General features: G+C 33.3%; 6 protein-coding genes and 1 non-coding gene across 12 annotated transcripts; 4 read left to right on the top strand and 3 right to left on the bottom strand.

Moving 5' to 3' along the window:
• Positions 1 to 3,541: 3,541 nt before the first annotated feature.
• LOC134234708 (uncharacterized) lies at positions 3,542 to 5,023 on the top strand. The gene has a single exon (XM_062716766.1). It carries the CDS (start codon positions 3,542 to 3,544, stop codon positions 5,021 to 5,023), a length of 1,482 nt encoding a protein of 493 aa, XP_062572750.1.
• Positions 5,024 to 13,262: 8,239 nt separating this feature from the next.
• Positions 13,263 to 43,422, bottom strand: LOC134234844 (helicase POLQ-like). Its single transcript, XM_062716891.1, has 19 exons — positions 43,231 to 43,422; positions 42,674 to 43,004; positions 41,645 to 42,410; positions 40,655 to 40,833; positions 40,210 to 40,407; positions 39,790 to 39,865; positions 39,487 to 39,584; positions 39,047 to 39,151; positions 36,856 to 37,010; positions 36,197 to 36,436; positions 35,734 to 35,875; positions 31,860 to 31,964; positions 31,137 to 31,362; positions 30,290 to 30,447; positions 27,100 to 27,198; positions 24,860 to 25,033; positions 16,486 to 16,599; positions 14,516 to 14,650; positions 13,263 to 14,143 (listed from the first exon to the last, which is right to left on the bottom strand). The coding sequence occupies exons 2-19, from the start codon at positions 42,944 to 42,946 to the stop codon at positions 13,982 to 13,984; spliced, it is 3,405 nt and encodes a 1,134-aa protein (XP_062572875.1). The 5' UTR covers positions 42,947 to 43,004; positions 43,231 to 43,422; the 3' UTR covers positions 13,263 to 13,981.
• A 6,955-nt stretch (positions 43,423 to 50,377) lies between these two features.
• LOC134234800 (uncharacterized) lies at positions 50,378 to 54,354 on the top strand. 3 transcript variants are annotated; one of them, XM_062716846.1, is made up of 4 exons: positions 50,378 to 50,971; positions 51,597 to 51,793; positions 52,715 to 52,828; positions 53,110 to 54,354. In XM_062716846.1, exons 1-4 carry the CDS (start codon positions 50,860 to 50,862, stop codon positions 53,458 to 53,460), a joined length of 774 nt encoding a protein of 257 aa, XP_062572830.1. In that variant the 5' UTR covers positions 50,378 to 50,859; the 3' UTR covers positions 53,461 to 54,354. The 3 variants fall into 3 exon arrangements, with proteins under 3 accessions (XP_062572830.1, XP_062572836.1, XP_062572844.1); XM_062716852.1 differs by having other exon boundaries at positions 50,379 to 50,941; positions 53,110 to 54,353; XM_062716860.1 differs by having other exon boundaries at positions 50,380 to 50,929; positions 53,110 to 54,353.
• Positions 54,355 to 59,277: 4,923 nt separating this feature from the next.
• LOC134234789 (uncharacterized) lies at positions 59,278 to 68,355 on the bottom strand. Its single transcript, XM_062716836.1, has 13 exons — positions 68,165 to 68,355; positions 67,193 to 67,246; positions 66,697 to 66,803; positions 66,134 to 66,307; positions 65,601 to 65,712; positions 65,079 to 65,162; positions 64,424 to 64,461; positions 63,133 to 63,174; positions 61,033 to 61,219; positions 60,557 to 60,629; positions 60,317 to 60,365; positions 59,872 to 59,962; positions 59,278 to 59,485 (listed from the first exon to the last, which is right to left on the bottom strand). The coding sequence occupies exons 1-13, from the start codon at positions 68,201 to 68,203 to the stop codon at positions 59,321 to 59,323; spliced, it is 1,215 nt and encodes a 404-aa protein (XP_062572820.1). The 5' UTR covers positions 68,204 to 68,355; the 3' UTR covers positions 59,278 to 59,320.
• Positions 68,356 to 69,609: 1,254 nt separating this feature from the next.
• On the bottom strand, positions 69,610 to 74,310 carry LOC134234719 (uncharacterized). The gene is made up of 2 exons (XM_062716777.1): positions 74,206 to 74,310; positions 69,610 to 70,978 (listed from the first exon to the last, which is right to left on the bottom strand). Exon 2 carries the CDS (start codon positions 70,966 to 70,968, stop codon positions 69,967 to 69,969), a length of 1,002 nt encoding a protein of 333 aa, XP_062572761.1. The 5' UTR covers positions 70,969 to 70,978; positions 74,206 to 74,310; the 3' UTR covers positions 69,610 to 69,966.
• Positions 74,311 to 75,305: 995 nt separating this feature from the next.
• Trnaa-ugc (transfer RNA alanine (anticodon UGC)) lies at positions 75,306 to 75,377 on the top strand. Its single transcript has one exon. It is a non-coding gene; the product is annotated as a tRNA-Ala (tRNA).
• Positions 75,378 to 79,536: 4,159 nt separating this feature from the next.
• Positions 79,537 to 104,239, top strand: LOC134234759 (protein FAM124A-like). 4 transcript variants are annotated; one of them, XM_062716807.1, is made up of 3 exons: positions 79,537 to 80,095; positions 101,126 to 101,175; positions 102,801 to 104,239. In XM_062716807.1, exons 1-3 carry the CDS (start codon positions 80,013 to 80,015, stop codon positions 103,793 to 103,795), a joined length of 1,128 nt encoding a protein of 375 aa, XP_062572791.1. In that variant the 5' UTR covers positions 79,537 to 80,012; the 3' UTR covers positions 103,796 to 104,239. The 4 variants fall into 4 exon arrangements, with proteins under 4 accessions (XP_062572791.1, XP_062572811.1, XP_062572805.1 ...); XM_062716827.1 differs by lacking the exons at positions 79,537 to 80,095; positions 101,126 to 101,175 and adding an exon at positions 102,202 to 102,507; XM_062716821.1 differs by lacking the exons at positions 79,537 to 80,095; positions 101,126 to 101,175 and adding an exon at positions 102,202 to 102,674.
• Positions 104,240 to 105,240: the final 1,001 nt, after the last annotated feature.

Here is a 105,240-nt window from a genome sequence, read left to right as displayed (position 1 = left end):
AGTTTTACTTGAAAATGAAATTTGCCCCTAATATGTTAACCTTGTCATTCCTTTGCTGAAAGGACTTCTTTCAGACCAAATTTTCTACATGATTATAAAACTACATTACCCTTATTTGACCTTACAGTAACTATAAGTGAGAGGACCAACCAGTTAGCCTTCAATGAAGATTTCAAATACATGTAGTAAGAAGTTAATTGCCTCCCACCCTGTTGCTCTGTGCCTGAAGAAAGAAAACTGCACCAAAAACCCATATTAAATCTGGAACGCTGATCCTGCAGGCATTAAATAGGCTCCCCTAACTTTGTTGAGGTAAGCTTTCTAGATTATTGCAGTAGATCTCCATCAAACAAACTGCATGGTTTAAATAAAATATACTCCTGACAATGTTGAACTGATATAAAACCTTTTTATTGTACTTTCAAAATGGCATTGCAATTTGGAAACATTTATGGTAAATTGGCTATTCACAAAATCTGTCATCCACGCTCCATAGTGTAGGGATTTAATGGTGGAATAAATGAATAATCACAGTAACCATAAGTTTAATGCATTTTTTCTTTTTATTTAAATCATATATCATGGATAACACAAGATTTTTTATACAACACAATACCACAGTAATGTTCAGAAAAGGCTCAATGAAAAATTGTCTACAGGTGTAGCTACTTTTATCTGGAATATGTGAAATCACCAGAGTTTTACTCTTCCTTCCAGTTCCTTTAAGTATGTACATGTCTCAGTGGCATAACAATTATTTAAATATTAGGCTTCATGTAAGAGATGCATTAGAACACCAGAACAACTAATTTCTGCAAATATTTCGACACCATTGTTGGATAGAAAGGTCAATAACTACACGTATAGCTAGCTGAGACAAGTCAACAGGAACCATGACATAAAACGTGTTCATTTTCAATGGTACAAATGATGATATCACAGAAACTGTACTAATAATAAACAATTATCATGTTAGCTTGAAATGAAAGAGACTAGCTCTTGAAAACAATGTAGCACAGTCTTGAGACAAGAATTAGGCTAAGGCACAATATTACACATTTGGAAGCAGTTTCAATACCAGTCAGCTTGTTTATATTCCTATAAACATTTCTCTTTAATTAGGAGATATTGCACATTCGCTGTATATGCTATAAATACAAGTTCTATTACGTACAAGTTAATTATTATTTTTCATGTAAAAAAAGCAATATATATCATCAGAAGTGAGATGAATAATTGAACATCCTGAGCACTACAGTACTAGTCTTTTGAACTAATACGTCAAATTCAACTAACTTAAACCAAAAGGATGGCAGGAATTTACATGTAAATCATTGATAGGGTTTGTGATTTTTTCCCCTTACCCCTTAATCTACATGCACTTTTTGTCCTAGTAAAAAGATTGTCAATTTTTATCATGAGGTAGAAGAATGTATATCAAGACTAGAAAACAAATCCATTTCATCCCAGAGAGAGGTTTAATTGACCCTGTGAACTATGAACGGTTGATCGGTCGACCGGTACCGTCACCAGTTCCTCTACTTCCTGTAGTAAGGCCTCGGCTTTCTCATTCAGAAAAACCTACAATATATTAACAGGAGTTTTATTTTAATCAATACAGTAGCAAGAAATATATTTTTATTTGAAATCAAGTGAAACAAAGAAAGTGCCAAAAATATCCATCAATAATGAAAGCTTAAGAAATGTTTTGATTGTGACGTCACAATGCCGTTGCACGAACATTCATCCTCTGGTAAATACGGCTTAAAATCCGGTGAATATGTAGTGTTATGAACTGTTTGCGTTTGTATAGATTATATAGGGACTATAAATATACTATATTATTATCAGCTTTGCGTTGTATTAGCTGAAAATACATGTACTTTTAAGATTTATCACATGTAGAAATCAAATAGTTAAAATGTACAGCACACCACAGCTGTATCATTATCTGAAAGTCGTTTAATTTAGGCACACAAGAAACCTTACGTTTGCAAAGGTGACGATCTCTTTGGCCACTTTTCGAGGAATCTGCTGTATGGATCTAACAAGGTTCTCTGGATCAGCAGCCGCCACTAACGCCACAGACTGGAATCCAGCATTGTACAACTGCTTAAATCTACCCTGTACAAAGTCAGAAATACTTTGTATTGAATATCTTATTTTGAAATGCTTCAGATCAAAAAATTCACATAGATTAAGTAATAGTTTAATGACATAAGGTAAATTCATGTAATGGAACTTTGAATCATCAAAATATTTATCATATTATAGAACCTGTAAACATTTATTTTACAACTGTAATGTGTATAATTTTATGTCAATCAATTCATAATTTTTCTTACAGATGTCGTCATCTGTATTATGACTCTTAAAGGATTCATAACATTTGATCTTTATAAAGAATATTTGTGATGGTTAATAAAAGTACATACAGTAAAACTTGTCCTTGATAGCATTTTATCAAATGATTGTGCTGCATAGACTTTGAGTAAACATAATTTACAACACCTTGATTTTAATAGGCAAGATTTCAAAAAATAAAACACCCTGTTTAAACAAATTTCACTGTATGAAATGAAGTACCAGTTTGACGCCAGGTATTTCCATGAGTGGCAAGAGTTCTGCGGAAACACAATAAGCCAGATGCTTGACAAAGGTTCCCAGGAGTTCTTGATAAGCCCAGAATTCCTCTAACTCCTGAAAGGATTACAGACAATTTGTCAATGTACAAAAAAGCATTAAGTACTACATGTACACTACACATAAAGAAATAAGGTAACCAACTTATACATGTATTTACAAAATTATCTAAAACTATCAAAAAAGAATTTTGTAAACTTTTTTACTTAGCTGCAGAAGGAAATAGTAACAGTTGGATTTTTAACTGAAGAATCATGAATAAATGATGTTGCAAAAAAGTTGATAAAAAAGATAATTAAACATATATGTGCTACTTTTTAGACGCAAATACTATACAAAATTTTTAAAATAATACTGGACTTTGGGTAGAAATTCTCTACACTGATCTTTAAAAAAAATTCTCAGAAATCTCTACAAAAATATCGATGAAAAATCAATGTGATGGGTTCAAATCAATTGTGCCACTGCATGCATTGTTATACCTGTAATTAATCATTTCAAGAAACTTTTGCAGCTTTAACAAATTTTTTTGGTTAGACAAAGAAAAATTAAGTTAGCTAAGGGCAAGTGATGTGTAATATGAATCAACAAATCTCATCCTGACGATAAATTGTAACATATTATGACTAAAGGACTTTTCCCATTTTATTGAATAATTACTTTTTGTATCTGAAAAATTAATTATACATGTAATCAACTTTTGATTCATAATTTTTTTTCTAATCCAAATAATTTCTTCACAAAAGAATACATCTTTACGTTTACATTTCACTGCACAATGTCACAATAAAGTGTCACATTGAATAATTTTTTTTAAAAAAACCCAACTTTGAAAAATTTTGTAACCTAATATCCGCACTAAAAACTAGGTCATTCAGGTAGGCTACACCCAACAAACATGGCTGACAGTAGCTTAGAAAAATATTCCCTTGGCTCTCCTCTAACACCCATTGTAATGTGTGAAACCCATGAACTACCTATTGATATGGTATGTGAGGACTGTGATGTATTTATTTGTGCCAAGTGTGCCAAAACAGATCATAGGGATCATGATTGGAATACTTTAACAACGGCAGCCAGCCAGAGGAGAAGAAGTCTGCCTATATTTTTTAAAGAGATAAAGGAAGAGGATCTGCCTGGGATTGATGAGAACTTAGAGAAGATTCCACAACAGATGACAGAAAATAAAGAACTGTGTGATGCTGAAATTAAAAGGCTTCAGAAGCATGTTGATGAAATAATAGCCAGGCTGATGGAAGTCAAAAAACGTCATGAACAAACATTAAGAAACAATTTAGTTCAAAATAATGATCAGCTGAACCATGTGAAATCTGAGCTAGAGAAGAAGAAAAAAGGAATTGTTGATACAGTGAAGTTCATGGAGCAGAACATCAGCACAATGTCAGATTACAGCTTGATTGATAATCACAGAGAACTGACAAATATGCTGTCTGAATTGGAGGTTCATACCACAAACTGTGAAAAATCATTGAGATTCACAAGAGGTGAAATTAATGATGACTTAGTCGAGTCTTTGGTTGGAAAAACTTTACATTTAGATCTTATTGCTGTGACTCAGACAAATTCATTCCAGTATGGAGATGCATCAATATTTGTTTTGGAAGCATTCAGTGAAGTCCAATATTACATTAAAGACACTTTATCACATTATATAGAAAAAGTTGACAATAACGGTGCAATAACACATAGATTTAAAATTCATCCATATGACATGTGTGTGACTGATAACGGTGATGTTTATTTAACTGGTTATGATAATTCCATCAGCTGTCTCTCACCATCAGGATCTGTCTCTACAGTAATCAGTACAGATCCACTTGCACCAAGAGGAATTTGTCAGTCAGTGGACAATGGACTACTGGTTACCTTGAAAGACCTACAGTCAGATTATTTTAAATTAGAGACACATAGCAGACGTCTGGTCATACACATATCAGTGACAGGTGATATCATCCATGAGTATGAGTACCAGGAAAACGGTCAGACCAGACTGTTTACATTGCCAATTAGAGTAACACAGAACATTAACAGTGATATCTGTGTTGTGAATCTTACAAGTGAAGATACAGGTGAAGTAGTGATAATGTCTCCCTCTGGTCGTATGAAGTCTGTCTACCGTGGACAAAACCTGACTGGAAACTTTGATCCATTTGATGTAGTATGTGACTCATTCTGTAACATCATTGTTACAGACCCATTTAACAAACAGATCCATCTGCTGAGTCCTGAGGGGGAGTTCCTGAAGTTCTTACTGGCAGACGATGAAGTGAACCATCCATATTCACTGTCCCTATACAAGTCTACACTGTGGGTAGGATACAAGGAAGGACTTGTAAAAGTGAATAGATATTCCGTGTAACAAAGTGTATAGATACTCAGTGTAACAGAGTGTATAGATACTCAGTGTAACAAAGTGGAAAGATACTCAGTGTAACAAAGTGTATAGATACTCCGTGTAACATTTAACATAGATCAATATTTACTGAAATAATTCATATCAGATTTGATTTATTTCATCAGAAATTATCAATAGAATGTAGATTCACCGTGCATAACCCCACATATGGGGGCGCGGAATGGTGCCATCCAGGGGTGCGGATTTCGAAGCGGAATTTGCAATGTTGACCTGATTAGCTTTCCTACAGTGATTGAGATGAAAATAATCCTAAATTTACCTACGGCGGAACACAGTGATATCACAGCTTACTGTTACTCGTTTCCTAGCTCGGGACTCGTCCTAGAAATACATGAACACTTCTGCAATATCTGGCAAGAGCATGCGGTAACGCAAATTTGACCGTTTCTTTGTGAAAATTGGTGCCTTATATATCACTCAACATCCTTTGACTTATGTGAGGGACTTCTAAATATGATTTTCCTCCAGACACTCTTAATTTTCGGAGAATTCCGCCTCAAATAAAGGGGACAGACTTCAATTTAAGTGTGTGGCACTCGGGGGTAAAGATTTTAATGGAGGCTGGGGGAGGAATAATTTTTAGTCATTGTATATCAATCGTAATTCTTAAAATACTGAGTATACTTTGTTTTAATTGTTTAGACATGTTAGATCCTGGTATATAAATTTAAATTGGAACTGTTTTTTTAAATGATTCGCAGAATATAATATGCTTTGTAAGGCACGTAGAATCGGTTTTGAAAGTGGGGTAGGGGCACCAAAGAAAAAAAATTACTTACCTGAAAAGTTGACAAGCAAAAAAAAAGGGGGGGTTGAACAAACTCGAAAATCTTATTTCATGGGGAGGGGGTACGCAGTTGCTAATATATTTTTATTACAATACTACGTTTCCTTGATATCAGTATACTGTGGTAAAAGTGGGGGGGTCCAACCAACGTGCCTGTTGTAGCAAAGATTTTACCACAATGATTAATACGATGATTAATGACACATTTTATGTTTGTTTAACTTTGATTTTGTTGAGTAAGTCTTTCCACAGATTTCACTGGGAAAACGTGCGTACTTTAATTTCGACTTCTACATGGAAATACATTTGAAAAAAACTGAAACTAAATTCTAATTATTCTAATATTTCTCAGAAAGGTTTTGTTCATCTTAATTTCAATAATGAAAAAGTTATTCTAAATTCTATTTTCACAAATTGAGTATGATTTTTATATATCTGAAGCTATGGGTACTCTGAATGCCTAGTAAGCTCATATCCTTTCAAAAGTCAGTATATAATTAGCTTCACTGCATGAACACGCGTTTATATAATTCTATATCAATTCTATATACATGGAACAGATGGATATAATGAACAGTATTCAAGATCAAAAGTTCATAAAACATTACAAAACAGGAGCAGAGCAAACACGGACCTGCTAAACATCAGAGATGGGATCAGGTACCATGGAGGAGTGGACATCCCTTACCGACGGGTCACAATCGCCGTATGCCCAGGGCTTGTAATGATCTGGAAAATCCCTTGTCAATTCGGTTCATAAATAATGGACTAACAAGTAGTATGTATGTAATATGTACTCTAAACTACCGTATAAGTAGAATTTTTAGCGAGGATTTTATTTTGGAATTTATAGTGATGGTACTGACATCGCTAAAATTGAATATCGCTAAAAATTAATAGCCCATTATTTGTAATAGTTTCTTTAAGTAGCATTTTAAAATCGCTAAAATTACTTCTCGTTAAACATAAAATACCAGATTTTAGGTAGAAATCGCTAAATTTGCATCTCGCTAAAATTTTCCACTTATACGGTATATTGCTCAAGTGTTTATTTCCTGTAAAATAAAGATATGTATAACTTAAGTATATTTAACATATAATTATATAATTTTTATAGAAACGATTTATTTCAATTAGTTAGATATATATTCCTTCCCCCAGCCTCCACTAAAATCTTTACCCCCGAGTGCCACACACTTAAATTGAAGTCTGTCCCCTTTATTTGAGGTGGAATTCTCAGAAACATTAGTGTGTCTGGAGCAGAATCATATTTAGAAGTCCCTCACATAAGTCAAATGATATCACCAATTTTCACAAAGAAACGGTCAAATTTGCGTTCCCGCATGCTCTTGCCAGATATTGCAGAAGTGTTCATGTATTTCTAGGACGAGTCCCAAGCTAGGAAACGAGTAACAGTAATTAAGCTGTGATATCACTGTGTTCCGCCGTAGGTAAATTTAGGATTATTTTCATCTCAATCACTGTAGGAAAGCTAATCAGATCAACGGACATTGCAAATTCCGCCTCGAATTCAGCACCCCTGGATGGAACCATTCCGCGCCCCCATATGTGGGGTTATGCACGGTGAGATTGATCTTTATATACTGACTTTTCATAAATCATTAATTATTATTCTCCAAGTGATAACCAGAATATTAAATTGAAATATGAAATTTCAGTTTTGTTCAAGGGCAATACTTATGATATACATGTACCGGGCCGTCCGTACAAAAAAATTAAATATATTTTTTACCCCATTCACAGGCTCACGACAGTACTTCAAAATTCACGGGACATGAAAAACTGAACCGAATTTGAAATTTTAATCGAAACCGCCATTTTTCTCTCATTCTTGCAACACTGAACATCTTAATTCTTTTAATGCATGACTTACTGTATGCGCTTGGTTAATGTGATCAAAACATCATAAACTAGAAATATGTCCATCGGACAGAATGCTCTGCTGGGTGTATATTAGTAATGTAAGATGAAAATTTGTACAAGTGTATGAAGTTTGATAAAAATATCTTGAACAAGTTATTGAAATTAAAATCTTTAAAAAAAAATTGATATACATGATAAACTGTCACTCAAAACATGTATAAGTGAATGCTGACATGAAAATAGCTAAAAGGTTTTCGTGAAAACTTAGCACAATACAAATTAAAGAAAAGAGATATGTATCAGCATAAAATGTTTAATAGAAATATTTTGAATGGAATTTTTTAAAATTGGGCTGAGCATTAATTTAAGAAAAGTGATGTCAAGGTCAAAGTAAAGGTCATGGTAAAAACCTGTTGTTTCAGTTGAAAAGCTTACATCAGAATGTATCTGCATATGATATGTAATAAAATTACCGTATTTAAAACTTAGCTAAATACTAATTTACGAAAAGTATTGTAAAAAAAACGTTGATGCAATTAAAAAGCTTAAATCTAAATGTATCAACATATGAAATTGAATTGAATGGTATCTTGTAAATTGAGCTAAACAATAATATAAAAAATTGAGTTAAGAAATGAATGTAAAATTTTTTCCTTTGATCGATGTATCAAAGAAAAATTTGGACGGAAAACTTCATCAATGCGCGTAGCGCATTGATGAAAAAGTTTTCCGTCCAAATTTTTCTTTGATACATCGATCAAAGGAAAAAATATTACATTCATTTCTTATCATTTAATTAATATGCTTTTAAATTAATAAATTGAATCTTTCTTTCACATTTCTAATAAATTTACGCATCAAAAACAGTGCGCATTAATACACGACAACAACGTTAACGTTGCCGAAATTCAAAATGGCTCAAACGAAGAAACGTTCTCAGATATTGTCGTGGCATTACCAACATTCTCTGAAATAATTTACAGTTCTTTAAAACAAAAAACTTACCTGTTGCGTTATCCCAATCGGTATATTTTCCCTGGTAAGTTATCTAAGTTCGTAAATGTAAAGGGAAGCTACTCAAATATCCTAACAGTTCTAACGTTTGGTCACAGAAATTTTGGATTTCATTTGCACATCTTTTCATCTGAATTTCAAACCGAACATATAAATACGTATCACAACCTATCAATGCTGTAAAACCTGAAAGATTCTGCTGCCGACTTTTTAAGAATAAAAGAATCTGTCCTCATTCATGCTGTGTCGTTTTTTTTCGATCATTCGTTTCCCAAGTTTTAACATATAAACGGTTTTTCCTCTCTTTGGTAGCATAAAACGTTTCCTCAGAATTCTTTTGTTCATACCAGACATATCAAAGCCAGACATATAACAAAAGTATGTCGATTTCTTTCCTTCTTTCCCAAAACTGTATTGTTGTTATGCAGACGATTTGATTTGTTTAGCAAAGGGGGATAATTCAAAAAGAAACGAAAGTAGAAAATAAGTCGGGGACGTAACGGACAGGTTTCGAAATTCAGGAAAATATTTATTAAAGTAAAAGTATTTAATTATTCCTCCAAGAAGTAACCCGGGAGCGGGAAATATACATGTAGAGACTGCCAAAGTAGTTCCGGCTGCTTAGCATGCTTAGTGCAAGCGAACTCTAGATTTTATTGATGCAGGTATCAAAAGAATTTTTAAACCAATCAGAATCAAGTATTTTATAGAAATTAAATGATTTCAAAGTCAAAGGAAAGGTCAATGTCAAAAAACATTAATACATTTGAATAGATACATCAGTTTGTATCAACATATGAAGTGTGATTACACTAACATGACTGGTATCTTAAAAACTGAGCTAAACACTAACTTAATTTAGAAAAGTAGTCAATGTCAAAGAAAGGTTAAGGTTAAAGAATGGCGAGGCAACTGCATAGCTCTCATTCATGTATCAATGGAGAGGATTTATATAGGCAGTGCCTCTGCTAAATCCTGTTATATTTACACATAATAAAATTTTGTTTAAATCAAATCTATGTATCAATCTATCATATGAAGTTTGATAAAAATATCTTGAACAGTTTCTTTGAAACTAAGCTTTGAACAGAGCTATTTGAAAACTGTGACAGAAGGACAGACAGAGGGACGGAAGACGGTCATGTCCCATTTCTTCAAGTTTCATACAGCCATTAGCGGTCCCCAGTCTCCATATCTAAAAACCAAAATGTAAATAAATCTTCATCACAAAAGGATGCTTCCACAATTTCTTTGAAGATGGTTCAAGAGAAAAATGAAACCAAATCCACATTACTCATGAATGTCTTCTCCTACTTGTGATTGAAATTGGCCAACTGGCGAGGCAGTTAAAAATGATAGAGGCAAACAGATACTGTAAACCAACTTATATTTGCGTGACTGTGAGAAATATTAGCATGTTTGCAACCTTCTCAAACTCACGAATATTTAACACCAAGAACCCTTTCTTTTTCTATAAATTGGGAAAGAAAGTTTCCTCAGTCCCGAATATTAATAGTCGCAGAATGATTTCAAACTGACAGAGCGTGAATTCATAAAAAGATGTCATGAATAATTGGTTTTCAGTAGATGAATGGATGAATTAGAGAGAAACGATGATTAGAGAAGCACATTATCCCATGAATTTCAGAGAACGATAATGTGGTAATATAAATGTACCTGATAGAGAGAAGTGATAGACACAGGTTTCAAACTAGCCGCCCCAGAAAGGAGGTTCTAGGCAAAGCCCCGGGGATATTCAAATTTTTTCTGCCACTTCCCAGTGTCTTCTGCTTTCAGAGATCATAGAGCATCAGAGTCAGGTAGAATCGCTTGACAATAAACTCTTTAACAGCTTACAAAATAAAACAATCAAGCTATCCATTGTATATATACTCAGTATGAGTATACATTGAAAATCAGCGTAAAATCATCTACTGTATCTTGAAAAAGAAAAGAAATACTTCAAAATTTAAAAAATGCAGAATTACACATCAGATGGACGCATAATTTAAGCTCTTCTGGTCTCTAACAAGTAGAGATAATGATTGCCTCACAATTATCCTTGGGACTGAATACAAGGGTTACCCTTACCTTACATCTTTGCGTCCTTCGAAAATTATCTGGAAAAAACGCTTTCTTTCGGTAGGAGGGGCGGGGGCTTTTTCTTTTGTTATCTATAAAAATTCAGGGACCTATATACTACCAGGTATGTAATCCAGCATCCAAATCAAACCTTTATTAAATGCATCTTCATATGCATGCAAGGCAGGTCAACATATATAGGGCTACATACTTACTGGATAAACTTGGAAATGAAATCTGCCCAAAATATGTTAAAACCTGGTCATTCCTTCGCTAAAAGGATTTCTTTCAGTGCCAAATTTTCTACATACATGTACAACACTACGTTACCCTAATTTGACATAACAATAACTATAAATGGGAGGGCAAACCAGCTACCTTTCAATGAAGATTTCAAAAACATATAGGAACAAGTTATGACCGCACCCCGTTGTTACATGCTTTAAGAAAGAAAACTGCACCAAAAGACTAACCTGGGACGCTGACGCAGAGGGCATTACATAGGCTCCACCAATTTCTTTGAGGTAAGCTTCTCAGATTATTGCAGTAGGTCCCCATCAAACTGCATAGTTTTAACAAAAATATTAACCTGACAATGTCAAATTGACATAAAAATAACTTTTTATTGTACTTTCAAAATGGTATTGCAATTTGGAAATATGTATGGTACCAGTAAATTGGGTATTCAGATACAGTACCCACAAAATCTGTCATCCACACTGCATAGTATAGGGATTTAATGGTGGAATAAATGAAAATTGTAACCAGAAGTTTAATGCAATTTTTTAATATTTTTATTTAAATCATATACCATGGATAACATTTTTGTAATAAAATACAATACCACAGTAATGTTCAAATAGGCTCAGTGAAAAATTGTCAACAGATGTAGTTTCTTATATCTGGAATGTGTGAAATCACCAGGGTTTTCCTCTTCCTTCCAGTTCCTTTAAGTATGTACATGTAACAGTAGCAAAACAATTATTCAAATATGAGGTTTCGTTCAATAGATGCATTAGAACACCAGAAGACCTAAATTTCTGCAAATATTTCAACACCATGGTTGGACAGAAAAGTCAATAATTAGCTAGCTGAGACCAGTCAACTAGAATCATGACATAAAACATTTTCATATTAAATGGTACACATGATTTTATTATATGATTGAATAATTTCCAGCTCTCTGATTGCATGGCTGAGATCCAACTATGGTAGAAAAATACTATGTTGTATTGACCTGCACGTGACTTTCCAGGTCAATACAAGGATTTATTTCCTCTTCATTGATAAAAAATAAATCGGGAAATTCCAAATTGATACAAAATTGTTTTGGTAAGCTATTTAAACGACTGACTTTTTTTTTCATGTGAACTAAACATGAGCGAATTTATATTTTCGGGAGAGGGTGGTAAGAGGGGATGCAGGGACCCCTCATCCAACACTTAAACTGAACAACATGCAATTTTTACTTTTTGGCAGTCAGTTTTCCCTGATTCCTTTCAAAATCTATCCTATAAACTAGAACTGTCCAATCGGGACAAAATACCCCCCGCTGGGTTTTTCAGAAGTAATTTTTTGTATAATAAAGATATGTATCAAACATGAATTATAAAATTTTTCTTCCAGTGACCTTGAACTTCCCCAAATGACCTTGGGTCAAGGTCATGACACACCCTTGGGTCATGGGCAATCTTTGAGTGAAATAAGAACCTACCAAGTTTATCCATAAGAAAGATATGGACCGGACACGAATTATTAAATTTTTCTTCCAGTGACCTTGAACTTCCCCACATGACCTTGGGTCAAGGTCATGACACACCCTTGGGTCATGGGCAATCTTTGTGTGAAATGAAAACCTACCAAGTTTATCCATAAGAAAGATATAGACCGGACACGAATTATGAAATTTTTCTTCCAGTGACCTTGAACTTCCCCAAATGACCTTGGGTCAAGGTCATGACACACACTTGGGTCATGGGCAATCTTCGTGTGAATTGAGAACCTACCAAGCTTATCCATAAAAGATATGTGTCAAACATGAATTTTGAAATTTTTCTCTCAGTGACCTTGAACTTCCCCAAATGACCTTGGGTCAAGGTCATGACACACCATTGGGTCATGGGCAATCTTTGTGTGAAATGAGAACCTACCAAGTTTATCCATAAGAAAGATATAGACCGGACACGAATTATGAAATTTTTCTTCCAGTGACCTTGAATTTCCCCAAATGACCTTGGGTCAAGGTCATGACACACCCTTAGGTTATGAGCAATCTTAATGTGGAGTAGTAGATTCTAATGTCCCTCTGTAAGAAAGATATGGACCGGACACGATTGCACAGACAGACGGACAGACAGACGGACAAGGTGATTCCTATATACCCCCCCAAACTTCGTTTGCGGGGGGTATAAAAAAAGACTGACATTACATTTTTTTCACGGCAACTAATATTTATTTTAAAAAAATTCAAATTGATACGACTGGTAAGGCTTTTTTACATTTTAATTCTGCTTCTCTCTTGTATTGGCTGGGACTTAATTAAATGCAAACAAGTAATGAGCTTTATCATTTTATCTGTTAATCATATACCGGTAATAAAACAATTATTGTACTCCTAAGATGGCTAAATCATTGTATTGACCTAAAAAAAACAGCAATAATTGTATAATATCACAGAAACTGTACTCATGATAAACAACCATCCTGTTAGCATTAGATGATAAATTAGGACTAGTTCTTGAAAGCAATGTAGCACAGTCTTTAGACAAGAATTTTAAAGCACAATTATCACACATCTGGAAGCAGTTACCAGTCAGCTAGTTTATATTTTTATAAACACTCCTCTGAAAAAATTCTACAAGGATTTACATTAGGAGATATTGCACATTTAGTTTGTACGTTGTTCTGTCTGTACATAAACTTCTTGTTTAATCAGGTACAAGTTACCTTTAATGTAAAAAAAAAAAACCCAATACAATCAATGAACAGTCTGAGCACTACAACAGTCTTTTTCACTAAGATGTCACATAACCTAGTGCTAAACCCACAGAACTGTAGTCATTGGAAGGGTTCAAAAGTTTAATCCCTTATCTAAATGAAACTTTTGTTCAGCTAAATAGGATGTCAATTTCTTATCATGAGGTAGAAGACTGTGTATCAAGACTAGAAAACAAGTCCATATCATCCCAGGGAGAGGTTTGACCCTGTGAACTCTGTACGGTTGATCGGTCGATTGGAACCGTCACCAGTTCCTCTACTTCCTGTAGTAAGGCCTCTGCCTTCTCATTCAGTAAAACCTAAAAAAAAAACAAGAAAACTGTGTTGTTCAATTTTTCCTTTAACACAGACATATACTTATTATAAATTTAGGGAAAAAATACATGTAGTCATATTTCATTTTTATCACCCAATGAAAGTGCATGAAATTTTTATAATATGTTGGGGTAAAAGGAAGGCTAAGAAGTGTATTATAAGACATAAAAGATATTAACAAATTAACAACATACATTTCTTTGTAGATACAAAGAAGTCACAAATAAAAGCTTATCATTCGTGACTTTTTAAAACAAAAACTCATCTGTACAAATCAAATATTTATAATTAAAAGGAGAGTGCAGCTGTATCATTATCTGATAGACGGATAATTAATGGAACACAAGAAATCTAACTTTTGCGGAAGCGACAATCTGTTTGGCCACTTTACGAGGGATCTGCTGTATGGATTTAACAAGGATCTCGGGATCAGCAGTTGCCACTAACGCCACAGACTGGAATCCAGCATTGTATAGCTGCTTAGCTCTACCCTGTACAATGTCAAAGACACTTTGTAAATAACAACTTGTTTTTATATGCTTTATATCAAAAATTCAAATATATTAAACAACTAGTTCAATGAAATAAAGAAAATTCATGTAATGGATCTGTGAATTATTTACTGTAAACCAACTTTTATTTGCATGCGAGAAATTTTCGCGAGGTTCGCGAGAGTCTCGTCATTGCAAATTTTTCTCGCCGCGAACGAGTTCATAAAGCCTCTTTTTCTATTAAAACAGTTCGAAAAAAGGCTTGATCACGAAAATTGATTGCCGCGAACTACTTTACTCCTGGTAAATCGCGAAATAAAGTCGCCGCGAAAAAAAGTTGGTTTACAGTATTTATCATAAATTGATAGAAACGTAAACATTTTTTTTACACCTGCAATGTCACAATGTCTATCCATCTGGATTATGCCACTTAAAGGATTCATAACATTTGGTTTTCATATAAAATATTTGTGAAAATTAATAAAAATACAGAAAACTTGTCTGGCTCCATAGAAATTGGCCCCATTATATAACATTGCTCTTTAAACAACATTTTTATCATAGGATTGTACTGAATATAGACTTTCGACTTTCAGTAGGCATTGTCTACATCATAATAGACATTACAGAAAGCTTGTCTAATAGGCAATATTAGATAACCAACATTTTTATTGAAGGATTTTACTAAAAAGACTTTCAGTAAACATTGTCTACATCACAATAGACAAGATTTATAAATAAAAACATCAGGTTTAAGGAGGAATGCCACACCAACTTTTTATTTTATGAGTCAACTTTTTTAAACAATGGTTTCAGCTTTGAAAGGCCGACATTAGCTCTTAATTATTTTATGTGATTTTTTTTGCATTTTTTCGAAGAAAATTCAAAAAATTAAAAATTTTGCTGTAAATGAATGCATCATATGAATACCTAATAAAACATGTAAAGAAAAGCTGTATAGATATTAAATTTTTTTAGATAAAAAAATATTTATGAAAATAAAACACATAATTTGTGAATATTTTTTAAACTTGTGGATATCTTTTTAAAACCTGGTCACAACTGGGGAGAACATGTTCATTAATCATATTTATCAAAGAAATTGAAACGAAATAGCCAAATTTTTAGAGAAATTAATTTTTTTAAATTTTGGCCAATCCCGATCAAAATTAAACCGATCCCAACCATAATTGTACAATTATTGGAAATAAATAACATTTCCCCAAGACCACTAGTCTGATTAGGTGTTATAAGGTTAAAACATCATTGAACCTGACAATAAAATAGATTTCTTCATTGTAAATACAAATAATATTATGCAATAAATTAGCATTTTATTCATTTTGTATTAATTTTGATCGGGTCCAAATACTAAAAAAATTAATTTCTCTAAAATTTCTCAATTTCGTTTCAATTTCTTTTAAAAATATGATTAACAAACATGTTGTCCTTAGTTGTGACTAATTTTATGGTGTTTTTAACCATATAAGGTTTAAAAAAATCTTCACAAATAATGTGTTTTATTTTCATAAATAATTTTTCATTAAAAAAAATTAAAAAGTCTAACCAGCCTTTCTTTACATATTTTAAAGATATTCATATGATGAATTTACAGCAAATTTTTAACTAAAAAAAACTTAATATTTGGATTTGATTTTTTTCATTTTCTTTTCAATATTTTCAATACAAAAAAATTAATATAAAATAATTAAGAGCTAATATCGGCCTTTCAATGCTGAAACCATTGTTTAAAAGGGATGACTCAAAGATCTATAAAATAAAAAGTTGGTGTGGCATTCCACCTTACACAAGTTTTACAGTATAAAATGAAGTACCAGTTTGACGCCAGGTATTTCCATGAGTGGCAGGAGTTCTGCAGACACACAATAAGCCAGGCGCTTGACAAAGATTCCGAGTAGTTCTTGATAGGCCCAGAATTCCTCTAACTCCTGAAAGGGTTACAGACAATTTGTCAAATGTACAAAAACAGCATTATTTACTACATAAGCTGCATATACACACAAATAAGGTACATTGTAATCAACATATTTTGCATATCAAAAACTATCAAAAAAACGAATTTTGTAACCTTCTTTACTCAGTTGCAGAAATTAATAGTAACAGATGGAATTTAAACAGAAAAATCATGAATATCTGTTTCTGATGTTGCAAATAAAAGTATGTTAAATAGTTCATTACATTTATACATAGCATTACATATTTTATTTTTAGACCAAAATACTGTACAAGAGTTTTATAAATACTGGAATTTGGGTAAAAATACTGTACAAAATGTTCATCAAAAAATTGTACAAATCTGTACAAATTTGGACGAAAAATCAATGTGAGAGGTTCAAACCAAGTGTACCACTACAATGCATTGTTATATCTTACCTATAATTACTCATTTCTTTTGCAGCTTAAACAATTTTTAGGTGAGACAAATACAAAATAAGGTTACTTAAGCTAAGGGCAAGTGAAGGGTAATATGACTCACCAAATTTCATCACGATGATCAAATTTTAAAATTATTATGACTGAAAGGACTTCTCTCATTGAAATCAATAATTACTTTTTTGTATCTAAAAATAATTATACAATCATGTAATCAACTTGTGAATCATTTTTAATCCAAATGATTCTCTTATTTCAAATAAAAAATCTTTAGCTTACATTTCATTGCACACCAAAGTGTCACATTGAATAAATTTAAAACCCAACTTTAAAAACCTTTACTTATCTAACATGCATACTAGCATATAGAAACTAGGTCATTCAGGTAGCTGGCTTCACCTGACAAACATGGCTGCCAGTAACTCAGTAAAACATTCCCTTGGTTCTCCTCTAGCGCCCATAGTAATGTGTGAAACTCATGAACTACCTATTGATATGGTATGTGAGGACTGTGATGAATTTATTTGTGCCAAGTGTGCCAAAACAGATCATAGAGATCACGAATGGAACACTATACCCACGGCAGCCACCCAAAGGAGAAGAGGTCTACCTACATTTCTTAAAAAGATCAAGGAAAAGGAGCTGCCTGGGATTGATAAGAAGATGGAGAAGATTCCACAACAGATGATAGAAAATAAAGAACTGTGTGATGCTGAGATTAAAAAAATTCAGAAGCATGTTGATGAGATAATAGGCAGGTTGATAAAAATCAAAAAACGTCATGAACAAACAATAAGAGACAATTTAGTGGAAAAAAATGATCAGCTGAACCATGTGAAATCTGAATCAGAGAAGAAGAAGAAAGGAATTATTGACACAGTGAAGTTCATGGAGGAGAACAACAGTACCATGTCAGATTACAGTTTGATTGACAATCACAGAGAACTGACAAAAATGCTGTCTGAATTGAAGGTTCATACCACAAACTGTGAACATTCAATGAGGTTCACTAGAGGTGAAATTAATGATGACTTAGTCGAGTCTTTGGTTGGAAAAACTTTAAATTTAGATAATATTACTGTGACTCAGACAAATTCATTCCAATATGGAGATATATCAATATTTGTTTTGGAGGCTTTCAGTGAAGTCCAATGTTACATAAGAAATTTTTTCTCAAACAGTACAGAAAAGGTTGACAATAATGGTGCAATAAAACATAGATATAGTGTTCGTCCTAATGACATGTGTGTGACTGGAAACAGTGATGTTTATTTCACTGATTATATTAAAAAATCAATTGCCATCCTGTCACCATCAGGATCTGTCTCTACAGTCATCAGTACAGATCCACTGGAACCAAACGGAATCTGTCAGTCAGTGGACGGTGGACTACTGGTCACCTTGAAAGACAAGGAAACAGCTCGTTTCAAGTTACAGTCACACAGCAGACGTCTGGTGAGACACATCACAGTGACAGGTGATGTCATCCATGAGTATGAGTACCAGGAGGACGGTCACACCAGACTGTTTACATGGCCATTCAGAGTCACACAGAACAGTAACAGTGATATCTGTGTTGTGAACCTTACTAGTAAAACTACAGGTGAACTAGTGATTATGTCTCCTTTTGGTCGTATGAAGTCTGTCTACCGTGCACACAACCTGCCAAAGAACTTTTATCCAAGAGATGTAGCATGTGACTCCTTCTGTAACATCCTTGTTACTGACATAAACAACAAACAGATCCATCTACTGAGTCCTGACGGGGAGTTCTGGAAGTTCTTACTGACAGACAATGAAGTGAATTGTCCATACAGATTATCACTATACAAGTCTACACTGTGGGTAGGATACAAGGAAGGATGTGTAAAAGTGTATAGATACTCAGTGTAACAAAGTGTATAGATACTCAGTGTAACATCCAAAATAGATCAATTGGTACTGAAATCATTCATACCAGATTTAAAATATTTAATCACTGTGGCCAATCATCAGCTAAATGTAGAATGATATATGTATTCATACTCTTTATATTTTAATTGTTAACAAAATCAAAAGTTATTAGTTTCGGCAGATACACCAAAATTCAAGGGAAATGAAAATTTGAACACATAGGCCTACTGTATTTTGATTTTTTTTATTGGAAACCGCCATTTTTCTTTCTTTCTCACAACGCTGGAAATCTCATTTGATGCATAACTTACTGCGCTTGGTTAATGTGAACAAAGCACCAGAAACTAGAAATATGTCCATAGGACATGAATGTCCCGCCAAGTGTATATTAGTAATGTGACATGAAAATTTGTGTAAGTGTATGAAGTTTGATGAAAATATCTTGAACAGTTTCTTTAAATTGAAATTGGATAAAGATTATAAATTGTCAACAAAAAATGTATGTGAATTTTTAAATAAAAATGTCTTAAAAGGATTTCTTTAAAACTAAAGAAAATACATAATAATGAAAAGGGAGTTGAACAACTCCCACTGTTATTTATCAGAATATTATGTTTAATGAAATTATCTTGAATGATATCTTTAAAACTAAGGTAAGTACTAATTTTAGAGAAGAGACATGAAGGTCAAAGCAAAGGTCGAGTAAACAAAATATGGATGTTGTTAAAAAGCTTACATCAGTACGTATCAGCATATGGCTTTTGATAAAAATATTCAAAACTGAGCTAACACTACTTGAAGAAAAGTGAGGTCAAGGTCAAAGGAAAGGCTGAGGACAAAATATATTAATGCAATATGAAATATGTCCATAGGACATGAATGCCCCCAGAGTGTATATTAGTAATGTGACATGAAAATTTGTGTAAGTGTATGAAGTTTGATAAAAATATCTTGAACAGTTTCTTTAAATTGAAATTGGATAAAGATAATAAATTGTCACCAAAAACTGTGTAAGTGAATGTTTTTATAAAAATATTTTAAATGGATTTCGTTAAAACTAAACAAAATACATAATAAAAAGGGAGTTGAATAACTCCCTCTGATACATATCAGAATATTATGTTTAATGAAATTATCTTGAATGGTATCTTTAAAACTAAGCTAAGCACTAATTTTAGAGAAGAGACATGAAGGTCAAAGGAAAGGTCGAGTAAACAAAATGTGGATGCAGTTAAAAAGCTTACATCAGTACGTATCAGCATATGGCTTGTGATAAAAATATTCAAAACTGAGCTAAACACTACTTGAAGAAAAGTGAGGTCAAGGTCAAAGGAAAGGCTGAGGTCAAAATATATTGATGCAATTAAATAGTTTGCATCAGAATGCATCAACATATGAGATTGATTACACAATCTTGAATGGCATCTTTAAAACTGGGCTAAACACTAATTTAAGAAAAGTGAGGTCAAGGACAAAGGAAATCTCAGCCCTGAGGGTAAAAAAAATGCTGATGCAATTAAAAAGCTTACATCATAATGTACCGTATAAGCATATGACATGTGGTCTGAAACATACCAGTATTAATTACATTGTAATAAAACACATCAAAGCTTTTTGTTAGGCTAAATATTTTTAATAAGACCATCACTGAAGTTTTTTTTTAAGTAATCAGCTGAAATGTTGTCATTACAGAAATTAAAGAATTTTCAAAGAGGAAATGACATTCAGAAGAATCAGAGCAACTTTTTTCAGGAACACAAAATCTAATCCTCTTGGCCATAAAACTTAGACAAACTCACTTTTAATCTAAGTCACTTTTAAAGTTTCTTGAAATTAGTAATTATTAGTGTTGGCAACGAGTACCCGGTTAACCGGTTAACCGTCGAACGTTGCGAGTATCGGTTAGTAAAACTGCTATTCGGTTATTCGGATAAATTAATTCTACATAGTAAAGGCATAGAAAATGAATGTTTTATAATTTATAAATGTATACTAACTTACACATTTCCCTAATTTTAGGTTTAAACTTGATCTAGTGGATGGTTGTAGTGAATCAAATTATTTCGATTAGTTTTCACAGTTTATATAATTGATAGCTTTGATTGCTTGTGGTATACATATTTTGAAGCCCTGAGTTCTAATAACCTCATTTGATAATTAAACGAGATGCCGCCGCAGACTTAATAAGCTTGGAGTTGTAACAAAAGAACAGCTGATTTAATATATGTTTAATCAACTAAGCTTCAATTGTTCGGAAGCCAGCGATTTACTGGACACTCCACATATTGACTATTAATTATGGAGTATGTAAATAATTATTCTCCTTGATTGCGACATATTTCGGGGACTGAAAAAGAAAGTGTAAAATGGTGATTGACGATGACGTATTTATTTGTCTTTGTGTGTCGAATTCCCTATTAATTTTCTGTATTTGAAAATCGATCGTAAATCTTTGACGATATCGTATGTGTGTACTGTAAATAATTACTAATTATATACATAACAATGCATGCAGTGGTACACTTGTACTTTGAATTGAAATTTATCAATACTAAATAAAACTGTTATTTTAAATTTTTTTGGTTGGTATTTTGTACAGGTTTATATACAGTTCTTTGATGAACAAAGAGCAGTATTTTTACCCAAAGTCCAGTATTATTAAGACTCTTGTACCGTATTTGAGTCTGAAAATTATCATGTTTAACTTAATACATCAATTTGTAAAAACACCTCAAGAATTCATGTATTTGTCATGACCCCATTTATATAAGTAACGTATAACCATCCAGGCTCCCCCAGTTTCTATATTTTAAAAACCAAATGCAAATAAATCTTCATCACAAAAGGAAGCTTCCACTGAACTTCTGTGTAGATGGTTCTTCAGGAGAAAAAAAAGTAAATCACATCTACTTTACTCTAATTACTCATGGATGTGTTCTCCTACTTTTGATTGAAACTGGCCAAGTGGCAAGGCAGTTACAAGAGGCCCATGGGCCACATTGCTCACCTGAGCACTTAGGGTAGGAAAAAGTAGAAAATGGCTTTTTATTGTAAAGTTTAAATCCAAAAGTAGTCCCATGACCAATCATGGGTTTGCTATTTTTTAGAAATGATTTTCAAAGAATTTTCCTATATATATCCAATGGCGCATTAAATCAATTAATCATGGCGCCAAGGTGCACATTCCATTTTTAGCAATGTTATTTGGAAATATTTTGTGTACGACTTTCTTTCTTGTTTTACTTTCGTTTTGAATGCAGTCAATTTAAAACAACAAATCTCATTGGTTGAAACCTGTCAAAAAGTACTTCCGGTTAAACGAAAATGAGGTACAATACTTCATTCATTTGTATGGTAGGGCTGTTCCCTTTCCAAAACTGTCGTTATTTTAACACAAAATACGGGTCTGGTATATTCTAAGCAAGTTCCTTTGAATTTGCTGCATTTCATGTGTTAAAAATCGGATGCGGTTAATTAAAAACGTGTTTTCTCTCGTACTTCATATTTGTTTGTCACTTAGTTATTTCTTAAAATGGCCCTTCAGATTATATTTATGGCCCATTTATTTTCGAAATGGCCCATCAAAAATGTTGACAGTTGCGCCATAGTCCCATTGACCATTTTGGCCTTCCCAATCACTGTATATCTTTAAAAACTTTGGTCGGCCATTTTGGCCCCGTCCTACCCCTGGGGGTCATGATTTGAACAAATTTGAATCTACACTTCTTGAGCATGCTTCCATATAAATATGATGAATTTTGGTTTTGTCATTCTTGAGAAGAAGTTGTTTAAAGAAATTTCCTATATATTTCTATGTAAAACTTTGCACGGCCATTTTGGCCCCGCCCTACCCCCCGGGGTCATGATTTGAATAAACTTGAATCTACACTTCCTGAGCATGCTTCCATATAAATATGATGGATTATGGCTTTGTCATTCTTGAGAAGAAGATTTTTAAAGAATTGTTCTATATATTTCTATGTAAAACTTTGGTCGGCCTTTTTAGCCCCGCCCTACCCCCTGGGGTCATGATTTGAACAAACTTGAATCTACACTACCTGAGCATGCTTCCAGATAATTATGATGAATTATGGCTTTGTCATTCTTGAGAAGAAGATTTTTAAAGAATTTTCCTATATATTTCTATGTAAAACTTTGCTCGGCCATTTTGGCCCCGCCCTACCCTCTCATGATTTGAACAAACTTGAAATTTACACTACCTGAATGCTTTCAAATAATTAACTGAATTATGGCCTTGTCAAATTTTTGAGAAGAAGATTTTTAAAGAATTTTCCTATATATTTCTATGTAAAACTTTGAACGGTATTTTGGCCCCGCCCTACCCCCAGGGGTCATGATTTGAACAAACTTGAATATACACTACATGAGCATGCTTTCATATAAATATGATGAATTATGGCTTTGTCATTTTTGAGAAGATCAATTTGTAAAGAATTTTCCTATATATTTCTATGTAAAACTTTGTCATTTTGGCCCCGCCCTACCCCCAGGGGTCATGATTTGAACAAACTTGAATCTACACTACCTGAGGATGTTTCCACATAAGTTTTATCTTTCCTGGCACAGTGGTTCTTGAGAAGAAGATTTTTAAAATATGCCACTAAATTTTCATTAATTCCCAATTATCTCCAAAGGGCGTGGCCCTTCATTTGAAGAAACTTGAATCCCCTTCACCCAAGGATACTTTGTGGCGAGTTTGGTTGAAATTTGCCCAGCGGTTTTTGAGAAGAAGTCGAAAATGTGAAAAGTTTACAGACAACAACACTTTAGCTAGACAATGGATGTGTTCGGACGCCGGACAAAATGTGATCAGAAAAGCTCACTTGAGCTTTCAGCTCAGGTGAGCTAAAAAATGAAAGAGGCAGACAGATACTGTAAACCAACTTTAATTCGAGTGCGAGAAATATTAACGAGTTTTGAACTTGCCAATATTTAATTCCAATGAACCCTTTCTTTTTCTTTATATTGGTAGAGAATGTTTCCTCAATCACGAAAATAAATCACCACAGAATGATTTCAAACTGACGAAGCACGAATAAAAGATGACACGAATAATAGTTGGTTTACAGTAGATGAAAGGCTAAATCAGAGAGAAACTATGATAAGAGAAGCCAGAGCTCCAGATAAGATGCGTATTTGCAGAAATACGCAATAAATTTTACAAAATATGCATTGAAAATTAAAATAGAGCATACAAATATACATTAGCAATCATAAATATGCATTACACCACGAAAGTACTGCGTACAACAAGTTAAATACATGTACGACTTACTTAAAGATACTAATTGAGGTTAACTCGGTGTTTGATTTTTCTCAAAACTAAATACAGATTTAAAAGCCTTTTAGTGACCAGGAATATTCTAGTAATGACGACGACTATCCCTATTTTGGGAGGAAGAATCAGAGATTTAGATTAAAATCAATTTCTTTGTAGAAAGACTATGCACTTTGCATATCTTTCTTTTATTACGGGTTCATAGCCAATTTTTCATCTCTCTCAACTTGCCATATTAACGAAGATTCTTTTCTGTGTCTCTGACTCTATGATACCTTGACCTTCTGTATAATCATCCTTGTCAAAAAAAAATGCTTCCCAGTCTTAGCAAAATGTCTTGTTGGTATCTGCAAAATTTATTTAAATAAATGCTGGAACTGACCTTTGAAGTTTTTTCCCTCTTCAAAAAGACATACTTCGATTATAAGCTCAAAATCAAAATTAAGGTCAAAACATTCCTATATAAACAGAATACTCGTCAATCATTTTGCTGAAAATCAAAATCTGCATTGATTTGAAAATCAGGGAGTAAATACACTTTGTGGAAAAAAATTATCTTGAGCTCTGAGAAGCACATGATTACTGGAATTTAAGAGAAATATAATGTGGCAATATACATGTACCTGACAAAAGTGATAGACACAGGTTGCAAAACTAGCCGCCCCTGAGAGGAGGTTCTGGACAAAGCCTCGAGGATATTCAAATTTCTCTGCCACTTCCCAAAGTGTCTTCTGCTTCCAAAGATCATAAAGCATCAGGGTCAGGTAGAATCGCTTGACAACAAACTCATCAACAGCCTAAAAAATTAACAAGTTATCTACATGGGAAAAAAAACTTCTTACAAAAATTTAAATGTGAGACACAACACATCATACAGGTACATGTATATGTAGTGTATTTTTTTCAGAAACAAAGTTATTACACCCAATAACATGACAAGGAACAAAACTTTAAGGTAACTACTGTAAAAAGCAAGAGCCATCTTACATGTATGTATAAAATGGCCCTGTACTTATATCAATCAATTAAATATCACCCTCTTTCCCATTTCATATATCAAAATAAAGCAGACACTTGGTGCTTTCATTTTCTGTAATAAAATATCATTTTGAGAATCCAGATATTGGAAAACAGGTTTTAGAAATTGCAATGTTATTGAAATTTGCAGAAAACATGCGTATTTGAATACCTTCAGCGAAGAATTAAAATGTGAGCACAGCCCATGATCCAAAAAATAAAACTTGTTTTTTATGATCTTCATAAAAAGAGCTTTCATTATGTATTTGCTTATTTTGGATCAGAGGTTGTGCTCTCTATGAAACATTGGAAAATGCTTTAACTTTAGGTCATTTTCAAAGGAATTAACAGGATACCCTAAAATCTTGAAAATAAGCCGCGGCTTATTTTAAGTTTTGGTAAGAAAGTTGGGGCTTATTTTCAAAACCGGCTTATTTTCAAATTCCGGCTTATTATCAATGCAAAAAACTGGTATTTAAAGAGAAGAGAGCACAATTCCTGTTTGTTTTCAATATAATCATTGAATAAAGTGTAATCGATAGAATAGGAACTACTTGTTCGATGTAAAATTAAAACATCATGAATATAATAAAATAAAATAATTACAATAATACTTTGTTCAGTATCTTGCATGTAGAAAAAAATACTGATACTGTAAAAGTGGAACGTTTGACGAGGAGGAAACATTGACGAATGAATTTAGCTCTTCAAAGTTTTCTCTCGTCATTTTTTTATTCATTGGCATTCCCCGCTGTAGGTTTTCTTTAGGTTTATGGTGTAATCGTCTACTTTATATTTTGAGAATGTCGATCCCGAAAAGATAACTTCATTGTTTACAGCTTATAAATTTACATGAAATATAAACTTGATTTAAAAAAGTAAAAATAAAATATAAAAAGTCCGCTTGTTATTGAATCACTTGATAAATTAGTCAAACAAACACATATTTAAACAACTCAGTTACGGTACATTGAAATGTAATTACTACCAAGCCCTGCCGATCAGCAGGTTTCTTGCCTCGGGCAGTGTTGCCTGACAGTTAAATGCTTTACAAACAAAATCTTCCTTTTATCCGTTTTCTCATTTAATTATAACAATTTTAAACACACTGTTAGCTTGTACAGGACTAGATGAGATAATTATTGTTTCCGACAATTTCATGAAAAAAATTCACCATGTTATCTAGTTCCACAATGAATTTTTTTTAAGCCAGCGTAACATGCTTACTGGTTAAAAAAAATTTATAACTTTAAATCTACCCTTTAATAGTAAGTTTACACAAGTTCATTTGTTTCTACAGACTTAGTTAGTACCATGTCTACGCAGAAATTGGTAAAGGTTAAATGAATTAAAGAAAGATAACTCAGTTTTAATTTGCACAGTAAAAAAAAAATCGTCGAAGTTTTCAATCGTCAAATTTTTAAGACGAGGCAATTGTCAAACGTTTAACATCTTTCCTAAATGGCATTGTCATGACCGGCTTATTTTCAAAACTGGCTTATTTTCGAGTAATTTTTAATGCAAGAAATAGGTGGCTTATTTTCAAAACCGGCTTATTATTAAATCCGTCTTATTTTCAAGATTTTAGGGTATGTGGAAAATGGCCCATTTTATGACATCATAATGCATTGACTAGATGGGAAATTATGTCACGATAAATAGATATGTGGTCACCAAGACTCCAATTGCAAGTGATAAATACTGCATTTGCAACCTTAATGGAGCGGTTTTGATTTTTCAGAATTTCTCAGGGCCAAACTCGGCCCAAAGTGGCTCTTGCTCTTTACATGTACACTTGAGATAAGAGTGGAGAATTTCACACAGAGAAGCTGTATAGTGTACATACCTGTCTGGTGTGTTGACCTGAGGCTTTCTTTGCTACATAGGATTCAGGGACACCTATCAACTCAGCAACCTTTAACTCCACAGGTGTCAACATACTTATCTACAAAATAACCCTAATGTGTAAAAGACTAACTTCACCAGTGTAACAATAAAATATCACTCTTTCTGAAGAAGTATCTCTTGTTATACAATATGCATACATGTCCATAGAACAATTCCATTTTTACATTATTAAAAAATTAAATTTTTCTCTATGAACATCTGCTTGTAAACCAAAAACTTATGAATCTTCTTGAAGAAAACACAAGTTGGAATCAATACTTTCAGTTTTACATGAAAAAATTTTCATAAAGGGTATTGTATTCATAAAATATGTCAGAACTCTTGCTGAAAATGGTGCATAACTTGTGTAAGCTTGAGGAACACTCCCATCTGCATCAAAATTTTCTTCACCAAGTTGAAATAATTTTGAGTAACCTGCTGTTTTTGTTATGAAGAACATGTGTGTCTCTCATGAGTTTCTTTGTTTGACTTGATTCAAAGAAAAGGAAAGAGAAAAAGCTCAATCTATGGTGTACTTAAACAGAAAAGACACTCTGTAGTCTAGTCTGCTCTGATGACACCAACATGGTACTCATTTTTGTGATAAACTATACACACATGCAGGATACGTTTAGTTACAGCGGTGTTTTTCCATCCATTGGGAAAGGGTCTGGTACCGGTTCAATTAGGAAAAATAACATCGAAGAAGAACAATGAGAATTTTGTCTCCTTTAATGAAATAAAACATATTTTTGTGCTTATTCCAACTTTATTACCTATAACTACGTGTTTTAAAGAATAAGCGGGAAGTATCTATTGACTTTTTAAGCGGTTAGCTTCGCTAACCGCTTTATGGCATGTATCGACACCGGAAACTTCCATAAGGCGCTACCTATCGACAAAGACTCCACCTATGATTTGTTTCTAACACATGCTAATTAAAAGCAAGACTATCAAAACAACGTTATCTTTCGGTTTTTAATTTTTCTCTGATTTTATTTGTCAATGAAATAAATTTATAATTGTTGTATTAAAAAAGTTTATGTATAGGAGCATTTGGTGTCGAGATTAAATTTCCGTGACGTCAGCTGATGGCGATCGGGACCTGTGACGAAATTCGAAGTCAGCATGAAGTTTAGTTGATAACATTATCAACGCGTTGGATTTAAACTTAAGGAAGAAATATATAGCAGAAATATCATTTGAACCCAATGCTACACAAAACCAGTAGGCATATCCGATTTATGTGTTAAATTGAGGCCTGAATCGATACAAGGGGTCCAAATGGCGTTGCACGCCTTGTGTATTTATATTTTATATAGAGGGGGTAGAATGTTTCGATATTTGGCTAATTTAGAGACTTACTGATAAAAATTCAGGTGCCTGTGATTTATTATAAGGCACCCCTCGTGAACAATAAATATTTGGCCGAATTATGCTACTGGCACAGGGAGGACGGGTTAATTACTGGCTAAAGGGGTTGAAGGTTATTACCGACTGCAAAACATCGGGAATCTCTATTTCCTTTTCCTTGCTAAAATATTTAAGGCATCCCTTTAATTAACTTAATTAATACTAGTACATGAAGAAAGCCTTTATATAAAAAAAAAACTGAATACATCTGTAAGTTGTACAGTTATGGATTACTTCCATAATGAAACGTTTGTTTTCTTCTCCTTTTATTGAAATTATTTAAAAGATGATGAAAGCTTTGTTTCCATGGATAAATTCTGTACTCAGTCTAATTATTACAAACGATTATAAACGATCACATTTTTATTTAAATATTTGCCAACTCTTTTTTAAATAATTGTCATTTATTACTTATTCGAACATTTAATTGTATGAAAAGTCAATAATGTACATTTCTTAAAACTTTATTATCTTGTTTACTTGTCTTTTTTCCTGTGAGAAAAATAGTTCATAATATTAATAAACAGATGTACTTGTATCTGTATCAAAATACAGAATAAACAGCGATTGGTCTCAAAAGAAAAACGGATCCTTGAAAGTTCCGGTGCCTAGGAGAAGTAAGCATCCCCAATGACAGGTCACACCTTTCTGACCCGCAGTGAGCCTGAAATGAAGCTCTCTGAAATTAATTAATTTACAACATGTGTGTCTCTCCATCCGTTTTTCTGATTGACTAGCCAGCTCAAGATCTATGTACAGTACATCAAATAAATTAATCTAAAGAATTTGAATTATCATTTTATTTTCTTTTTGAGTTGTTTGCTATCGTTGCCTTTATAGTTACCTAATCATGCCAATTTCAGAATCAATAGAGCATGAAAGCCAATTAAATTTGCATCAACATAATTTGTTTTTCGTTCTGAGCACTTTTGGACGCCACCAATGGAGACAATTAGAGAGAAATTTTTGAAATTGAACTTCCTGTCTTTCAAACTGAAAATCTCATGTTGATATTTTGAAACAAACATTTGTGACATCAGTCTGGGATGTTATTGGTTATACCATTTAATTAAGTACTAAAAATTCAGTGTGTTGCTTCTTCGCTGATGACATTGGACAAAGATATGCATGCTTACTTTTATATCATCACTCAATGCATTTTTTGTTATTCTACTCTGTACAGTCATATTCCATGAAAGCATGCTAACCGCTTTTCAGTACTTTCAGTACTTTGATTATCAATGTCCCATACTTTCACATTTTCATGCTATAAATTTGTCAAAATGTATGACACTACGCTGTTTACACAACAGGTCCCGCCAAATTACAACTTTCTCTACTTTTGATTTAAGCGGAAGTGAAACAATTATTCAACTTATAGAGAAATACAATGTCGTTGTAGTCTGTTGCTTCACAGTTGAATTGGGAAGTTTTTGTCACAAAATTGGGTAAAATTAAGGTTTTTGGCATTTGGAATGGTACTGTTTATCGATACCAGATATATTAGCAAAAAAACATTGATTTACACGTAATCTACTTTCAAGACACCAGCATAACTTCCATTTTAGCTATGACCTATACTAAACATGTTTTGAAGACTTGGGAAGAATTTCTGATTTTCTCTTTGAAACATTTTGACAAGAAATTAAGAAAAACTTTAGTTAACATTAAACTCTGATTTACACCATTGCACACAATACACACGATTTTACAGTACAAGTTTCCTCTTCATTTACCTGTTTGAAGTAGGTCATCCATGGTGGTTGAACTTCCTTGACGAGGTCATAAGGGGTCACAAGGAACAGGAGGTGTAGATAGCTGGCAAGAACCAGAGACTCCTCTGCCTTCTTCAGATCTTTATACAACTGAGCAGAAAAGTCCAGATCAACTGAACCTATAAAACAGAAAAGTCCAGATCAGGCTGAAATACAGAAAAGTCCCAATCAACCGAACCTGTAAATACAGAAAAGTCCAGATCAACTGAACCTGTAAAACAGAAAAGTCCAGATCAACTGAACCTGTAAACACAGAAAAGTCCAAATCAACTGATCCTGTAAATACAGAAAAGTCCAGTTAAACAGAACCTGTAAAACAGAAAAGTCCAAATCAACTGATCCTGTAAATACAGAAAAGTCCAAATCAACTGATCCTGTAAATACAGAAACGTCCATATCACCCGATCCTGTAAATACAGAGAAGTCCAGATAAACAGAATCTGTAAAAGTCCAAATCAACTGATCCTGTAAACACAGAAAAGTCCATATCAACTGATCCTGTAAATACAGAAACGTCTATGTTAACCGATCCTGTAAATACAAAGTCCAGATCAACCAAACCTGTGAATACAAAAGTCCAGTTTAAAGGTCTTATCAATATAGAAAAATCCAGATCAATACCTGATAGATTTAATACATATAAATATTATCATAACAGAAACTTGATCCAAAGGGTCGTATCAAGTCAAGTTGACAGGCGTGTATCATCAGATCAAATGAGACGCGAGGCGTCGAATTTGATCTGATGACCCGTGCCTGTCAACAAGTTTTTTATTAGTCCTAATTAGATAAAGAGGTTTGATTATACCTTTAAAAGTGGCCCGCCCCAGAGGTGTAACCTCCAGCGTGTGGGGTACTGGGGAGTTCTCTTTTTCCTGTGACAGCCTTCTCTTCTGTTGCACTAATCCCATGTCAATCAACTGCTGTAGAGCATCCTTTGTCATGGCAACAATGTCACATGACAACTGAGTAGCCTGGATGGATAGTAAGGTGTGAGTCATCATTTCAAAAACCTCCTCCGTTGTCTTGGTTACCTGAAAAAACAATGTAGATTTCAGTGTTCAAGGATTGGATGAAAAACTATCAATTATTGAGTGCTGAATTCTTGTACAGTAAAACTCGGTTATAAGGAGGTCACTTGGTCCTATCAAATTACAATTCTATATTAGTAATTTGTTATATCCTTATAAGGTACTAGATAAATCTACATTGCTGGGGATCCAAGATAACTTTGCTATATCCGTGAATTCATAATATCCGTGTTCGTACTAAACAAGGTTTACTGTATCATGTATTTTTCTTTGTTACTTTAACTTTGTCTTCTCAAACACCCATACCTTGTATACTAGTGATATCTAAAAACTAACCGATTGAAACTCCAAATAACTTTTTTTAGATGTATTTTTTAAAATCTCGAAACCTTTTTTTACTTCTAACTTATAAGTCAAACCAAAACATCAACAAGAAACATAACACTTTGACCAGGCCTTATGACTTTTTCAGACATTAATTTGATAAGACAGCTCACTACCTGCAGGCCTATGGTGGACAGGATAAGAGACCTGATTCCCTTCCCGTCCTCGTAACTCAGACTGCTGTAACAGCTCTCCAGGGGACCACTGATTATCTCCCACACCTGAAACAAGAGGGGTTCATTGGAAAACACCAAATGTAAGCAAATCTACATGTAGATGTATTTCATACTGTAAACCAACTTTAATTTGCATGCAAGTCTAACAACCTTATTCTACTTTTCAGGCATTCTCAAGATCTATTAAATTGTTAATGGAGTGTATTTTCTTGCTTGTGAAAATTGATGACTGCATTTTCAATATAAATCAACTCTTCTTCTTGACAGCTTGCATTTTTTTTAAGGAAAACCTAACCACCCTTCATGCTGAATGACCACACTGATGAAGAAACAGAAGATGATGATAAGAGATAGTTACCTTACACCTGTCTTTGTTACTGACAATAAGAATGCTCTCCCTTGTAGTGTATTGAGATAGTTACCTTCCACCTATCTTTGTTATTGACAATAAGAATGCTCTCCCTTGTAGTGTATTGAGATAGTTACCTTCCACCTATCTTTGTTATTGACAATAAGAATGCTCTCCCTTGTAGTGTATTGAGATAGTTACCTTCCACCTATCTTTGTTATTGACAATAAGAATGCTCTCCCTTGTAGTGTATTGAGATAGTTACCTTCCACCTGTCTTTGTTATTGACAATAAGAATGCTCTCCCTTGTAGTGTATTGAGATAATTACCTTACACCTATCTTTGGTACTGACAATAAGAATGCTCTCCCTTGTAGTGTTTTGAGATAGTTACCTTCCACCTATCTTTGTTACTGACAATAAGAATGCTCTCCCTTGTAGTGTATTGAGATAGTTACCTTCCACCTATCTTTGTTACTGACAATAAGAATGCTCTCCCTTGTAGTGTATTGAGATAGTTACCTTCCACCTATCTTTGTTACTGACAATAAGAATGCTCTCCCTTGTAGTGTATTGAGATAGTTACCTTACACCTATCTTTGTTACTGACAATAAGAATGCTCTCCCTTGTAGTGTATTGAGATAGTTACCTTCCACCTATCTTTGTTACTGACAATAAGAATGCTCTCCCTTGTAGTGTATTGAGATAGTTACCTTACACCTGTCTTTGTTACTGACAATAAGAATGCTCTCCCTTGTAGCGTATTGAGATAATTACCTTACACCTATCTTTGGTACTGACAATAAGAATGCTCTCCCTTGTAGTGTATTGAGATAGTTACCTTACACCTATCTTTGGTACTGACAATAAGAATGCTCTCCCTTGTAGTGTATTGAGATAGTTACCTTACACCTGTCTTTGTTACTGACAATAAGAATGCTCTCCCTTGTAGTGTATTGAGATAATTACCTTACACCTATCTTTGGTACTGACAATAAGAATGCTCTCCCTTGTAGTGTATTGAGATAGTTACCTTACACCTATCTTTGGTACTGACAATAAGAATGCTCTCCCTTGTAGTGTTTTGAGATAGTTACCTTACACCTATCTTTGTTACTGACAATAAGAATGCTCTCCCTTGTAGTGTATTGAGATAGTTACCTTACACCTATCTTTGGTACTGACAATAAGAATGCTCTCCCTTGTAGTGTTTTGAGATAATTACCTTACACCTATCTTTGTTACTGACAATAAGAATGCTCTCCCTTGTAGTGTATTGAGATAGTTACCTTACACCTATCTTTGGTACTGACAATAAGAATGCTCTCCCTTGTAGTGTTTTGAGATAATTACCTTACACCTATCTTTGGTACTGACAATAAGAATGCTCTCCCTTGTAGTGTATTGAGATAGTTACCTTACACCTATCTTTGTTACTGACAATAAGAATGCTCTCCCTTGTAGTGTATTGAGATAATTACCTTACACCTATCTTTGGTACTGACAATAAGAATGCTCTCCCTTGTAGTGTATTGAGATAGTTACCTTACACCTATCTTTGTTACTGACAATAAGAATGCTCTCCCTTGTAGTGTATTGAGATAGTTACCTTACACCTATCTTTGGTACTGACAATAAGAATGCTCTCCCTTGTAGCGTATTGAGATAGTTACCTTACACCTATCTTTGTTACTGACAATAAGAATGCTCTCCCTTGTAGTGTATTGAGATAGTTACCTTACACCTATCTTTGGTACTGACAATAAGAATGCTCTCCCTTGTAGTGTATTGAGATAGTTACCTTACACCTGTCTTTGTTACTGACAATAAGAATGCTCTCCCTTGTAGTGTATTGAGATAGTTACCTTACACCTATCTTTGTTACGGACAATAAGAATGCTCTCCCTTGTAGTGTATTGAGATAGTTACCTTACACCTATCTTTGTTACTGACAATAAGAATGCTCTCCCTTGTAGTGTATTGAGATAGTTACCTTCCACCTATCTTTGTTACTGACAATAAGAATGCTCTCCCTTGTAGTGTATTGAGATAGTTACCTTCCACCTATCTTTGTTACTGACAATAAGAATGCTCTCCCTTGTAGTGTATTGAGATAGTTACCTTCCACCTATCTTTGGTACTGACAATAAGAATGCTCTCCCTTGTAGTGTATTGAGATAGTTACTTTACACCTATCTTTGTTACTGACAATAAGAATGCTCTCCCTTGTAGTGTATTGAGATAGTTACCTTACACCTGTCTTTGTTATTGACAATAAGAATGCTCTCCCTTGTAGTGTATTGAGATAGTTACCTTACACCTGTCTTTGTTATTGACAATAAGAATGCTCTCCCTTGTAGTGTATTGAGATAGTTACCTTACACCTATCTTTGTTACTGACAATAAGAATGCTCTCCCTTGTAGTGTATTGAGATAATTACCTTACACCTATCTTTGTTACTGACAATAAGAATGCTCTCCCTTGTAGTGTTTTGAGATAGTTACCTTCCACCTGTCTTTGTTATTGACAATAAGAATGCTCTCCCTTGTAGTGTTTTGAGATAGTTACCTTACACCTGTCTTTGTTACTGACAATAAGAATGCTCTCCCTTGTAGTGTATTGAGATAGTTACCTTACACCTGTCTTTGTTACTGACAATAAGAATGCTCTCCCTTGTAGTGTATTGAGATAGTTACCTTCCACCTGTCTTTGTTACGGACAATAAGAATGCTCTCCCTTGTAGTGTATTGAGATAATTACCTTACACCTATCTTTGGTACTGACAATAAGAATGCTCTCCCTTGTAGTGTATTGAGATAGTTACCTTACACCTATCTTTGTTACTGACAATAAGAATGCTCTCCCTTGTAGTGTTTTGAGATAATTACCTTACACCTATCTTTGGTACGGACAATAAGAATGCTCTCCCTTGTAGTGTATTGAGATAGTTACCTTACACCTATCTTTGGTACGGACAATAAGAATGCTCTCCCTTGTAGTGTATTGAGATAGTTACCTTACACCTATCTTTGTTACTGACAATAAGAATGCTCTCCCTTGTAGTGTATTGAGATAGTTACCTTACACCTATCTTTGTTAATGACAATAAGAATTCTCTCCCTTGTAGTGTATTGAGATAGTTACCTTACACCTATCTTTGTTACTGACAATAAGAATGCTCTCCCTTGTAGTGTATTGAGATAGTTACCTTCCACCTATCTTTGTTACTGACAATAAGAATGCTCTCCCTTGTAGTGTATTGAGATAGTTACCTTACACCTGTCTTTGTTACTGACAATAAGAATGCTCTCCCTTGTAGTGTATTGAGATAGTTACCTTACACCTATCTTTGTTACTGACAATAAGAATGCTCTCCCTTGTAGTGTTTTGAGATAGTTACCTTACACCTATCTTTGTTACGGACAATAAGAATGCTCTCCCTTGTAGTGTATTGAGATAGTTACCTTACACCTGTCTTTGTTACTGACAATAAGAATGCTCTCCCCTGTCGTGTCCTTGCCTGCCCGCCCAGCTCGTCCTATCATCTGTTTGTACTGACTCCTGTTGAGGTACTGAGTACCAATGTAGGGATTGCGCAATATCACTCTGGAAAAAAATTATCTAGACTTCAATTTATATGTATTTTTTTAATCAAACAAAATGTTCAGTTCAGATTGGTGTTAAATTTCTGCATTTTATTCAAATTATGACATTATAAAAGCTAGACTGGTAAAATGATCTTTTTGTAAGTAGTCTTGTTTAAAGAGTTTCCCATGATTATACTGACTTTTTGGCCTTCTGAAGATTATACTGACCTTTCTGGTGATTATACTGACTTTTCAGATGATTATACTGACCTTTCTAGTTATTATACTGACCTTTTGGTTTATAAACTGACCTATTGACCTTTCTGATATTTATACTGACCTTTTGGCTGGCAGATTGACCCCGGCTGCCAGTGTAGAGGTACAGGCCAGGAGACAGAGCACGCCGTCCGAGTGCGCCTCCTCCAGTAGGTGGCGCTCATCTGTCGTCAGACCGCTGTGGTGGTACGCTATACCAAAATGTATCGTATGCTGCAGTACGGGACACATCCTCTGTTCTCCATCTTTGTAGAGTTCCTTCAACAAGTCTTTTCTCTCTTGTCTTTTCACTTGACTTAGTTCTCTGTGGTTGAATAAAAACAAATTTATAAATTAATTTTTCTCATGTCAGAGTTAACCTTAAAATTTTGATTTAAACAAAGCTAATAAGGCAGTAAAAAGTTTTTAAAAATTCAAGAAATTCAGATAAAAATATAACATGTTTCATGCTTCCATGTGTAACCGTAGAGGAGAAAATACAATGGACCAGACCAGGATTTGAACCCAGGCCCCCTGAAACTCTGGTCAAGCGCTCTACCAACTGAAGTAGCTATACACACCGGTGATCAAATTCAGCGACCACCACATGTCACTTCTGTTTCTTATCCTGAATGCTTCCATTTTAAAATGCTTTCACTTGAATTTATAAATTATAATTTATAATTATCTTTATTGTTTACATTGTTTACCTCAAATCTAATCACTTGTATTTCCTTCCTTTACCTCTTGTATTTGGCCATCAGTTTACTCAGCATCAGGGCCACGTTTTCACAGTTTTTCTTGGTGGAGCAGAAGATGAGACAGGAGTGTTGTGGGACGACCTCCGTCACCAGACCCAACAGGTGGTCCGGGTCCACCTTGTTCATCTCCGGACTGTACTGAAATCAAATTCCACCAATTATACATGAATTCAATTAACGAAAAACAAAATCAGGAAGACCATATTATACCAGTAATACATTTATTTTTAAATTTGTCCACAACTAACAATTAAAACAAAATCAAGTAGATACTGATGTAAATCATATATCTTTTTTGGAATAAATTTTCTTAATATTAGCAACTTCTTACTCTATCCTGTCAGAAGTCATCTGAAAATCATCATGAAATAGACATGTACATCAAGACCACAAACAGAGAAGACACTTAATAAAATTTAAATTTAGATTTGAATACCTTGAATTTCTAATGCACAAACACATTAAAATACTCATAAGTTTAAATAACATTCAAATACAAATACATGTTAAAAATTAATTATATTTTGAAAATATTATGCATTTCAAACTTCAAGGTTATATTACCGTAATTTTCGGGTCATAGGTCGATGGGGTATATAGGTCGAAAGGCTCATTTTCAGCCTTTATTTTTGAAAATCCTAAGATAGGACGAACTTACTATATAGGACGAGGCTTTGTTTCCCGTTTTCTAAAAATTCTTACGCAGATACAACGTATCAGAACAGGTTAACCTCTATAATTACCGGGGTAATTCCGTGACAAGAACGTATCACGAAAACAAACAGGTATTTTAATGATTACAGCATTTACATGAAGTTTTTAAAAAATGTAGTTAAAACTTCGTTGAATTGTGTTACTACTTATTTTTCTCCAACTTGCCTGTTCAATGCCTCCGTAGTTTCATACTGTTCTTAAACCAGAGGCATAAATAACACGTAAACACGTTCTTATTTTACAGCTATAATTCGGGAAATATCCGAGAACAAAGAATAATAATTCTGATTTCAGAACAACTTGGACACATTCCTTATATATTTTATTCAGACATTAATTACCGGTGGACGACAATTGCTTCGATGTCCGCCATTTTCAGTTTTGTTCTTCAGGGATTTGCTTAAACCCGCAAACGACCACTGAATGTATATATAAAGCAACAGTAAAGAATTGAAATAATATTACCACGCTATAAGTTTAATTATATATTTAATTGAGATTATGAATTTCATGGCTTTGTTTGTTCAATGATGTGTAACACTAATACCCTATAACGGCACGTGGATTTGCTAATCATGCCCTTAGGGTATTAAACCAACACAGGTGTTAAAACCTTTGCGTGTACACACAGTGTAAATCCTTTTATCTGTGAGACAATTAAAATTCTGTTAGAAGCCAATCTTTGTATAGCGCTAATTCGTTTGACTGGTATTATAATTAAATAAAATAAAAAAATATATATAGTAATGACTATCGGTTTATTTGGTAATTAAATGTAGAAATTGACTGGCAACAATTTATTTCACTCATTATACACATTAATAAATAGAAGTCTGTCACAATAAAAAAATTAATACTATTTCAATTTATCAATCTACTAATAAATGGTAAAACACTACAGTTGTGATCTTGAAAAATTTTCCGTATTTTAAATTTTGATACGGTTGCGGTTTTACTTTTAGTAAACGGTAGCGACTTCCTAACTTCACAAGATGGCTACCGCATGATGGCAATGGATAAACACGTTGAGGAATTATTTACTAGATGAAGCACAGTTTTTTCCTTTGTCATCAACGGATATGTAATGGAATTTATTTTGTAAGAAAGCTATAAAATAAATATTTTATTGTTTACCTGGGCATTAATTCTGCGTAAAATAATGAAAAAAGTTATGAAAGTGGCACAGATTTGCTTTGAAATTGACGTAAATTTATTGATTTTGGGGCATTTTTTGTAAACTTGAGCCTTAGAAAGGTCGAATTCGTATATTGGTCGACCTCAGCGGTTCTGAGAAAAAAAGTATCGACCTATAATCCGAAAATTACGGTATATTTTGCAATTTTGATCTAAACCTTTCTCAGTTCCAGTACCAAAATGTTCATGAATATTTCAGAAGTTTCACGAAGTTTAATAATTTAAACACTGTGTTTCTAAAGTTACACTCTTCTCTCATGACTGACCTGGAAAGCCACTGTCCGTTGATGACTCAAACTTTCCTGCAGAGTTTGACCTTTATGCACTTCAAAAATGTTGTCCTCCAGCTTCACATGTTCAGTAAGCTTGACCTAAATATAAAGATTACGACATCTTGACAAAACTAAAATCTTGTAATGCTGCTAATGAATAAACTAAATGAAAAATTTACAACTTCTGTGCTAAGAAAATATTGCACTGAATGTGAACACAGGGAAATGTTAGCTCATTTATTTTATTTTCATCCCACTTGCCCTCATCCCAACTGGGTGAATTACAATGGGTCAATTTAAAGAAGACATTATCTTTTTAAAAATATAACTCAATATGTGTAAATTTTTAACCAAGCAAATTGTTTGCAAAGTGACAAAGGGCGAATAAATAACCCTGTATACATTATTTCACAGCCTGCATAAAGATTTCTTACTGGCCGGAAATCGCTGGAGAAGACGTCAGCCTTAAGGAAAGTCAGGAGATCTGTTATATTGTTCAGCGTAGCACTCATTCCTATTATCTGGGTGGAAGCTGAAAGGAAAAGGAAAAGTCATATAACAATGTCAGCATAAGTTGCTATAAAACAATCACATGTAAATAAGTTTTAATAACACTACAGAATCTTTGTTGAAGTATCTCCAAGTAATTCACAAGTAATCACTCAAAATCTTACTGAAACTGTTTGTGTCTTCTGAATTTTAGATAACAATGACACCATAACTAAACAAGCACTTGCCTTTGGCATAGATAATTTTCAGAAGTGTGGCCTCTAATCTGGATCCTCGACTTCTCCCCTCTCCAATCATGTGAAGCTGTAATTAAAACTAGTTCCACTGATGATACTTTTAACATTTAATGTTTTATTTAAATTATTGTCACTTTGATAGTAAAAATATGTCTTTTACCAGTAAATTTCCAGAAAGGATTAAACACTCCTACAGTTTAATTATAAATTTCAAATTTTCTTTATGACAAAGTCTCAACGTAAGTCTTGAAACTTTTTCTCCAAAGAAGACAAGTACATGTATTTCAATCCCAAATGGTCTGTAACAATTAATATTTCAGAGAAAAATTTAATTTGAGGCTTGTGGATAATTCACACAAGTTTTTTTGCAAATCTCAAAGAGTTTGTTGAGTCAACTTATTTGACCATTACCTCATCCACAACGACCAGCCCCAGGGAATCCAGCCTCCCCTGCTCTATCAGACTGTTGACTAGGGAGTGAGCCTTCTCTATGGTAGCGATATACAGGGACCTTTTTCTGTGTTTGATGGGAGGAAATCTCCCTTTACTGCCGGCGTATTCCTCCACCAGAAAGTCTAACTCCACGGCTAACTGGGCCATTCCTTTCACCTGTGTAAAGATCTTTAATGTTTATTTTTAATTACAAATTATAGGATTCATTGAACTGAACTTCCTTTAATTTTTCATTAAATGTTGATTATTACACAAAAATATTTCACTATTGACTATGTTTACTTATCAAAGCATCTCTTTAAATGACCAGCACCCATAATCCTTTTTCCTTACTTCATGATTATTTCAAAGAATTCTACAAAAGAATTAAATATAGATACAGTGATTACTAAATATAACCCACCTTTTCCTGAACAATGGACACAAATGGGAGAATCATCATGGCATCTTTCTTTTTACACAACATTTCCTTCAGAATCAGCACCTCTGCCACTAGAGTCTTTCCTCCACTAGTGGGTAAAGAATAAACCAGGTTACCTCCCTTTTGTAGTGTGGGAAGTCTCAAGCACTCATCCTGCCACTCTAAAATTTATACATGTATTACTTTTAATACCAGATATGGTACATGTATATATATTTACATTCAGTGTAATTTTCCTTATGAAATCCATTAGAAATCCACGACGTTCAAATTTCTATAACACACGCGAAACCTTGTCACCGAGCTTTAGAATACACAGTGGGAACTATATGCATTTTCGATACTCTAGGAACACCAAATGTAAAATGTTTTATTTCAATTTAATGAAAAACTATAACCCTGAAAAATTTACGTAAAAATTAACGTAATGTGCGTTAAGAATTAATTTGTCATTTTTTTCCTCGCAATGTTTATTTGCGTAATTTAACTTTGCAACGTCATTTGACATCAAAAACGGCTCTTACATCTATTAACCACGGCAGTTTTGAAGGGCGCTAAATTCACATTAAAGATTAATGAAATAAGCAATTATGAAGAAGGAAAATTAGAGAATGTAAATATAAGCATTGAATTCATATTTTTGGATGTCTTCGGTCCTATAACACACCTGGCCGTGCCGACAAATAACGCGCGGTATGATAATTTGTCGGCACGGCCAGGTGTGTTATAGGACCAAAGACATCCAAAAATATGAATTCAATGCTTAAATACAGCCTTAATTTCCTTGCAGTTTTTTCTTTTTTTTTTTTACCATGCTTGAAAAAAAGAAGAAGGAAAGAAAATGTTAAAGCTAATACTAATTAATGCATACCACCAGAAGAAAAGGGCGTTTGTAAAAATTACTTGCAGCAAAATCAAAGCTTCAAACAGTAAAAGTACAGACTTAGAAATTCAAAACTGACAGTGCAGTACCATATAACGAAGTAATTCCTCTCTGTTTCTGTAATAGCTGCTGGACTTTTGATGGCAAACCGTAGAATGGACCGATGTCATTGGCAGATCCCTCCCCTTGTATAATGGCTGCCTCCCGCTCTACCTCTTTTAAACGGCTCTGTCTTCCCTGCTCTACTGTCTGTGCAGGACTGACAGGGGATTTAGTCCCCACATTCTGTAGTAATTTCCTTTTTAATCGGTCCCTTAATGATCCCACACTATTGACAGACCTTAAAACCTCCTCACTTTTGACCTGATCTGTAGTCTTTAGTTTAATTTCTTTGACCTCTTTGTCAGTATTATTATTGCACACAGAGACTTGGACATTTGAGTTTCTATCACAGACACTTTTTTGCACTGTACTCCGAGTTTTACCTATTGAATCACAATTACCATTTTGTATATTACTCCTATTTTCAGACCCGAAAACTTTGTTTTCATGAGACCTACTTTTAGGTGACAATATTAACTGATCTTTTTCAACTAGTTTACTCAAAACACTTTCACACTTTGATGACTCTTCTGACACACTGTCAACAACATCAACTGAGTTCTGACTCTCAATGGACTCCACATGGCTCAGAAAATCTTGATCTTGAAAACTCTCTTCAAAGAAATCCTTCTCTGAGTCATTATCAGAATTATCCTGCTCTGATGGCTTCCCTGGTGGTTTTTGTTTCTTGTCCCTCACATCCACAGCAGTTTCTTTTAATGGAGCATCCACTTCTTGCTGAATCTCGTTCTCCTTGAAAACAAACAAAGACTATAATTGTACTGCAAGTTCACATATAAGATCACTTATAATCATTGCTTCTTTTATGTGAAACAAACATAATAAAATGTATTGTAATATACTTTACATTGATGGAAACTGATAACTTTGTAGCAATTTTACTATAGGTAGCTTTGAAGATAATTTTGTCTTGCTGTTGAAAATAAAATATCAAATGGTTATGACACCCAATAAAGCACTCTTAACATACTGTCATACATGTAAGTGTTCCAAACCTTTGAACTTTTTCCTCCACAAGAAAATGAACTCTCAAACCATCCATTTTCTTCTGCATGTTGACCACTGGTCACTGCAACTGTTGTCGTGGTTTTAGTGGTCATTTCATCCTTTGAAGATCTCTGTGTATCTCCATCAGATTGTCTAAAGTATTTCGATGTTTTCTTGGCCTGATCTTCACTTACGTCACGGCTGGGACGTCGCTTTCTGGCACCCAGCAGTTTTCTTTGTGGCCCATTTTCTATCTGTAGACTTGGTATTGCCAGGGCCATTATAGAAAGTCAACACTTTTATACCTAAAGGGTTCAATCAAACCTTGCTGCATATGATCTCATTCTGGAATTAAATGTTATTATTTACCTCTGGATTCTAAAACGCTTAAATTTTGCTTCGAATAATTTCTGTTATATAAACAAAGTGATAAATCATAAATCTACCTTACGATGACCACATGTAATATAGGTTCACCAATGTATGCATAAGTTTTTTCTTGTTTCTGTCTGTGAAAATTCGAACTAAATTTATCATGCTCTGATGTAAACAAAGATACATGTACCGTTCCGTTATCTGGTTTTCTTCTGCGTGCTGTTGTCAAGTGATTAGTGGTACTAGAACCATCTTATCTTCTCCTGTAAATATGCGTGACTCTCTGTATGTTCATTGTTGCACGGACTACATTTACTAAAATTTGTTTTAGGCTATACTTCGAAATCTTGCGGCACCATCCAAAACCTCGATTTGATTGGATGGAAATCTCTAACCGGAAATCGAGATGTAATGAAAAAGTTCAAACTGTTGACGTATATAAATACGACAAGAGATGTAGTTTTGAAATAAAAATCAAGAAAGTTTTTTTAATGATAATATTTAAAAGAAAAAAAACATATCTTTTACATTTTTGTTATCGTGTGACAGAAATTTTTAATACGTATATTATGCTTATTCTCCAAAATAAAATACAAAATCTGATCTAAAGAGAAAGCGAAAATAAGTCTGCTAAACTATGTTCTCGGAAAAGACTAGATTTCTTCTATTTTATGAAAAATAATATGACCTTCCATTTCCAAAAAATTGTAAATTCGAGAGAAAAAGGCTATGTATAATTAAATGTCTGTTGAACGCAATGTTCAAGTAGAAGCTTCTGATAATAGTGTTAAATCCTCAACAAACAAAAAACTGAATAAATAAATCACAATAAAAATATTTTTATAACATAAATAAATAAAAAAAAAATCAAAGCCCCTGAGGAGAAGACATTCTAATAATTTGTCCTCGACTGTAAAATAATAGTCTGAGCTGACTGTCAGTAAAATACACCCCCCCCTCCCCAAATGGAACTAGTTCAAGTTTGCGAAGATTTCTTTTGATTTTATTATTGCAAATCTTTTTCAATAAAGAAGATTGTGTTGTTCTTGAAATAATAGTATATTTACATTACAAGACATTAAGAAACAGTAGGTTTCTTCGAATCTTATCTACCATAAAATTTAATCAATTAAAGAACAGTTCTGTATTTTTTGCAGGGGGTGTCTTCTTATAGCTTATAGATAAAAAGAAACCAAACTATACACTAATACTGTATTAAATGTAAAAAAAAATTGCAAAGTCTACGGTCGTTACCTTGACCCTATTTGAAATTACACCTGTTGTTGTGTCGATTGTTGATTGCGTATTTAATATAAAATTGAACATTAGGTGATTTTCATTCTGAATTACTTGCGTATTTTTTTTTTTGTTTGTTTGTTTGTTTTTTTTTTTTTTTGTTTTGTTTTTTTTTTTTTGTTGTTTTTTTTTTTTTTTTGTTTTTTTTTTTGTTTTTTTTTTTGTTTTTTTTTTTTTTTTTTTTTTTTGCTATCCACAGCAAAATGTTCACAGTTGATGGCCTACAGGAGATGCTTAATTCTCCAAGATACCGGATCCCAAGTTTGATTTTTTAAGAGGTCTGTTTTTATTACTGTCATCTTTATATCAGTGGACTTTGAGCATGTTAACTGTTCAAATTTTGCGTACTTAATATTATATAAATTTGGTACAAATTTGAAATTGAAATTTTTGCAACATGATGATATACAAAATTATGCACTCTTTAATGTAATTAACAAATAATGTATATCGTGCAGTCTAAATCATGGCGATCTGCCTTTCAATATTTAGATTTTTTTGGAAAATGATGCAACATTGACCGGAAACATATAATTAAACTAACTTTGCCTATATACACAGATATCGTTTACGATTCAAATACGTTTTGTTCGTTTCCAAGAAAATTATGAGGATCGGGTGATATAAAGCATAGCATACACGTATACCCAACAGACATGATAATGTTTTTATAATATAAAGTTTTACTATACTGGAATAATTTACTATAGCTTGTGTCAATATTTTCCAGGAATATATAAAATATTATGCATAACCTATACATATTCGTATTGTCATATTTTATCAGAGTTTGAATGAAGAATGTAATGTGATATTTCCTGATTTATAGTGAAATGGTAAGTCATTATAAATTGTTCAATACATGTTTATACTTATTTATCACCTTTATGTTTTATTATCTTTTATTTTTTACTCATTTATATTTTGCTAAAAAGCCAGTATGTTTAATTTAGAACTGATAACTATACCAATTAAGAAAATGAAAATAAAATACATTAGAAAAAAAAATCCACGATATCATTGTTGGGTATAAAAGTAGTAATTGTCGCACTTCTTCTTTCTTTTCTGTTCTTCCTTTAGTTTTTTTTTTAAATCAGTCATTACCAGTATATAACACAGGTTAAAATTACAATTTTTGTCAGCAGAAACAGTTTCTTATCTATTCATCCAATCAGATCTCTTTATTTTCCCGAAACGGAATCCAAGAAGAACGTTGATGTACAAAAATAGAATAGTGATGTCATGCGAAATAAATATACACGGGTAATAATAGCATTTAATTAGTTAGCTAACTTTATGATTCTCCTTGACCAGTTTCCACTTATCATTACAAGAAAACACTGGAAAATTGTCAGGTATATTAAAAAAAAAATTATTCATGATGAAGTTAATAATTACTCTAGGATCCGCTCCTCTTTTTATACAACCCCCAAAACTAATACATCACACAAAGATGTAAAAGAGTGTCTCTCACCCGATAGACAGACAGTCAGACAGATACTCAGATGACTGAGATAGACAGACAGATGGGCCGACTGACCATAAAAAATGGACAAGGTATCTGTCATTTATGGACAACAATTAATAAATGGATGGTTCCAAGAAATTTCTCGTTTCTGGGGAGGGGAGGGATCCTTACCCACTATGAAAAATTCAGACTGACATGCATTTTTTGACCATGCAGCCAAAAGAAAAAGGGAAAGGAAAGTCGCAAAAACCTACTCCGTGTGGGGGTGGAGATATCCGACTCAGCAATAATCTTCTCAAAAAAGAAAAATACTCTCATGGACATGCATAAATTCTTCTCTGCAATTTATGAGGGCTTCTTGTGTGGGGATGGGGGGTGGGGGGGGTGCAAATATTTGGAAAAATTTTATAAAACATAATTTAATAAATTGATTAATAACAGTTATAAAATAGACAAATAACAATAAAATAATCTAACACACAAACACAAACACACTTTTAATGATAAAGTTATAACATATATATTTTTATGTAAGTTAGATTGGATACTTTTTAGGTAATTTCAGAAATCTTTGGGACTTTAACAAAGACACACTTTTAAGATAAATATAAACATATATATACTATGTGAAAATTATATATAGTATAAGTTATTTTTTATATTTTTAATTTCTAATAGAAATAAAAATTTTTAAATTTTCTCTAAAAAGAAAACAATTAATCAATTAAAATTCAGTATTTTAGTTTATTTTACAATTTTCAATTAATGTATGTGATATGCTGTTATATTCATATCTTATACTTTTTTTACATGTACATGTATATAAAATCTGAGGTCACATTAGATGTATTTCTGTCATGTAAATTTTGTGCACCATGTTTTAGAGTTTGCATTGACCTCCAACCCCAACCCCACGTAAATTCAAAATTTACATGATATTAAATTTGGTGAAATGGATCAAGTTTAAAGGTAGAAAGATATATCTTTTTCACAGTTTGTAAGAATCCTTCAAAGATTTTGTTTACATAAAGTTACTTTATTTTGTATCAGATGTTAACAATCGAATTTTTAATTGTGTTTTACTACAGTGTAAAAACCTGAAGAATATGACAACAATTAAAAAAAAAACTTTTTCTCATATATCCAAACATCCATGCATGTTTTAAAAAAAGATAAAGTAAAAAGGTTAAAAAAATATATATTACGTGTGCAAAGAAACAATTCTAGTATAATTAATTTTCAGTAAAATACCTTTTTATTCTTGTCAGAATTTTGCATACATGCAGTATGTGTGTTTTTGTTCATTTTGTTAGTTTTTTAATTGCTATACATTGCTGATTTGATAAGGTTTTTTTTTTAATTCTATAACATCAAGATAACTGCTTTTATATGTTTACTAGTATATTGCACGTTCACACACGTATATAAGTATAGTGTCTGTCCAAAATGCAACCGTTCAATGTTAAAAAGTTCACTGATATGCCACTTCCCACCCCACTCCCTTTTGCCTACAACCATTATTTTTTTGCATTGTTCAAAAAATTCTATTAATACCTTTTTTTCAAAATTGTAATTATCAAAAAAGTTGGAACCTGCATGTGCACAATGCACAATTTTGCATGTGCAAACAAAAATATTTCTGACCGATTTTTTTTTAAATTATCATTTTGGGATGGGATGGTAGAAAGTTTGATTAAATATTCCTCAATGTTCAACTCTGCAACGGAACCATGCATAGAGTCTTTGAGAAGGTTCCACCTTATCTTTGACCTTCGCGCCGATCTCCGGGAAAACACCACCTGCAAAACCTGGAGCCCCCGAGTCCACGCGTCGGAATAACCCGGTATGTGAGTCATGTTAAATGATGTTTAAATGACCCATATGTAAATAAACATACCCGCATGGCTTGCATTTTTTGGAGCTGAACCTTTGACCTAAATTTTAGCGGGATTAAAAGTCCGTTTTCTGGAAATATAGGCAGTTTTACAAATGCGTTTAAATCGAAAGTAGGATTCTATGCCTAAGGAAAAAGCACAAGGTACTTCCGATTATCATATATTGTTAACTAGTCTGGAACTAGCTATAGATGAAGTGGGTGGATATTTTTGGATCAAACTCTCCAAAAGAGACAATGATACACTTTACTGACCGCTGTGCCAGCCAATCAATGCACGTTTATTAAAACTTTTCTCTGCTTAATTTAACCGTAACATGGAATCGGTATATAGACCCTGGATATGTCATCGAAAAAAATGGAATTCATGCCACTCTTTATATAATTATTCTCTTTTTTCAGTTTTTCATACAAAATCAATTCTGAATCAATTGTTATAGTGAACAAAATGTGTTTATTTATAGAGGGGAGAGGGGACATTAGCATAATTAATATGACATGCACATATTATGACTGCATTAGGGACAAAATATTTTAAATGCATGCTACCAAATATTCACAAAAGTTTTCTCGTCATGTTAACATTTAAAGAAATGTAAAATGTAATATATATTGTATTAATTCATAACTAATGATAAATTACTTATGAAAATTCTCTGCCCCCCCCCCCCTTTTTAGCTGCCGAACTGAAGCGTTAAAGGTTTAATATATTAGCGTTTGACCATTGTCAAAGTCTACGTGTAATATCTAAAATTAAAATAACATAAAAGCCTTGCAACTTCCCCCTACCCCCTTCCTCTATCTCGGAAGAGGGGTAGAGGGTATCTGAAATATTAAAGATTCCGTCGCATTTTTCAATGCTATGCTTTTGATTTACTTGAATTCTCTACCCTTATTTATTGATTTTGTATGAACTTATCAGGAAATGTTTATCAATTTTGATTTTGTTTATTTCACAGTTCAAAAACATTGAATTATTTTGTATTGAAAGGTCTATATCATAAGCAATATGCTTTATCTATTTGTATTACTATGTATAATATAATATCTATATACGAGATAGAGAGAGAGCGAGAGAGATTTATAAATATAGTAACACATACAAGTGGCAACTGAATTGTTCGTTGCAAAGATCATGCTTTATAAATAAACTAGGTAAATTATACTGTAAATTACATAAGTGCAGTGTATGCTATAAATAAAATCACTGTGGATAGTGAATAGAAGTGTTATAATAGTGAATAGATAGACCTTTTAATCATTAATTCTGAAACTGCTAGAAATCTAGTTAATATTACAGACGAATATCTCCAATCAAATAGTTCTTAGACCTAGTGTTTTTAAATTTTTAGAGCTAATGTCAACCCCAAAAGAAAACAAAATGCCGAGAAAAAAAAAATATGCACATTGCACTAATATGTTTATAATGAAAATTCATTTCTGCATGATGCTGTCTGTCTCTTTTTTTTCTTTTTTTTTAATATATTTATTTAAATAAAATATATTTCTTTCCCCTTCTGTTTTTGTGTCCATTTACCTCTGAATTTTTTTTTATTATTATTATTATTATTCTTTATTGCTTAATACATACGTATCATCACAATTTAATACAAATATAATTGAGAAAAAACATGTACATTGGTATCAATACATGTTTATTAAAAATATAATGAAGTCACTTGATGTGGCGCGTCTTTTTATAAAAACTTTTTTTAACACATAATAAATGTCAATAAATATACTGAAATAATGACTGGACAAACGAAGAATGAATCACATTTTTTCATCTCTTAACTTAAAAGCTAAATGCAGAAATTTACCTAAATTACAAAGCTCAGCAAAGTTTTGTACACTTAATAATTGAACTAGTTTGAATGCAGATGGTTTTTTCCAGTAATAACTTTTAATATATTTACTTCTCAAGTCCTTGTATAGGGGACAAATTAAAACAAAATGAAATTCATCTTCTATGGTATTTTTTACAAAATTCACAAAATCTTAATTCCTTTACAATTGCATGCATGTCATCTGCTTTAATATTTTACCTCAATTAAAATGTGCCAACATTTTGGTTTAAACGATTAAATTAACTGCGACAAGTTCAGTTTTTAATTGAATTTATTAATAAATGAATATCCCTAAATAGATTTTGTAATATGTCGTGTGTACCCTTTGTGTGGAAGTGGTATATATTTTCATTCCCGATTTATCTATATGCATAAATTAAAAAAAAAAATAGCAATTCACTATTTTGATATAATTTTTTTAAATATTAAAAGTTGCAAAGTTAGAATATACTACATGTAAGTACTAGCTTTGTAGAATTCAAAGAAAACAATAGAAGATAAAAGTGGTATTTTAATCTGAAATTCAAACCAAGATAAAAACCAGAAACCGGTATGCCTAGAATTCAAGGATTTGGGTCATGCAGGGTTAATTAATTATTTTTTAATTTAAATTGCAGCTGAATCAAGCTATACACTTACACATTTATTTAGTTTAAAATGTCAGTTCCATTTACAATACTTTTAATCATAACAAATAATTATGAATAAATGCATTTTTATTTTTTTTTTAGAATTTAGTTCCAGTTGCAATGCTTTTAGCCAGTGTGTGTGTGTGGGGGGGGGGGGGGGTGTTAACGTTATTTATATACACTGTATTTATATTTTAATCTTTAAACCCATCAAGTTTCATAGTCATGTAAAAATATGTCTAAAAGTTGTGCATATCCTCATTCTTTTTTGCCAATTCTCTGTTTCAGAAGACACGCCTCTTAAAATAAATATTCATCAAGTGCTCTATTTTTATTTTATGGCTGGCACAGGTTTCAATATACAAACGGATACCCAAGAAGATGAAAATACGGAAGAGAAGAGCCATTTCCTTACTATCATTAACGTTCAATAAGTAATAATTGATCATTGTAAGCCGTATATTTCGCGTTATCGTTTTCGATTATCATTATGTTAGGATCGATATAAATATAAAAATAGACTCGGATTTTATTTTGAACTATATTTAGACTTCTAAAATCCTCGCGACGTTTCTCATTGGCTTGACAGCGACTGCAAAGAAATTAAGCTCCAAGATTCAAAACTGTAATACTTTCCAAACTATCTGTATAAAACTTAACCATAACTTTAAAATGGAATCAGAAAATGATGTGCAAATACGAGAGAAGCATTATGAAGCAAGGAGTAGTTGCTGTTATGATATTAATTTTACTTGGTGTGTTGATAGGTATCTCACTAACCATTCTGAGCGTTAAAAGTATGTAATGTTATGTACAAACATTTGCATGCAGATTACACGTATCTCCATTTTTCATCTCTTTCTCTCTTTTCTCTCTACTTTTTTTGAAAAATAATTTTTTCCCCATCTGTTTTATTCATTTTTTTCTATTTATTTTTATTTAATTAATTCATATCAATTTTTTTCTTGAGATGAAGTGTTTCTTTCTTTCTTTTTTCTTTTTTGTTTGTTTTTGTTTTAATTACGTTGTTTTATTTGATATCAGTTTAATATTTGTCACATGTTGGCTTGTTTATTTTTATCAATGCATCTTTAAGAGAAATTATTTGTAGTATTTTTCATTATCTCCGTTTGATGGTTTAGTTACATTTTTTCTAAATTATTGTATATTACAAAAATTAAATGAATATATTTAAAAAATCATTTATGTGTAAGAATTAGCACATTCTTATATCCCCACCCCCTAAAGAAAATAAACGAAAATTAAGACAAATTTTTATTCGTAAAACATTTTCAAAAAAGTAATTATAATTATACCCACATCTTTCTTCCCAGCAACAATAAAAATTCTATTAAAAAAAATGTTTTAAAAAATAATTTACCGGGTTTTTTTTATAACGTGGTTCTTGTTTTGTTTTCACAGAAAATAACAAGAGCGAAGCGGCGCCGATTGTTGGGGCCGAAAAGCCCGCCAGATGGACAAATCCTTGTAATACCACTAGAACACACATTTCAACAGATTTAAAGGTTCCTGTGATTTCAGACTTCGAAAAAATTCAGAATATTAATGAAAAACTGATTGATCTACGGGATATATCAAAAGCATTGCGGGATAGACTGGTAAGTTTATTAATTTCAAACTCCTTACATTATCATTTAGTTATGAAACTAGATAAATTCTTTAAATTGTTTTTTTTTTTCTGGTTTATTATATATTTTAAACTTTGTTACCATGTATATGGTTTTAAGAATTTCATATATACAAATCTATTTATAACTTTGGTTAAGCGAATATACATTTGTCCGCAGACGATATTTTATGAATATAAGCATAGAGGGATTGGGCAGTAGGTACTGCTTATATATAAGTCCTCTCCATTTAAAATCCACAACTATTTTTTTTTAATTATGTATAATTAATGAGTTTCATAATCAGTAAATTTTGCAATGTATTTCATCAATTCTCTCTCTCTCTCTCTCTCTCTCTCTCTCTTAATTTTTCACTGATCGACAACTGATCATTGTTACTGGAAAAAACCTATATATTTTTTTTTCTTATTTTTGAATTGATGCTTTAAAAAAACCTATATTTTTATAAATTTTTAGAATAATCTATAGCTTTCAGTTGGGCAATTCAGAAAAATGGAATCATGTCTGATTAAAAAAAAAATCAACAAAATACTAAAAAGTATACTATAAATTTTTTGAAACGCAAGATTAACATTTATAAGAGAGAATTTTACCGACACAACTTACCAAGGCTACAGGCACTTGACGTTTTTAACCTTTCTTTTCATAAATTAAATGAAAAAAGTCCCCATACTATAAAATATGCCCGTGGCTACGACCTGTAAATGATGCATTGTACTCAGTATACAACACTGACTAGCAGATCGAAAAAAGTATCACCTTTGGTATTTTGAACTACTTAAACAGTTCTTTCTGTTTTAAAAAGAAATGTACGTCCGAGTGGTTTTGAATTTTGATGACAATAGTTCATTAGTAAATATTTTTTTTTCAAATATTTGTTTTGTTTTCCAGGCAAAGGAGCGAATAAAGAACGAACCACTCGTGCAAGCCCTCCACACACAACACATAGACGGATTTCCCAACACTAATGTTTCCCAACAGGATCTGGAAGAATACACGAAAAATGTAATTTTTCCTCCATTCTTAATTAATATCATATTGTAATTTTTGAATTTACTACCACCCGGTAAATTCAACAATTACCATATGACAATAAGCTAATGAAAAAATCAAACGAAAAAAGTTATATAAATTAATAGATACAAAATCTTCACACAATTTTCTATATCGTATTTTTAGGGGTAAATGTAGGAGAAGTTTTACAATCTTTCATCACTTGAAAAAGAAATATTGTTAGTAATATATGTTCATATTTAATTTTGATTTATTGAATTTATTTTGGAAAGGTGACATTAGCTTACGTACGAAGCTACAGAGATTTATCAAAAGTTGCAATATTCTTGGAGGCCAGCTTAGAAGACGAAGAAAAATACGAATATGGAAGTTGGTCCCCTGAATTCAAAAATAAAGAGGACAGTGTCTACAAACTACTCTGTGAAATACATAACGCCATCACAGACGATGGCGCTACCATTGAGTACGAGTCACGTGATATTGTCCCATCGAACATGCTCAGTGTATCTGATCGTTTTTTGAGACAGGTGCGTGATTACGTCATCGTCAGAGATTGTGCCACACTGTGCCAAAGTTTCTTGGACATGAATGAAGTGATTATCAGGTCCTTGAACAGTACCTAGTGCTAGTCATTCCGTGTTCTGGTTTAACGATGAGGGCAGCAATTTCATTTTAAAATAATTCATGATTTCTGATAAAAAAAAAATATTTTCATTTCTCTGTTTCATACATACAAAACTTTTATTTTTCATGGTCATTAAAAAAATTATTTGAATTTTCATTATTTTGATCAAAATTCAGCAAAAGATCTTGCCTCATTTTAGAACATGGACAATTTATTCCCATATCATTTTTACAGCTGTTTTGAATACCATATCATCCTTTCTGTGATCTCGTTGTGCTTCAGTTTTGTGTAAAAATGGAATTATATATGTTCGATATTTTTTCACTGCCAGACTTGAGTAGTTTATTATTTATTTTTTTTTTTTACCAATTTGTATTCAATCATTTATTCATGTTCAAATGTCTGTATGAAAGTAATTTTATATTGAAGCTTTGCGAGTTGTCAGGATCACTCCACCTTAAGATACTTAAGCTATATGTATGATCTCATTGTATGTTATACCGGTATTTTTTTCTCATACTTTAACGTTTTTATTGAAAAGCTCTGAGTGGGATGAAAACCACCCCAAACACTGTCCTATAATTTTGTGCGTGTTCTCTTTCAGATCTGAAATTTAGATTTTTCTGTTGAACCTTTTTTATTTTAGTAAAGAAAAAAATCTATACTCAAGAAAAAAAGTTGATGTTTTTTATGTTCTAACATGACAAATATTTAAAATTTTTAACACTTTCAAATTTTTAAATTTCATTATTTGTAGAAAATAATTTGTGTATAGAAAATATATATATACTTCTTATAAGAATGTGATTGTCTCAGTATGTATTTAATTTATTTATTTATTTTTCAATTATATTTCAATTACTTGCATTTATTTTTATATTTTTCCATTGAAAAACATTCCTGTGATAATATTGAATAAATGTTGAAACTTGATACTGTTCTTTTATTTTTTATTCAAACAATGTCATCACTTTTAATGAGGAAGTTTCAAGGCCTCATCATGTTCAAGTTATCCAAGAATTGATGCAAAATTGAACTTAATTACTGACCTCTTCTTGGGGAAAAAAACTATTGCACAATAGAAACATTCCTACTTAAGGTTCAATGATACTCTGATAAGAGAGATAACTCTTTATAACATAAATGTCTATTATGCCTTTCTAAATTTGTCAGATTGAATTATTTTTGCTCTCTAATATTCAAGAAACATTTTATACAAGTGAGCAGAGGGTTTATGAACTTTAAATAGAAGTGGCTGTTTTTATACTCCTAGAATTCATACCCTTCCCCTTGCAGAAAGTTCTCTGGTTACAGAAATTTAAATCCAACTGAACAGCAACAAAAATTCATAAATAACATTTATTAAGTGTTTAACTTGGTACAAAATTAACTTTTGTTAATCTAAATGCTGATGAACAGCCACAAAATTGTCACTACGGTAAAACATGATTACAACTACCATACTTATATAGGATTCCATTCCCTATATTTATAAAACACAAGAATGTATCTGAATTATCTCATCTTTACATGTATATCATGAACTGACATTTTTTATCACTAGCATTTCGCAATACAGTTTTGTAAGTGTGTTTTACTGTTTAAAACAATTGTGTTTAGTTAATTCATTACTATTAATTAAAACAAAAATTACATATTAAATGTACATGTATATATGTGATATTACATGTATGAGGTATATGATTCATAGAGACAATGTAAACATGGCTACATGTAAACATCAGGAAAAAATCATAAAAATTATGAATGAATATAAAATTGCATGGAGAGAAAATGACAGTATAGCAAAATATAAAAACAATACTAAAAATAAAAATGACACTTAACATGGATTTAATAAATAGAAAATAAATATGTAAATACATAAATAAATAAATAAATATGCTGTGCTAATGATTCTATTATTTGTGATTATCTTTTTTGTAGAAATAATACAGTTAATATAACAAGAGGCCCAGGGGCCACATCGCTCACCTGAGCACTGCGGCTAGGAAAAGGCAGAATTGGTTTATACTTGAAAAGCTTAAATCCAAAAGTAGTCCCAAGACCAGTCATGGCTTTGCTATTCTTGAGAAGAAGATTTTTAAAGAATTTTCCTATACATTTCTATGTAAAACTTTGGTTGGCCATATTGGCCCCGCCCTACCCCTGGGGGTCATGATTTGAACAAACTTGAATCTACACTACCTGAGGATGCTTCCATATAAATATGATCAATTATGGCTTTGTTATTCTTGAGGAGAAGATTTTTAAAGAATTTTCCTACACATTTCTATGTAAAACTTTGGTTGGCCATTTGGCCCCGCCCTACCCCTAGGGGTCATGATTTGAACAAACTTGAATCTACACTACCTGAGGATGCTTCCATATAAATATGATCAATTATGGCTTTGCTATTCTTGAGAAGAAGATTTTTAAAGAATTTTCCTATATATTTCTATGTAAAAATTTGGTCGGCCATTTTGGCCCCGCCCTACCCCTGGGGGTCATGATTTGAACAAACTTTAGTCTACACTACCTGAGGATGCTTCCATATAAATATGATCAATTATGGCTTTGTCATTCTTGAGAAGAAGATTTTTAAAGAAATTTCCTATATATTTCTATGTAAAACTTTGGTCGGCCATTTTGGCCTCGCCCTACCCCTGGGGGTCATGATTTGAACAAACTTGAATCTACACTACCTGAGGATGCTTCCATATAAATATGATCAATTTTGGCTTTGTTGTTCTTGAGGAGAAGATTTTTAAAGAAATTTCCTATATATTTCTATGTAAACTTTGGTCAGCCATTTTGGCCCAGCCCTACCCCCGGGGGTCATGATGTGAACAAACTTGAATCTACACTACCTGAGGATGTTTCCTCATAAGTTTCATCTTTCCTGCCACAGTGGTTCTTGAGAAGAAGATTTTTAAAACATGCCACCAAATTTTCATTAATTCCCAATTATCTCCCCTTGAATGAGGGCGTGGCCCTTCATTTGAACAAACTTGAATCCCCTTTACCCAAGGATACTTTGTGGCAAGTTTGGCTGAAATTGGCCCAGCGGTTCTTGAGAAGAAGTCGAAAATGTGAAAAGTTTACAGACAGATGGACAGACAGACGGACAGACAGACAGACGGACGCCGGACAAAATGTGATCAGAAAAGCTCACTTGAGCCTTCGGCTCAGGTGAGCTAATAAAAACATTTTAAAAAACATGTACCACGCTAGTGTACTACAAATATCAAGAAATAATTCCATTTCATTATAAATAACATGAAGACTTTTCATTGCAAAATCTAAATCATAAGCTACCCTTGATTTTAAAGTTGTTCAAATTTAAAAACTTATACAGAATCTACTGAATTTCTGAGCAACATAATCATGCAAAAATCAAACTACAGTTTGTGTCTGCTTACTCAGATGTTACATGTTGACAATGCAATGATAAATGGCATATTCAGTGTTCATGAAATTTTACAATCAACATTCTAAAAAACATTCTCACAAGTCACACTGATCGACAAAATACAGGAAAACCCTGCTATCTCTAACTGAGAGATATATATATTTAAGTTCCAAGATATTGAGGTTAATGTATACAGCAAAACTCGTTTAGCACGAACACAGATATAGCGAATTTACGGATAGCGAAGTCATTTTGGATCACCAGCTATATAAAGAACTATATGCGGTATATTGCATATATTTGCCCCCACAAAAATCAAATTTTGAAAACTTCCTGAAATGTGCTGAATTCAATAAATTGTATGAGAAATAAAAATTAACAGAAAATATTATAGTGTCAAAGCAATGCATTCACAATTTTTGTTTTTATGACGTCACAAACTAGTCCGATTTTATATCCTTTTTCAGAAAGAGGACAAAATGGACAAAATTTCAACAATTTTAGCTTTAGAATTTATAGAGCGCAAGTTTGTTCAGGAACAATATTAACATATTTCATTGATATTATCATTCTACACATTATATCAAAATATTGATCCTGTACACATATGCGCTCGGTGAACTTTACTCAAAATATCAACGAAATATGTACATTTTTCTGTAAAATTCATAAAAAACTGAAATTTACGTCATGTTTGTGACGTCATTACGTACATATGGCGTCATTACTTTTGAAAATATTCAGTGCTTTGAAGTCAGCATATACTCCCCTGTTTAAGAACTTAATTAAATATATCTTCATCAAAGTTTGATTTGGGGGGCAAATATTGGTTATTACCGAATAAAGTTCTTTAATGAATTTCTAATACGGTTATAATGAATTACAGATATAGTGAAGTGATTTCATAGGTCCTAGCGACTTCGTTATAACCAAGTTTTACTGTATACAGTAAAAGTAGTTAAACTTTCAACCACTTTGTAATATCAATGTTAGAGATACCAAAGTTCAACTGTTGCCCACAAAAAATCTCATTAATGGTTCCAAAATTTGATGAATAGCAATAAAATACCATTTGTGGTTAAAAATAAAAAGGAAATAAATAAAATCTCAATCAAGTATTGCAAAAAAAACAAAAATATATGTATTACCGGTAAATAAATAACGATTCTATTTCTTTTTGACTGCCATGCTACAAGACCATAAACACCCAATCCTATTTACTTCAACCTTTCATGAAACAAAAAGTTTTCCTATCCAGAGTCTTAACATTCAATTGAATAAAAAAGGTATAGGATATTGAGAGAAGAATTCCACTGGGAGAACAATTTCAGTCTCTATCACATTAATGCTTAGGCATATGTACTTTCATTCATAATATCGACATAGTCATTTTCATGAGATTCAGAATCCATTACCTAATACCGTAAATCTGGAAATTTTTACTGTAGATAAATTTTTAGCAAATTTGCACGTGCATTGCATTCGCAAAAATATTTTTCTTAAAAATAAATCAACATGTGAAGAATTTTTTTCTGAGAACTCATGTCTTTTTTTAACTCAGTGAATAGGCGTCGGTAAGCACTGGTCATTTTTAAAAGAAACCTGTTTAGACTAGTCTACTACATAACTACAAGTTAATTACCCGTGCGTGTAAATTGCCCTCATTATATGCAATATCGTCCGATGATTTAACAAGCACTGGTATGTCCCTTTTTCATTATTTTCATCAATTAATTTGCCAATAAAGAGAGAACTGTCATTTTATCTAACCGTGTATCAACACGAGCGATAACTCAAATTTAGTGCATTTACTAGAAAGTTCCAAATGTAAACGCGGCGTGTAAATTTTAGGTGAGAAAAACCAAACGTTGAGAAAATTAGTTGTATTTTTTCTTCATTTGGATTATACTTTACGTTAAAAGGCATACACAACCTCTAAAATGTTTGTTATAATTGATTTAGAAATTATTTTCAGTGCAAATCCTTTTGTATTTTTATCAAAATTGTTTGGGAGCGGTTTTGCAATTTCTTGCCACGTTGCGAGTATATTGGTGGCATTCTAACTGGGCATATTATTTGAAAAATAACCTGATATGAAAATCTTTAGTGATTTTTATTTTTAGCACCAGTGACAATTCGCAAAAATTTGAAGCGTAAAAATTAATCAACAGCTTTTTGACCCAAATTCGCAAAAATAAATCGACGTAAAAATTTCCAGATTTACGGTAACGCCGTTTGGGCCTTATAGAATTTGATCATGTGACTGACTTCATGTTCAAATCCCAATGAAACTCTAAAAATGGTATCTTATTTCTTAAATAAATATTTTATCAATGAAAAACCATACATTTTCTAAACACTGGAAAATCAAAAGTTTGCTTTAATCAGCTTAATGCCTATAAGCATGTTGAGCCTTAGTTCCTCTGTTGAGCGACCCATTAATTGTCTAATTGCGGTGGAGGTGGAAGTTGGCTGCCTTATCTGCAGCGGCGATGCGGATGACTTTCTGTGGTTGCTGGGCCTCAGATCGTAAATATTGGTTTAGATCCACCCCAAGGTTGCGTAGTTCACCGACGTGCTGAAGGAATACCTTATCATCCTCCTTCTTGGCCTTACAACAAAAAAATATATCAAATATTTTTCACTTATTCATTGTACATTACCTAATCACACAGTAAAAGTAAACCTTGTTATCTCAAACTCAATGGGCTCTCAAAAAAAAAAAAATCCAAGGTTTTCCAATTCACTAAAAAATAAGATATTTATATTAAAGATACTGAAGTTGAAATGAACTTTAAAATTTATTTTTAAATACGTACTGGATGATTAATAGAGATATTGTTTTTAAAAAAGTAACATATATTCAATTTCTGAAAACAACAGTAGAAAGGTGCCAATAGATAGAATATCAATTTATTTAGGACTGTCTGAATTAGATTCAGTACATAGATTTTAACTTGTGCTATAAGGCTAATTGAGACTATGAACCCCTTTTACCTCCAGAGTGGCCATTTTTTCCTCTGTCCATCGGTCCCTCTTTTTCTCCTCCTCCTGAACCTTCAGACCAAGTCGGTGTTCTACTGCTGCCCTGTAAAGAGTAAAAAATTCATGTTGTTGTCTGGAAATTACTGCTTAATGAAACAGGTATTGTTGTATTTTATTTATACCTATTCAGTAAAGATTGAATAGGAATTTTTTTTTTAGCTCACTTGAGCTTCTGCTTTTCTGAAATAAACAAAATTATTCATTGTCTTAACACTTCATTACATACATGTAGAACCATTGGGCTTAAAATGGTGAATCTGTTAAATGTATCAACTTAAGTGGCCATAGGCCTCTAGTTAGGATTTATTAAGTTTCCTGACAACTTCAGACAAAAGTTTACAAGATTGAAATCAAGTTGTTGTAAGAATGTCCAAATACAAATACATGTAGGACTTACTTTTCCATATGCTGCTTGTGGTTTAAACTTTCGATTTCCATTGTTTGCTCTACAAATAAAGAAACAGAAAATAAGAATATGGCCAGTTTCTTTCTTCACAATTTTCAATAAAATATTGCAAACAGTATTCACCCTTTTCCAATTTAATTTCTCTATTTAAAGATCATAAAACATTCTAGATTTTCAAATTTACTTTAAAATAAGAAAAATTAATACATGTATCTATGAAGAAAAAAATACCCAGATTGAGACGATCTCTGTCATTTTTAAGCTTGAGATCTGTCATATTCTGCTGCTGCTCTTCCTTTTCATACTAAAACATAAATACAAATATAGATCTTAGTAAATACAAAATGAGAAATGTTTCACTAGATTCAGCTATGCAATAGCAAACATTTAGTCTTGGGATTCTAACATCTGAATAAAGAACATTATACAAGCAAAGTGTATATCACATACTCTATCACATGTACAGTAATACTTGTGTTATCTGAAAAACTCTGGTTTCATAAAATTGGCCAGATCATACAACAATTTAAACATAAATTTTGGAATATACAACAATTGCATTAGACAAGTTTCACTGTATTTACCTTAAAAGAAATGTTTTTTTTGACTTAGCATTAATGGCCAATTAGATACTGTAACAGTATCCTTAATGCAGAAAACAAAATATTTGGGATTTAGCATCAAATGCTACTAAAAAATCTACTTACAGCCAGTTTAAGCCTTGTCCTAGTCTGGGTTGCTGTATCGTGAATTCTCTGCAGTTCTGGGTGAGCATGGTACCCACGATACACCATTTTTGAAATCTCATATCCGATCTTCTTGCTGCGTTCCGTGAGTTGAGGGTAATTGGCAAGGTCATTGAGTTCTGATGAATTCTCCATGAATTCAATATAGCTGCAAGTTTAAAAAAAATACTTTGATATGGTAAAATTTTCATCTCTTTATCAAACAAAAAAGAGAGGGGGTTGCATGTTATGTGTAATTCATAATCAAATCATTTACAATCAAGTGTGGCATTTACTGAAAAGATGTTGATAGAAATTATTTTCCTGTCACATGGGCTACTATTTCTGCTCTCTTCTTCAAAAGATTTCTAATAAGGGAAGTGATTAGGTAAAAAGGTTTTATCTATAAGTAAGATGCAAGGTTTTTTCCCTTTTCAAAATAATACAAGAGGCCCACGGGCCTTATAGGTCACCTGAGGATCAAGTAACAACTTTTGACAATTGAATTTATTTCGTGTTTTAAACCAGAAGCCATGAAATTCATAATTTTGAAAGAGGCAGTATTGCTTATCATAATTATACACTTAGCATGCTTACTCTACTAGTTACTTAATACCCAGAAGTAGATCAGAGTATAAACAAAGAGAAAATGCACTTCCACTTTATAACCAGTTATGCACCTCACCCCAAAGGAGCCACTAACCCTGGGGCCATTTATTTCAAAATTTTGGAAATTTTATCATAAATTTTATTTCGTCATAAATGGTTGATTAATACCAAAAAGATTTCAAAGCATTAATTTATTTTCAGACTAAGTAACCCCCCTAACCCCTGACCCAGGGGGCATAAAATTCACTGTATTGCTAGATGCACCTTTTTTCATCATAAATATATAAAAACTTAGATAACTGGCATAATTTAATACCCTGGAGCAAAGGAAAAGATTTTCAAAGAATTAATGTATTTTCACTATATAATCAAAAGAGCCCCCCCTCCCCTAAAGCAAATGGCAGAACCCCTGATACAGGGGACATAAACAACCACAAATTTGGTTGAGGTGCCATTCTTGCTCATCATAACTATGTACTTTGTTTATTCAATACCCAGAAGCAGGACAGATTTTTAAATAATAAATGCATTTTCACAATATAACCAATAGAGCCCAGCCTTAACACCAGAACACCTGACCCTAGGGCCATAAAATTCACAAAACTGAAAGAGGCACTCTTGGTCATCATAACTATGTACTTAGTTTGTTTATTTGATACCCAGGAGCAGAGAAGAAGATTTTCAAAGAATTAATGCATTTTCATTATATAATCAACAGAGCCCCGCCCTAACACCAGAACCCCTGACCCTGGGGCCATAACATTCACAATTTTGAAAGAGGCACTCTTGCTCATCACATCAATGTACTTAGTTTTTTTAATACCCAGGAACAGAGAAGAAGATTTTCAAAGAATTAATGCATTTTCACTATATAATTAATAGAGCCCCGCCCTAACACTAGAACCCCTGACCCTGGGGCCATAACATTCACAATATTGAAAGAGGCACTCTTGCTAATCATAACTATGTACTTCATTTGTTTGTTTGATACCTAGGAGCAGAGAAGAAGATTTTCAAAGAATTTATGCATTTTCACTATATAATCAATAGAGCCCCGCCCTAGCACTAGAACCCCTGACCCAGGGGCCATGAATTTCACAAATTTGGTAGAGGACTCAATGCTGATTACAATCATACCAACAGTTTGACTGCTTGATGTCCAGGAGTAAAGAAGAAGATTTTTAAGATTGCACTAATTTTAGTGGTTTTGGCCCCACCCCCAAGGCCCCAGGGGGGCAGGACCATGAAATTCAAAATTTTTGTTCCCCTTTACCCATAGATGCTGTATGCCAAAATTGGTTGAAATTGTACAGTGGTTTCAGAGAAGAAAGTGAAAATGTTCAAATGTTAACACACGACGCACGACACACAACGCACGACGACGGACGAAAACGGATAGCAATAGGTCACCTGAGTTTACTCAGGTGACCTAAAAATAGTACAAGGTAAATCTTTCAATTTACATGTTCTTACCTGTGTTTGGCAGCAAAGGCAACAACATCAGCACACACACAGCTGTAAAAATCAATTTTGATTTTCAATGAGAAATATTCCCAGTTTTTTAATTTAATTTAAAGAATGGGTGGACTTAACTAGCCAGAAAAAATCTGCAAATTTAAGTTCCATAAAATGCTAATTTTTTTCCATCATATAAACCCCCGATATCTTAACCGTGTATTCATGGTACGGATGTGAATTTAAAACGCTCTTTTCGGGGTAAATTAAATAAATATCGATGGCATGGTGCCTGAAGATTTGTTGAATATCAATAGATAATCAGGATCACGCATTTTTCATCGTCTGAATACATAGTCAGCGCATGTTTGTCGGCTGTTATTACGAAAACTGTAGTTGTATATTGAACAAAATAATGTCATATTAAAAAAAGAAGAGCCGACAAACGTGTGCTCACACCTAATTTAACAAAAAATATGTTCCAAACATACTTCTCGCTTCCATTGTTACGACTTCGATTGACCTGTTAAATATTACAATTCATCACGTGATGTCCACCTGCGAGTGTACTCGTGGAAACAGTTACATTGTATTCTTCAACCTGACCTAGATGTAAATCACTATGTTTGGTGCCGTTTTCAGAATTTAGCACATTAAATGTTGTCTTAATTTTGCGTGTCTTCAAATTTAAAAAAAGAAATCATAATAACATCGCTGTAATATTCCAAACACGTATTCGAATTTCTAGAGAGAGAGATGGAGAAAGAGAGAAATGTCAACAATGACACCGATCGATAGCCCCGCCTCATATTAATATTGATAGCGCGACCTAAAAACCACTCCGGGTACATGTCAAATTCCGGAAGACGACACTAATGTATCCTTGTTTCAATTTTGATTCATGGCAATAAGGCATTGCTTTTGTACATATGTTCTAGCTAAAATAACCATGTATACGTCGCTCTTTTTGGTGGTTGTGATATATTTTTGAATCACTTTATTTTCAACTTGATAGAGTAGTCTCAAAAAGATCCAAAATAGGGCGTTAAGTCCACCCATTCTTTGAAATAAATACTGGTGGTTTTAGGAGGCATTTTTTATAGACTAAATTAAACATATTACATTTATAATTTTCTTCTTGAAATACTTCTACAAGACTAGTGCAAATTATTTTAACTATATACATTACATATATTTCCAAAGAATATTGCCTTGTGCTTTGTAACATATATAACTAGATTACTTTTTTTCATGGAGATGTGCAAATAAATTGAAACCAAACACACTCTAAATTTAATGAAAAACATACTTGACAATGTCTGCTATTGGGTCTTTGGTGGCATTCAGCTGAAATAATTAAAACTACATATTACAGTATATATATTAATAGCAATTCACTTAGGAGATAAAAATTTCAATGGTCAAATACCGTATAAGTGGAAATTTTAGCGAGATGCAAATTTAGCGATTTCTACCTAAAATCTGGTATTTTATTTTTAGCGAGAAGTAATTTTAGCGATTTTGAAATGCTAACTCAAGAAGCTATTACAAATAATATGCAATTAATTTTTAGTGATATTCAGTTTAAGCTATCTCAGCATCCTCACTAATAATGCCAAATTTAAATCCTCGCTAAAAATTCTACTTATACGGTATGAAACTAAGAGCCTTTTTTGATGATCTGTGTAATTTTCTACCTACCAAATTGACATACATTATAAATACAATGATAACAGAAACATCCTATTTGTGAAAATATTATGTTGACTACCAGTAGTTTGTACAGTATTTCCCAGTGTGAAAAAAAAATGAAAATTCAACAAACTGGGGAAAGATTATTTTTTACTGCACAACACAAGTTTACACTATTTCAAATTCTATTGTGCCACATAAAAAGCCATATTGGGGCCTTGTAATTTGTCTTGTTTGATAGACATCAACACATGTACATGAAAACAACTCACCATGGTCTCTATGTCTTTTAACTCGTAAAATACCATCAGCTTAACTCGGATTGGGGCATCATCTTTTGTTCGCACTTCATCAACCTGATGAAAAGGTACCAGGAAATCATTTCTCACATAAAATTTTAAAAATAATTTTTTTCTCATACCTTTTTCCTTAAAAAACTACTAAATAAATTGGCTTTTTGACTTATTTTGTGAGTGCCAAATCCACTTTATGTGGAATATTCTTTTGGGGGGTGGGGGTTTGGGGGATGGGGTGAGAGGCTTGTTTGACAGAAACGCGGTATTATATAGCAATCTTATGGAGCACTCTAAACCAAAATTATAGTTTTAAGAAAATAGTTGTGACTGGTTTGACTTGTGATGGAAACATAAAATGAAGCAAATCAAAATATACAGTTTATTCCTAAACACTGCACTTCAGGTAGTGCAACCAATGGCTATGCCGCTATTATTTTCAATATGGAAATAAATTAAAATTTGAATAATATCAGAACCTTGTCTGTGTAGTAGACTTACATTGTAGTAGAACTGTCCTGGAATGATCTGAAGCTTCTGGAACTGATGAGCGTTAGGGATCAACTGAGTCTTGTTCTCTGGATCCGTACCATGCCAGCTAAAGGAATGGAACCTGGAATTTCAAAAATAGAAATTATGATAATATAATTCTAAAGGTCAATGAAATATTCTCCACATCCACCAATAGTTTGCTTTATAACTCTTTTTATTTGTGAGAAATTAATATTCACTTAATTATGCGACTGACTGATGAAGAAAATTACATTCTAATGTATATTTTTGTAATGAAAGATTATATAAAACAATTAGTCAACATTTGTGAAAATTTTTCTTGTTCATAAATAACAAATGAATATCTAATGAAAATTGTTGTGATCTACAGTTCACTAAACAGTTTAAGGTAGGATTCTTCTCTGTTCACTAAACAGCTTAAAATCAACTACAGAATATATTACTACTATCCTTTTATATCCACACACAGAAAAAAAATCTTCATTTTGTTTTATACACATAAAATTTTCAATTCTTGTTACCATTCATTAGCCTGGGGCATGACAAGAGTGGGGCCAAACTGGACATATCGTGTCACATTCTTTGTTTCGGAATCTTCCCTGTATAGGACCAATGCTTCGTTTGCGTCCAGTGAGACCATGTTGCGAATCTCTATCTTATAATGCTCTAAGGGATTTGTGAACATAACACAAGGCCTGAAATAAAAAAAATCAAATGTACTTTAGATAGATAAAAATATCAGTAAAACAGGATTATAACTTAGCGCTAGGGATGGGTAATTTTGCTTCGTTATATATGTAATTCGTTATATCTAATAGCTTCACAGTCTGTTTAAAAGCCATGGGGAAAGAAAATCCCTTACCTGTAAGTGAAAATTTATTATAAGCTTGTTCAATATAAGCATTTTATATTGTATTGAATAGCAAAAACATATATCATACTTTATCTCTACATGTACTTTTAAAAGATGGTAAATTTTTGGAAGTTGGATATGGGAAGAAAGCATAACCACATTTTTCATTCCACAGTTGGATTTAATGTTTTTAGAGCAATCTTAATGTATGTGCCATGTGGCAATGTTTACCCTTTTCTATGCTCCACTCGCCCATCCTTGTACTGCACAACAAGATAGGAATTCTGGTTAGCTGCATTTCGCTTTAAAACTTCATAGCGTTCACGCCAAAGGAACATCTGGGAAAAAAATTATATCATTCTAAATTAAAATATTACACATGAATATACTTTAACTGTACTTTTTCATGTTTTTAGAGTGCATATCTTAGTATGATAACAAAGAAGCTTAATCAGAAGACTGGGTGGATTTTTAAAAGAATTAAACTTAACTATAAAAGTATTTCTCTTTTCCTGCAAATATGTTTATTTGATCCACAGGGACTTCAGACAATCTTAGCAAAATCAGGTAATACCCAATTTTGCTAAGATTGTCTCAAGTCCCTGTGATTTGATCACAGACAATGGGCAAATACTGATCAAATAAGTTCATTTGAGCCTTCGACTAAGGTGAGCTTAACAAAAAGTCTGTTACTAGATAAACACTATAAAGGAAAAAAATAACTTACCCGTTGAGGTCCATTTTCTGTTCGTGCAACTCCTTCATGATTGTAGACCAACGCCTAAGGAAAATATAATGTATTCTAAGTAATTCCCATGACAGGAATAAATTATTTACATGTATATATGCTCTGGCTATAACCAGGGCAGTCACTTAGACCCGGAATATCTGATTATCAAGGCTTTTTCTTTCAACATTTTGATATTTTATGTGCTAAGAAAATGTCAGAACCAATACCATTACAAAAACAGTGTATTCACCATCTCCAACCAGAGGCAACAATCTTGGGTTTATTTTTGATACTTGCAATTTTTATCACAAATATCAAACTCACAATATATTAATTGTACAATAATGTTAGTACTTACCAACATCATTCCTATGGATTCATTTTAAAACACACAACCTGATGAAAACAATTTATCAACTGTCAAGACTTGTTTTCATTTCATGCATTTTAAAATCTTGCAAGTCTTGTATCGAAATCTAGAGTGATGTTTTCTTTACATTGATATTAGTGAGTACTTAAGGGTATTTTGCAATTAAAAAATGTGATTTCGGCATTTAGTTCGGTTCACATTTATTGAAAATCAACTCCAACTGGAGACGGTGAAATTTCCAGTTTTCGTAATGTCACAACTTCTGACGTTTTCCACTCACTTAAAATATCAAAATCGTGAAAAAAGCCTGGAAACGTAAGATATTTAGGACTAAGTTACTAAACTGGAGAATTGGCCAAAAATTACGTTTGAAAAGAAATTCATCTTCAATTGTTCAATTCTTCCTCAGTTCCTTACCTTTCAATGCGACTGTATGGACATGATTTCCATATTAATTTAGAAAGATGAAATAGCCCATAACGTTTCATTCGTATAATCATTAAGAACTCAAATCTTAGTATTTCATTATGCAGTGCTACATGTACAGATGTAATGTACATGTACATGATTTCCAGAGTTGTGCTTTATCAGATACTTACCTGATCACCGACATCGAGGGTAACCCACCCGATCGTCATCGTTTACAGACTTTTATGTCCAAGATAAAACTGCTATTTGAGTCTTCCTTCACCTAAAACTACTTATAATTTAAGGTATCGTGCCATGCGATATTTTTAACTTTAAAAATAAGTAAAAAATGTCAAAACATCACGAACCGGATGTTTATTTCTTTCAAAGATTTTAGTTAATTTGAACGTAAACTAGGTTTGAAAGTTAAAACCTGGAGTATTCGTACAAAGCCAACAACGCGTGATCTAGATGGAAAAGGGGGATTGAGTGAACAAAAAATAAATGAAAGAATAAAAAGAATTAATGAAATACTTTTATTTGTAAATAAAAATAAACCAAATCAAATAAAGAATAAAAAAACAAATACTGAAAAACATAATTAAAAAATAAAGAAATAAAAAGAAACAAAAACATATAATTTAAAGAATACATATAATTATTTTAAAAATAAGCAACAAAAAATAAATAAATAACTAAATGGAGAGAAAGAAGGAATTCACACTCTCACCCACCCCCCCCCCCCCCCCCCCCCCCCAAAACCCACAAGGTTTGGTTTTCGGAAAAAAATTTGAAAAAACAAAAAAAAAAAAAAAAAAAAAAAAACAAAAAAACAAAAAAAAAAAAAAAAAACGCCGAATCTTGAAGCCTATAGATTGCTTTATAAATTTTTTAATGCTTATCTTTGCCACCTTTTTGGCTAAAAAATGTTTATTCTTTTCCTTTCGGCACTTCTTGTCATTTAAATTCCAAATAATTTTGATATCAGAGATCTATCATTTCAGGGTTGAAAATTCATATACTCCTCGTGAATATATATCAAAAGAATAGCCCAATGCGTTCTATATGTAAGGATATAGTTAAGATTTAAAAAAAAAAACACAGGTGTTTTCTCTGTTACTCCTTCAATGAACATACTTTCAGAAAGACCAATAGCTAGACAGCCGCGCCAATCGACAATCTCCTTACTAGTAATTCTTCTCCAAAATCGTTCTTGAAAAAATACCGAAGAAGAGAAAGGAAATAATGGCAAGTGGATAAACGTTAAACACAAAAAATTAAGGGAGACTTTCCCATCTATGGCATTAAAAAAACGTGGAAACCCATTTTGCTCAAACACCCTAATAGATCCATTCATCTTCTAGCTCTTCCTCTGTATTTTTAGCGCTACATTTCTTACCATTTTTCGACAAAAAAGATTTTCCAGGGCTTCATTGTAGAGAAACTGTATTAATTATAAAACCTGACATTTATTCCAGGGAATTATAGTAATTAATTCCAGCATGAGACTGATCTCCCTTATCAGAGGATCAGGAAACCTTAAATGTTTTAAATATTTCAAATAAATGTAATTTGTCAGAAAAATAACCAAAATTGCATTAAAATACCGGTATATCGACGAAATTTATTAAGGGTTCCTTACTATAGAGAAATTGCAAATCTAGCAACTCGATCTATGTGCAAAACTTATTTAGTTCAACGTAGTAACGATTGATTTCGAATAAAACAAAAATTAAAGAAATAAACGCTTTTCTAGTCATCAATCAACATTCAACAAAATATATAAAAAACGCTGACATGGAAGCACCAAGTGAAGATTAATACTGCTTTTCAATACCATAAAAACTTATAAAACGAAATACATTGTATAAAACAAAAATGTCTGCACATGCAGACATCTGGCACTTGATTGTTATGATATTTTCTACAAGATATAAAATGTCTGCATAAAATAGTTAAATTCGACGTCAATCAGACGTTCACATTTTCAGGACTACATAGTTGGGCAGCGTTCGAATTGTCGCTTCTGGTATCCAGGCACCGGAACAACAGACTTCCGGCCAATATGGCTTAAAATCCGTCCCATCTGTCCTCGACTCTTTCTTAATATTTTTTGCGCTTCAGGATATCGAACACGTGGTACTGCACTCGAGACTAGCCGAGAACTTGGAGGTTCATGCATGATTCTGCTCATCCTTCCTCCAAGATCTAACGTGTAATTTGGATCTCCCTCCGGTTTCACCCTAGGGACAGCTCTAGAGGACTCTGGCATACGATTATACTTATGTAGTAAGTTATTCATTCTTTTTCCTTTGTCTAATTCTGCATTGTCCTCTCCCTCGGGTTTTACCCTCGGTACTGCTCTAGAGGAAGGGGGCGCTCCCGGGTTTTTGGGACTGTGAATCGTGGTCTTCATTCGTTTACCTTTATCAAGGTAAGCGTTACTCTCACCTTCTGGTTTAACCCTCGGAACTCCCCTATCAGACAAGGGCAATTTTCCATAACTGTGAATGAGATTTTCCATTCGTCCTCCTTTATGGGGCACAACTATTTCTTCAGCCTCGGGCTTAACCCTCCGTACACGAGGTGTGGGAGCAGACTGGGCATACTTATGTATGATTCTCTTCATACGTTTTCCTCTACTCACCGATGCAATGGGTTCTGCCTCGGATTTGATCCGGGGAGGTGCAGTTTCCGGTCTTGGTGTGGCTTTTCCATTTAAAAGAGGTTTTATAGTTCCGTTTTTACCATGTTGGTAGTTTGATTTACAGGAATCTGTCGGACACTTGAGAACAGGACGCGGTGTCCTTCGCTCAGTAAAACACCCAAACGCCCACTTTCCGACTGAGCCTCGATTTCGGTTGTAGTAAGTTTCACCCTCCGGCTTGACACGTGGTACATATACGGGCTCCCGGTAAGAGTCTTCCAAATCATATCCTGGGTATGGCGGGACAGCGGAAGCAGACGATCGCGATGACGCCACTTCCACATACATCCTTTGACATCTAGAAAACAAATCAAGATGGAACAGTAAAAATAGAGAGGACATTTATTTATATATGCTTGAAATAGGTATATCTTCAAGGCTTATGGCTACACCTACACTGAAATTATATACGAGGTCGATTATTCCAGTTAATATAACGATATTCTTTTTTCTGCAACGCTCAGATGGTTTTTGATTAACTATTACTTCTTTTATTTAAATTAATGAAACCAGATCAAAGAGCAATTATAGTATTAGTAAAATAATGTGTGTATAATGAAGTCATTAACAGTTTAAAGGATTATTGTTCGGAGAAGTCCCATAACCCTTTTGTACTGCGGTCACTCTCTCGGGGGTTTACCTCAAAAACATTCTTTACATGTTGTTGTTAGCATGGTAACAATATCATACACAGTGTATTTGTTATACTTCTGAATATTTTAGGTCACAGGACATCTCTCTCTCTCTCTCAAACATGGTTCGTGTATTTTTATGCGCCCGGATCGATAGATCCAGGGCGTATATTGTTTTTGTCCTGTCTGTCTGTCTGTCTGTCTGTTTGTTTGTTTGTTTGTTTGTTTGTTTGTCTCGAACTTTAACCTTCACCATGACTTTTGAACCATGAAAGATAAAGACTTCATATTTGGTATGCATACTCCACTAATTAAGCTCTTTCAAAAGACACGAAGGTCAATGACCTTGTGACCTTAACTGTGGCCTATATGCTAAAAATAGCTTTTTTCTGCAAACTTTAACCTTTGCCATAACTTTTGAACCATGAAAGATAGAGAATTCATATTTGGTATGCATACTCTACTAATCAGGTTCTTTCAAACGACACCAAGGTCAATGACCTTGCGAACTTCATTGTGACCTATATGTTAAAAATAGCTTTTTTGAACCCTCACTATAACTTTTGAACCATGAGAGATTGAGATTTCATATTTGGTACGCATACTCCGCTAATCAAGCTCTTTCAAATGACACCAAGGTCAATGACTTTGTGACCTTGACTGTGACCTTAATGCTTAAAATATCTTTTTCCGAACGTTGTTGCCGCCGGGCGCATAGTGTTTCACAAACACATCTTGTTTATTTTCTGCTTCATTAATCTTATATTTTAACTTAAGTTTTATTCTTCATAATTTGCTATATACTTTTCATATTTTTACAAAGCGAAAAAATACCATGCATTTAAAATTTAGTCAATCGATCCTTTTAACTTCTCGAAACTACTAGATAAATCAGACTTGGCGATATCATTTATTATGTTCCCCAAACGAAGTTGGGGAACATATTGTTTTTACTCTGTTTCTTATTATTATTATTCTTATTATTATTATTATTATTTTTCTTCCTGGGAAAATCTTTTCCGCGAGTGATCTTGTAAACTACACATCCGACTTAAGTGAAACCTTTTTAGGGTAAGTAGGCATGTTATGTAGATTTGCGGAATCAAGGTCATTTTGCGCGCACGTGCTTGCAAGAGCGCGCACGTGCAAAACTTAAAATGACCAATATATAATGGATATAACCGTAACTTTTCTATTTTGTGACGAAATGTTTTGAAACTTATAATGTAAGGATATATTAGCAGTATGCACAAGATGATATGGTCAAAATAGCAAGATCGCACGCGCATGCACGTGCACTTCGCTTTGATTGGCTGAAACTAAAGTTTCAATATCTTTTAAGTTTTTTGATAAAATCATTTGAAATTTTGAACATAGTCATACATTAGGGAGATCTACAGCCTGTAATATAAGATTTATCATGAAAGCATGTGCATGCACATGTGCTTGCAAGAGCTCGCACGTGCAACACGAGAAATGTCCAATATAATTGATACAGACGTAACTATTTAAATTATTGATGAAATGATTTAAAATTCATATTATAAGTATATATTAGAAGGATAGACAAAATGACATGGTCAAAAAAGTAAGATCTCACGCGCATGCACGTGCGCTTCGCTCTGATTGGCTGAAACTAAAGTCTCAATATCTTTCTTGTTTCTTGTCATAATCCTTTGGAATTTTGAACATAGACCTACATTATGAAGATCTACAGCGTGATATATAAGAATTTTCATGAAAGCATGCGCATGCCCGCGTGCTGCAATCTGATTGGCTGAAACAATAAATGGCTATATCTCCTTTGTTTTTTGACGAAATGCTTTGAAATTTAAAATATAGTCATGCATTGGGATATACTACAATATGATGTAGAAAAAAAAAATCATGAAATCACGCGCACGCACGTGTGCTGCAATCTGATTGGCTTAAACTTGAAATGGCTATAACTCCCTTGTTTTTCAACCAAACAGGATGGGATTTAGAATATAGATAGATATAAGGGACTCCTACAAGAAGGTATGGTCATCATGCATGTGCACGCACGTGCGTGCATTTGGAACGAGTGACATGAAAAATACTTTTGAAAGAGTGATTTTTCATACTTTTGGACTGAATGATTTAATATATTGTATATTAAAATATGTAGATAGTGTAGACAAGATGATATGATCATAACGCACATGCATTCACATGCGCACACGGGTGCAATGCTAAAATTTGAATATAAATGGTATCCTTCTGAGAAAACGTTGTTGAAGTCAAAAATGCACAGAGTTTGTCTTATTTAATGAAGCTTACAGGGAATATGGCACCAAAAAGGAGTTGGGGAGCGTTTGGGGAACATCTGTAACGGTTCCCGTTACAATTAGCACTAGTTAATGGATTGTAGTAGGTTTCTAAAAAGCATTAATAATAATATCGTGTATATTTGGCAGAAACTTTTTACGACAAAGATCGATAAAGAAATGAACGTGTGCATAAATAGAGAGAGAAACAAAACAATCACGGTATAGTGTGATGTAGTTTAGGGTTGGCAAAAATTCAATCGTGTTAATTCAACAGGGCAGATTATAATTCATTCATATCAACGCTTTTAAACTTCTCAAATGTATATTTAAGGAGAACAAAACGATTATTATTATATTCTTTACAATCTAAACGAATTATTCTGCAATGATTTTTTAAAACTTTTTTATCATAAGAATAAAATATGACTTTAATATATGGCCTTTGGGATTTCATCTTCATCCTATACATCAATTTTATAGACTCTTAAAAATACTGATTCAAAAAGAAGTTAAAGATACAAAATACATGTAAATATTTAATTTTCTATAAAAATAGATCTTTAATTAAATTAAATAAGTAATTATTATGGGTTTATACTTACATGGGTTGGCCCTTCCTCAAAACATTACACCGGGTAACAGAATCATCACAGGTTATCGATTTTTTGCCGGTAAGATCAGGAATTTAAATCACGAGAATAGGTCAAACGTATCCGTAAAGAACAAGGCGCGGATCTATCAAAACTAAAAAAAAAAAAAATCCATTCAGCGGCATATCACATAGATTTATTCTGCTCGTACTTGCGCCTTTATTTTAGCATAGAACTAAAGCTAATAGGGGGTCTATGATTGAACATATCATTACTCAATTTATTTACACGGACAGTTTATTACTTCTGGTCCTCCATAGAGTTTTAAAAATGCATAGATTAATACAAATTCGCCCTTTTGCACTTGCGAACAATTTTGCCCCATTTAAAATTCGCCCAGTCATAGATTTGTTTAAGAAATTATGCTGTGTAGAATTCGCACCGTTTTAAATTCGCCCAATCAGGAAGAGGGCGAAAGGGGCGAAAATAAAACGGGGGCGAAAATTTCCCTGTATACTGTATTCAAATTCAATTCAATTAACTAATAAGTTAAACTAAATTCAACTAAACTAAATATGAAACTAACTTAATTAGCCTACTAACAAATAAATAAGTTAATTAATTAATCAAAAATGTTAAAGAAAAAGAAATAAGGGAAGCTCTGAAAACCCACGGCATACACTTTCCCGCGTATATGCTTTTCACATGGTTAAACAAAGAAATAATATTACTTTACCGGTATTTAAAAAGGTATACAATACTTATTCTGTTTCTCAGGAAGTTTAAAAGCATTTCAACAACGTGCACAGTTCGACATGTTCAAAGAAGAATAACTCTGATTAAAACCAATTTACATTATTTTGCACTTCAAGTTTAGGAGTTATCTCTCTTTTTACTTTCCTAAAAAAATTGTACTTGTTGTATTGCTTCAAACACAGTATTTTAAGTTTAGTTTGTTGACATTTATTTGCATTCATATAACTACATATGTTGACATGAATCCGACCTTTGCATTCCTATTATTGAACTGAAATATTCCTTCTTTTAGGAGAAAGCACGATTTTTGTTTTACAATTGAATCTAATCTATTTTTAGCACGGTACGAATAACGTGGGGATGTAGCTCAGTGGTAGAGCGCTCGCTTTGCATGTGAGAGGCCCCGGGTTCGATCCCCGGCATCTCCAGAACTTTTTTTTTTTCAATTTGTTTCAATTTGAAAGTCAGTTGCATGTTATCACTTTCGAATGTATCCCCAATGAAAAGAAGGTATTTTCAATATTTTATATAATAAAGTCGTGTGTAAAATTATACTGTATCTTGTATAGCTGCAATAATGTAGCACTATAAATGTCAGTCTAGGTAGAAACTTTTAAACAGTTGCTCTCCAAACACTTTCTTTAATTATCAAGAGGCGAACGAGATGTGTACGTCAAATAAAGCAACAATATAAATATAATCTACTGATTAAAGAAAACACCCTGGACTTTGACTTCCTTGAAGGTTTTTTGAAGTACAAGAACTATAAGAAACCATGCACATAGGCCATATTACAATATCGCCTAAATGAATGCTGCTGTGGCTTTCTACCTTCATGTGCGTCTGCTCTAGAGTGGCGAAGTAAGGAGTTAATCCTTTCGTCGCGGGTTCGAATCCCATGCACTGTGGGACTTTAAGACCAGTCCTTCGGATGAGACATTATAAACCGAGGTCCCGTGTCTCAGTAGGTGCTGGCAGGAAAAAGATCCCCAACAGCTCAATAGCTCTAAAAGCCGAGTATACAAATACCTTCATCGACCAGCTGTGGTGTCAAAAATTTCGAGAGGGACGTTGAACAACAAACAAACACCCTAATTTAAAGTGGATTTTTGCTTCATTCATTCATACATGACATTGATTATAATGTTCGTTCTTATGTTTTAGTGAGTCAAATTAATCAGAATTGAATATCATTATTTCCGTAACCCCTTTCTATTGGTATATATAGACATAATCTCCTGAAGATAAGTAAAATATTAACGGTGTTATGTTTTTCTATTTTCTCGAGCCAGGAGTCTTGGATAAGCACTTTTACCTTTTCGTTTGATCGTGGTAAATTTAACCAGCTCTGTTTCCCCCCAGAAGGACAAAGCATTATGAGAATAACTTCAATTCTGTACTACATAACACGAATTCAATTCTAACAATCAATATAATCTAGTTATCCTAAATCCGATAGTCAAATTGCTTGAAAATAGATGAAAGGTTCCAATATTTAACTTGTTTTGTAAAGTTGTTAATCCCATTGAAAAGCCAGTCTTTATTTCCGTAATCCCCTCTCTAGGTTTGTGAATTATAAAAAATTTGAAATGACCTTAAGGTCAGACGACACGTTCCTCAAAAATATATAATTTTTCCTGAAAATTTGTCATTGAAGTAAAGGTACTTAAACAAGTTTCCTCACAAAAATTAGGGTACCTTACCAGGCATTTGGCCAAGATACCATAGGGTCATATTTCTTATATAACCCTTATGTGTAATCTTCTAAATGGCCTATAACACAATTTTTGCTGTACTTAAATTTAAAAAATATTTTGAAAACAATGTAGAAATCAGAAGAGAATGACAAATATGAAAAAAAATTGTATAATACCAAGAGATACAAAACATATATTTGAGGAACGTGTCGTCTGACCTTAAGTACCTTTTTTGATTGTTTGACAAACATTTTTTTATTGCATTCTTAAAACTAGCATGACGATGCATTATTACTCTACGTGCAGTTTTATAAATCAATACATGTAATACGTATGTATGTAAATGTATCTTTTTATGAGTTGGTTACACACACACAATACATAAAAAAATACCTAGAAAATTCATAGAACGTTAAAACTTACTGTTCACTTTTTATTTCTGATCGATTTTTTCGGCATTCGTACTACATGACTACATTAGTACAGTGTACCTTCATTAGGACCATTTCTTGAAGCATGGCAACTTGTTTTTACACTTTTACAGTAAATCAAAATTACCACGTCAAAATAATAAAAAAGAAAATAGCAGATTAGTGTCATACTATAGTTAAATCATAGCAAAGCCCCTCTTATACAACATTTCCTGCATTTCCGTGACCTTCCAATGTAGGCATGGGTTTAAAACAGACCTTCCGACAGTCTGAAATCATTTTTGTTACATCAAGGTATATTAATATTTTAATTCACTTCTGACGGTTATATGTGATACCCCTAAAAATGTCCTGAATATTTAACAGAATTTTATTTGACAGATTAGATTAGAAAGAAAGATAAATTTCCGTGGAAATGATTCCCGCGGGATCTAGAGGAAATAGAAAAAGTCAAAAATATGTATGGGTATTTTTTTTATACAGGAAATCGAAATTCTCATAAAGATATTATCTACCTTTTGTATTGATTGCAAAAATCGCAGCATATGAGTACATGCATCATTTGCAGAAATATGCAAACCTAGTATTTATCTATGGAAACGTATATGATTTCCATGGAAACCAGAATGATTTTTCTAGTATACAGGTGAAAAAGTATTATGGTAAGGCGAAGAATTCAGTTAATGAATTTGTGCTATAACAGCATATAAACATTACTATACATTATTATACAGACCGTCACCTTAACTTGAACTTGATATCTATACAGATATGTCTGATTCAGAGAGGATATAGTTGCGTAATAATGGAGATAAAAATTAAGCCTTTTATAAATCATTTCTGATTTGTGCGTGAATAATTATTTGAATTCCATTGATTATTTCCCGCATCAACAAAAACGTTGATTTTGTATAACAACATATATTGCACTTTTTAGAGATAAATACGACACTTCAAAATAGAGCATATGCTTTTCTACGTACATTAACGGGCCCAAACTATATACTAGTTTATGTACCCGGTATTTACTATTTAGTGTATTAATTACTGTGTACGTATTTTATTTTCTATGCAGACGGGGACAAAAAAGATCAGGATGGAATACACCTGTATTACGAAAAAAATATTTTGACAAGGTGAAATCGAGGTTTGATTTGGCATCCCATTCATTCTGGCTAATGAAAATCAATTCCGGTCAAACCATATATCCGTCTGGCTACTGTTAGGTTCGCGCGTGTTTGCACGACCTTTACGGGTAACGTGACCTAGTCTGCAGTGACACAGGGTATTAAAGCAGAGCCGAGATATTTGTACAAAAAAGGGATTCAGTTTGTACGAATATTATTGGAAAATCGTTAACAATGTCATGGATTTTTGCATCACTTTGTTTTAAATGAGATACTAATGGGATGAAAAACTTTACCAAACTGATGAATGAAGTACAAATGATTCTCTTTGATTTTAACAATTTTTATTGAATTTTAGAAAATAAATATTGCACTTCTTGTATAAAGCCAGAGAGAAAAAGAGAAACGATGTTGAAATGAGAAATACACATTGTATATCAACTGTTCAGTGTTACGTTGATCACTCGACAAAAGGTTTATTCGATTTACCTCATAACAAATGAGTATTCGGATAATTCCACGTTAAGAACAAGCTTATGCAGTATAATCTAAAATAGATGTATACAAAAAAAAAGATCATGTAACCCCATAGGATGTATCTGTACACATGAAATTTTTTTTTACCCAAACCAAAACTGTTAAGCAAACATTTTTAGTTTCTCTCGTTTTGAAAGCTCCGGGTAAAACAAGAGTTGTGTGAAAACAAGTACATTAAGACCAACTGATATAAATTTGGCATCAGCTTAATTGTTAAGTTTTGGAATGATATGGGATACAACCTAAAAGTTTGGAAACATTTGTGTTAAACAAGCAGCAATTCAAACCTTCTTATCACGTTAGTGATCACGTTAAGATGGAAAATAAAGGCGCGGATCTAAGGGAGACTGTGAACGATACACTTGGAGATGATACCTTGTTTTTAGTATGATATGCACATTTACTGGTAAAGGGGAGAGCTAGGTTCGGTAGGCGCTAACATTTATGGTGAAAGGATATTTGTTTTCTTTTATGCAGGTGCATCTAATGGATAGTCGTTTGCCATTAAGATGTAAAAACCTTTTGTTTCTATAATACCGTTACTGTCTGAGTATTGAGGACTTTATTTATTCCCCTGAATGTCTCGCTCTTGCAGTCCAATGCACACCTAAAGAAGCGCAGACCGTCTTTCGTACACTTTATAAAGAGGAAGGTTCTATAGTAAGCTATATGGCCCATTCAATCATTAAGACAGTTATTACAGAACCGAAATTTTAAAGTCTATACATTCATAGTTTCATTTTTTACTTTAATGTTCCCCTTTCAGATTTTATCATGGGATCATCCTCAGCACGCACTTGTGACGTCGCCAATCAATGAAAAAGGAGGGAAACAGACATCTTACTCGCGCTGTTAGATTGTGCGTAAACACAGGTGGAATGGTACGTGTATTTTAAAACAGGTAGAAAAATCTCTTGTCGATATTTATATATATACGTATCGCCGGTAAAAAGGACTAGTCATTAGAGCGCAATCGAGCGACTGGCAAACAGCGATAATGTTTACATGTGATCTATCTAATTCGCTGTCGATTGTTTAATTACAGTTAATTGGACATAAATGGAAATTAATGAGAATTCTTGACGGAACTTAGTGTTTAATATTACTAATTTGAAAGCATTCAAACGACATTCTCTTGGGCTATTTAACAAGATACGATAGAAATTGGATATTAGTTACTTGTGTTTTGGAGTTTAATGAATTAAGTGATGATTACTGGAAGCAGAAGATAAATTTCACTGAAGCAGACGATGGGTTAAAAGGAGATCGAAATGGAGGCTTACGTCAAAAGAACGTACGCCCAGAAGAACCGGCCCGGGGGAACGGCCAACAAATACCCGTTCTGGGACTATAGGTAAGGAATACCAACGCACCCCATACCCAGTCTCCCCTATACTGGGGCTACCTGTAACTAAACGCGCCCTACCAAAAATCCCGTTTATAATATTCATATAATGTATCCTTATACCATGTCCCTCCTCTTATCATTTGGTTCATACAGTATCTAATCGTCTGGTAATGTTCATGCATTAACGATGTAATATATATCAATAGATAAAATTGATTTAACTGAATAATTTTTATCTAGGATTCAAATTTGTGTTAATTTCTTTGACCCATATGAACGAAGAAACTTGTCAAATGGTTACCCCTATGCGTGATGACCTTTATTTTTGGTAACCGTTATACACGTATGTTGCTGCCTATATATTCGGATACCTTTATTAATTTCGGTAAAATTTATATGTGGTGACCTATTTGTGTGGTTACCTTTATTTTTGATATCTCTTTTATGTGGTTGCCCATCTGTGTTACAACCTGTATTTTTGGTCCGAGTTCCAAGTGGTTTCCTTCATGCAGTTAACTTTATTTTGGGTCATATATGGATGTGGCTACCTATTTATGTGGTTGTCTGTATTCTTGGATACCTTTTTATGTGGTTACCTACATATGTGCCCACCTTTATTTTTAGTAACCTTTATATGTGTTCTAGTTTTGCAAACTGTTGTGTCTGAAAAATCCTGTTTGTCTTCGTAAAATACACATATGTGTACATATCTCTTGTCTGCCGAATGTATTGAAGAGTTTTTATAGAGTGAAAAAAAAATCGAACCCTTTGTACGGTAAAAGACATTTATTTTTATTTTATGGCCCACTTTGAACCATGAGGGAATATTTACATAATTTATTAAAGTCTAAGTGTCCCATCGAAGTGTAGTAACGCTTATCAATATATTTATTTTGTGTTCAATAAATAGGTGTATATACACCTATAGAACTCCATTTCTGACCAATACAAAGTCATTTACAAAATAAATTTACAAAGCTAAACAAGTTTTTACAAATAAATGTGTATCTGAATGTTTATAGAACTGTTTGTATCTTCATATCACGGTAGCTAGTTCTAACATATAGCGAAAACCAACTGGATTAAAAACTGAATGTTTCGAAGAGAGAAATTAAATCCCTTCCTAGTATTGAAATGGCATTTTATATTTCCTATTGCTATCCAGCTAGATTTTAATGCTAATGTAATTAGAAATTTATTCTGAGATGTTTTTTGCATATACAAGTGTGCACCTATACAACCAATTTAAGCCAACGAAGATTATATCAAATAACACTTATATATAAGATTAATGTCTTAATCGGAAATATATTAGCCGTAGACCTGGAAAAGGTTCTTTGTATATGAGATTGCATAGCTTGCAATTGAAAACTTGAGTCTTTTTTAAAAAGCCCGTTTTAATAATCATAAAAAAGTTTTATACCTGAAACTCTTTAATAGCGATTTGTTTTGCTGACAACACAGCAATTGTATACTAATATCATAAATTAGCAATTTCATATCGATTTCGGGGGCGTTTTTTTGAACAATATGTTGCAAAAGTAATTTTCTATTTACACGTGCAGACGAGTGGTTTGCCTTGAAGGAAATAAATAAAATGCAAACAGTTGCAGCATTATTTAACGTTTTGATATTGGATTTTTGCCTTTCATGTTAGAGTTGGGGCAAAAATAGGAGGAAAACAAAGGGAGAAAAAAATCAAGAAAACGAAGCAATTTTCAAAAGTACATCACTACATGACTTGTATCCAACCAGTCTCCGAAGCTCCCAAAGGCTAAATCGAGGAACGTGAAATCTGTACCTTAACCACGATTTTTATTGACTTTCTCCTTTCCTCTGTGCTTTTGTTAATTTTATCTGTTTCTGATGTCTTCCACGCCCACCCAGCGAAACCGTGTCGCCAGCCCGTTACAAACCCGATTTTACGGTTCATTGTAGTAATACAACGAACCCTCCCTCGCCATCGGGGGGTGTTATTGTTTCGCAGAGAGAGGTTGGGAAAGTGAGAGAAAGATACACGAAAGTCGTTCATGTGAAATATACACTGTAAATATTTATTGCTTATTTCCTAAACACTTTCAAGTTGTGTTAAGGTCAAAAATGATGACAAGGGTTTGAAATAATTGCAAAGCATTTTCAAAGCGTTAAACTAGCCAAGACAACTTGTCTATCATGGAGTTGTTTTCTGTGTCTTAATGCATGCTGCGATCTTTTGTCCCCGTGCAGACCTTTGATGTTTTTCTGTAAGCTTTCAATACACATTAAGCATGCATCCGCTCTCACTTATACCGCACTCTTTGGGTGTGCGGAGCCGACAGGTAAATATGGCACGTGCAATTATACGCCATTTCTCAAACGAGACAGCACCCCGCCGCTAATTGCATTCTGATTCCCGAATATTGCTTTTCTTTGTAGAAATATGTATTTGTCAGTCTGTCCAATATTGATACCCCCGTCTTTGCTCAGTTAGAGGCATATGGCGAAACTGCTAATTATCAATCAGCATGAGACTGCCATGCATAATTAATTACTGCACTGTATTATCATGAAAAGCGAGGAAATCGAGATCTTCAATAAACCAATAAGATTGTTAAGTCAAGATTCCCTTCCTGATCAAGAGGACTGTTTCTTTGTGGTTTAACAAAATGTATCTCGATTTCTTGTCAAGTTTAATTTTATTCACACCAAGATGCACGACCATCAAAATGCAACAGCATATTAATAACTAGTGTTAATATATTAGTAAATGCTCCCATCCCTTTTTGTGCCTTATTCCTGTAAGACTTTTTTTATTTGCTCAGTATCAAAGGATTTCATTTAAGAATAAAAAAGTAGCAATGATATCAACTTAATCTCATTTAACTTTTGCGTTTTCAATTTTGAAAGTGGCATAATCTGGGAATCAATTATAACTAGTGCTAATTGTAACGGGGACCGTTACAGATGTTCCCCAAACGCTCCCCAACTCCTTTTTGGTGCCATATTCCCTGTCAGCTTCATTAAATAAGACAAACTCTGTGCATTTTGACTTTAACAACGTTTTCTCAGAAGGATACCAATTATATTCAAATTTTAGCATTGCACCCGTGCTCATGTGAATGCATGTGCGTTATGATCATATCATCTTGTCTACACTATGTACATATTTTAATATACTAAATATTAAAGCATTCAGTCCAAAAGTATATCTCTTTCAAGTGTATTTTTCATTTCACTCGTTCCAAATGCACGCACGTGCGTGCACGTGCATGATGACCACATTTTCTTCTAGGAGTCCATTATATCTATCTATATTCTAAATCCCATCCTGTTTGTTTGAAAAACAAGGGAGTTATAGCCATTTCAAGTTTAAACCAATCAGATTGCAGCACACGTGCATGCGCGTGATTTCATGATTTTTTTTCTATATCATATTGTAGGATATCCTAATACATGACAATGTTTTGAATTTCAAAGCATTTCGTCAAAAAACAAAGTAGATATAGCCATTTAAAGTTTCAGCCAATCAGATTGCATATGTTTTCATGAAAATTCTTATATATCATGCTGTAGATCTTCATAATGTAGGTCTATGTTCAAAATTTCAAAGAATTATGACAAGAAACAAGAAAGATATTGAGACTTTAGTTTCAGCCAATCAGAGCGAAACGTGCATGCGCATGAGATCTTACTTTTTTGACTATGTCATTTTGTTATACTTCTAACATATACTTACAAAATGATTTTCAAAGCATTTCATCAATAATTTAAATAGTTACGTCTGTATCAATTATATTGGACATTTCTCGTGTTGCACGTGCAAGCTCTTGGTGGTATGATGGTCAAGCACATGTGCATGCACATGCTTTCATGATAAATCTTATATTACAGGCTGTAGATCTCCCTAATATATGACTATGTTCAAAATTTCAAATGATTTTATCAAAAAACAAATAAGATATTGAGACTTTAGTTCCAGCCAATCAGAGCGAAGCGCACGTGCATGCGCGTCATCTTGCTATTTTGACCATATCATCTTGTGCATACTACTAATACATCCTTACATTATAAGTTTCAAAACATTTCGTCACAAAATAGAGAAGTTATGGTTATATCCATTATACATTGGTCATTTTAAGTTTTGCACGTGCGCGCTCTTGCAAGCGTGCGCGCAAATGACCTTGTGTCTACATAACATGCCTACTTACCCTAAAAAGGTTTTACCTAAGTCGGATGTGTAGTTTACAAGATCACTCGCGGACAAAATTTTCCCAGGAAGAAAAATAATAAGAACTAGAAAGTCTGCTATTGCAAGCAATAGCATATGTCGCCCCGTACTGGACAAAACTTTCATTTTTATCATCACTAAAACAATGGTCCATAAGGTAAGCTTGGACAACCACCGAGTCGTATAAGTCCTTTTGTTGGAAACGAAAGACCTTAATTGGGTACATCCCAATAATTATTTTTAGAATCGGTAGGAGAAGAAAGTAGTACAGGAAAAAATTACAAGTTCCTAAATTTGCAGACTTGCATAAAAGAAATCTGGCAGATGTACTGAACTGAGCCTCATACTTGTTAATTGGCAGTGGTTTCCATCATAAAAGCTTGTGTAATTTATGAAGAAGATTTATTTTGTGTATTGTAACGCAGCTCTGAAATTTCCCTCTTTCACTTTCATTTTCGTTTGAAAAACGAATATGCCACCATCATTCGAGCATTTCTGCATTGCAGAGAGCTGATGTTGTTATGAAAGAAAAATCATGTGTAAACTTTCTCAGTTTAGCGGAATCATGAACATTTTCGGCGATATGAATGTTTTGTATACAGTGGTGATCAAGGGTTCGCGAACCTTCAGGAGCGGATCAAAGGATTTATGAATAAATTAAAACTATGGAAATGATGTACCAATTTTTTAATTTATACTTGCACTATCTAATGAAATGAATAATATACAAGTGATAGATATACAAGAAAACGATGATAATAAATGCAGCTGACAAACGTTAATTTTTTTTATAAAGATAAAATAAAATAATTATAAATTCAAGAGACAAAACAGAATGAGAATGAATGATGGCAAAATATCACATGACGGGAATTGAGTTTTATGAATTTTTAAAAAATTACTTGTAAGTTGTATATGTTATATCTGTGTAACTTGGCTGTGTGCTTCAAAAAGGGGGGGGGGGTCCATAGTTTAGCCATAACGTTTGAACGGTAAGTACTAGGGCTTTCATATTTCAAATATGTAATCCTTGTGAAAAGAACTTTTATTGGATACGACGAACTTTGACCCTTTGACCTAGACCTTGGAGAACACATGTGTACATCTGAATCTTTTTTTATGTTTCGTTTCTATGGCAACTGTGAGCGACTCATTACAATTATTTTGAAAGTAGAAATCACTTTGACACATTGCAAGGAATAAACGTTGAAAGTTTCAAAACGATTGCCTGAGTAGTTATTAAAAATCGATATTAAAGAATTTTAACTTTCACCTGGTTTCCATGGCAATAATTGATTATTTGAAAATTTTAAATGCGAGGCGCACAAATACAGATACTAATCATTAAAATAAGAAAAGTTTCATGACGAACATTTAAGGGACAGAGAACACTCTCGGACAAAATTCGCATTTTTACAGGTTTCCATGGCAACGGTTGACATATTGGAGCTGAACAACCTCACTGCACAACTACAACCAGTGATCGTCCTTTGTGGAAAGTTTCTGTTGTCCCAGCCATCTCCGAGAAACAGCCTGGATAAAAAAAACATGCGTACAATATCAATATGTCGTCCCCGACTTCGTTCGGGGCGACATAACTGTTGCGAGCAACGAGAGGTCTTCCGTCCGATTCTGAAAAAAACCCCCCGCAAAATCGAGCTGAAAAAGTGATGAAACTTTCATTGAAACAAAGGGGATTGAACCCGGGTCGCCAGCATGAAAATCCAATTGGATTCAATCCATCAATCCAATACGCTATTGGGACCACAGCTCTCTCTCTTTTAGTCTCTCTCTTAGAATAATGAAAGGCGGTCACTATTAATAATTTTGCACCAAACGCCACAAGTAAATCTTCGCGCCTTTTCTTTGGAATGTCCAATTAAATAGGTGTGATAGCTTCAATGGAAATAAAAAAGAACGTTCTGATAGCTAAAATTTCAAGGTAAAGAAATTGTTTTCAACACATTTACAAATTCTATGCATAAATAGATAAGTAACACCAAATCAGCGAAACTGCTATAATTTTTTTACTTTTCAAAATTTTCTGTTTATCCCCATACTGAACTGTCCCTTTTAGTTAAACTTTCATGAAAAGGTTGAAATGTTTCGCCGAAAAACATGTGTCGCCCTAAGACGGCCAAGGAATCAGATACTATTTATGTTCAATAACTTAAATCTATCTTTGAGACAAGAATATTAATATAAACTCAATTCTTCTAAAAAATAGTTTTACTATGTTTGTCTTTCCTATTAGTTTAATATGACTCAAGTGTGCATGAGCAAAACAGTGGATACGTTTAATACGTACTATATACATCGATATTGTTTCTTAAAACTATTATTTGTAACTATGATTTAAGATCTGTTTTTCCACAAAACAAATGATAGTAGGTATGTTTTTCATTTGCACATTTAATCTTTCCTTTTTCTTATTTGAGAACCAGCCAAAACCAATTGTAGAAGACGTTTGAGACGACCATCGATTTAAACTTAGATTGACACAGAATTGCAACGTAACTACATCGTGATAATCCCAGTATTCCTTTACATTTCATTTATCCTTAAATACTTTACTTACGTTCAAGCAAACGCTTGGCTGCCTCTGAAAACCCCTATTGCGAAATGTCGAAGTTGACATAGGCAGCCGCCATATTGGACCCGCTTCAGATTTTTAAATGTTAATATCTAGAGTTAGGATTTATGAATGTTCAAACAAATTATATAGTTAGCATTATTAGAAAGGTGTCTATTAACATTCCAGAAATAAATGAAAAATATTGAAAAAACAAAAAAGTTAGAAAATACGGACTTTTTAAATTCGCTTCCGGTAGCGACCGGAAGTACTAACGACACACGAAAAGGTGATTTCACATATCTAAAAGTCATCATCTATTATCTCTAACAAGTCTCCAGTTAATATCTTAGACCATTTTCGTAAAAAAGGGGGGACAAAAATCCATTTTAAAATCAGAAAACTGCCAATAACTTGGAACCGAAGGTGAGTATTCCAAATTTTCCTTCTGATGAACAAAGTTCATATGATGACGCATAATTCCTGAAAGTTTCATAGAAAACCACCGAATAGTTTTCGAGAAATCGCCTGCACAAAATTTTGGGGAAAAAAATAATAATAATAATAATAATAATAAGAAACAGTAGAATCACTAGAAGGTCTTCCGTGAAGACGGAAGACCTTAACTAGATGAGATCTCGTTGTGAACAACGAGTGGGTCTTCCGTTCGATTCTTGATGAGATGAGATAAAATTTTGATTGAGATTTTTTTACAATGATAATTTTCTTAAGAAAAACGATTTTGCTGCCGTGATGGTATTTTTTAAATATTGAACGTTAAACTGAATTTAGATTTAAATTAAATAAATTTAGATTCTGGCCCCTCTTGGCCCTTTATGTAAAGGACCAGCCCTTTTTTTTCCTTCAAATCATCTGAAAGATCTCATGCTTTTTAACACTTTTTGATCAACAAGTGTTCAGAGATTCTTTTTCATTTTCGAGTTATTCGTAAAAGAAATATTTAGGGGCCAACCCTTGAACTCCCTAATGGGGACGTTTAGCAAAAAATGAAAGGTTGCATATTGTTCAGAACATGATTTTGAACATCTTTTGTTCAATATTGCTTATCAAAATATTTCTCCCTTTCGAGATATAAAGCATAAAAGATTTAGCATTCTGGCCCCTTGTGGTCCCTAATTATGTACCATGCGACATGAAAATCATAAAATATAGAGAGAGATAAATATCTTTGCTTCAGTAATGTTTTACGAAATATTAACTGATAAAGAGTTATCTTTCTGGCCCCTCTTGTTCGAAGCCCCTTTTTCGGGATCTCATCTTGAAGGTCTTCAGATATTTTTTATTCAATATCTATTCAGAAATTCTTTTCCATTTTTGAACTATAAGCAAAAGAAATACTTAGGGGCCAACCCTTGAACTCCTTAATGGGGATGCTTAGCAAAAAATGAAAGGTTGCATATTGTTCAGAACATGATTTTGAACATCTTTTGTTCAATATTGCTTATCAAAATATTTCTCCCTTTCGAGATATAAAGCATCAAAGATTTAGCATTCTGGCCCCTTGTGGCCCCTAATTATGTACCATACTACATAAAAATCATAATATATAGTTGGAGATGATTGAGAAAAACATCTTTGCTTCAGTAATGTATTACAAAATATTAACTGATAAAGAGTTATCGATTTTGGCCCTTCTTGGCCCCTATGTGCCCAGCCCCTTTTTCGGGATCTCATCTTGAAGGTCTATAGATTTTGAACATTTTTTGTTCAATTACTATTTAGAAATTTTTTTCCATTTTTGAATTATAAGCAAAAGAAATATTTAGGGGCCAACCCTTGAACTCCTTAATGGGGACGCTTAGCAAAAAATGAAAGGTTGCATATTGTTCAGAACATGATTTTGAACATCTTTTGTTCAATATTGCTTATCAAAATATTTCTCCCTTTCGAGATATAAAGCATCAAAGATTTAGCATTCTGGCCCCTTTTGGCCCCTAATTATGTACCATACGACATGAAAATCATAATATATAGTTGGAGATGGTTGAGATAAACATTTTTGCTTCAGTAATGTATTACAAAATATTAACTGATAAAGAGTTATTGAAAAAAGACTTTTGGCCCCTCTTGGCCCCTATATATTTTTCGGGATATCTTGAAGGTCTTAAGATTTTGAACATTTTGTGTTCAATAATTGTTCAGAAATTCTTATTCGTTTTTGAGCTATTAGCAAAAGAAATATTTAGGGGCCATCCCTTCAACTCCTTAAAGGGGACGTATAGCAAAAATTGAAAGGATGCGTATTGTTTAGAACATTATTTTGAACATATTTCGTTCAATATTGCTTATCAAAATATTTCTCCCTTTCGAAATATTAAGCATCAAAGATTTAGCATTCTGGCCCCTTGTGGCCCCTAATTATGTACCATATGATATGAATATCATAATATATGGTTGTAGATTGTTAAGCTCAACATTTTTTGTTCAGTAATATATACCAAAATATTGATTGTTAAAGAGTTATCGATTAAAGACTTTTGGCCCCTTTTTGCCCTTAATGTGATGAGTCAGCGCTTTTTTCTTGGTATAATATGAAAGATCTCGATGTTTTGCACAAATGATGTTCAGTATGTTTTAACAAAATAATCATACTTTAAAAGATATGAAGCAAAATGTCTTAAAAAATCAGTCATGATTCGTGTCCTAAATTTTGACCCCTAACGAGCTTCCATACTAGAAACTTCCGGAAAATTTCCTGACCCAGGTGCAACATGGCAACATGTCCTCTATTATCACTGAAAATTTCAGCGCTCTAGCTTGAGCCGTTATTGAGTTCTGTCACAGACAAGGAGGTCATCTGAATTTTAAGAAAAGGGCGATAACTCTAATGATTTTCAAAAAATCCTTCAGCCGGAATTAACTTCAGATAATTGTGCACCAACCCTGAAAATTTGAAACAAATCGATCGAAAAATCTCTGAGTAATCGTCGGCACAAAATTTGTGCAGAAAAAAAGAATAATAATAATAATAATAATAATAATAAGAAAATTGAAAAAGAAACAAAAGAATAATAGAAGGGTCTTCCGCTGAAGACGGAAGACCCTAATAATAATAATAAGAAACAGAGTAAAAACAATATGTTCCCCAACTTCGTTTGGGGAACATAATGACATATACTAGTATACTTTTTTATTTCTTGATGTATTTGTGGTAAAGAATTTTTTCTCGAAATATACCATTTAGAGGTCAAACAGCAATTTTAACACTTTATACTCGATTTTGTAGAAAAGAGAAAATTTAAATTTAGAATCCGTCGATTCAATGAAGATCGCCCTATATATCTTTTTCATCCCTATTTGCTCTGACGACGTAAAAATTGATCAAGACGTTCGTCGAGTGTTTTTTGGAGATGCTTTCAAAAGATAATATAATCTGAAGGGTCGTTAGTCAAACAAGGACTTCCGTTGGCTTAGAGATTGTTGAAATAATAAGGTCAGGTTTAATACACGGTACACGCCGTAGGTGGTATGAGGAGGTATGATGGTCTTGGAACTCCGAGGTCTTGTAATCAACTTTGATTATTTTAGGATCTTTTGAGGTGACGAGGAAATTGTTTGTCTTTTTTGAGCACCTTCCATTTATGTTGTCATCTTTTACAATGGGTGTAACCGCGGTCCATGCATAACGCTATTTGATTAAGCGTACATATTTGTGTTTGATGTCCAAATCCTTCTTGTCAAAAGGGTTTTCAAAAATATGTTTTTCTTTTCGAAGAACTGATGGTAGGGATGTTATTTGAAGTTTGTTAAGTAGTTGCAAAAACAGGAAAAGTCAATTGGGGGTGGTCCACTTTGTGGAAATGAATTGTCCAGCTGAATTAAGCTTGAACTATGAATCATTATTCGTTATGCAATAAGGATAATTCTCCGATTCATATAGCATTTTCGTTCAAATTCCAGTTATTTTGAACATGCTCCAAAGTTCTCAGAATAGTCTTCTAGAGATTTATGAGCCATGTATTCGTATTGACCAGATAATGAATTACCGGTTTATGAATTTTTTGTCTTAATTAATATACACCAACGGTTACGAGCCTGTTTGACAGGGAATACTAATTGCAATCATGTACGACTTTGCACCAATAGTCACAAAATTCATTTCCCGGTACTAAACGTTACACGTGCAGTACTAAAATGGCAATTTCGCAGACAATGCAGACAATGGCATGCTGTGGTTTGTACATCTTACTTTTGTGCCTGTTTGCATGTATCCCTAATGGACAATTGGAATTTTTCTGAATATCGAACTGTGCAGATATAATGGAACGACAAAAACATTTTTGTATTTGGATCTCTCTCTCTCTCTCTCTTTAACAATGCTTTGACACCAACAGGAAAAGAAGATAAATCTATAATTAAATTAGGAGGTTAATTATTTTGTTTTCGCACCTGCCAACTGTCACTTCTAAATCTTCATCATCTAGGTCGACAAACCTTGTCCATTTCCACATACCATGTTTGACAAATTCCCCTTCATTCCTCATCAAAATTCCCCGAGCAGGGTCCGTATATAAGATATGGAAAATTCATACGACAAACCTGCCGTAGCTGTGGCCATTGTATTTCGATTGATTTCAATTAAATACTCGCGTGATGTGTCTAGTATTTACCCGAACTTTATTGTTCCCCGGAGACATAAACTGCTACCTAACACTGACACTCTTAGCCACTTCATTTGTATTAAATTCACAACATCTAGCGATAAGGACATTCGTCCTTTACCATATACAGATATATACGAGGTTTTAACATTTAGAGATTATGGAGAGTCAAGCAAAATGCTTTTGCGTTTCTTTTAATGTTTCGGTCATCCGTGGGAGAAGGGAAATTCCGCGAAGAAACCCGTAAATATATAATGTGGGGCACACGGAACTTTTGTAGTCACAGATACTGGAGAAAATTATAGTCATTTCTTAAGAAAATGTTGGCGTCTCAGAGAGAGAGAGAGAGGGAGAGAGAGAGAGGGGGGCTTCTCGTAAGACGATATATTTTATTGTTTTAAAGTCTGAGTCAAATTTCTTTTGTGTTATTTTTACATTTCAAGAAAAGTAGACCATCAGGAGTATGATGTTTAACTTTTGTCTTAGATTTCTCACTGATTGAAAATCAACTCCAGACATACCCTGTTTTACATTGTATTTTACTGTTGAATCGTGAAGGAAGAATCGTCAAATTTCTGACAAGACACTACAAGCTTAACGGACTTGGTCCTTGTAAAACAACACATGTTTACCAATAACAACAAAACAATTTTTTTTTTGAAAAACCAAGACATAAATTCTATAAAATCGTATGTTAAAATGTTATTATATCAATCACAACATATATATTTTATAATGTATAAACAGATACGTATTTGAATCAAAATAGTGCCTTTTCCTTCCATATGATAGCATAAAAATTATGAAATTAAAGGGAAATCGAAAAAAATCTTTTCCTCTATAGGACGTTCATTATTCCGGTGTCGATAGTTTACAATTACAAACTGATTTCCAGAGAGGGCGGGGTTGACATGTTTAGGTAATTGGGGCATCTTTTGTGCACGTGTCACAATGTAATTATACAATACTGTCGGCTCTCATCGCTTCCTCTGTTTCTTTTTATTCGTTACTTTAAAACACCAATAGTCAATCTATCTATGACCTCTTGCTGACAGTTTGAAACTTTCTCTCAATGGCTAGATACATTAGAATTCTCCCACGGACCTCATGCACAGAAAAGCAATATTCTGTCTGGTAATTAGCCGGTTTGTGAGGACCTGTCGACCTAACCCTTGCGCCGTGTGTGTCACATCAAAGAATGGCCAAAATCTACCCTAAATGAAAAATACTTAGCGGGAGACATTGTGTTTTTACGATGTCAGAATCCAAGAAATTCGCTCGAATATGTGGGTGGGTTAGGCCAGCTGAGGACATATTGGGCTGAAGAAATCATTGTCCAAATCATCACGATTGTCATCTTCCAGTCTTCAAATTTTCGATAGTTACATTCTATGTTCGTCACGAAGTCTTCGTTTATCTATAGTGGTACTGTAATTCTTTTTGAGTCCTCTGTCATTTGACTGTATTGTATATTATTTCTATACCTATATGAGCCACTAACTCCTTTCTTCAACAATTAACTGAACATCTGCGTGACTTTCTGATTTCTGACTTTGCGGGTCCTAAGTTTTTCGTTCTGCAGGAAATTAGTCCTGCCCATTTCTATGCTTGTCAATGTGCATTTGTAATGAATTCATAGACATATAGATATATCTTGAGACATAAAAGACAAAGAATCTAATTCATGATCTAATCGACGTGTAGACGATGTAATCTTAAAAAAAAACGAATTTCGATTTCTGAAAGAACTTTTAACTGATAAATCCCATGTTTCACAATATTGATTCAAATCGAAATAACCTTTGTCTACATTGCCAATAAACTTTTTATTATCAGCTCTCAAAGGGTTTTGATTTGGTCGATACCAAGCGTGAACTATGTTCCCCACTTTGAATGTGTGGTCCAAGGCGAAAAAATGGTGTACTTTTTGCATTGAATAAATATACATAGACTACTGTGATGCAGATACAAAAACATTAAAAATCAATTATAAACAGTTAACATATAACTGATTGTATCTTTAAAGGTTAGATTTCAAAAGATATTTTAAGAAAAACCGGATAAGGAAATTGCGATTGTGCAAACATACAATGGTCCTCTAACATTTCAAATTTTGCGTCAATAAAGAATATAGAATATTTACAAGTTTCGCCAATTACGGATAATGATTAAAAGGTATGTTCGAGGCGGGTCTGAGAAGGATATATGATAATAGAAGCAACCGAAATTTCTAAAGAGAGGCCAAAAATAAAATTAAATGACGAGCGATTAAACCACAAGACGAACTAAATTTCACTGAAGTGGAATTTGAGAAATTCACTTGAAATGATAAAAAGTAGTTTTCGGTTCGAAGAGAGGAAGTAGGCCCAGTACGATTAGGGGTCCGGCCAATGTTTGTACACGTTATTATCAGTAATCAAATAAACATGTGTCGTAATGACCCTGATTTTAAACTTCAAAAATTCTAATAAATTGGAAATTAATGCGATATCATCTTAACCAGAGGACTTAATTATCATCTTCTGCTCAAAGATGAACAAATTACTTAACTTCCACATAACGGCTGCGAATCATCAACACGTATCCGTTTACCAAGTTTCATTCATGTCGGATTTTGATAAGTTTTAATGTCTTATTTAGATAAATAGACCAATTCTTTTGTTCTGTTTGTTCTTTAGAGGGCACCTGGCGAGCCCCTTATTTAAAACGTCGCTGGAGTGGCCAGAGCAATCTCATTAGACATACTTATATGGTGTAGATTTCTAATTAGCGATAGATTTTCACCACGGGAAGCAGAGTAAATCGGGTTGTTGTATACACGACAGACATTGTAAAATCGGATCGCAGATTTATAAGTACCGATATTCATATAATATGTAAGGTAATAAGAAATCATGATGGGGCATGTACGTGTTTTTTCTCAGTAACTTGGATGTTTGTACGTGAAATAAATCGTATAGATATTCTTAAAGACGTTTGCAACGAACAGCGTCAAGAACAATTTTCAATTCAGTCCGAGAAATAAATTATTAATTATTACGTTTTAGAAATTGACAATGATAACTTTTAAAAAATAAATGTACTTTAATAGTTTTAAAAGATGTCTTGTTAAAGGATGTACTTAATATACTTCTCACGAAATTCATTGCCGTACTTTAAAAGAGAAATATCTGAGATTCTCAAAGATAATTGATTTTTCAAATGTACATCTATATACTCTTTTTATAACCCTTAATATATTCACACATATTAAATGCATGTCCATTAGGAATGTGTGGTCAAGTGACACATCACGGACAGGTCAAGTGTTTATTAATGTTGTCCGTGTCCGTTAATCCTCAGGTATCTATTTTTCTGCCGTCCTGTTCACCTTGTATATATCACCGCCATTGCATCGACTGACCATTCTCATAATAATGGCCAAGCTGGAAAAAAGGGTGAACATCTGATGGTCTTTATTAGGAGACAAAGAGAAACATCCTGGGAGGAAAATAGTCGATTCTGGATCAGCCACGGCGAATACAATCTGCTCACCTTTACCGATTTTAAAATCGTAGATGGAAATTCTCATTGTCAAGGTATGGTCAGCGCGGATAATTTATGGCATATGGAATTAGCCGACTACACTTTCATACTTTCCATGTTAATGAAAAATTAATTGATATTTCGTTATAATAAAGCGTTTGTGAGATGCGAGAGGAATCATAAATGAGTCAGATGGTATTGACAGCGGTAATTATCATATGTTGCTTTGCGCATCACAAACACAAGATATTAATCCTTCCGCTTGTAAACTATTCATTTCCTCTCCAGCTTTTGATGAATGATGTTTGTTAATTCATTAGGGATCAGATACAAACGTATGGATTTGGAGCACTATTCATTGGTAGGGATTAACACCTGCCGACCCATTGTGAGGCAAATTCGATAACGTTCCAAACCACGCGACCGTCACGCGAGATGCCGCACAGACGATATTCAATGAGAAACAATGTCATCTACAGAAGCTGACCATTATGCAAAGAGAGATTCGATACCTTTGCGTTTTTCTTTTTCAAATTGTTTTCAAAGTCTTTGTATGTTTGTTTTATTCTTCATACTTTTAAGCGCGTGTCAGATGATGACGTCACATTTAAGGTTGCGTCCAAGATCGAAGCAGCTAGCCTAGCCTCTAAGCTGAGTGATCTTGAACGTAGGCCAGCAAACGACATATTTTCTTGACGCAATAAATTTAAAACGTCAACTTCGCTGTCGTAACGGTGTCTTTGTGTGTTCGTTCTCAATATACTTTCGATCGAATACACTTGAAGTGAAAGAACTTATCAAATAGTAACGATTTTACTTTCGTAAAGAAAGCTGGCTTTATTTGGGAAAGGCGTCAACAGACCATTTTCAATAGTGTCAGGAATTCCCCGTTTTTATTGCAAACAAAGTAACAAGCGTTTAATTGTCATAAAAACCAATGCCTGAAAACAAATTAAGGAGATGACACTATTGAAACCAGGCTCTAACAAACGAATCTTCATACCCACTAAAAGTATACTTCATTTTTCAATTAAAATCATATACTTTGACATATTTTTTCTGCAATGGTTTTCCCTTTTACTTGCTTTGTAAGCATTGAGGTAATATATCTGTGTTGAGGACTATTGAGTTATCGTAAACATGACGCCATTAGTCTTCTGACATTGTTATTCGGTCATATTTTTCCGCATGATGTTCGATAAAGCATCTCTCAAGTGTTTTATCTAACCTACTTGTGAATAGGTTTGAAAAACTTTATCAAGTTTTCTATAATACCGGTACTTGAAAATACACGGAGGATTCCGTCGTCATCTTTTTTTCTTACATTGAAAGCGAACCATTTCCTTCATTATTCTTTAAATGAAAATTTAAGTTTTAAATATGAAAATAACAAGAGCCCTAGAAAATTGCAAGTGATTCAAAATGTGACGACGTAAGTTGATAATTTTCTTTCAGTTAACATAAAAAATCAAACACACGATATACGTATTTTTGAGGTTTTGTTAAACAAAGGCAAATGAAAAGGTTTACTATTGCGACATTCTTCGGCTTGAAAGGGTTTCTAATTTTGAATTAAGTTTGAGACCCTTCTCTACAAATAATTATAACCTTGCAAACAAAGTTAAATACATATAAATTCTTTGATGGGATAATATTTTCTTAACATGTTTGTGATTTTCTAAAAATACAGGTGTCCAGTTTTATAAAAGGAACTTTAAAATCTATTTGACCCAGACTTCTTTAATTGTAATGTACAAACTTTCAGCAGGTGCTAGGTTAACTTCAATGTTGACCAATGTTTTACAGAGGTCTTTAAAGTTTTTATTGAACTTTCTTTTAAGCAAGAAGATTCTTCAATCGTGAAATTATTAGTGAATTTGAGAAATGCAAACATTTTAAGAAGTTTGATAGCAATAAAGATGTGTATGGATCATTGAATCTTTCTTGTGAATTATTTGGGGTTGGAACATTTAGTAATCTAAATTTGGGAGGTTCGGTGTCCTTTCAAATATAACGTAGTGTCAAAGTAATTTCATAAACCATTGTGGTTTCAAAGTACCTTCGCTGAAGTTTATTGCACTATATTTGCATTAATATTTTGCGGTCAAAAACATAGGGGGTGGGGGATATCTCCAGGTATAAGATTGACATGTAAGCAGTTTACGGATATAAAGATGGTCTACTCCAGTTACCTAAATTTATGCCGCCTTCTTCTTGCCATGAGAGAGAGAGAGAGAGAGAGAGAGAGAGAGAGAATGCCGTGTACCTTCAATAATACTGGCCGTTACTGACCACTTTAATCCAATATCAAAACACTCCAGTCCTAAATAGGCTAGATTTAACCAATTCTAAACTTTGCCTTCATATTTAAACCTAAAATGGAGCGAATTGTCGGTGAGAATTAGAGGGAATTGCCAATCTTGTAAGTTATCTTGATGTCGATCATTAGCGATTTTTCTATTTGTTGTTGATTATTTTAATAACAGATCTTTTCTAAGGACTTTTTCCCTCGATATTTCTGCACAAGACCTCGATCTCTTAACATTGGTGGCTATCTCTCTTCTTGCTTTTTTGTGTTAAATGGAAACGATTTGAGACAGAAGAGGTTGTTTTTGGTATACAAACGTGTTTTAGTGTTTGTTTAGGGATCTAAGGTCGATTTTTTTCAAGAGATCTGTAAACTTATGTTATTTGTCAATTATTTGTTTGATGTCTATGCCGAAATGTTAAGCTAAATGATTTTTAAAACAGTAAAGCGTAAGAGTTTACAGTAGTAATTTCATTATGATGATATAATACATATATTATACTCATTTCAGTCATTTGTCTCTGGGACTTGCATACAGAGTAAAAAATAATTAATTTCCATAATTGAGAATGGTTCCATATTAAGAATGAAAAAGTTATCCCTAGAGGCACCGATTTCCGTCTACTGCATTCTCTTCAAAGGCATATTTATATAGACATGACCACTAAAACCGGAAGTCATTTGGACTCTCTGACGTAAATTGTTGTCATCGCATAATTCTTAGATCATTTTTATTAAAAAACCTTTTAAACTTTTAATTTTATGCCAAATCTTGTCAAAATGCTTTTGTTCAAATGAAGAAAATACCTGCGACAAAAATGTCAAGCGAAGTGCAGATCGGAAACTCTTTGCACGTCCAAAAATTCAAACTAAATCATAAATCTTGTCGGCAGACAGTAGCGCATTAGCATGTCTTGATTTATATAATGCGTCGCAGTGAATTTCCCTTTTGTTCTTCTGTATTCCATTCTAATCCGATTGACAGTTTTTGCAGAAAACCTGACGGATGGTGAAGTTGTTTAGTGCATTTCAATATTTTTTTCATATTAAAAAAAAAGCTCACTGTATCATGTGTATATAGGTTCATAAATTATTATTCAGCTTTTGTTTAATTCTTCTGTATTTCGTATACGTTCTACTCCGATTGACGTTTTATGCAGAAAACCTGACGGATGGTGAAGCTGTTCAGTGCATTTCAATATTTTTTCGTATTAAGAAAAAAAGGAGTTCATTGAAAACAGGTTCATATTTTATTATTCAGCTTGATTAGATGTTAATTCTTCCGATGCCATGTTCGATAATCTTTTAATTACGTTATCCTGTTGGAATCACCCCATACTATGGAGATCGGATACACGGCAGTAATATGATGTCTATAAGGATATACAATATCTCATTTGTTTAGAAATTCGACACCGTTAAAACAAGACTTTGAATCGCGGCATCAATTTTAATGAATAAATGATTTTTAACGAAACATTACATGCATTGTAAGTGCTTTATGCACTATTTACTGATAAGTTATAAACTGTGAGGGTCTTGCTGTTCATATCTCAAACAGGACTGTTCTAATTGATAAGCGGTCAATAATTGTGATTGCAAAATGCAAACAGAGCAGTCATACGATAAGATTATACACATTAAGGGCTATTTGTTTAAGTATTGTCAGTTGCAGAGTGCATTGGTTTGTCCTTCGGGTTTTGTTTTGAGAGATTGTTGAATTTACTAGACCCCTCGTCTCCGTCTCGACCCACCTACCCTAGCTTAAATCGGAGACGACAAGCAAGTGCACAACAAACCGAAAACAACATGACCAGTCATTTAAATATAGGCAATTTAAAAGGCAGTTGCATGGGTTCATTTAAAATCTTTTTGCTGGAATCTATAAGTTGCTGAAACAGAAGATTATCAATTGTAGCACTGAAAAATCGATCATTTCCGTATGAACAAAAATTAGTTTCATCATAACCCCCTCCTTCCCTTACACTCTTAAAAATGAAATCAGCCAAAAACTCTGAAATATTAGAAACAATATAGTGAAGTAAAACGATTAAAAAATGTTATTGACAATCTTTGATCCGTAACTAATTATAACAGTTTTGACATTAAGCAGGTCTGATGGGGTTATTAATTTAATCCTAATTATCCGGACCTTTCCTAATCCCCGAAAATCTTCGATATCCCCAATCTTGGCAGGAGGCCGGTAATATCGCGCGAAGTTGCACTGAAAAGGACAAAACTGATATGTCAAACAATTAGCACTTTCTCCGATATAAAAGAACCCTCTAAGAGATACCTAAAATCTTATGAGGTATCTTAGATACTTGGACTAGAATTGAAATAATCTTACGTAAGACATTTGAAATCTAAAAGGAGAAAGTGAAATAAATGAAGGAATGCTTTTAGAAAGTAGTTTTCTTTTCTTAAATTTTTTGCGACTTTGAAATATTTGTTGTTATGACAGGTGCGCGCCACAGACAATCAAATTATGTCGGATCATCCTCAGAAAAATGTGTATTCAGTTTCTTTGTCTGAATATCTACAAGGAAAATATTCAGCATGTTATCACAATAGAAAATGATCCCCTTTCAAGCGGATTATAAACTGAGATTTTATAATCGTCTTTTCTTATTGTGTTTAAAGAGTTTTCATATATAACTTTCAATATATGCATTAAGAACACCTTCCACTATTAAGGTGGATTAAAACCTCTCCAAGATTTTCATTTTATTTTCCAATTTATTGCCCACTCAACATTTTAAGTGAAGATTAATTCAGAAACTTCCCATTTACTACGAGCGCGAGCCAAACCGATAAAGGCATTCTCCTCAACGCTGAAAACTATCAAGCGAAAATAAAGATGCACTTTATCGCATGTTTCGATCATTAGAGACAAAAAAGTCAGTCAATTCACACAAAGATATTTCATTCTTCGGGAATTTTGAAGTGCCACTGAAGCAAAGAGCTGAAATGAAAGGAAAGTAATAGGGCTTTTGCGTGATAAAGGCATTTTTTCCTTCCATAAATCTCCCCCATTAGAAATTTAGTTCCCCAAGAAATCACATGGAACAACGCGAGGGGGCAATGAAGAACATTAACACAATTATACATTACTTATTCTGCACCGACCCTATGCTTCAAGATAGCATTGATTGATCCTTGATATTGATAATTTTGTATAGGAAGATTCGCAAGCATGCAAGATCTATAGTTTGTAGACAATTGATTACATAATAACATCCCCCCATATACTAGTATTTGAATGTTGCTCTGCACAATGTTTTAATGTAAAAATATGATCATTTCACATTTCAATCGATCTGTACAAATGTGAGTTGATATGTTGGGTCTCCAGATTTTAATCTGCATGTACAATCTTTATCAAGAGATTAAATTAAATTTAATTTAAGATGCCACATAAAATTGACTGATTTGGAACTGGATTTGGCATGTTATACCAATCTGTTTTTGTATCTTGATCTGATACTCTGTTTTTGTCCATGGACCTAGTTTTCGCCTGCAACATCTCTGGGTGTTTTCCTCAGACACAATTTTAGCCTTGAACATCTCTGATTTTTTCTTGGACCTGATTTTTTGCTTGAAACATCTCTGATTTTTTTTTTACAGGTCCTACATGTAATTTTGGCCTGTAGCACCTCTGATTTTTTAAAAGCAGATTTAAGTCTGTAACATCTCTGATTTTTTTCCCTCTGGATCTGATTTTGGCTTGAAATATACGAGGTTTTTCTGAATCTGATTTTGGCCTGTCACAAATTTATAATTTTGTCTCCTTCTTTTGCAGATCACGGAGGGGAAGTTTATCAACGTCTGCCTCCAACTCTTCTAATGATGGTAAGTTTTTATATCCATTGTATCATAAATGATAAATGTTCTACTGGGTAAATATAAAAGACATCTGAATCTGTATCTGTTTTAGTTTATAGGTTTTTAGCGAAGTATTTGGAGACTTTCATGAAAACTAATTTGATGTTACAAATAAAGTGTTATATATGAAAGACTACTGATCATTTGATATCAATATGGGTTCCATCGTAAAAAATACTAAGTTTTTCTTTACGTTTATTTCTAGAATACTGACAAATTCTTTGAAAAGGAAGTAAGGGATTTTACTTTACCCATTTGTTTCATTTTTTGCACCGGAAAATAGGTCATAATAATTATACAAAGTTATTTTAATGAATTCCATATTTTCAAGTTCACTGATGGATCAGTGTGGATTCAGCAATTATCTTTACTTTTTTATCGGTTAAATGGTCAGTTTATCATGCACGGAAACCAATGAATAATCATCTTAATTATAGTCATGTATTCATGATTTCTAGTTTAATTCCTTGAGCTGATGAGTCAGCAAGTCTTCAATTTATTCAAAATATGCAGCAGGCAATTAAAAAACGAATCTCATTATTTTTAACAACGTAGTTATTACTGTTAATTGATACTTTTCAAACAACAGTCTGAATTGAAATGTTCGAAGTATTCATAAAATGACCATAAAAAATCATCCATAATGGCCTTCAAGAGCACAAATTTTCTTCATTAATATTAAAACATATCGTAAAATCCTCTTACACGAAAATTCTGTGACAAAGCAAATTCAAACATTATATCATTTTTTCTTTATTTCCTGTGTTCTTTGTTTGAGGGGCTTCGATGATCTCTTTATAAAAACGTCTCACATTGGTGAACTTCCACAAAAACTTCTTTCAATGCACTTCCATGGAAATTCGATACATTGGACTGCACTGAACGAGGCCGAGAGAATCAATTATGTCGCGGTCTTTCTTTTGTATTTATTTTTAGATAACTTCAATTTTACGTTTCAATATGAAGTCATTCACAAACCTCAAACATAACAATTGTATTTCTTTAAAAATCTCTGTGTTTAAAAAACATAATTTCCACACTGCAATGAGTATTTTATTAAAACCACCAGGGCTAGGTTCTTTGTCAGTTATAATGAGAATGCTAAAGAAAGTAGGGAAAAAAGAAGTGTATAGGGTCATTCCGCTCAAAATTACCAGAACACCACTCTTAATAAAACCATGCTGCGAGGTTGGGGTCTGAAATCTGCTGCATATATTTGAAAACGGAAGAGATTTTTTGGATTTCACCAGTGCTGATTTTTCATACAAGAGGGTAAACCCCTCACATCAAACAAGAAAGGTGAACCCTTCAGCCATTACTTCGTAGCTCCTGACACAATGCAAACAAAACTTCGATGGCAACGGATTTCGTGCTGAGGAATTACGGGCTCGATTGGAACATGTGTTTTAGGAATTTTGTTTATCTTCGTCTAGCGTCTAATTTGTAAAACTCGAGATTGAAAATGTGTATGTTGTTTCATTTCTTTGAAACGTAAGGTATCGAGTGGGTTAGATATACCTAAAGACCTAGTTTGCTAGATTACACATTTATGTTTTCCTCCATTTCATTTCATGTTTCTTTTTTCTCTGCAGGAAGCAGTATTTCTTCTATTGGGTCAATGAGATCGGAAGGAGAAAACATAAGTTTGTCTGGAAATTCCGACATTGATTCCATCATGCTGAGCGACCCCTATCGGCTAACTGTGCATTTTTTAGCGGATTCTCACGAAGTATATCCCATGATGGACATGTATCAGCCCGTGATTGACTGGGTGGATCCAGATCTTCACATTTTCAAGGTGTCGGAGCGGATCAATGTTTCTGAACACAGACAACAAAACTTCCCTGATTCGGACCAAAGCCTCCCCAGCACCGCTGTTATGATATTCTTACAAGAGGAAGGAATGCTTGGATGTGAAAGAATTCAAACTGCCAAAATTCACTTTGAAAAATCTCCATGGAAATTTCACCATTCGGAGCAAGTGTCTCGAGGCCGGGTCAATCCATATCCTTACAACAGTCAGGACTTCTTTTATACGTCGGAAGATCTTCCGCTGTGGGCTGTTCGGCAGGTGCATTATGGGAAAGAGCATATTCGAATAGTCATATTCGCCAGTGAAGAAAACTGGGACGATATGGTACATTTCTACAAACTAATCATAGGAGCAGATCCAGAATTATTACGTGATGATTTCTGTTTATTTACGGTGCATACTCATACACATTACGACGTTCAATTTGCATTAAAAAGACTTCAAAAGGAGACAAAACCGAGACCTCTAGAATGTGTGAAATTACAATTTCGTGTGACGGACGTCGGCCATATTGTGCCACTTTTCCCCAATGTTTGTAAACCTTTATCAGACACTCGATGGGAAACAATGGACCATGATGGAAACATTATTGTTTTAGAAGTGACAGGCTGCATCTTGCCATCAGCAAACAAATCGATAGAAAACAATGTCACACGTAAAAGATCGGATCGGTCCGATACTTCCGACAGGTCACGTGGTTCCACTCGGTCGTCTTCGGAAACCACATCGAGTCAGTCCGGGAAAACGATAGAAATGTCAGGGTTTTATGTATGAATGTTTGTAATTTGTTTGGGTTGATACCTCATTACGTCTGTGATATTGTATGAATGGAATTTCCGGTCATGATAAAAAAAAAACTATAATTATGATGAGAATTCAGAAGAGTTTTCCCTGCTAAATCTTGTGTGTAAATCTTTGTTGTTGAAAAAATGTTGTCAAAATTGATAGAAGTGCAATACATTCATTAGCTGTCAATTAGGCAGGGTTTGTGAAAGCAAAGGAAATACCAACTCCTACCCTTCCCATTCAATTTTTTCAACGCATTGATACCTAAATATTTTTATTTGGTAAAACGAGATCTTCTCTTGTCAAAAGACCTTTAAATATCTTCGATCGTTATAGAAGTTTCAAAATTCTTGCTAGAATAAATTATATGCTAAATCCCAGTTATCCATATGTCATTCGTATTTTTTCAAACTGCCAAATTAAATGTTATTCAATATGTATGGCACGCCAAATTCACAAAAATGAGATAAACCTAGTTTCACATTTGATAAACTAGGTTTATCGACTGTAAACTATAGTTTACAAACCGTAAACTATAGTTAACGATTCGTTAAGTATAGTTAACGATTCGTTAAGTATAGTTTTCATCTGAAAACTATATTTAACGGTTGTTAATTATAGTTTACGAATGATAATCTAAGTTTATCTGTCTGTAATAAGCGTTAACAATAGATTTTGTTGATAAACATAGATTCACGTTTGTAAACTATAGTTTACAATCGTAAACTATAGTTAAGAGTTGTTAATCATAGTTTCACAAATCGTGAAACTATATTTATCAGATTTAACTATAGTTAACGGTTTGTAAACTATAGTTTACAAATCGTATGTATTTATTAATCTATGTTTTGCAATCGCAAATGATTGTTTTCAGTGTAAAGTATAGTTTACGGTTGTGAAACATAGATTATCGCGTTAACTATGGTTTACAGATGTGAAATACAGATTAACGTTGTTAACTATAGTTTACGGTTTGTAAACTATAGTTTACAACCGATAAACCTAGTTTATCGATTGTGAAACTATGATTATCTCATTTTTGTGAATTTGGCGTGCCATAAATATGCCAGTATCGTTGTCAAGCGACTGTAAAAATTTGAATTGTTGTAAATGTTAATTGTGTGTCCGAATTTCCTTGTCTGGAGTGAATGGAGATGATTCATGTATAAGTCGTATATTATTTATAATGATTGTAATACGCCAATATACCTGTAAGAAAAGCCATTTGTTGCACGCCTCTTCTATTTCGGTATACACAAAATGACTCCCCTATCATTGTGTAAATACTAAATCTAAAATTGAACAGTTCATTAAATCTTCACTTTATTGCCCGTGATCGGCCCAACAATAGATAATTATATCACCAGACACAAAATTATATGCTGTATTCCATTTAAGATCCATGTGTATTTATTTGACAACCTATTACTAAT

Source organism: Saccostrea cucullata, unplaced genomic scaffold (genome assembly GCF_032062105.1).
Source record: "Saccostrea cucullata isolate Sc308-1 unplaced genomic scaffold, CSIRO_AGI_Scuc_v1 ctg1849, whole genome shotgun sequence".
In the NCBI taxonomy this organism is placed as follows: Eukaryota; Metazoa; Mollusca; class Bivalvia; order Ostreida; family Ostreidae; genus Saccostrea; species Saccostrea cuccullata.
The sequence above is the reverse complement of the archived record's forward strand: the minus strand, read 5'-3'. Positions and strand labels throughout refer to the sequence as shown.

Coding starts and splice junctions, on each gene's coding strand:
- LOC134234719 (XM_062716777.1), bottom strand. CDS start 70,968: ATGTATGTGGAAGTGGCGTCATCGCGATCGTCTGCTTCCGCTGTCCCG.
- LOC134234708 (XM_062716766.1), top strand. CDS start 3,542: ATGGCTGACAGTAGCTTAGAAAAATATTCCCTTGGCTCTCCTCTAACA.
- LOC134234789 (XM_062716836.1), bottom strand. CDS start 68,203: ATGACGATCGGGTGGGTTACCCTCGATGTCGGTGATCAG. Junction 65,713..66,133: donor ATGCCCCAGGCTAATGAATG/GTAACAAGAATT, acceptor TTGAAATTCCAG/GTTCCATTCCTTTAGCTGGC. Junction 60,366..60,556: donor CAGAGATCGTCTCAATCTGG/GTATTTTTTTCT, acceptor CTTTATTTGTAG/AGCAAACAATGGAAATCGAA.
- LOC134234800 (XM_062716846.1), top strand. CDS start 50,860: ATGATGTGCAAATACGAGAGAAGCATTATGAAGCAAGGAGTAGTTGCT. Junction 51,794..52,714: donor AAGCATTGCGGGATAGACTG/GTAAGTTTATTA, acceptor TTTGTTTTCCAG/GCAAAGGAGCGAATAAAGAA. Junction 52,829..53,109: donor TGGAAGAATACACGAAAAAT/GTAATTTTTCCT, acceptor TATTTTGGAAAG/GTGACATTAGCTTACGTACG.
- LOC134234844 (XM_062716891.1), bottom strand. CDS start 42,946: ATGGCCCTGGCAATACCAAGTCTACAGATAGAAAATGGGCCACAAAGA. Junction 30,448..31,136: donor GGGGCGGGCCACTTTTAAAG/GTATAATCAAAC, acceptor TCTGTTTTATAG/GTTCAGTTGATCTGGACTTT. Junction 16,600..24,859: donor GTGTCTATCACTTTTGTCAG/GTACATGTATAT, acceptor TAACCCTTTCAG/GAGTTAGAGGAATTCTGGGC.
- LOC134234759 (XM_062716807.1), top strand. CDS start 80,013: ATGGAGGCTTACGTCAAAAGAACGTACGCCCAGAAGAACCGGCCCGGG. Junction 80,096..101,125: donor TACCCGTTCTGGGACTATAG/GTAAGGAATACC, acceptor CTTCTTTTGCAG/ATCACGGAGGGGAAGTTTAT. Junction 101,176..102,800: donor CTCCAACTCTTCTAATGATG/GTAAGTTTTTAT, acceptor TTTTCTCTGCAG/GAAGCAGTATTTCTTCTATT.